At 39.5% G+C, this 144,179-nt stretch overlaps 6 protein-coding genes and 1 pseudogene across 10 annotated transcripts; 2 read left to right on the forward strand and 5 right to left on the reverse strand.

Annotated features, from left to right (window-relative positions):
- Positions 1-30,433: 30,433 nt before the first annotated feature.
- LOC110826775 (uncharacterized) lies at positions 30,434-40,842 on the reverse strand. The gene is made up of 9 exons (XM_087344499.1): positions 40,781-40,842; positions 39,936-40,099; positions 37,935-38,036; positions 37,661-37,744; positions 36,485-36,568; positions 35,250-35,345; positions 33,444-33,611; positions 32,107-32,337; positions 30,434-31,425 (listed from the first exon to the last, which is right to left on the reverse strand). The coding sequence occupies exons 1-8, from the start codon at positions 40,800-40,802 to the stop codon at positions 32,230-32,232; spliced, it is 828 nt and encodes a 275-aa protein (XP_087200625.1). The 5' UTR covers positions 40,803-40,842; the 3' UTR covers positions 30,434-31,425; positions 32,107-32,229.
- A 3,918-nt stretch (positions 40,843-44,760) lies between these two features.
- LOC110826774 (kelch-like protein 10) lies at positions 44,761-67,451 on the reverse strand. 3 transcript variants are annotated; one of them, XM_087344501.1, is made up of 10 exons: positions 67,372-67,451; positions 55,424-55,578; positions 53,895-54,155; positions 52,224-52,503; positions 50,331-50,567; positions 49,331-49,500; positions 48,844-49,013; positions 47,837-47,998; positions 47,022-47,229; positions 44,761-45,497 (listed from the first exon to the last, which is right to left on the reverse strand). In XM_087344501.1, exons 1-10 carry the CDS (start codon positions 67,372-67,374, stop codon positions 45,296-45,298), a joined length of 1,848 nt encoding a protein of 615 aa, XP_087200627.1. In that variant the 5' UTR covers positions 67,375-67,451; the 3' UTR covers positions 44,761-45,295. The 3 variants fall into 3 exon arrangements, with proteins under 3 accessions (XP_087200627.1, XP_087200628.1, XP_087200629.1); XM_087344502.1 differs by lacking the exon at positions 67,372-67,451 and adding an exon at positions 57,778-58,351; XM_087344503.1 differs by lacking the exon at positions 47,837-47,998.
- Positions 67,452-67,467: 16 nt separating this feature from the next.
- Positions 67,468-68,229, reverse strand: LOC147874650 (putative citrate synthase, mitochondrial pseudogene; annotated as a pseudogene).
- Positions 68,230-69,120: 891 nt separating this feature from the next.
- LOC110840685 (dynactin subunit 1) lies at positions 69,121-76,010 on the reverse strand. Its single transcript, XM_087344504.1, has 4 exons — positions 75,713-76,010; positions 75,193-75,352; positions 74,333-74,494; positions 69,121-72,007 (listed from the first exon to the last, which is right to left on the reverse strand). Exons 2-4 carry the CDS (start codon positions 75,349-75,351, stop codon positions 71,825-71,827), a joined length of 504 nt encoding a protein of 167 aa, XP_087200630.1. The 5' UTR covers position 75,352; positions 75,713-76,010; the 3' UTR covers positions 69,121-71,824.
- Positions 76,011-82,355: 6,345 nt separating this feature from the next.
- LOC147874651 (kelch-like protein 10) lies at positions 82,356-89,925 on the forward strand. The gene is made up of 5 exons (XM_087343831.1): positions 82,356-82,565; positions 84,694-84,884; positions 86,068-86,319; positions 87,671-87,950; positions 89,584-89,925. The coding sequence occupies exons 2-5, from the start codon at positions 84,697-84,699 to the stop codon at positions 89,923-89,925; spliced, it is 1,062 nt and encodes a 353-aa protein (XP_087199957.1). The 5' UTR covers positions 82,356-82,565; positions 84,694-84,696.
- A 1,187-nt stretch (positions 89,926-91,112) lies between these two features.
- Positions 91,113-95,978, forward strand: LOC147874652 (uncharacterized). Its single transcript, XM_087344505.1, has 4 exons — positions 91,113-91,266; positions 92,150-92,308; positions 93,267-93,474; positions 94,793-95,978. The coding sequence occupies exons 1-4, from the start codon at positions 91,149-91,151 to the stop codon at positions 95,058-95,060; spliced, it is 753 nt and encodes a 250-aa protein (XP_087200631.1). The 5' UTR covers positions 91,113-91,148; the 3' UTR covers positions 95,061-95,978.
- A 2,740-nt stretch (positions 95,979-98,718) lies between these two features.
- LOC147874653 (fatty acid synthase-like) lies at positions 98,719-121,208 on the reverse strand. Of its 3 annotated transcripts, XM_087344506.1 has the most exons (6): positions 119,585-120,631; positions 115,917-116,077; positions 113,424-113,644; positions 112,450-112,511; positions 104,675-104,922; positions 100,383-100,534 (listed from the first exon to the last, which is right to left on the reverse strand). In XM_087344506.1, exons 3-6 carry the CDS (start codon positions 113,507-113,509, stop codon positions 100,514-100,516), a joined length of 417 nt encoding a protein of 138 aa, XP_087200632.1. In that variant the 5' UTR covers positions 113,510-113,644; positions 115,917-116,077; positions 119,585-120,631; the 3' UTR covers positions 100,383-100,513. The 3 variants fall into 3 exon arrangements, 2 of the variants coding, with proteins under 2 accessions (XP_087200633.1, XP_087200632.1); XM_087344507.1 differs by lacking the exon at positions 113,424-113,644 and having other exon boundaries at positions 98,719-100,534; positions 119,585-121,208; XR_015533985.1 differs by lacking the exons at positions 100,383-100,534; positions 104,675-104,922 and adding an exon at positions 104,937-104,955 and having other exon boundaries at positions 119,585-119,793.
- Positions 121,209-144,179: the final 22,971 nt, after the last annotated feature.

The raw sequence follows: 144,179 nt of genomic DNA on the forward strand, positions 1-144,179 counted from the left end.
CTCTGACTTCCTCTGATAATTGTCCTCCTACTCTAACTCTCTGCGTTCGGCCTAAAAGGACTTCCCTTACCCATACGACTATCCTCGAGTCCACGCCCGATGCCGCGATTTTCATAAGCAGCCGATCGTGAGGAACTAAATCGAAGGCCTTCGAAAAATCGATTATAATCGCGTCTAACCTTCCTCCGTTATCCAGTGTGTCTGCAATGTCCTGACTTTCACATGAATATCCCGGCCTGAACCCATGTTGACCCTCGAATAACCAATTCTTTTCCTCCCAGTTTTTCCTCAGGTACGATGCTATAACGTGTTCCATTTGTTTGCAGACCAGCGATGTAAAACTGACCGATCTGTAATTAGTGACCAATGATCGATCACCTCCTTTGTAAATAGGAACCACCATGGCTTTTTTCAAGTCCCTTGGTATAGTGGCATTATTAATTGTTACGTCCAATAATCGCGCCAGGTATGGAATCATGGCTTCCCCACCCAAATTTAGAATTTCCCCAGAAATGCTGTCAGGCCCTACTGATTTGCTTTTTCCCATCCCTGCTAGCCTTTTTCTAATGATTTTAGTACTAAAGGCGAAGGGTTCGCCTGAGTTAGCGCATTGTATCTGTGGGATGCTACGCTCGCAGCTAAATACCGAAGAATAATATAAATTAAGGGAGTTGGCCTTTTCTATCGAGTCAGTAATGAGCCGTCCATTACCATCTTTGATCGCCGAAATATTTTCAGTGTTTCCTTTACGTCGTTTTACATACTTCTAGAAATCAGTCCAGCATTTACCTTCATTTCTTAATATTGTCCGTAAAAATGTTTCCTGCGCATTTTGTTTAGCTAATAGAAACTGCTTTGATAGACGTTTCAGTTCCTCTTGGTGCTGTTGTCCTAATTTTCTCCTGTTATATGCTTTTCTCACCTTTGACTTTAACCGTTTCACCTCCTTATTGTAGTATTCAGGGTCCTAATTTTTTTTCAGTATTTTATGTGGCACAAAACGTTTGATACTCTCGAATATTATATTCTTGAATTTATCCCATATCTCCTCGACACATCTCCCATTACTTGCCCAAATTGCGAATTTTTCCCTGAGGAAGGTTTGTAATCCCAAAATATTTGTTTTATGGTACTCCGGGACACTTCTTTCTACCTGAGGTTCACAGCACGTACGTAGAATAACACCACGACAGCCAACCATATCTGTACGTCGAAGAGGATTCTAGGTATTCAGAGCGGGCAAGAACAGTTTACGTCTTGGACTACAGCGATGAGTCATAAATGTTTTGTCCAAGGATGAAATGAGTATTACCAAGATGGAGGGACAGTGTGTAATGTTGGACCCCTCCTTGTCTTTATGGGCCTGGAGCACGTCAGTTGATGCAAGCAGAAACCTGTAAAGTGACGTAGACGAACTCCATACCGACCCAGGAAGATCGTACGACAACGAATCCTTCATTCAATACGAGAGTTGGTGGGGCATTTCTGCTCCATGTAGTTAGACCCTTAGTCTTGTTCAGAAATGGACTACTGCTCATAAGAAATCATTTGCCAAGACTATATTTATTACTTAATTAAAAATACTAAAATAAATAAAAAATAAATTCAGACAGGAAACTCATGTATTTATTGATCCCACAAAAATCTAATTAAACCTTGCATCAAAACTTATGACGTGAACTGACTGATCCAATCAACCTGGACATTGGGGGAAGTTCAGTACTGCAATTGTTGGTACTAGAATCATGGACAGGCTTGGAATCACACAACTTGGTAAAGCATGTCTTTATGAAGATAGGGCTGAGGGTGGAATGACTTTGAAAAAAGGACTACGACATTGCTACTGATAAGATATTTACGAAGTTCAACATGAAATTGAATGTCAGACAATATATCGGTCAGTAAATTGGTTTTCCTCCGTTCCTTCAGACAGATTCTGAGGCCACCCGCACCCACCGGAAAAGAGGGTAGAAGGATAGAGATCACATTCTCTGCATGTTTTTGTGTTTAAATAGGAGCAGCTGTTGGAAGTGTCAGGTACAGTGAAACAAATCTGTTGCATTCCTTACTATCAGAAGGGTAGTTTTAATTTCTACAGCCCATAAATGCAACGAATAACGCCTGCGCGATGAGGTTTGCCCTGACTGGCCTGTTGTGAAAAGAATGCTCTCTCTCTCTGTTCATGTAGCGGCAACGTCGCATTTAACCAAGCTGTGCCTGGGAGTCTAAATATAAACGCCAGACCTCATAGTCATCATGGCTGGCCCTTCAGCAAGCCGTGCGGTGATGGAGCTTGAGGAAATACAAGTTTTAAATGAAGTTATAGAAGATGAAAATATAAGTGAATATAGTTCGGACGATGGTAGTGTATTTGACATTGATTATACACAGTTTGCGACTCCTAGAACTCACGTGATTAGTGATAGTGATAGTGAGAGTGAGATTGATAATGATAGTGACGAAAGACGGGAAGAAATCGTACGCGTGGGATTGGGAGCGGTGTCCAGTAAGTTTGTGTGGGAAAATATAGACTCATTTCCTGCATCACGAGAAGCATTTTGCAATGTATATGGTCCCCAGTTCGACACTGCTGGTCTAGATGTCGTGAGTTCATTCGAAAACATTTTCGATGTAGCTCTTGTACAGTTGATTGTAGATGAAACCAACAGATATGCTCAGCAAGAAATTTCTAAACGTGCCCATCCTCTCACATTTCGCTCTAGGATTAGGAAGTGGAAAGATGTTACAGTGGACGAAATTTACGTGGTTTTGGCTATATTTATGGCGATGGGCATTGTACAAAAGCCTACCCTTAGATCTTATTATGCAAAGAACCGGTTGCTGTTCACTCCGTTTTTTTCTGAAACTTTACCTCTGGAAAGACTAGAGGCAATAAACAAATTTATGCATTTTGCAGATAACAGTAAGCAAAATGAATATCAAGGACCTCCCAAACTTTTCAAAATTTATCCAGTCATTCAGCACCTAAATAACAAGTTCCAAAATCTGTATCTTCCGAACCAGAACATTTCGATAGACAAGTACTTCAGACAATACATACCCCTCATGGCTGCCAAATTTGGCATCAGAACGTATGAACTCTGCGAGTCTAGCTCTGGCTATGTGTGGTCTTTTCTGGTTTATACTGGAAAAGACATGGAACTGTCGAATCAGTTTGTGACTGCAGAAACAAACAAAACTGCAGCAATTGTAGTCAAACTGCTAGAACCTCTTCTTGGTCGTGGACACACAGTGTGGATGGACAAATTTTATAATTCACCAGATCTGGCTCGGTTCATAAAGTCCAAAAGAACAGACTGTGTTGGAACTTTACGGGCTAGCTGGAAAAATGTCCCTCCTGCAGTGAAGAATAATAAATTGAAGAAGGGTGAGCACTGTGGTCAACACTCTGGCGATGTGGCAGTTCTCGCGTGGCAAGATAAGAGGCGAGTCACCATGATATCTACATACCACAAACATGATATCTGTGTGACTATAAATCAAGCAAAGCAAGAACAAACAAAGCCTCTGGTTGTTGGTGATTACAACAAAAACATGCTGGGAGTAGATATGAAGGATCAAATGCTACAACCGTACTTGCTGCAACGAAAGAAGGGAACAAAGTGGTACATGAAACTATTCAAGAGACTACTCAATGTAGCAATACATAATGCAATGGTCATGTATCGCTGCGTTCCACAAAACAAAACCTTAGACACCCTAAAATTCAGAGTTTTATTAGCACAAGGCCTCGTGGAAAAACACGGTTCTAGTGTTCCTCGACCTGTACACGGCCGTCCGTCAATTGAACCGCCACCTAAAAGACTCTCAGAACGACATTTCCCGGAGCGTATTCCTGCCACCGGAAAGAAGGCAAAACCTCAAAAAAGATGTGTGGTGTGCAGTAAACGCGGGAAAAGGAAAGAGACTATTTATTGGTGTAGTGAGTGTGAGGCAGGGTTGTGCATAGTTGGATGCTTCAAGGACTTCCACACGAAGCTCAACTTGTGATCCACTTGCTTCCATTGCTCACACACAGAGTGTTCATGTTATAAGGTAAGATTATAAAACCATCTTTTAAGAGGATTTCAGTGAAAAATTCATAATTATATCTCATATAGTTCAAAAGTTATGATAAATAAAGTATTTTAGAGCAAAAATTAATTGGGCATTCAAAAAATATTAACGCAGGACAAGCACAACAGCGGTATTTAAATCCCCGCGCTGAAGGTTGTCTTTAGAGCACTTTCTAAAACATCTGTGTAGAGCGTAAAATACGTGTCGAATGTTTCAGCCACCCAAGAACACGTCCATAATTTTAACACCTTCCTCGTATTAATTATAGATTACTTTCATTAGCATCCCTTTTTTTTTATAACGTTCCTTTATCCTTGGAATTGTCTCAAGACGTGATTTGATTTTAGAGGACATCTAAATAACAAGCAGTCCTCCTCTTTACCTGTAACGGGAAATGAATGCTAGAACAAATAATGTGATATGTGATACATATAAAATTAGTTAATGGCTCTGTAAATTGTCTCAAGTCTGGGATCATTTAATTCTACGCGGCAGATGGGAAGGCGTTCTGGTTTATAGACGATATTTCCAGGGCAGCAGCTGTTAATGCCCTTATATTTTTAAGGGTTCCTGTAAAATAGCCTGTACACATATCTCGGAAGATTGCGGTCTTAACACTGAATTGGTACCATATAAAGGCAGAAGAAGGAGAAAACGAACTGATGATAGGCGTGAGAATGAAAAAAAAAGTTTGGTTAGAATGTCTCTTCGATTCGTAGCCCGTGACATCGAGCGAGCTACGAGCTAGTTCGGCGATACCAACCTGACAGTACTCCGCTATATTTAGTTGTTGCAGTTTTTTATGGTGACCACAAACTTAAATGTTCACTCCTCGGTCGGATGGATCATCGAGACAACAGGACAATAAACAGTAGGAGTAACAGGAACACATGAAATAGAAGCGTTAAAATTATATTTCGAATTTTGAGATGGCTGAAAGTTTCGATTTAGATAATATAGTATGAAGCTAGACGGAATAAAATCATGTGAGCTTCTGGGACTCTTTCAAAGTCCGCTACACTGTTAACAGTGTGGAATTAACTTTATAAAAGAAAGAAAGAAAGTGTGTGTGTATCTATCGGGGTTGAATGTGAGATGCTTGTGAAAGAGGCTATGTACCGTGGCTTCACTACAGTAAGACTTCAGTAAATTTCTTGTTTCATCAACACAAGGTTAATGAATTTTCTTGCTGCACATTGCATTACAGCAGTTTCATATATTCTGGAAATTTTTATGTGAAATTGATTTGTGATATACAATTTTATCCTGAATGTACTCAGTATTAGTTTGAGGGCACCCCATATTCTATTTCAGAATATGCTATTGTAGATTCCCATCCAGTTTATACCTGCATTTGATGCATATCATCTCAAGGAATTTATGTTTAACTCATAATTTTACAGCAGAATATTGATAAAATCAAGATAGAAAATGACGTGGATGTTCTGAGTGAAGTAGATTCCGTTGACGTGAGAAATGATGAGGTTTACACACCATCAGCTTTTCCCATAATGAAGGATGAATGGAAGGTAAGCCTCCCTTTAACCAAATTATTTATGGTTCTTATCTGTTTGTGTGTATGTACAAATGTATCCATACATGCATGCTGTTTTAGGGTAACTTTTATAAAAATAACATTTCTGCAACGTAATAATTGTGTATGTGTATTGTGGTTTTACAGAACCGTTTGGATTCGGTGAAAGATGAACCCCATTCAGATAGTGAGACTTGGCAGGATGGGAATCAGGTCATCATTGGAAAAGCTGAGGATGTCTCAGATATAGATATTGAGGAAGACCCTATTCCAGTAACAAGCCCAGTAACACAATTTGACCAGGAGGTATGTCCATTAAAGTGTCAATTGTCCTCATGTGTGTCTGTCCACCCAAATGAAAAAAGTCCCTTCTGATGAATAAATTTTGGAATTGTTTCTAGGTTATGAATGGTATAAACAATCTTCAGACATTCGTAGATCCTGATAATTATTCTACAGATGGAATCAGAGCCCTGTTTGTTTTCGCAGTGCACTCAGGCTCTACCCTTCCTTCTGAAGTAAGGATATGGTACGCTAAATTACCAGATTGTACTCAGAGTAGATCTTTTTTAGGATGGATGTCTTATGTACGAGGTGCGATCGGAAAGTTTCAAGACTGTATCAATAGAGGGCGACCGGATGTAGTACGAGCTTCTGCCGCTAGGGGGTGCGGTCTACATTCATAGTGAATCAGTGTGCCAGCCGGCATAATCGAATTAGCATTTGTTTCTTAGTTACGGGCGTTTTGGTAGTGCATTACACCGACCCTCCTGCGATTTCGGAATGGCGTGTGCATCAAATTTTGCCAAAGACTCGCCAAAACGGCTACGGAAACCTATGAAATGCTAAAGCAAGCATTTGGGGAGTCCGCAATGGGTCGTGCACAAACTTTTGTGTGGCATTCACGTTTTAAAAATGGCCGAACCTCTGTCGATGATGACGAGCGTTCTGGACGACCATCTTCGGGCACAACGCCCGAAAATGTTACGAAGATCGACGTCGTACCATCAACGACTTGTGCGACATTGTTGGGATAGGCTATGGGACCTGTCAGCTGATTCTAAAGGCAGAACTCCACATGCGACGCATCCTGTCTGAGGACCAGAAGCAGAATCGACTTCTCGTTTGTCAGAGCTCAAAGATCTTGCAAGAACCGACCCCAACTTCCTTTCTAAGCTCCGTGTGACTTCTTCCTCTTCCCAAAGATGAAAATTCAGCTAAAGGGAAGGAGATTTGAGACGATAGAAGAGATTCAGGCAGAATCGCAGATGGTGCTTGACAGGCTGACAAAGAAAGATTTCTAGGGATGCTTTCAGGCTTGGCAGCGGCGCTGGGATCGTTGTGTTCACTCCCAGGGGAACTACTTCGAGGGTGATGGATGAATTTAATACCTGAGATAAGTGTACGGGTTTTAATAGGCGCAGACTGGAAACTTTCCGATCGCACCTCGTATTCCCATTTGCCTTTTTCTTATCATAAGTGATATCACTGAGAGAATAAAATTTAATTGAAAGTATTGTAACTGCAGCATGATGGTCAGTAGGGGAGAGAGGGGCTTTGTGGTGTAAGAAGAGACTTCTCAAAAAGTGAGGTGGAGTGAAATCTCCACTTGCAGTTTACGTTATTTCTGGGATTTTAGATTTATTGGTGGCACTGTAATTTCTGACAGTGACAAGCACATGGAATATTGTGCGCTGTTTGATAGTTTTACTAAATGTTTTGAACATGAAATTAAAGGACAAGCTCCCAAAAGGGAGAAATAAAGATGGGTGCAGGAAGTTACAAGTGATGTCACACAGAACGAAAGAAGAACATGGGAAAAACGGAGGAGAGGTGTGGAAGAAAGAGACATGTTAATCTACAGAGTGTCATTGTCTTATGAAGATAAAGACTGCAGTGTGTTAAAATTCACTGAATGTGGAAATGTTAAATAATATTTGGAAATTACTATTTATATTTCTCTAAAATATGGAATCCAAACGTGGCTACTTCTATTGGTAGAAATATGTTTTTTTAAAAATTAAAATTTTTAAGAAGTGGTCATCTCTTTTAGTTCAACTATAAAGTTTGGAAAGTGGTTTATTGGAACAGCCATTATTACTGTAGACTGTACATCACTTCGTCTGAGCAGTAAATTATATTTGTTTTCTGTTACTTATTAAGGCATGAAGATACGCTGGAAATAGAGAAAGGTTCATGTTGTCAGTCAAAACATTTCTAAAAATCTTGGTTATTTATTTGGGTTAATTTTTTGAATTTAAATTCGCATTAGCAAATCATGACTTCATATATCCCCACTCCTTGGTACTTTGACTCTGATTGGTTAACTCTGCTTGCCTGTTGCAGAAAGCCCAATCATTTTGCTATAGCTTTTCTAATAACAAGTCTGGCTGGATACAAAGAACTTGAGTATGTTTGTTATGAAATAGGATGAGAATCCGGGGATAGTTGGCATACGTGACTTTTCTTCTATTCCGTGCATTAGAGATTTTTTTTAACCTCTTAAGTACCATGCTGTTATTTGGGAGTCCATTTGAAATGTATCCGAGTTCAGGCCTGACGAGAAACCCAACTTTCTGTTACAAGTATCAAGGAACTAATTGAACTAACATCCGACATCTTCCTATCCCACTGCATCTAGAGTAATATATTTGCCAAGTTTTTGTGTTTACCTTTTAATACAGTGACCTACCATTCAGAGTTAGAAGACGTTATGCGATGGAAGACCAGGGGCTCCAAAATATTTGATCTCTTGCTATAAGTAACCATCAAGCGATTGAACCAACAAATTTACGTGTAGCTATCCCACTGTGTAAAGAAATGTTTACTATGGAATTCAGATCCAACCTGGTACAGAGTAAGAACCAAGATGATTGAGTGACTTGGCATTTATTGTTTGAGTATGATGTTAAATTGGGGGCAGGGGCTCCAGATTACGTCACATACCTCAGTGAATTAACTGTTGTAAACTGCGATGTGGACTTCAAATTCTTGCACACCTTCCACTAAATTTGGGTCAGGTAATCGGATTTGGTAGAAAAAACTCTCGTGTTGCTTTCAATCTCATTCTTCTTCTTCTTCTTCTTTATGTTAACTTTATCATAATTCTTTCCTCATTTCTTCAGCAGAGTCCTCGGAATGAACGTGAACTTAAGCATGGTGGGGGACATCCCAATTCCTGTGATGTATGCAGTAAAACATCGTTGGCCAAGTGGTCAAAAGAGACATCAACGCACACATAGTGGAGAGTATCCTTGTACCTGTGATGTATGCAGTAAGTCGTTCCGACAGAATCATCATTTGAAGATACATAATCGCACACATAGTGGCGAACGTCCATATTCCTGTGACGTGTGTAATAAATCATTCAGTCAGTGGAGTCATCTGAAGTGTCCATGTTTCTGTGTGTACGTGCTCTAAACAGAGTGATCTCGAGAACCATTAATGTATGAATTGGTGTTTGTCCTGTTGTGCGTGTAACACGTCGGTTCATTGTCAGGGTACTCCGTGGAGACGTAATTGTATACACAGCATCCATATCACGTGATTTGTGCTTCGAGTTTCTGAACAAATGTCATCTGACGTGCGTGTAAGAACATGTTCTGGAATTGGTGTAACGTGTTGCAAAAGAGGAATTGGTAGAAATGAACAGATCGAAGAATTTCAGTAAAACTCGTCAACATTCACAGCCTAAGATCTGTGATAAATTTGTTAAGAAGGATTTCCAATGAAGACTGTGTAAGTAAGACTTAAGTAATATTAATTACTTTTATTTCCTTTCTCCCTCAGCCGACTTTGGTTTAAACGATGTACGAGGTTTGTGTTTGAACCCGGTACACAAAACTAAGAGCACAGAGTATATAACGTTGTCAGTCAATGTGTTTGTTTGACAATGCTGAATTTTGTGCTTTCAGAGGTTGTTATGAAGGTGTTAACTTTTACTATACTCTTAACTTGTGGTTTTGCCAGTGGTGGCCCCTCCATAAGAGCTGCAGGTGCAGCACCCCTTATAATTTTTCAAAAATTGAAAAAAAATTATTGTCTGTGTTAATATAATTTGCAAAACTTTATTTCCTCTGTATCATTATTTTAATATTTCCGGCTGCAAGGATTTCAGCGCTGCTGGCCTGTCTAAAGTTGCGAGCGCAGTGTGAGGTGGAGTGAGGGGCAGTTCACTGTTACAGCGCGAATCAGAGCTGCGATCTCCGCAGCCGGCTTATGGTAAAATTGTCTTTTACTGAAAAAAATTATGTAGGAAATCATGGCCTCCGTCTTCAGGACTTACAAATAATTAAAACATCATCGAGTTTTCTCCTGATGTAAATTTACTTTTCATTTATTTATATCGTTTTGTGTTGTAAAACTATTCTGATATTTCCGCTTTGCGCAGCACTACCATTACTCAGACTCAGGAGCCGCCACTGGCTTTTACTTTGTTGTTAATAGGACAGCGCTTCTTTTATTGAGTTATGTTCCTCTGTTTTCTGTTTAGCTCCTCTGTGCATAAAATGTTGTTAATCTTGATAAAATTATTTATGGTGTCATTTTTATTGTTAAACACAATAGTATTAATAGTTTATGAGTAAAATGTAAGTGCGTAATTTTACCCAGGGCCTTGGCCAAAAATAACATTGTGAATTTTATATTGTTTATGTATTTTTAAAGAATGCCCATAGGAAGATTAATTGTTTATGTAACGGACATTTCTTCATACTCCAGACAGTACAAAAAGCACGTAGTTGTACATTCAGAGGTCGCAGTTAAAGTGTTAAACTGATTTTTAATTATAGTATGTCATTTTGGGTCCATATCCTCTGTGGAGGAACCCAAGTTATCTGAAAGCTGAACGCAAACATCATTTCTTGTTGAAGATGACTGTCTTCTGGGTGTGGTCTGGTAGAAGTTTGTCGACGATTGCTGATTCTGCCCTGAAGATGGAGGCAGCAAGCAAATGTGAAACTCTTGCCGCCATTTTCCAGACTACATGACGTGGTCGTCTAATACTTGCTACTCTGAGAACCTGAAATATGCTGTTGCTGGCAGCGTAAATAGTTGAGTACGCAGCAGAAAATAGGTAATTAATGAAGTTGAAAAACATTGCGTGTGATTATACATACAATGCGATATTTGCTGTGTTAGTATCTTTGTAGGAGTGATGTAACATCTACACTAACGCAGTTGCACTTTCATTAAGCGAATGGTAAGTCCAGTTCAGAATCACAAAGAACCTGTTCTAAAAGTATTTCATGCTGGAATGTAGGACCTGTTCGTCTGTTAGTTTTGTATTTGGTTTATGCTGTTACAACAAAGTTTGTTAGGAAACGTGAAAGGAAGATCTAGATGTAGATGGATCTTAATGAAGCAAGGTGGGAGTTTTGAGTCTGGATTCATCTGGCTCAGGATGTGGTCCATTGGTGAACATGGTTATGGTTTTTCTTTGTTATTTTTCTGATACTAGAGCAACAACAATTTTGAGGCATTGCGACAGTGGGAAAGACCGTGGTGGGTCCTGGACTCTAAACCAGCGAAAATTGAATTCCAAGCAGGAAACCTATGGATCAAATCACGATTTCTGGATTGAGGTGCACATTTACTTCAGACCTCTCAGGATACACTTAAGGTCGTTCTTTTGTTTATTCCACGGTCCTTTGTGACGACGCTGATGCTAGTGGCTGGGTTGATGAGTGTCGAACGACGTGTTGGTGAATGAGTAATGAATTGGAAATGGTGTGGAAGGAAGTGGTCGTGGCTTAATTAAAAGTGGCTTACAGTCACAGAATTTGCCACGGGAAACCTCAGTGTGGCCTGTTTCTGGAACCTCCACCGGTATGGAGCAGAAATACTAAGTCTGAGAAAAGTCTCGGTTAATTCTCATTTCGGATAGCAGGTTCTCCGCGTGTGATTGGAAACTGCAAGTCATGACTCACAAACTGTCTTTCTCTTTAGTCAGCTAACGCGGAGACTAATTCTGTGGAGCATAAATCTTCTTGAGAAGCTGGTGGTAGTTCATATGATCAACATATTCCACGATCTTTATGGAACCAGAAAGTTCAGTACCTTTTTCAAAAGACCCCGTCACTTATCTGCGTGCTGAAGGGTTGAAACGAAATCAGAACCCCTTTCGTCCGTCTGAGGAAGAAAATCTCTCGTGGTCTTGCTTGGGCGTGCTGAAGGCGTGGATGTTCTTCTTATTCAACCCTTTGAAGCTCGGTGGTAACTGTTTATACCACTAACATTAACATTCAGTAACAACAAATTTTGCCCACAGAGTCCACATACGGGTTTCGAGTGGTCCTACAGTAAACGATTAACTTCTAAGCAGCATTAACCAGTTGATCATTGTAATGGAGAAGTGTTTTATTTCAGGTAGGAGCTGTATTTGTGAGCATTATTTAGAGGAGCCTCGGGATTCAAAGTGTGAATAGTCGATAAACTGGGTACGTACACAGACCTTGGACATGTGCGAATTTCAAGGTCTGACCTTTGATATTTCAGTTCCCTTGGCAGTGTAAATTACGGAGCGCTGTCTATCCTGGACTCAGTGCGGTAGAAGTTTACTCATTTCAGAGGTCCTTGCTGAATCCATCATTAGGGCAATGCTGCCTCCATTATCACCCTGATGATTGAGGCAGTAAGGACCTCTGAAATATCGGTAAAATTCTACCAGACTACAAGGCACAACAACCCAGAAAACAGCCATCCTCAGACTCCCTGCAGTGAAAAGCTTAAATCTTGCAAAAGTTAAAATTGTCCCTGGCACTTAATGAAGTGCCACGAAATGCAGATTTATTGTGAAGATAATTAAAAGATACAAAGGTTGGGTCATCTCTTAGAAATGATCCATTCAATCTGTTATTTGATTCAAAAGTTACTGGAGGAGACAACACATGAACTTTGATATAAAATCATAAATTTATCTTTCGTTGTAAAATTTGTAAAGTAACCAAACTTCCTTCAGCAACTATGGAAAACGAAGAAATTCTGGAATGATCACTCATACAGACTACAGATTTATGTCTACTTACTGTTTTTATTTCCAAGTGAGCCAAGTTAGAGCTGGCTCTGGTGTTTGAGGAGGAACTGATGCGTACCAACCTTTCTCGCCAGAACAGAAAGAAGTCAGTGAGACTCTCTCTCAGCTGGTCAGTAGCTGCAGGTCGGTCGACAACCCCTCTGCGGCTGGGTACGCCCTGTGAGGTGGTATTGTATTTTATTGTAGTAGTTGCCCATCCTGTTGTTTTGTTGTTAGTTGACGGGGCAACTGCCGTGTGGTTGATATTTTTGGTCCCTCGGGGCGGTCCCAGCCGAAGGAAACGTAGGGGTATTACCAATAGTGAGGCTGTTGTGTGAGCCTTGATTGTATCTAAATAATTTTAATCAAGATTTTGTTGGTAATTGTTTTGTGTTATCAATTTTCCAAGTAATATATATATGGCATTCATATTAAGTACTGTATTGATGTGGCGTTTGTTTTAAGTAATTAAATTTATTGCCTATTGGATGTATGTGCGTTTGAGTACCTTATTGTCTGGGGCGTGGGCCAAGCGAACCTACGACACAGAACTCGACACATCCTTCCCAATTCGACTGCGGTGGGGAGGGTGGATCAATAGAATATTTTTTATTAGTGGTTTGTGTTTCAACCAGGGTAGATCTCTGTCTCGCGTCTGTATCAGCTGCGGCGATGCACGGATCTGAACATGGCTAGAGCCACAAAGTAACCGAAGCTGACACCCTCATAGCACACACTTCTGACTTCTGATTTGTTTCTTAATGAACTTTTAAGCTATAATTTGGAAAGTTAAATAAGTAATTTACTGGCCTCCACTGAAATGGCTTAAATTTTGATGAATTTAAATCGGGAGCGCTGCATGAGAAGCATGAAGTGGCTACTTGGAACTTGGGAACCATTTCAGAATTTGCTTAAAGACAGAGGAAAACTAAGAAAACCTGTGTCGACATGTGGTTTAAATAATATTTAAGAATTCAGTTCGTACCGCGAAGAAAACACAACTCTTCACCATTACGAAGATCAACTGTTTAACGCTGTTTAAGGAAATAATCGATGCTTACACTCAGAATCGCGAGAAACACGTAAAGCAAATAGGTTCAAAGGGTTAATAAAATGAAGTGTGTTACAGATTATAAACATGACAGCCGATAAAATGGATCATGCCCAAAAGACTGTCTTTATCGAAGTTTCCCTGCGTTTGGAATGTCATTCCTGGCATTGCATCGACCTGTCGATATCGGATGGAGGCGGCAGTCGATACAACTGCTTACTGCAAACAAACGTGCTCTTCGGAAATAGAAATGGCGTGGCTGTTATGAACGACGTCAGATTCCTCCTGATGGCTCGTCGGACGGCGTCTCGATGCGTCACGAACAATCAGCTGTTTTTACAGCGCGCACAGAATATCTTTAAATGTATGTCAGCAATTTTCTGTGTTTTTCTCAAGACACTGGCAGAAAACGTGAAAGGCTGTTACTAAATTTGCCGAACTGTCCAGTACAGGCAGACACAAAACTCGCCTCGTTCCATTCTGATTTAATATATAATTTTGAAATGAATAAAAAAATCACGTACTATTAAAACCAACTCCTCATGTGTTCATTTTCATGTAAGAGCGCCGAAAATACATAACAGATTTTGAAGAGATTCGGTATTACAATCCCACATTACATTCTGCTTTAAGTACACGTTACTTGGATGCGTGATCATTTTGATTAAACTGTGTGTGTGTATGGCGGGTTTATTGGTCACAAAATTTATTAGTGCTAAAGTCTAATCAACTTTTAATTATATTTCGATAGACTTTTGTTGTAATGTATTTGTTATTCGTATTATTAACCGTTCATGTTAATATATTTTATTGTTTTGATACAGCCTATAAGAAAAGTCGCCGAATATCGTCCGTTCTCCTAGTTCCATGCGCTGTCGTTTCCATGTTGTATGGTGGTTCACTCTGTTGACTGTAAGTGGTACCTGGTCACGATGCAAATCAGTGTGGCTGTCTGCTGTTGCAATAGAACGTGTAGTGAATACTATTAATTTCTCAAGGCAGAGCTTTTGGAAGGTTATGTCAATTGGATTGTATCACTACACAGCGGCTGTATTAATTTTGTTAAAACCATAAATTCTGTGAAACAAGTACTATGAGATAGAAGAGTCAGTAGCAAAAATAAATTGTATGGTCAAAGAATACGAACCAGCGCAAATAACCGAAGGAATGTCTAAGAACAAATAATTTATGAACTTAGAAGTTGTGTAGAATAATGTATTTCAGTTTAAGAAGACTTTATAAAATCAAGAGGTTATAAGACATTTTGCATTGTAAATTATATACAGCGCACATTGAACAGTTTGTAATGTATAAGCAAAGTCAACACCGTCCATTTGAATCGTACTGTTCGCTAAAGAGATGCCTCTTGTCCAATGTATTTCATTAATTAAGGTGATGTCCTGCACATGTTACTGGTTTCTTTTGATCCTTTAATATCGCGGCTTAAACAGGCCTCGAGAGAAAGGAAGCCTCCTGAAGTATAAGTAAAATCATTCTTTTCCGGCTAGAATCGCAATCTATCCCACTGTGCGGCGGTGAGGAGGAAGAAGGAGAATGTTTTCTGGACGTTGCGCCGTAGAAACGAGTGGCATTTCAGACGTAATTACTGCCTTCTTTCCTTGATGATGGAGGCAGTAAGCACCTCTGAAACGTCTGATAATTTCTACGACACAACATCCCAGAAGACGTACGTGGTTTTTGTACTAATTTTTAAGTGCTGTTGTACCAATGTGACAGTGAATCGATCTGGAGGGAGAAATAGAATCCCTTTCCAAAACGTCTTGGTTTTAATACAAAAAGACGACCGACAAAGTCCAGAAGAAAGTTGGTAATGCCCGGAACACTGAAAGCTGCTGTGTGTCGCTCTGTCTGAAATAAACTGTAACAAAGACGTTCGGGAGAATTGTTTCATTGTTAGGGAGAATCGTTCGAGAATTTGTGCATACGTTAATTTGCTTGTGTTTTAAATAAAGTTGCGGCGAGTTCTCGAAATGAGAAATGAATTTTAACCACGAGCCATTGATTCTGTTTTCCAAGAGACGTGTCTCACGTCTTGTTACGAGCTGTGCCCTCTTTCAGTTTTTAGACTATCAAATCTTTCCGTTTGTCTTGCATTGCGAAACCCTTAATCTGTAACAGAAAATTGTTTGCTGGTTGGTGATCACTTCTTAAAGGCCTCGTAGAAACATGGGCTTTTCTTTTAAGTTGTTTATTGTCAGGAAAATGTTTTTGCAGAACAAATAATTTTATATTACGAACTGATCAATCAGTGCAATGTACAGCCTGCGATGTGTGTTGAAATATTTGCGTTGGCTTTAAAATTTCTGTAATAGATGTTATAAGCTCAGACATCTCTTGAAGGAGTCAAGGGTATTTAAGAAATGAGGGTGACCATTCTATAGTTCAAATGTTCGCTGCTTGCTTTCCGATTTTTAGGGTAAATTCTTTTAAGCCTTCCCCCGCTTTTGAGCCTCTCGCAATTAATCCGGTCCCATTCGTACACATTCTAGGATTTTTTTCATTATTCAGGTAACAAAAATTCATCCACCACATTGACGAAAGGATACTTTTATTTGGCTACGTGAGTCATAAAAACTTAAACTTTGTGAGCTTGACTTGTAATTTTCTGCTCGCCGTTTCTCCAAATCGACGTTTTAGGGCCCTCTTCACGACAAAACTGCACACGAGTGAGGAGACTGATGTTCTCCTCCACGAAGTCAAATCAGACATGATGACCCAGATACTGGATTATGTTTATTTGCGGGAGGTGGACATTCGCTCCGACAACGCGCGTCAACTGTTCGTGACGGCTGAGTACTTGTGTATTACGGACGTTACTAAACGCTGCTGCGACTTTCTCAAGGACGCGATGGACGTCGTCAACTCTATCGGCATCCTGCAGTTCGCAAGGTAATTGATGTTCATTTGTCATTTGCTGTGACGCCAGACTTCGTCGCTGGAGCGAATCAGCTTTACTCAAGACAGCAGCCGAGTGCCGTGTCGGAGATTAAAGCCTCTGACTGAGGACTGTGCGAAATATAATGCGTTTGTATTTTGTTATTAACGTCCCTGAAATTTAAATGTTCTGATTAACTGCATATGTTTTGATCGTCATTATGAACAGCAGATGAATAATTTTACCATGTATAACGTAAATCGCGACACAATGCAGGGTCACAATTATCACTCTCTTCCTTTCCTTTTTTCTTTCTTTCTCTGCGGCATTCCTTGCTTCTTACATAATCCTCCCAACACCAAAATCAATATTCAACCCCACATTTTTCTGCATACAGCAAAACCTCTGTTAACCGAGCCTCGATTATCCGATTCCCACATTAAGCGACCGAATTTCAACCAGATCGGTTGTGATTGGATTCCACCGGCCAGAGTGGTTAAATCGATGTTCACGCGGTACAGTTCATTTATCTAACCTCACCCCAGATTTTGCTGATTATTATGAACACTTCAAGACATTTAGATAATTCGTTATTATCGGGCAAAGACAAAGACCATCCCGCTGGGTCCCGTAGACGCTGAACTCTTACTCCTTCTTGTTCAGGACAACATAGCAAGCAAAGCAGAATCACACCAGAAACTTCAGTTCATGCGATGGACAGAATGACTGATAAATTCACTCTTTTAGTACAGGGACTCCCTCGAACAGCGCTCACGAGTGACTTTTGCCGTCGGCTTGTGCGTCGGAAGAAAGAAAAAAGGAAAGGAAGAGAGAGATAATTGTGACCCTGCATTGTGTCGCGATTTACGTTATACATGGTGAAATTATTCATCTGCTGGTCATAATGACGATCAAAACATATGCAGTTAATCAGAACATTTAAATTTCAGGGTCGTTAATAACAAAATACAAACGCATTATATTTCGCACAGTCCTCAGTCAGAGGCTTTAATCTCCGACACGGCACTCGGCTGCTGTCTTGAGTAAAGTTGATTCGCTCCAGCGACGAAGTCTGGCGTCACAGCAAATGACAAATGAACATCAATTACCTTGCGAACTGCAGGATGCCGATACACTTGTCGGCGTCCATCGCTTCCATCGTGTTCATAAATAAGTCGCGATAGAGTTTAGGAACTTCCGATATACGCAAGTAATCAGCCGTCACAAGCAGGTGACACGCATTTTCGGAGCGGATGACCACCTCTCGAAAATACATCCGAGCTAATTCCGTGTACGAGAATGTCAGTCTGCAGTGTTGTTGTAAAGAGAGTCCTGAAACGTCAAATACAACAATGTCATTAAACAGACACAACAATTATAAATGAATACAACAATGTCATTAAACAGACACAACAATGCCAGATACAATAATGTCTAACGCAACAATGGCTATAAACAAATACAACAATGCCAAAAGCAACAATGTCTATAAACATACAACAATGCCGAATACGTAACAATGTCAATAAACAGACAACTGTTTATTGACATTGTTGTTCTGCTCTCACGAAAACACGTTACACTACCCCCTCCTTAAAGCTGCTCGTCCCGAGCAGCACCCGAATTCTACGCCAACCTGTCCAGGTGGACTACCATCATCCGGGCGCTAGCTGGCGGCATGTTTATGTGCGTTATAGATTATCCTGTAGTGCAGACTCCAATGTTGACAATCCCACTTCTGACACCAATGTAACGTGGGTCGGGTTTGCGACCTTGGATTGTCAACCCTGATTTATTCACGTCAAATTAAATCAGTTACAGTGGTCTGCACATACAGTCATCTCTCTACAACAACAACACACTCGAGTCTCTGTGCGCACACACACACACACATTCTCTTACGCTCTGTCCATCGAGTCTATGTGGTCCCCGAGCTCCGCTCTTCGCACTCTTCTCCTACACGTCGGCCCGTAGCACCCCACTGGACACACGCTGGCCCCTCGGCCGCCCCGGTCCACGTACCCGGTGCTCGCTCACGTAGCCGACCCGTCCTTACTCGGCGTCGCACCAGACCTCTCGTTGTCTCCACTCACTCGACTCCACCAATGTCCGCAACAGCATACCGCTTGCAACTCACTTCTACATCCTGATTCACACTCTCCTCAACACTCTTAAACAATACAGCCTCCAACAGTCTCCTCACAATACAACCTCACTCTAACACTCTCTCATTGCCAACCAACCAACCAAAGAAGCTAACTGAGGGCAGAGGCCTGCGCAAGCGCAAGCATCGTCCCTACCTAGGTGAAACCATTCCTGCGCACAAGACGCATTGCTGGAAATGGTAAACGGTCGTAATATAAGAACGGAAATTTTGCTAACGCTAACGGGGTTTCGTCGTGGCGGGAGCCTCGACCATTCAAACTGGGATTTGTTGCTGCTGATGGGAGGTTATCCTGTCAGGCAAGTTGTCGAAGGAATTTGGTTGGTTGGGTCTCTGGGGTATGAACCCAGAGGGGGAGGGGCCGTTTCGGCTGAAGGCCTCTGCGGCATGGGGGGAAGATCACTTCAGCTGATGGCCTCCATGATCGGGGGGAAGGGTGGCGGGCCGTGCCCCTATTAAGTTATACCCTGGCATTCGCCTTACAACTGAGGAAAGCACGGAAAACCTCAGTCAGGGTAGCCGAGTAGTCTAACCACTCGTTGTGCTGACTTGGCCGTCTTTTGGGGATGGCTTCGGCTGGCCTGCTGAACATCAGTCGCCCTCGGTTGCCCTTGGGTGAACTCTGGCAGCCCTCATTCGGCACGAGTGTCTTCCGAGTTGCCGAACTAAGGGGTTCCCCACACCAGCTAACCTCGAGTCAAACCTCTCAGTTAGTGCTCTGATGTGGTCGGCAAAGAAAGGGACCCCCAGATCCTCATGTATTTGCCTGTTACTAACGTACCAGGGCGCGTTAGTAACAATTCGAAGACACTTGGATTGCAGAACTTGCAGCTTCTGGACGTGGCTGTGGGCAGCTGACCTCCAGATCGGGCATGCGTAATCCATTATGGGACGGATGAGCTGCTTATAGAGTAGTACACCGTTCCTGATTGACAGGCCACTTCTCCTATTGATAAGCGGGCCTAGCACACCTAATCGTTGCGCTGCCTTCTTTCCCACTTGGTTGACGTGCGCCGACCAAGTAAGCCCGGCGTCAAGGGTGACCCCCAGATACTGCGCTGTTTTGACCCATTGGATCGGCTGTCCGAGGAACTGCACTGCTCGGGGCTGTTGGATGTGTCTTCTCGCGGAGATGAAGAGAACCGCGGTGCTCTTCGAGACGTTGATAGCAATCCTCCAGGCCCTGAGCCAGAGCTCAAGTCTACTGAGGTAGGTCTCCAGATACCTGACGAGAAGCGTTGGGCTACGGGACGTGGCTACTAGAGCCGTGTCGTCCGCGTATTGTGCTAACTCGACGTGGCGGGACGGTGTGGGTATGTCGTTGACATACAGACTGAAGAGCACAGGGGAGAGAATTCCGCCCTGCACAACTCCAGCCCGCATGGTACGACGTGTGGACGTGGCCGACTGGAAGGATGTCTGGAATGTCCGGTCAGCGAGGTAGGAAGAGATGGTTTTTACCAAGTACGACGGGAAGTTGAGGACGGTCAGTTTGTATAGGAGGCCTTGGACCCAGACTGTGTCGAAGGCTTTGGCCACGTCCAGGAAAACCGCGCCGGTTAGCCGCTTCTCATCAAGGTTTCTGTTGACCCTTTCGACGAGGCGAGCCAGCTGTAACGATGTGCTGTGTCTGGGTCGAAACCCAAACTGCTCGTCGCGCAGCAGCCCGCGTTCACTGACCTCGTGTAGGACCCTCGTTAGTAGGATTTTCTCGCAGAGTTTGCCGACCGTGTCGAGAAGACTGATGGGTCTATAGGAAGAAGGTAGCGTGGGGTCCTTCCCCGGCTTCAGTATGGACACCACTCGAGCGTGTTTCCATGCCGAGGGGAAGTGTTGCCTGCGAAGGACCGCGTTGAACACTTTCGTGAGAAAGGTTACCGCGCGTCGTGGAAGATGTTTCAGGACCCTGTTCGGTATACCGTTGGGGCCCGGAGCCTTGCCAAGCTTGAGTCCCTTGATGGCCTGGGCGACCTCCGATGGACTGGTTAATTTTGGTTCATTTACAGGGGTATACTCGTATGCTCGCATCGCCTCGTTAACCATGTCAATTGTAGTCAGGTCCGACGGGTAGTCTACCGGCTGGAACTGGACCTCAAGGCTGTCGGCTAGGGCTTCTGCCTTCTCGAGGTTCGAGAGAGCCAGTCCTCCCATCACTAAGAAGGGGGGCGACGGAGTGGGGACTCGCATCACACGCTTGGTCATTTTCCAAAGCGACTGGTCCTCGCAGTCCAAGGATTCGAGCGTGTCGCTCCACTGTTCGTTCCGCCACTCGTTGAGACGATAGGTCACCGATCTCTGGAGTCGATTGACATGGGTCTTAAGAGCGGGGTCTCTTGTGACCTGCCATCGCCTCCTTAGCCGGTTCTTCAGGCGTATTTCATCTCGAATACTAGCGGGTAGAAGCGGTCGCCTGTCAATGCGGGGTCGAAGCTTGGGAGCGGACGCTGCTGTGGCTTCCAGGATAGCACTGGTCAGCTCCTCGACGCACTTGTCAATTTCTTCCTCGTCGTTTACCACGGGGTTCCCCGGTAGTCTGCTTTCGAGGCAAGCCTGGAATGCAGACCAGTCCATTCTCGCGAAGTCCGGGCGATCAGGCAGGTTTTGAAAGGACGATCGGCACGTGGTGTCGACGAGGACGGGCAGGTGATCTGAGCTGAGTGCGGGGCAGACAGTCAGGTGCACCGGTAGGACGAAGTCCTTGATGAGGACAATATCAAGAACGTCAGGTGTGGCGTTGTGTGTGTAGGGAGCCGTGGTTGGAGAATCCGGCCCGTAGATGAAGCAGGAATTTCTGTTGGCGTAATCACGCAGGAGCGAGCCCCTAGCAGAGATAAGGCTAGAATTCCAGTCCGTGTGTTTCGCGTTGAGGTCACCAGCCAAGAGGACCGGGAAACCCCCGCTCAAGCACTCGGTTAGGTCCGACTCTATCCATGGCCGGGTGGGTGCGAGGTATGCCGCCACTAGCTTGACTTTCCTGGTTGCCAGTACCAGGTGAATGGCGGTTGCTTCTAGTTGTTGTAGACCCGATACCGGCACAGGGTAATGATCAATGCCCCTGCGGACAAGGATCGCTGTGCCACCCCCTAGCGTCGGGCGGTCCGTACGGTGGCAAACGTAGTTCGCGAACCTCAAGGCCCGACCCGACGTGAGGTGCGTCTCGTTCAGGAGGCAAACATCGACTCCGTAGTCACCGAGGAACTGCTCCAGCTCCAGCTTCCTGTCGCGGACACCGTCGGCGTTCCAGTAAGCCAGCCGCAAGGCCTTGCTACCGTGTCCTCTAGGCCGTGCAGTCATTGTCGGCCATGAAGAGGAGAACGGTTTTGAGGAGGGCTCGCGGACGAGACCCCCCGGGGGGGAGTGAATGGATCGCGGCGAGGAGACGTCGTGTCAACTCAATGCAGACCCGTGGTGAGAGGGTTTCCAGGATATCTGAGATGTCCTGGAGCGGTGATTAACCCTTGGGTGGGGTGGGGTCAGTCTTCTTGAGAGCAGGTGCTGTGGGATTTGCCACCGGCGCCACAGGACGAGCGGGCTTGGCACGGCCGCCCTTGGGGATAGTCTGCCGCTCAGTCTGTACAATGGCTCCAGTTGGCGTTGGGGCGGGGTTCTTCATAGCCGCAGCCTTGACGACGCGGCCACCACGGACCACGTGGTTCCACCCAGGGCCCAAGTTCTCCTGCTCGAGGGAAGGCTTAGCTAGCGCCGATTTGGGCGCTGGCAGGCGCGTGGAGACGTCGTCCTTTCGGCCGCGATCCCCTTTCGCACGCTGTGCAGCGGCCGTCTTGGCTTCCTTCCACTTACTGCAACCTCTATAGTTCGCAGTGTGGTTGCCTCCGCAGCTGCAGCACTTAAGTTGTTGCTTGGGGGTGGCACACGACCCGGATGGGTGAGCGTCCCCGCAGGCCACGCACCTGGGTGCATAACCGCAATTCCGCTGCGTGTGTCCGAAGCGTTGGCACCGTTTACACTGCATGGGCCCCTTCGGTGCAACATATGTTTCTACCTTGACCCGCAGACCGCAGATCTCAGTAAGGGAACGCACTTTCGCCACGTCGGGGCCTCGTGCTACCGACACTATAAAGTGTGGCGTAAGGGGACGGTCACCGTCCTGGTCCATGGCCCGGCGCCTCGATCGCAGTTGCATGACCCCCTGCACAGCAATGTGCATGGCGGCCAGCTCCTCGCGTACCTCGGCCTCGGGCATGCGCACGCCCAGGTTTTTAATCAGCAGGCGCACGCACCGATCCTCAGGGAGGGAGAATGTGTGAAAACTCACACCCTCGCCCTCATCGAGGGACCGTAGGACCCTGACGGTGGCCCGGAACCCGTCGGCGGTCTCAGGCACAAGAGCCAGAAGGTCTCCCTTCATCTGCGCCACGATCCCGCAGGCCAACTCCGCGCGAATCCTATGCAGGAAGCTGCGTACGTCCTTCACCCCAGAGACGTACACCGGGGTTTTGTTACGGCGCTCCCCCGGAGCCGTTTTTTCCACTTGAGCGTTGGAAGAAGAAGCGGCGTCAGATGACACACCAGTGAGCGGCCCGGACAGGTCCCCAGTCACCTCCATCGAGGAAGAGGGTCCCGGCTGGGAGCCGGGTCCCTTGGCTGAGGGCTGCACTGTCCTGCTCATGGAAGCGGTGGATGATGTTGCTGCTACCGACGGGCCATCGGGCCGATGAACTTTTGCCGGTGCCGGCAGAGAAGGTGACTGGGCTCCGGACAGTGGCCCGGGCGTCGGGCGCCTGGATGCGGGTTCCAACAAACCGCTCGAATTGGACAAGTCCAACTCTTTGGCTTTCCTCTTGCCAGTGTTGGCTCGAGTAGGCCCTCCGACCACGGTCGTAGCTGCTGTATTTAATGCTGCTGCCACTGCTGCCCGCTGTCTTTGCTTTTCCGCCGCGATGGCGTCCAGGATCTGCTTCTGGACCTGTTGGAACACTTCAGGGAGGTGGGCCTTCAGAAAGGCCAGCTCACCTCCTTCCATGTCTCTCAAACTTTGTTCAATTGTAAGAGACCACGACGTCCACGTCACAGATTTCTCAAACTTTGTTCAATTGTAAGAGACCACGACGTCCACGTCACAGATTTCTTAATAATTCTTATATAAGATAAGCACTTTCTATTTTCTAAAACGATTGTCAATCGGCTTTTATACAAATCACTCTGCTCACCACTCTCTCATTGTCATTGTCATTCGGCTTTTATACAAATACAACAATGTCATTAAACAGACACAACAATTATAAATGAATACAACAATGTCATTAAACAGACACAACAATGCCAGATACAATAATGTCTAACGCAACAATGGCTATAAACAAATACAACAATGCCAAAAGCAACAATGTCTATAAACATACAACAATGCCGAATACGTAACAATGTCAATAAACAGACAAATAAACTGTTTATTGACATTGTTGTGCTGCTCTCACGACAACACGTTACAATATCTATATTTTTTCTCTACATATGGCACGCTAACTCAATTATGGCGCTTTTACTGATCATTTTTCATCTTTCCGATGTTCACATAGAATTTTAGTTGCGAGAGTCACGACCAAATTCACGTAAAAATATAGAATAGAGTATTCACTTTAAGATGAGGCCTGTTTCGATTGCTAGTTTTTGCTAATGTGAGTGTCGTGAATTTTTTCCAGAACTAGGAGAAATATTTCCGTTGTGCAAAAGGAATACAGATTGTAATGAACGTTATGCTTCTATTCTCAAAAGATTAGATATTGTAGAATGTTCTTCCGAAAATAGAAACCGTTTAAGGGTGATTTTGATGAAACTGCGTAGCATTTTTAATAAAAAGTGGGTACAGTGACACCGCAATAAGAATTTCTTTTTAGATAAGAATTCTAACTGGTTAGATGTGAATTTGAAATTGCCAGAAACATCAGTAGAGCAGATAAAACAAAGTAACAGGGATGACCCATCGACAAGTGCAGTCAGGGGTAGGCGAAGAAAACTTTTTCAAGAATGTAGTGATTGAGGAAAACGGAAAAAAATCAGCCTTTAGTGGAAAATCCTGAAGTATCAGCGAATATTTCTGGAATTAATGAAGATCTTATTCACCGATTTTCTATAATTTTTGTGCACCTTGTCCTGTGGATACACAGTGAATGTTGAGGCATTTGATAAATATGCCATGGAAACAGCAAATTTATATGTTAATTTATATCCATGGTACTACATGCCTGCAAGTGTCCACGAGATACTGATTCATGGCGGAACAATTATAGAATCTGCCTATCGGATTGTTATCTGAAGATGCCCAGGAGGCCAGGCACAAAGATGTCGGAAGATACAGACTCGATCATGCCAGGAAATGTTCGCGCGAACGAAATTTCGAAAATGTCCTGCACATGTTACTGGTTTTTCTGATCCTTTAATACCGAAGATTAAACAGGCCTCAAGAGCGAGGAAGCCACATTTACCTTCTGAAGTACTCAAATCATTGAAGAAACCGGATATTGATACCGATAAGCAACAACATGAGGACGAGGAATGATACAGCTCTTCGGATGCTTCGGATGTCTGTTCCGATTAAGAATACTGACATGAATAATGCTCTGAGTTAAATATTTATGTATTAATGTTGTGTTTTCGAAAGTAGAGTAGCTTTTATAATTATATTTGTATTGTAGTGATATTTGTTTCTACTAACTTGACTTGAATGCATTATTTTCCGGTATTTAGAGGCGTATTTCGCCCTTTTTACACATAAAACCACTTAATATTTATTACAAACTAATGTATCACACTTTTTGCTGTCAGAATTTTCTTTTTCAATATTCAGATTAAAAAAAATCAAATTTCGATTTTTTCCGGCTAGAATCGTAATCTATCCCACTGTGCGCCGTGAGATTTCATGACAATGAACAAATAACAAAAGACAAATAGCCATATAACAATGCGGGTTTCTGAATGAAAGGGGATAAAACGTTTCACATACGAACTGACGTCTATTGTGTCCTTATTTTACATGATAATCAGCCACGTCGGTAAATAATTATACCTGAAATATTTGCTGTGCATCAAGAGAATTAATCTGTGGACTGTAAAAACGCCGCCGTCGTCCAACCTCAACACCGCGTCACAGAAGAATAACACTCATCGAATACCTTCGAAGCCAGTGGTTAGTAATTTTAAACAATTTTTTAATTTTTATGTAGTGGTGGCTGTTTTGAACATAGCATCATTGAGTTGTTTTGTTGTTGGTCTGAATTCAATGTTATATCCCACGTTTGCTTTATTGTTGGTGGACTAAGCGATGTTGATGTTGGCATTGTATTCAGAATTTCAAATACAATGTAATTGCCTGTATTCGGCTCTTAGTTTAAAGTTTGATATCTACTCATTTACCCCGCGTATATCTCTATTGGGCTAGGTTAGATTGTTAGGGTAGACACGTGTGTCTGCATAAAATTTAGGCTTCCTGGGTGGTCAGTTCTTGGTTCATTTGAATTAGGTACGCACCTTCACATCGGTCTATGACGAATTACTGCACATACAATAGGATTTGTTTCATGCAGTGTGCACAAAGTATACAAATTCCACGAAGTAAATCTAATAGGAAGCACACACACGTTTAAATTCGTCCCTGTAGGGACGAATTTGTATGTCATTTTCGGCGTTCTAGTCTATTAACTTTTGGCTTCTGCATTTATTTAATTCTGTGGTTTATAATTTAGTTTAATTTTGACATTACGCTCATGTCATCATTAGAACATTGAGGTTATAAGATTCTGAAGAAGTTAATCATACTGCGTGCACTCTGATGGCAAACATTATCTTGGGGCAGCTGAAACTTTTTCGATCAATTCCAAGACACGACCTGTGGCTATACTAGTATCCCTGCTTTCAGCGGTAATGGTGCCGTGTTGATGTTAAGTCGCAACAAAATTGTAACATTTTTAAATTAGGTATGTAATACTGAGTGTGGATAATGATTTTATACTTTATTATGTGTACTTGATTTGCAAGAAGTGCGTAATCATATTTGTATCCTTTTTTATTGTCCAAAGCCTTGTGGGAAAACTTTGAATATTCTTTTGTCCTCAATTACTTCATGAAGCAATTTGACAAACCTGTCTCTATATCTTTCTTCTTTCCTTTGTGGGGGATACAGTTTGTCGGGAAACTTGGTATATACAGATCAGTTATGAATGGAATATTTAAACTTTGGAATCAAAGTATTTTCGGCTAGTAGAAGTAGTGCCCATGACCAGCTTTCATTTTTAAAAAGCCCATTCTGATTAGGGCTTGCTACACAAAGAAATCGGTACTGTATGAATAGTTGTATACATATACTTCAGTAAAAATAGTGTAAGTATGTGAGAATATTGTGGAAGTGAAACTTATAAAAATGCAAATGTATTTTTAGTGCATCGTAGTAAGGTAATGTCTTAAATTTTTATGGACATAACCCAGTCATAAGAATAATGATGTGGTTGCCAGAATGAGGAATTTTACATTTGAATGCATATTACCTGACACTGCAGACTTTAACTGAACCAAGCCAATGTGGGATGAAAAAGAGTTTTTATAAATATTTTAAGTCTGTAGTGCTTTGTGTTTTCAGGTGATTATAGTAACAGTCACCTAGGATGCAGCGATGAGAAGGGAAGTGGATTCGGATGGATGATCCTCCACCACCAGAATATGAGTCACCAATGACACCACTAGATGGAAGTGGGACAGAATTGCAGGAGCCATAAACCTCTTACACCCCCTACAGCAATCAGCCTGCCACCCCGCTGCATACAGGGCATGTCAGGAATTATTTTCCTTGTTTTTTATTTCCAGTTTCCGCTTAATTTTATTACTTCATAAAGCTTACGAGGTGCGATCGGAAAGTTTCAAGAGTGCGCCTATAAAAAACACGTACACTTATCTCAGGTATTAAATTCATCCATCACCCTCGAAGTAGTTTCCCTGGGGGTGAACACAACGATCCCAGAGTCGCTGCCAAGCCTGGAAGCATCCCTGGAAATCTTTATTTGTCAGACTGTCAAGCACCATCTGCGATTCTGCCTGAATCTCTTCTATCGTCTCAAATCTCCTTCCCTTTAGCTGAATTTTCATCTTTGGGAAGAGGAAGAAGTCACACAGCGAATAAGGAGGGTGCGGGATGAAGGCCATGGTGTTTGAGGCCAAAAACTGCCGAACTTTGAGGGCGGTGTGCGCTGGCGCATTGTTATGATGCGTCGCATGTGGAGTTCTTCCATTAGAATCAGCTGACAGGTCCCATAGCCTATCCCAACAATGTCGCACAAGTCGTTGATGGTACGACGTCGATCTTCGTGAATGGCCTGCCGAATCTTCGTAACATTTTCGGGCGTTGTGCTCGAAGATGTTCGTCCAGAACGCTCGTCATCATCGACAGAGGGTCGGCCATTTTTAAAACGTGAATGCCACACAAAAGTTTGTGCACGACCCATTATTGACTCCCCAAATGCTTGCTTTAGCATTTCATAGGTTTCCGTAGCCGTTTTGGCGAGTTGCTTAGGGGTACTTCCGTGAATGTCATTAGTGACAACTACCCTCTTATTAACGTCAGGAACTACAGGCAAATGAAGGCCAAAAAGTTCCTACCAACTTCACCTATTAAAAACCAACTACCAAACATATCCATAACCTAAAAAGCTTCAAATAATTTATGAAAGCGACGCCGCGAGAGGACAGCTAGGATCGGAAACTACAGCACAATTAAATTAGCACGAAGCACTATGAAACAAATAACCCACATTTCGCCACTAGATCGCCTACGTCCTGGCACACATTCCCATCTTTATCACAGCTTCCATTGTGAACATTTTCCTTTCACTTTCATGTTCAAAGCCTTCTTTGGGATTTGTCTATTATTCATTCTTAATAAACCATTGCCCACACCATCTAATTCTGTTCTTTTGTAAGTTTCTCTTGCATGGCATTTGACTTAGATTATCTTTCATTTTTCATTTTCTATCCTATCTGTTTTAGTTTTTCAGTCTATGCTTCTTAAAAATCGCATCTCTGCTGCTATTAATATAGTAGTTGAAGAGTTTACTATTTAACAAAAGAATTATGATCCTTAAATGCCAATTAATTTCGATTGAAACTCTTTAATTTTCATATTTGCACTTTGTGGATATTTTAAATTTATAAAGTATTTCCATAAAATATTTCTTATCTAAATGTCAGACTGTATCTTGTCGTCCAAACACCATACCAACACAATGCGAATACCAGTAGCACCTTCTGCAGCCAGAGTCAGTTTCTATTTTACTATAATAATCCATGGCGAAACAGCCCTCTGAGAGCCAAAGCCGACTAGCTTGATTACTGGCCTCACGTTCACATGCCTAAGCAGAGGTGAACGATCATCCAACCAGATACAGGGTGACTGTGGAAATGTTTTGCTTCTGATCCTGCCAAGAAGAAAGAGATAAGAGACTCTGCTGCTCCGAGCATGTTTAAGGGAATTAGATGATGGAATTTGTTGTTATTGTGAACTGTCTAGTGACTTACATAAATGTTCAAGAAGCATACTTACTACATACGTCCTATCTTTCAGTTCCTATGATATGCAAATTGACATGCTTTCTTTTGCACCCGTTCTAACTCGCTGTAAGGATCCCAGCACGCAGCCCCATATTCCAGAATCGGACGCACTAGTGACGTGTAGGCTAGACTTTCAGTGTTACTATTCCCCTTTTTGAGAACGCGCGTTGTAAAATGAAGTGCCTTCCAGGCTTTCTTCACCGTACAATTTACTTGATCAGCCCAGCTTAAGGGAAGAGCAATACTCGGAGTGTTCGAGAATTGGGCGATGAAGGGAATGTTTGAATTGAACGCCAAAGAAATGACAGCAGGCTGGAGAAAATTACATATTTCACTTTTCCATGATTTGCAGTTATTCAACAAATATTTATTCCAGACGTAATGTAAATCTTCCACGGTATTAAGCCACGTAGTCAGGATTTAAGATGGAGGTGATAGGTTTCTGCAAAACCTTGGTAACCACAAACAGGACTACAAACTGTCATAACGCAGATTACTACAATTCCAATTAATTTACACCAGTTAACTAGTTTAGAAACTACACACCACAGTGTAAAGTTTAAAATTCTAAAACTTTGTGAAACAGTACACAGACTTTTTTAATGTACAGCCATAGTCAGTTCTGAAACTCTTATTCAGAATGCTTGGCATTGCAAGTACGAACAACTCAAATAAAAAAGGCAAACCTTCCAATGGCAACTACATGAAATAGAGGTCTTCTACAACGATGTAAACAGTCTCTGAAAGAAAGTTTCTTTTTAGCAATGATGTTACTTATCATTTAATAATAATATTAAGCTTTACAGCTGAGTAGATAGAAAATCCTTTGTAATTTCTGGCATTCTTACTTTACCAACATTTCATATGTCCTTCCTGTCTTCATCAACAAGGCGACGATGAAGGCCTCTGGGTCCTCTCAAACCTTAGTAAGCTTCTTCCAGACTGCACGGCGCTACAACTCAGAGGACAGCAACCAAAGCCACCAAGATTTTCGTCTCTATCTATGAGGAAGTCACAAAATATCTCCATAATAGAGTCGTCCGGACACTTGACGTACAAAGAAATATTTTGAGCCTAGTTCACTGGAAGACAGAGCGCTTGAAATAGAATATTATAATAACGTAATTGTAGAATGCTGTGCTGTGTAATTTGATACAAATTTATCTAAATTATGTTTTTAGTAATATACAGAGCACCAACATGTGACATTTATTAACAAGTTAAACAGCATTATGGACTATCTTTACAAACCGTAAACGGAATTTGTCATCTGTGGGGATATAAATATTGACTATCTCTCTGAAAGCTGCCGTAAGCAATGTCTAAATTCTCTTTTAGCAACGTTTAATCTTACACCTACAGTTAAATTTCCCACAAGAATTCAAAATAACTCAAACTCTGCCATTGATAATATTTTTGTAGATAGTTACAGGTTAGGACATATTTCCATTAAACTGGTAATAAATAAGCTATCTGATTTTGATGCTCAGCTATTACTGGGTACTGGGAACGACCCGTTCTTCAAGTGCCTGAGCACTGCGGGTCCCAACTTTTCGTTGGCTTGGTCTATAGACATTCGGTAGGACTCCTTGGGCGAGGGATCGGCCGTCACAAGGCCTCTACTATGTGCACAGGACAGCACAGCACAGAAAAACATCCATGGCTTGAGTGGGATTCGAACCCAAACCAAACGGCACAAGACCACGCCTCAGACCGCGCGGCCACTCTTTCTTCATATCAACGCAATAATTTCTGTCTAATAAACTTTAAATGGAAAAGTTTTGTTGTGCGCGATTTAGTTTCATATTTCAAATACTCGATCCAAATTTCTTCAATCTTTCTGCGTAGTTTTGTAAGAATAAATTAAAATAAAGTTTATACAAGATGACGACCACAGCCGGTTTTGGGCGTCTTGTGCACTGGGTTTGTGGGTTCTCATCCAACTCGCGTTTTTCAATCCTGTCTCATGCAAGTTGACATCTTTCCTTTGTCAAAGGAGTCCTGCCGAGTGGCTTCAAGGATTCGCATTTTCCGTTTTCTGTAAGCTGCGCAGACGCAGTAATCTCGTCAAGTCGCTCCTCTGAGTGCACGTGTACCCTTCCGAAGTCGCGTCACGAGTTCCTGATGCTTGAGGCGCCTGCAGCGAGCAAATTTCAAATTAAAACTGAATAGAAATTATTTTCCATCACACAATTTGCTTCGAGTGGCAGAGCAACGGAGTAGAACTTCCAGCGAATGCGTCTTTAAATTGTTCAAGTTGTTGGACATCTCCAACCTGAAAACTAAAGTTTACAAAACAATAATCTTGCCTGTTGTTTTGTATGGGTGCGAAACATGGTCTCTCGCTCAGAGGGAGGAACACAGATTGCAGGTGTTTGAGAACAGGGTGTTGAGGAGGATATTTGGGCCTAGGAGAGAAGACGATTTGGTATGGGAAAAAAATGCATAAAGACGAACTTAATCTGCTCACATGCATTCAGTCTATCAACGTGTTTCATGCAATCCGGTGAGGAGTTACTTTGTCATGGGAACGGTTCAGCAGATAAGATATCGCTGATGTCATTGGTACACAATAATCTGGAAGTACGGGTTAGACTACTTCTCTGTGCAATTGCGACATATAACGGGTCGTTTCTCCACGGCCCCCAATAATATATGATTGAGTGTGGAGTAGTCATGAACTGCTATTCATTTGGAAAAGAAGGGAACAACGTGGAGGGAAACCCACAGCAATACCAGTTAAGAAATATAATTTTGGTTGTGCCTTGTGCTTAACTTGGAAACTGTTTCTTGTCTGTTGTTATTTACTGTCTCTCACCTCATTTTCTTCAGCAATTTCGGCCTCTGCTTCATCTGTGTCCTGATCTCACACATAATATCCAGTTTCATTTTCATCATTTCCTCCATGTATGGAGACATACACTTCAGACATGGAAGCAGATTAGTCATTCACGTTCCTCCGGCCAGTGTTTTGCAACATATCTAGGAGAGCCTTTATGATGTCCTGTTGTCCCTGTATTACGTTCTCCTGAATAGACACCGTCTTGTCCTGGAATAGTAAAAAATGTTAAGTATAATCCGAACTATTGGGGAAGGAAGTGTTTTTCATAATATATGGAACATGAGTTATTTTCTTCTTCAAGGTACCATGATATTAGGAAACATATGCATAGCACATAAAGTCTGCATGCTCCAAGGAATGTCAGATTTAGATATGGCATCTCTGATAGCAGCCTTCAGTGTAAGCGGGAGGGATCTTTTTCATAGGGGAGGTGTTGCTCAGGTGATCATGTAATAACAGACAATTCCCCCTCATGGTTGTGGGAATACATTGATATTCCCCACACAGTTAATACCACTCGCAAAAATGGATGTGATTAGTCCTATTTACTGCTAGTTATTGTTCGCTTTTAGCAAATATGGAAATGTGCAGACACTTTCCAATCATGTTCTCAAATGTCAGACTTCAAAGCTGTTTAAGTGCACTACTGAAAAAAAATTTATTCATTGTAACTTTTTCATGTACATATATCCATTGGAGCAGGCTATATAGTTTTCTTGACTTTGAACACACTTTGTAATCTCTTTTCATAAGTCTTAAGACTAGCTTGTCTGGATGAATGAATAACCTGTCAACACATTGGGAGAATTAGGGAGGCCAAAGCACACTCCGGGCTGTAGCGCCTGGGGAGAAGAAGATATTGCGAGAATTATAGCGGTGAATAATGAATCTGTTTGCTGCTTAAATAACATGCACGTGGACACGCATGCCTTGGAAGGCATTCAAACCTACGACAATAGCGTTCAGTCCAACCTAAGACTAACACACCAAATCTAGGTCGTTCAGTTTGACTTGTGAAACAAACTATTCAGAATTGACCAACTGATCAAAGGATTTTGCTGCGTCCTTCATCAGTCACCTTACAGGTAGAGACAGCAAGGAATCAGTAACTATTACCAGGCTACAGGACCCTATTTCCATGTGAAAGGGACATGTTACTCTCCCTCACATGTAGTGACAGAATTCATAAATCATACTTGGAAATCCCCTGTTCCACTAATTATAAAGAAAACAATGCCACATGTGATCATCATATGGTGTGTTCATGTATGTGATAGTGGAAACTTTCTAGCCAGTACAGGCTTCCGACTTACCAAGATTTCGTTCATTGCACGTTCCTCTTTAATCCCGGCCTTCAGCGATTTGATGAGACGTTTCACTTTGTCTCTCTTGAGCTCATCTTTCACCTCGAGCTCGTCATCCACCTCGGGGTCATCGTCCACCTCGGGGTCATCGTCTACCTCGAGCTTATTGTTTTGATCCTAGGACCAGAATGATAACATTTACACTTATGTGTCACATAATTATGATATAGGAGGAGAGATCTAAATCCAGTTCAGTGTTCACAGCATTGATTTTTTTTACAATGGGTATAAATCTCGGAGCAAATCCAATTTGCACTCCTAAAATTTAAGTGAGGGAGCTAAATCTTTGTATTTCAATGCACCTACTGTTCGCACTTTCAGAGAAGATTTCAAAACTAAAGCACAAGCACTTCTAAACCAGGTTCATAATATGGAAAAATACTGAATGAAATAAACGTGCAGAATTTGTGAAAAGTGCAAAAAAAATTGGTTAATGCCTTCCTTCGGAATATTTTCTTCCCTTCTCTACCATCCTTTTCACAGTATCCGCATTCCTCGAGGGTTACAGACTTTGGTCCCGGACACTACATCCTTCTCTGGATGAAGGAGTAAGTCGTCGCAGAACCAACATATTTCCAGAATTATCTCAGTGAAGTAAGTAAATTGACACGAGACAAAGAAACATGCACAAAAATATATAAATGACTCGAACACTAACAGCATTCTTCACTGTATATTCAAAATCACTCTGACAAAATCAGGTCCATGAGCTGCACTTTATGATTGAGGTTTCTGTGGAAATTTTGACAAACACAACTTTGAGGCAGACAACAGCCACGGCTGTTTCACTTAATCGCCATGCGACCTTGAAAACAAGTTGTCAGTGGAACCACGGTTCCGGAGAATTTGACGTAAATACGTCTATACAGAAAGGAAGTTTATATATTGGCTTTATTCTAAATATTTCCTTTAAACATAATTTACAATTGTGTAAATTTTGATTAAGACATTGCTTATTTAACTTGAATTAGTTACGCTTAAGATGGGTCTGTGGTAGCTGAATGTAATGTAAAGTAATGTATTTTAATGTATTGTAATGTAAGGTATGGTAAGGTAATGTATTGTAATGTAAGGTAAGGTAATGTAATGTTTTATAGGTAACAACAATGCCGAGTAAACAGATGACGTTTTCTAGGTAACAAAAATGCCGAGTTCCTTAGGCAACCATTATTGTCGATTTGTTGATAAACAGATAAAGTTTTCTAGGTAACCATTGTTGTTTATTTGTTGATAATCCATTGTTACACTTTTTCGTTTCACTTTTTGCCGAATGACACTGACCCTAAAATATAGACGTATTTACGTCAAAAATAGTATACAAAATTGACAATTTCTTTATACTTGGCCGATGTGTTGCATAAAAAATGAAAAATCTCTTGGCAGTGGGAAATAGTTTAAGCTTGAATAATGCAATAACAACGAAAAAGGAGAATTTGATTACCTCACAGCTTCTGCTTGATAAACTGTCTCAATAATAAATACAACAATAAATGTGCATTCACCTGACAATTTTCACTACTAAATAAGCAGCGTAATTAATAAAACGTTTATTCCTTTTGTGTTAAAATTACACGATACTTACACACATTAACAGAATTCATAAATTACCAATTGAGAATTCCCCGTTCCTTCGCGTATGACAATCTTGTCGAAAACAACGTCATAGGGTGTGATCTTACCTTAATATGTTACAGGTTATAAACCATTTTTCATAATAGCAAGAGTGTCCTAGAAAGTAAGGGTCCCAAAACTTACCAAGTGCTCATTTGCTAAAATTTCCTCTTGTAGTCCCGCCTCCAACTCTTGATTTAAATGTTGCATAACCTCAATCTTTTTCTGTTGGACCTCGATCTATAACCAGGAGAAAACAAAATTTACGCTTATGTCTCTCAGAACTCTGTTACTGCTAGAATGACGTCCATTTTATTTAGAATTCACAATATGCTGTGGAATGCAATTTAAACGATGCATTATGCATCTCATTGTGTTGTCAAGTGGATTTAGTTTTCATGAAATTTGGTATTTAGACCATACAATCCCAAAGCTCATAACAGTAAAGATATTCAACATGGTAATGTGCCAGTCCAAGTTCATAGTGCGATTCCCGAAAGGGCTGAACCTCGAGATGAAAGGTAAACCAAGCTGTGATCAGTAGATTTGGCTTATATAAACGAAGAATGTGTAATTAGACGCCTTATTTCAATTAAATTTGACTGAGTTATTAATTTTGGCATTGTTAAATGTATTAAATTGAAAGAATGCAGCCACACGCAGTCGCTTGGGTGTCTCCCTCCTCGACATTCCGTCTGGAGGGAGCGAGACGTAAACAAAGTGCACTTGAGCCATCCGAGACGTGGAATGAACCCTTTCCAGATGTGAGGTAACGACTGCATTACGACCATCGCTTCGCTGTGACGGACCAATTGAATTTCAATACAGCTTATGGGCGCATTCCCACCGCTGAAAGAATCAGATTGCCGCATTTAATTCACATTCTATGGCAAATTACGTAATACAGGAGTATTTCAAGAGCGACTGTGGTTGCGGGGCTCTCTTAGCTCTCAAGTGTATGATCTCCAGGTCGTGCAGACCATGCACCACTTACTGCAGATTCTTTGTACAATAGTTGATTCAAAAAACTGCCTAGTATAAAATGCGACTCGTCTTCAGAGTGTCTCAAGAGACAATAAATTGATCTTCTCCAGGCTCACCAGTGGCATCTTTTGTTACTCGAGATCCCTCATCCCACGTAAAACATCAACTCCACCACCGCCTTCTCCGTATCTTCTCTGGGAATCGGAGTCCCATGCTCACCGACCTAAACCCACGCCCACTATAAAATTTTCGTAAAATCCCTTTCGCACTTATTAAAAAGATCGAAGCTGCAACTGTACGAGCCCCTGGCACGTCACTGGCTTTGACCAGTGACCTAAACAAACATCGAGATGCAGAGTGTGGAAGGACGGTTGCAGTAAGGAGTACAAATTTACCATCACTTCCGGAGGCAGATCCAATTCTTCCGGTCTCTCTTCTAGATCATCTGGACACACAGTCTCAGCATTCATGACAGGAGTCTAGTAAAAGAAAAAAATAAATTTAGTAGATAGACCTTTGTTTAATTTTCGTATTTACAGTGCTTTCAAAGTTATAAGGTAATTTACATCCATCTGACTCTGTTGCCTGTGAATTAACATCAACAAAATCTGGTATTTTGTCACTGCAACCCCAAAATATGATGATAGTTTAAACGGTTAGCCAGTAAGTGTTGGTCACTTACGACCGTCTCATCCGGTACGTCTTCCTTCTTGGATCTCCCGAAAGCTCTTCGAAGATAGGAATTTATGGCCTCAACGACTGAATTGTATACAAATTTGGGGCCTTCAATGACAATTTGGAACAAAGAGAAAATAATATTTACGCTCACGTCACAGTACTCTGGTATTTGTAGAAAGACCTTCTTTAATTCTTTTCTTACAGTACCTACAAAGATAAAAGGCTGTTTACACATTCCTCTATAAACTAATTCTGTTGTCAGTGGATCAAATTTAACAGAATTTCAACTTTAATTCTTACAATACTGAAGAGGACAGGTAGGATATCCTACCCTGTCAGGCAGAGGCTTGGAACGCACTTCCCACAGGCTGATTGCGGCTTGTGGATCAAATATAAAAATGAATAGTTTTCCTTAAAACACACACACACACATTAACCTAACCTAACCTAACCTAAGCTAACCTAACCTAAGCTAACGTAACCTAATCTGACCTAACCTAACCTAAGCTAACCTAACATAAGTTAACCTAACCTAAGCTAACCTAACCTAAGCTAACCTAACCTAAGCTAACCTAACCTAAGCTAAGCTAACCTAACCTAAACAAACCTAAGCTAACCTAACTAACTTAATATAACCTAAGCTAACTTAACATACTTTTAAAGCGATGTGTCCCGATAACCCACAAGTACCCAGAATAACATTTACAAAGTGAATAAACATTTGTTTCCTCTAATATAAGAGTTGGCGAATGGGGGAAGAGGCGTAAATATCACACTCTATTCGGCATATTCAAATTCACTGAATATGCTATCATTGCATTTACATCCTTCTGTAACAAAGCTTCAATTTTGCCATCAATGAACTTCAATTTGAATAAAGGCTCGATACGTACCGTGTTATTCTGAGATGCCGAATCTCCTTCTAGTCCTTCGTCTGGCTCGTCTTGATACACTGCTTTCCTGTTCTTGGTGGGACTCTAGCACAACAATAAAACAACATTTACAATCGAGCGTTACTGTATCCCTGATATCAATGCAAGGATCTTCATTGCATTTCTTATTTAGTGTTAACAAATATATAGCAGGCATTTTACACAAATTTTATTCTTTTGTGAGTGGATGAATTGTAATGAAATTTAGTATTTTGACAGTAAAGGCTCCACTTACCACTTCATTATTTGCTGGATTTTCATTTTTGTGTCTCCCTACTACTTCTTTAATGTCAGCTACCATTCCAATAAAGTAAACCTTCAGGTCTGGTATGAGAATCTGGCACCAAGAGAAAATAACATTTACAATTGTGTGTCACTGTTATGGGCGGAAATATAGGTAAAATATTTGGTATTGATACCAGAACAAAATTTGGCAGTGGAACCATGGTTCCGGAGAATTTGACGTAAATACGTCTATACGGAAAGGAAGTTTATATATTGGCTTTATTCTAAATATTTCCTTTATACATACTTTACAATTGAGTAACGTTTGATTAAGACATTGCTTATTTAACTTGAATTATTTACGCTTAAGATGGGTCTGTGGTAGCTGAATTTAATGAAATGAAATGAAAGGTAAGGTAATGTATAATAATGTAAGGTAAGGTAATGTAATGTAAGGTAAGGTATAATAAGGAAAAGGTAATGTAATGTAATGTTTCATAGGTAACAACAATGCCGAGTATAAGATGACGTTTCCTTGGTGACAAAAGTGATAGTGGAACCACGGTTCCGGAGAATTTGACGTAAATACGTCTATACGGAAAGGAAGATTATATATTGGCTTCATTCTAAATATTTCCTTTATACGTGCTTTACAATTGAGATAAGTTTGATTAAGACATTTCTTATTTAACTTGAATTAGTTACGCTTAAGATGGGTCTGTGGTAGCTGAATGTAATGTAAGGTAAGGTAAAGTAATGTAATGATATGTTTTATAGGTAACAACAATGCCGAGTAAACACATGACGTTTTCTAGGTAACAAAAATGCCGAGTAAATAGATGTTCCTTAGGTAACCATTATTGTCGATTTGTTGATAAACAGATTAAGTTTCCTAGGTAACCATTGTTGTTTATTTGTTGATAAACCATTGTTACACTTTTTCGTTCCATTTTTTCGTTCCACTTTTTGCTGAATGACACTGACCGTAAAATATAGACGTTTTTACATCAAAAAAACACTACCATTTGTACATTACTCTATTCATCTCATTCTCTCATGAGAGAATTAACCTTGACAATATTTGTTATCTATTTATTAATGCCACAAAGACTTTACATGGAATAATTAATTTTCTTCATCTTTCAAGGAGGACAAAGACTATAATATACGCATTTTCATTAGTTCAAGAAAATTATATATGTGCATAGGCCTATTCATTATGTAAAAAATGATATACATACATTGGCCAACATACGTCATCTCAGATCACTGAGATTAATTTACAGTAGACAGATTCCACCTTCCCCACAGAAGCCGTTCAGAATATATGTCCAAAATAAGGGATTACATCAGAAACATCTATTAATATGCACTCAGACAATGTTTTATGTGCATAAAACTACATAGTGCCAAACGACAGTGAATAATGAATTGGAAAGAAAGAACCATCAGCTAATTAACGATAATATCACATTATTTGACTGAAGACACTTAATAAAACCACGAAATACCTCACAATTTGTGGTACTCACACTGCCGAGAATTACGATAACTGCTTTCTGGGTTCTTGGGGCATGTGCCCTACTATACTTCTACCGACGTACTATTTTATCTACTATCTTTTAACCAACATCCTGATTAAGGAGCAGCAAGCAGCTCTAAAACGTCGGGTTACACGCCGAAAGTGCAAGAATATTCCTGAGTTATTTAGCCGAACCTTAGATTATCTATCTTATGATAGTCAAATCACGTCAATAACACTTCAGGTGTCAGAGAATTTAACTGCACATCGCGTTTCGTATTTATTCTTATTTAAGCACTAACCTACATCCACTTGTGTGAACTAAGCTGCCGCTTTCAATGTTTCTCGGAACAAAATTGCATAATACTCTCTCCTTCCAATCGCGCCAACTAAAACCCTGGACCAATGAAAGTACTGCTGACTGGTCTACTACTCTGTGCTCTCCTACCAACCCACAAATTCGATCAGAAATATTTACCTCGTACTTACCGTGTAAACGTATAATCCTAACAATATCAGAGCCAAGAACCAAACCACATTGGAAGGACACAAATAGCTCGGTAAGACCGCAGTGCATGATTGCTCTGGAGACTTTATCTGGAAGGCGATCTTTTCAATGATAGCGACCTTCGGGCAAAGTAGAAACAAGACAGCTGCAACAGCAAATATTACACCATTAATTCCAATACTTAAGCTCGCCTGTTACTGTGGTCCCCCTTCGAAAATGGACACTAATCTCCTCAAAAATTTCCATTCTTTATTTTAACTTGCAAATTCGTCACGACTTCCGCCGCTTTATCACGCAAAAATCAAACAATATTCTCCTCTGCATCTGAACTTGGTCCTTGGGCATCCCTAGTCTTTCTTATTTTCTTGACCACAGAGGCAGAGTTTCAAACCCAATGAATAACAAGAGGTAAAATTGTGGTTTTGGATTTATAAAACTTTACGAGTGTCTGGATTTTGTTACTGGAAACAAAATTGCAGTCTGACGCAAACGGAATTTGCCACCTCCAAACGTTGTTTGTGTTATTTACACGAATCATTTGTTCTCTAAAGTTGCAACTTATAGTTATTTGAAGCCATTATAGTAATTTAGTAATTTATATTGGCAACGTAGAACTAAATAACTTTTACTTTGTCCTTACAAGATAAATTCCGAAAATGAAAATTTGAAAAGCATTTCGGACTTCTGTTTATAGGGTCGGAATTGATGGGAATGTGACACTTATCAAGCAATGTTCCATACACAATCACATTCTCATAAACCTTTACAGAATATGGTTGCACTCAAACATATTATAATAATTTTAAATATTCACAATTCTACTTACCAATATCTGTATTTCCGAACATGTTTACAACAAAATTATGTCCTCACTAATACAACACGTTTCTAGGGCAATGCAAATAATAACTGTTTATTGGAAACAATGGATTGTTGTAAAACGTTTCTATTGTAATGCTATAATACTTGTTTCCCGACAATGGACTCCAAATAATGACAGCTAGATCAACCACAGCCTACTATATGCATAACTGACTAGATGGCTTACCGAATCAGAAAGTTCATCACCGAATTAACCAAAGCCGTCCTGGCCAACAAAATCCAGTCTACTTCAGCTCACATCTCCCAAATCTCATATCCTTTTTCAATTGCCATGCTCATGCCAAAGAGTTCGTCCTGGCCCGAGGCTTAGTTAATGTGTTCGTAGCAATGTTTTTTTACGGCGAAAGGTAGTTTACCTTACCCCAACCCCCAAGCTGGAGGAACAACCCCTCAACGGCTGCCCACGACTGCTTATTCAATATATTTGCAGCATACCTGGAGGCCGTCCCTCTATCCGCAATTTGAAGACACGGCATGCGGTGGTATGAGGGGACCCCAACCGTACATGGTCAACTATATGCATGTAGAATTAGTCCTCGGGAGTACTGAATTTCCTACATAGGTAGGAAATTTCATGACCAGCTGAATGACTGGGTATTTCTCAAGGGTAGGCTTGCCAACTTCCCAAACGCATACAGCATGTTTTAAGCACAAGCCAAACTCTTACTACAGTAATGTGTGGTACGAGAAATATAACTGTTCCTTTATTGTCTTTGCAGTATTAAAATTATTAATCTTATACTTACTGAAACAAAGAAGAAGTAAAATATTCGTCTGCACTAAAATCATTCCTTACATATGATGAAAGAATGAAACAAAGCACCATAAGGTATTTAATAAATTGAATTATGTTATTTAAGCACTTCCTTATAGCTTTCAATTGCCATTTTTCAGAGTGTATGATCAACAAATGTTTCCATATTTTACATATCCCGAACATAATTTTACAAAGGAACAATCTGTAAATCCAAATTACTTTAAAAATTCATATATTGCAAGATGAGAAAATCTGTGGGAACATAAAATGTACGCAAGAAGAATTTGAGGTTATGATGGAGTGTATATTCTGCATATTTCATTGCCAGGAATGGAGGACATACTACACTCGAGTATCTGTGGACTTCAGATCCTAAAAGAACTTACATATATATTTATTACAATCCATGGTTCCATAAGATAGTCAGATGACAACTGGGTGTGAAAATTGTCATAATAATGCAATATTTATTATAAAGTACAAATCACACTATTATAAAAATTTCACATAATAATAACAAAAGGTTACCCTACAGTAATAATAAGTTACAAATGAATCTAACCATTACATACAGAAGAGAAATTATCAATTATTTGTAAACAATATGTAAATATTACATGATATTCATCGCCCTGATGACGGAGGCAGTATGACCCCTGAAACGTTGGTTAACATCGACCAGACTACACAGCGCAACAACCCAGAAGACAGAAATCTTCATACTCATCGCCCTGATGATGGAGGCAGTATGACCTCTGAAACGTTGGTTAACATCGACCAGACTACACAGCGCAACAACCCAGAAGACAGAAATCTTCATACTCACCGCCCTGATGACGGAGGCAGTATGACCTCTGAAACGTTGGTTAACATCGACCAGACTACACAGCGCAACAACCCAGAAGACAGAAATCTTCATACTCACCGCCCTGATGACGGAGGCAGTATGACCTCTGAAACGTTGGTTAACATCGACCAGACTACACAGCGCAACAACCCAGAAAACGGAAATCTTCATACTCACCGCTGTGAGAACCTCAAGTCTTACTTGTAGAAAGTTTCGTTAAATCTGAGGTTTAAAATAATAACAAATACACACAATAAGTTACTAAATAAAATTTTAAAGACATTTTCGTCATCCTAAAAGCATTGCCTAGTGTCTCATACAAGTCGTTAATTTCACGAAATAAGTGAAATATATTTATTCAGAGCAAAAGAAGCTTACTAATTGTAACTCGTTCCACGAATATTATTTTTATCTATCATTTCATATTCCAGTTTTGAATAACTAAAATGTTGTAGCCTGGACCAAAGTTATTTAACAACCCCCCATAAAAATACTTTTCCCAGTCTATACAAGCAAATTCCGGCGATATTAAGTGAATAATCACCTATTAGTCAGAACATTAACTAGTTCGCCTCCAATGAGAAGGCTTCGTTGGAAACATTAATGGGTGTGAATTAGACTGAACAGAGCTTATTGACCAACTCTTATAAAAACAAAATGGGTCTTCATGTTTCACGGCATGCAGGATGCTCTCGGCCACCCCCGCAACTAGCAGTTTCTCAGATGTGACTTTATCCCACAGCATTATTTACTTAAATTTAAAAGGAATGTGTATTATCTTTCTTTAGCAAGTTACTGTTATTTCTAAATATAAAGTTAACGCTATAATATATGCAAAAGTAATGCTTAAAATCCTTATGTCACAATGTAATTAAATGGGCAAAGTGTTCAATCAAACCCAATGCCTAATTATACCAAATATCGTGATCAGTTGATTAGCATTCATTCTTTTCATTCCGGAGGTAATGGGCAAGAAATTTGGCTCAGAGAGCAGCAATTATGATGGATTTGTCCTCGTTTCCAACAGTTTCTTAAGACAATCAGGGGATTGTACCTAAAGTTAGGCCACGACCACTTCCCTCCATATCTTTTACAACTGATTAATTTAATCTTCCTGCCATTCGACAACATTTTTATTTGATTCAAGCCCTAGGGCCGTTGAGGACCTTGGCATTCGGTGCATTTTCCCTGCATTCCTGATGGTCCTTAGACCCTTTCTACTACTTTTTCCCCCACGATTCTCGAATCCTCTTCAGACTCATCTCTACATCTCTTGCGTGGTCTACTGCTCTTCCTTCTTCCTTTATGTCCACGCCATCTCTCTAAAATTTTATAAATTTTGCAATATAATACATAATCTGTATCCTTATTAGTTTTGTTTTCTAGCTTTTTCCATCTTTTATGGGACCACAGATTTCTCTAATCATCCTTTTTTCAACTATTCTAAGGGCCTTAATTTCCTCTGAATTCATTGTCCAAACAAAATAGGGTTCCGATTATCTAAAATCTATATTAAGTCACTCCAAGTATATGTTACGCCACGTCGCATTGTTTTACTCTTTTTCAAGTAATATGAATATTGCGTGTGTTTTACATTCAGCCAAAGTGAAGCGGTTAAATAAATGCTTAAAATTACTTCTAATATCCGTTGTAAACGATGAGAATCTCAGTGTCTAATCACAGGGGAAATCAGGGGGTGGGAGAATCACGGCATTTAAGGTAATGCCGCCAACCAAATTATCTTTCAAACGATTTGAAATGAGCGCGCTCTGCCCTCACTGACATCTCTGGTGTGATCATAGACACAGTCTGGAGCTATTATTGCGGTTGGGGTTGTCGTAGTTTCTTTGAGGTAAAGAAAAATCTCATCTCTCATTTCTATGTTTTAAAGTTAAAAGATTGCACGGAAAGTGTAGCTTTGTGTTCTTGATCCTTTATTTGAAAGTCTGTTCTTCTGAATCTGCAGTCTTATAACACAGTGGGCTCGGGCAGGAATAAATAACGTGTTACGTTAACCACGTCTGGGTTAATGACACTTTCTGGTGCGGTATTGTCGAGGTACCTGGCAGTTGGAAGGCGTAAAGTCTTCTTTCAGGCCAGGTTTATGACCTGTTAAGCTGATTCTGTATTTGATTCTATCTCCTACAGATACTTCGAGTTCCCAGTTTCATTACAGCTGTCGCATTTTTCTATTACTCCGTGTGTATCGTAACTAAATTCAAGTTCCTAGTTTTGTGTATTTTGTAGTAATATTTTGTTCTTATTCAATAAAATACTTAACAGTACCTTACAAAATAGAGTGAGTAAATAAATAGATCTGTTAACTGAAAGCGTTGCCTGTTTATTCATGGCATTTGAAAAGGTTGATACTTCTCCAGACACATGGCAAAATTATTCGATATATCGGGACAACTCAGCCAAATGTACTTGTGCAATTTCTTAAAATATCACAAGCAGATCAGAAATCGATACAAAATTCTCAGTGTTTTGCCTTCGTAATGATGTTTTCCTAAACGATGTTCATGAAGCAAAACATTTAATCTTCCCCTGATGTCGTAAAGACGGTTTCGTAACTAGAAACATGTCGCCACAAGTGGATTTATTTAATACAAGACGTAAGGTGAAACTGCTGTGTGTTGATGGATGGTAATATTGTAGATAAGGTTAAACGTCTCTAAAATAATTAATTTCAATAAGAATTCTTGAGCAGAAAATAAAGAGGAGAAATAATTTTTCCTTCTTTGCTGTAAGCAATATTTCTCTCTACGTTTTTGTAGCTCCTACATCAATTCAAATTTGTACATTATTTTCACAATTAAAGTAATTAAAATTAAATTGTTCGTCGTGGTTGTAATTTAACACTCTTTTACGATTCGCCTTCTTCTTGTTAGCATTTCTCCTCCTTCTTCTTGCACGTTGCTCCTCCTTCTTTTTTTGGTTTGCTCCTCCATCATTTTCTCTCTGTGTTTGTAGGCGTAATCGCTTGCATTCGGTAGGTTCTTGATGACACAAGTCGAGAGAAAGTTTCTACAAACATTCATCTCTGCCAGTTGGTACCTGCAATTTGAAATATTAAAAGTGAAAACAAACCCTCTTTCATCACCCATCAGTATTACCTACACTCAAGACAATTTTAATCAGTTTTCACTGACACAGTTACAAACATTATGTAGCTCTACATGCGATGATGTAGCTCATGAAGGAATACGTCTTCTACTATAAATAATGTATTTACTATAAATTAATAGAAATTTAAGTTGAATGTCGGTGCATTAGTGTAAAGAAATTCTCCATTTTCTTAAAAATATATACACTTTTACATTTGGGGTTCTAAAATACCAGAGATTTGCGTGTAGAATAAGTATAAAAGAATTATTTTTGTGAGTCCTAAAATGTGTTGACCTAAAATAACCGTGTATGATGGGTTTGATCTGTCTTTGTGTACAATGGAAAACTGCTTTAACGAAAGGACACAGATTCCACCGAAATGTCGTTGCTTTTAATTTGTTTCTAGGCAATCTTAACAAAAATTACCCCAATCGGAATGCAATGCACGATTCCCACACCATATTTCAGAACAGTTCCCACGTGATCTTTCTCTTACTCATGCACATAGAACCTCGGCCAATGCGCTATTATAACGTAATACATTTTATTACATCAAAGTGGAGGGAGAGGTTACCACTAATTTAGGACGCTGTCAAATGGCTTGTGATCTGCGCAAGCTACGTGTGGTACACTTCATAAAACCATTATCTTAGGTCAGAATAATAAATTTCATCATAAATTTTATTTGGAGAGATAAGCGTGTCTTGTTTGAGATATGCGCCCATGAAAATATTTCCCGCTTTTAGCAATTTATTTTCAAAACAAATTTTGTTCTACCAAACATAGTTCTGGAGAGGTTCTGCTGGACATAAAACAGACCTTAACCAAGATTAAATTAATTTCTGTGGGATTTCCTACTCTTACACAAACAGGTATGAAGAAATTTGTATTCTGGGATGTTTTTGGAGCTGCTTACTCACTCCGTCAACAGATTTCAGGAGACTGCGTGGTCAAACACGCCAAGAGACAGCCATTTTGAAATAAACTTCCATCAGAAACGGTAACATGAAACGGTAGACGTCGTTCAACCTGAAACTGGACTAACACTTTGATGAAAGCCGAAGATTATGGCGATGCAGATGTACTGAACGCGAGAAACGTCCTGCTCTAAGAGAGTGCCACTGATCAAAGAAATTTAGTCAAAGAGCCTCTTACTAATGCAGTTACACACTACGTCTGATTATCTATTAATTTGACCTCTGTTTTAACGATTCAGCTTGATCGCAACGTCGCCCTGCCTGCTTTCATTCTACCCCACTCCTCTCACCCATTTTTCGCGCGTTGTATTCATTGCCCCGAGTAAGCAGTAAGAAACTCTGAAACGTCTGTTAGTTACTACGTCACTATTCGGCGCTGCATCCACAAGATCGCGGTTATGTCGACCGGAAATGATTCACTTCCTAGAGCTTTTCGAAAGTAACAGTTTGTGCCCTGAACAATCATAGAAAGAAACAAAGAAACAAAGAAACAAACCATCGATTTTCCTTGTCATGGAAACATGCGACGTGTGAGACGAAATCTGTCCCGTTATAATATCCACTGATGACGAAGATCATATCGTCGATCGCTTCTGTGTTTAAGCCACGTGCATAGAAGTTCATGTAAGGGATCTTGATCCACGTGTCTTCTGCAGGGTCGTACTTTTCGGTTCTGATCACGCCTGACGTCTCGTTGAATCCTCCTGCACACATACACACATTCAGTAACAGGTCACAGGATATAAAAGAGCTGTCAAAGTGAACTTATTCTAACCCCATTCAGCGGGACCCTTCTTGATATTTATTACTCTGTCAACTGGCCACGAAATGTTTAGACTTTACGGAGCGACAAGATTCATTACCTTATGCGAAAATAGCTTTCAACCACAAAACAAGATGCACTGTTCAAAACGGCGTTACACGAATAAGTGATGAAAAGCAAAGACTGCGAAGGAACTGCTTTAAACCGTCTGCTTTTTGGGGATAACAGCACGGCAAACTGGAATTTACTTGCTAAAAGAACAAAGTATTTACCTATAAAACTGGGACTGAAAAATGGGGCATACGTTATTTGAGATACCATAAAAGATAATGCGTTGTTAGTTTTGATAGTTAAATATTCTTTGAGAAGAATGTAATCGAAACCAAGAATCTGGGTTAAAATTATTGACAAACAAACTCTGTTATGACAGGACAAAAATGCTGTTCATAAAATCTCAGTCAGTCAAATAAAACCAGGAAATCATATCACAATAGCAAATTCTGCAAGAAGGATAGATGAGCATCACTCAGAATGTCCGGAGTTCTCACCTAGGGCGTACAGACAGCCGTGGTACTCGACGCAGGAAAAAGAGGCACGACGAGAAAGCATTGGTGCAACGAACGTCCATCGGTTGGTGTCGGGGTCATAAACTTCCACCGAGTTTAGAGGACTGAAAAGATTAACACATCCACCAGCGACGTATATTTTGTCTGTAAAAACAAATTAGCTAAATGACACGAACTGTACACATATTTGTTTTAGGGAGAGCCATTAAACTGCTCCTTGCAGAGCACAGACATGGGACAATCCCTACTTAAATTTGTAAATCTATTAAGTCCCCCTTCGAGTCACAGAAACTGCACAGACACGGCCGTCTCTGTTCATTTGTTTCTTTGTTTTGAATGCAGACAAACAGCGTGTCAAAGAAAACGAGTTTAACTGATAAAATTTAACATAAACAGCATAAAATGCTTAAATTAATGCATAATGGAATGGTGGTAAGTTACATCTTCTGTGAAACGGATTTTATTAAATGTGGTGCCAGAGATGTATGGTACGAGCTGCTAAAAGGTGCTCTACATTTATAATACAATGTGCTATTTACATGAGATTATTAACTGTCTCAAAAACATATTATATCTGTATTATAAGAGAAACAGTTTAATAGTTTGATGGTTGTTTACACTCACTCCTAGTGCACGCTAAAAAGGCATAAGACGACGCACAGGGACAGCTTACGAGAGCAGAAGAATCCATCACGCACTCAGAACTTCAAGCCGTTGCAGTCTGTGAAACACGGATAAAAGAATATGGGACGATGGAGGGAGGGAAACTAACTTCAAGAGCGAAGGGGAATGCCTTGATGATGAAGGCATAAAGTTCGTCCTAAACGTCGGCAGAAGCCAAACGACAGCCATCTTCGTACTCACCGCCGTGAGAACCTCAAATCCTGAGATTCCTTCAACCGTTCTTGCGTTCTTACACGCGGACAGACAGACAGACGCCTCACCTTCTGCACTAACTCATACACTACTCTTTAACAGGATTTACGTACCATTCAGTGCAGCCGCACTTGCACAGATTCGCCCTGTGTTCATGGGAGCGATCATAGACCACTGGTTCGACTTTCGGTCGTATCTTTCCGCCGTTCTGTGAATCACACGACAAGCCACACCGCCCATGGCGTACACTGAACCTCGCAGAACAGCCACACTTAATTTGTATCTGAAACGAAAAATGTACATGCTCTGCTATGCTCATTTATTACTGATTCAGATGCATTTCCACTCGCAGAACGCAATTGTTCGCTCGTCATTGTTGAATCGTAACTCAAATGAATTAACAAGCAAATCGTATTCTTATAACGAACATTATTTCAAATGCCCTCTTACCTCTTCACACTTTGCTCGATGCTCCTGTATGTGAGTGGTACAATTTTACATCCCCTGCTCGCATTTATATTTTGACTAACGGAGCGACTATCAGCTTTTGAAGAAGGACTCTGCTCCAAGGAGTTCCTTAGTTACCGATCTGCATCTTACCTGCATTCATGCATAGGCGCCACCTCGCGGCATGTCTTCGTAACAGCGTTGAAGCAGCAGCATGAGCTTAACATTCCCCGGTCGCCCCAACCACCGATGACGTAAATGTCGAATCCGACTACTGCCGTGCGATGGTGGGCTCGCCGGCCGATCGAATCGACCCCCTCCACCTGCAGGAACGACAGGTTATGTCTTTATGTTTCTTTGGGTCATTTGGTCAATAGATGTGAAAGTCCTTACATTAGAGTCCAAGCGACCAACCACCGGAGCAAAGGTACAACCCAAAACAGTGGACCGAAATTGCTACACATGTTGGGAGGCACTCGACAAATACCGTGAGAAATCAACTTGGAGCAATCGTGGATTTATGAGAGGCGGAGGAATCAGGAAGTCCCGAAGAGAAGCTCTCGTCAAGTACGACAGACAAACGTAGAATTAATTTCTGATCAACTTCAGACATTTTAGGTTCGAATGATGGCAAAGACAGATGTTGATGTTTTGGGTTTTATCGACGCGAAACTGGAGGCAGTACGTCCCCTATTCCCAGTGTGTCAGCCTTCTAATTCACGAGGAGGTACCACGCAGATAGTCAATGTCGACATTGATCAGTGCTTCATTTATTACGTTGAAATCCACTGACGAACAACGATGTTTAAGATCAGCAGACAGGTTGCCATGACAGTTGATGTAGGCCTCTTATTGTAAATGGTATTTAAGGCAAATTTCACATCCTTCGTCGATTCCTATTAGAACATGAATTGTACATGAGACTTAAAACCTGTGTAATTCATGTATTTATTCTTTTTAATTCATGTCTTTGGAGCTTTTATTCAAAAAGTGTTCACTGCAATGGAAATAAACGAACACGAAATAAAGAGGCTAAGAGGTCCTTGTGATTAAATTTAAATAAACAATTACTTAGTGAAAATAAGGAAAAGTAGTATTTCTCGGAGGCGTCATTTAACAAGGAGCGGTAATAGTAGAAAGGAGTGCAACTCACCACAGTCCACCGGTCTGCTCGTGCGTCGTACGCTTCGATCACATCTGTCATTGTTCCGTCGCGATACCCACCAATAGCAAACAAAACGTCCTGTGGGATTTGCGGGTAGGCAATCCTTGGTGTAATGAATTCCTTGTACTTCTTCGTCAAACTTTTCACGTCGTCCAGGAATGTGAGCGTCTCCGAGATCACGGCTTTGCACGTCTTATTTCCCGTTACGTACGGGTGCTTTGACACCTGTTGAACAATTAAATGTGGACCTTACAGGCTTTTAGCAAGAGAGAAGTCATATTCCATTCCAGAGAAGACAAGAAATTCACACATAATTTGGTTGGGAACTTACCGAAATAGACTATGGTATATAAAGGTTAATACGTATTATGTAACGACGCTCTTAACAAATGCGCAGGTTGTGGAGAGTAGCGAAAACAGAGTTAAATCGACCGTAGAGAATTGTATTGAAATATGTTTCAACAGAAATTTAAATACTTCAGTAAGGTTCGCATTTTGAGTTACATTCAAAAATGTAACTTATTTCTCGTCTTTCCCGTACGAGATGCAGTCTGCGACCAACAGATTCTTTTTGTATCAATAACTTTAATTAATCGTCAAAATTACGTAACATCTAAAGACATTTATGTTAATTAGTTGCTTGGGGTTTCAAGGGAGGCAACCTGCTACATTTTAATGGTTGGGTGGAAGGCCCGTCAACACAGCAGCGTGTGATTATGGGCTCGATATCTATTATGAGGCATTGCATGTTTCGACCTTATTTGGTCATCATCAGGTGGTTCTCTTTAAGTGTTCGAAACTAGTAGATAGGAATGCTAAATTGTGAAAACATTTGAAGCAGATAACATTTTCAGAATTTGTGCGATTGTTTCACAAATGTTCGTGAGAGGTGAGAGGCTGAAATCACAGGGCATTTGACCTAGAGTAGAAACATTTTTTCTCTGGGGTTGAAACGCATGCTGGAATGGAATAAAGGTTATCATAAGTTGTATGGCTGCTTCGTGAGGTTACGTTTAAAATATTAGAATGCTACAGCTGTCTATGACTTTGAAGCCCCTGAGGTAATTTATTCTCGGAGGTAGAAGAAATTTTCTTGCTGCATATTTCCGATATATTTTGTCCCTATGTGGTCAATCATCTGAAGATTTTCATGCTGAAGTGATCTCGGGTTGAATATATATTTCATCGGAGATGCGTGAAACTATTATAGAATCTAAAACACGCTTCTTATAGCAGTAGCATCTTTGGTTAAGTAGAAGACGTGATTTATCTGTTGGAGGATTTTCTTATTCAAGGTGAGTGGACGTTTGAAAGTAGTTAACGGTGAAATGCTGTAGTTGAACTGAAACCCGTAATCGATCTAAATAACCGCTTAGATTATAATCGAAGATTGTAGCTCAAACGGACTGTCAAACATACAGACGATGAATAAAAGACTGTTATTAACTCCAACCACATATCTGCATAAAACGACGAATATAATATTTATTTTGCACATTCACACACATATACGAGCGTGTTGACAGGAAGTTATTGTAACCATGGTAACGAAGGCAATCTTTGGTTATCTTACGCAGAAAAGTTTGCACGGAATAAGGCATTCAAATCATTGTGTATTTTTTACGATGTTATTGCAAGATTTTAACCAGAAGTGGAGTATGTCAACAGATTCGTTAAAGTTCATCAGTATTATATCTAATGAACATCCGTTTAGACGTTTTCGATCTGGAACTGCGAACAGACAGACAGAGAAACTGGCTTACACCAGGCGATTAGTAAGGCTCACGATTTGACTTAATTACTTACTAACATGTGTGAATATGGAATTGAAAATGCGAACTTCACTTCCATAAACATCCATGATTTCAGGGTCATACTGACCTCCTCCTTGAGAAACGTTTCGTCAAGTAGTCCCAGTCTGACGCCCTTCAAAAGGCCCGCGATTTGACCTTTTCTGCTGTCCGGGTCTCGGTTGACCCACCGGAGAATGCACTCCCACACAACTCTCTCGTCCTTCACGTTCAGTTCCTCGGACTCGATTATCGCTTGCAGCTCCTCTACAGGCAGTTCCAGCAGTTCTTCGCTCTGCCGAGACAGTTCCACGAAGTGGCGCAGAACGAAGCTACGAGCGTGAGTCTTGAGGTCGGCGAAGGAGTGTAACCTACGACAGCGAGGGTACGTGGCTACTCAGAAACCATCTCCTTCGAGATCTCACACAATGAACACTAAAGCAAGAGCTGGTTTCTCAACTATTTGCACAACACAGTATTTCGCCTGCAATTTTTACCTTAACCGTTTGAAGCCCTTATGAACGAGACTGAGGGCAGACACGTGGAGAGGCAACGCTGAGAAACGCTCCGTTTAACCGTGGCAAAATAGAAAGTTGTCGACTCTGAAGGTTCCCAGGCAAAGCACGATCGTCCTCGTGATAAAATTATAGATTGAAACAAGGGCACGGTTTACGCAAGTGAAGAAGGCAGTGAGATGAGTAGTGTAGAATTTTGAATTATGTCATTAACCTTGGTGAAACAACAGTGTTAACTGTGTGTTTTAATCCAGTGAAACCTTGTGTAACCGGACTAAATGGGGGGAATATCGAGTCGAATGAGCCGATAAGTCGGACGAGCGAGGGAAAGGGGAACGTGGTCATTGAATTGAACGAATAAGTAGAGATTCGATACAGATTTTCCTCGTCGCCGAATGATGAGGGTGTGTCGCATGCACAAGCCGACGGCAAACGCTACTCGTGAGCGCTGTTCTATTGAGTCCCTGTACTAAAGAAGTGAATTTATCAGTTATTTTGTCCATCACATGAACTGGAAATTCTGGTGTGATTCTGCCGATGTCAGTTGATTAGTTTGCCATGTCGTCATAGACAAGAAGGAGTGAGGGTTCAGCTTCTACGGAAACCAGCGGGCTGTTTCTTTGTATTTGCCCTATAGTAACCAATTATCTAAATGTCTTGAAGTGTTCCTAATTCTCAGCAAAATCTGGGTGTGAGGTTAGATCAATATCTGTACCGCATGGACATCGCTTTAAACACTCTCGCCGGTTGAAATCGATCCCAACCGGTCTGGTTGAAAGTCGGTCGCTTAATGCGGGAATCATATAATCGAGGCTCGGTTAACAGAGGTTTTGCTGTATGCAGAAACATGTGGGGCTGAATCTTGATTTTGATGTTGGGAGGATTATGTAAGAAGCAAGAAATTCCGCAGAGAAAGAAAGAAAGAAAAAATGAAAGGAAGAGAGAGGAAGACAGATTTAAATATTAACCTGCAATTGGTCGCGATTAACGTTCCACATGGTGAAATGAGTCATCTGCTGATCATAATGACGATCAAAACATATACAGTTAAATAAAACTTTTAAATTACAGGGACGTTAATAATAACCCGCCAACATCCTTGACCTACAACACATTATAATTTGCCCATCCTCAGACAGAGGCTTTAATCTCCAACCCGGCAGTCTTGGCTGCTGTCTTTAGATAAGGTCATTCGCTTCAGCGACGAAGCCTGGCGAAACAGTAAATTTCAAATGAACACCAATTACCTTGCGACACGCAAGATGCCGAAACAGTTGTCGGCGTCTATCGTGTCCTTCGCGTCCATGAGGTAGTCGCAGCAGAGTTTAATAATGTCCGGAATACACAAGTAGTCAGCCGCCACAAGCAGCTTACATGCGTTGTCGGAGCGGATGTCCACCTCGCGAAAATAAACATAATCCAGTATCTGGGTCATCACGACAGAGCTAATTCCGTGGAGGAGAATATTAGTCGCCTCACCGGTGTGCAGTGTTGTCGTGAAGAGGGCCCTGAAACGTCACGAAGCAGTTGTCGATTTGAAGAAACGGTGACCAGAAAATTACAAGTCATGCGCATAAACTTTAAGTTTTTATGACTCACGTAGCCAAATAAAAGTATCCGTTAGTCAATGTGGTGGATGAATTTTTGCTACCTGAATAATTAAAAGACTCCCAGAATGTGTACTAATGGGACCAGATTAACTGCGAGTGGGTGAAGACCGGGCGAAGGCCTAACATAATATAACTTGCAAATCGGAAAACAAGCAGCGAGCATTTGTACTATAAAATGGTCACCCCGTTTCTTACATACCCTTGACTCCTTCAAGAGATATCTGAGGTTATGACAACTCCTACAGAATTTTTAAAGCCACTGCAAATATTTCAACACACATCGCAGGCTGCACATTGCACCGATTGACCAGTTCGTAATATGAAATCTATTTGCTCTGTCAAAACATTTTCCAGACAATAAACAACTTAAAAGAAAAGCCGATGTTTCTACGAGGCCTTTAAGAAGTGATCACCAACCAACAAACAATTTTCTATTACAAATTAAGGATTTTGCAGTGCAAGACAAACGGAAAGATTTGATTGTCAGAAAACTGAAAGAGGGGCACATCTTGTAACAAGACGTCTGGAACGTCTTTTGGAAAACAGAAGCAATGACTCACGGTTATAATTCATTTCTCGTTTCAAGAACGGACCGCATTTTTATTTAAAACACAAGGAAATTTTCGTATGCACAAATTCTCGAACGATTATCTCCTAATAATAAAACATTTCTCACGTAAGTCTTTGTAAGAGTTTATTTCAGACAGAGCAACACACACCAGTTTTCAATGTTCCGGGGATTACCAACTTTCTTCTGGACTTTGTCAGTCGTCTTTGTGTATTAAAACCATGTCGTTTTGGAAACGGATTGTTTCTATTTCTCCCTCGAGATCGATTGACTGTCACCTTGGTTCAACCGCACTTAAAAATTGGTACAAAAAACCACGTACGTCTTCTGGGATGTTGCGTCGTGTTGTCTCTTGGGACGTTTCAGAGGTGCTTAGTGCCTCCATCATCAAGAAAATAAGGCAGTAAGTACGTCTGAAATGCCACTCAGTTTCTACGGCGCCGTGAGATTTCATGACAACGAACAAATAACAAAAGACATTCAGCCATATAAAAATACAGGTTTCTGCATCAAAGGGATAAAACATTTCGCATACGAATTGACGTCTCTTGTGTCCTTAATTCACGTGTTAATCAACTACGTAAGTTAATAAACAAACCTGAAATATTCGCTGCTCATCGACAGAATCACTCTGTGTACTGGAAAGACGCCGCCGTCCTCCGACCTCAACACCGCGTCACACAAGAAGTTCCTCTCTCTTAGTTTATTCAGACGGACAAATGCTTCTGTGCGACTTTGGTTTAACTCCATCTCCTGAAACACATTCCATCGTTGTTACAGGTTTTTCTTCATACTGACGCGTGTGCACATCAACTGAGAATGACTGAGAGGGAACACGATACTGAGAAGAATATCTGGTCTTGCGAGAGAGTTACTAATAAAGGAATTCTGAAAATTGAATAATATGGAGCTTTATAGATCTCTTCACTAATTAATAAATTGTAGGCTGTCAGATCAAGGATGATGAGATGGGCGGTTCATGTAGTACACATGGCAGAGACAAGTAGTACAACTTTTTAATCGGAAGACCTGAAAGGAAAAGGTCACTTGAGCGTCCTATGCGTTGCTGGGATAATATTAAAATGGATCTTAGAGGTGAAGTATGAACGTGTGAATTGACTTCATCTGTTTGTGGATGTGGCTTAGAGGCGGGGTCTTGTAAACACGGACATGAAACTTTATGTTTCATAAAAGGCGAGTCACTTGATTACCTGGGCTACTGTTAGATTCTAAAGCAGGGCTTCTGCTCCATGTTCTCAGTTTGTTTCATTGTTATAGAAATGCCTATTGAGATTAAATACAAAATGACAAAGCTCTAGATGTGACTAATCAAACTAATTAAGAATCTATATAGACGGCTTACGGAACACGAAATTTCAACACCGAACTAATGAAGCCCTCCATGAGACCCTGTCCTCTGCCAACAAAATCCAGTCCTCTTCAACTCCTATGTCCAATAGATTACGCCTGAGATTATCCTCCCATCTACGTATAGGTCTCCCCAACGTCCTCTTCTCCTCAGGCTTTCCAAAAATATCTTTCGCCCCATCCATGCACTCCACATGTCCCGCCCATCTCACTCTTCTTGACTTAATCACCCAGAAGATGTGACTTATTTAGGCAATATTATGTCATGCAGCGTATTTGTCAGAACTCGCATAAATTTAAATCTTCTTATATATAACCTACGTAGACATTACATATAAAATATTAATGTAATATATAAAGTCTTAGATGCCTCTACTATGAGAATCGATTTTAAAGTAATTACGACAAAATTTGCAATAGAATGTATGTGACCTTTGATGCAGGACCAGGCAGTGAAATAAATTTTGGAAAAAGAATGCTACGCTTTTTCATAAGTATAAACATTTTGAGTTCTTCTCTCTCTGTAGAACTAAAAGTGCTAAAGGGCTTACGTGATTAAGAAATTTCCTGCCTAAGTTACACATGTATATGAACTATGAGCACATAATGTAATTTAAATTTATCAAACGAACGGGAGAATTACAGTTGGGAACAGTTACAAAGGCTCTAATTTGTTCTGCGGCGTGCGTAGATCAGGCCTACATCACGCTACTCACACACTGTAATGAGGAAGATATTCTACGAAAAGTCGATTGAAGCTCGGCTCGTCAAAGAATAGCCCACTTCCTTTACTCAACCACAAGTGTCATTATCGTGTTGAAACATCCTGCCACCGGGTTCTATCCTGAGCCAGCTGCATCTAGTTCACTCGATTGAGACCCATCTCCTTAAGATTCATTTTAATATTATCCTCCCATCTACGACTAGGCCCCCCAACCAATAACTTGTAAACAACACTCCACTGCCCACTTCTTCCTAACAACATCGGGTGAGGAGCTCGTCATTCACTTTTCTCTATTATCTGTCCCACTCCCATTTTGGGTTCAAATATCTTCCTCAACACTCTGTTCTCAGAGGCCCTCAGTCTATGTTCCCCCCTCAAAGTGAAAGACCACGTTTTGCACCCATAAATACTTTGCACTAAATAACAGCAAAGATTTCCCGGATTTAATCTGCTGATGTGGGGAGATAATGAGAGGGAGATTCGTCGATAATTAGGCTTGTAAACCCGAAATAAAAATTCTTGATAGTTGCCTGAAACGCGTTCATAATGTCGATGTATCAAGAGATGTAAAGTGTTAGAACTGTTATTCAGAATACGTATATAACCCACTTCTTAGCATGCATATATTTTAATTAAGTTTCTAGGCTACTTATCACGTTTTATCCCTTAAAAATGATAATTGCCTACTGGAATATTATTTCACTATCAATGATGCCGTGAACAAACAGGAGACAATCTAATATTACTCGAAATCGTGTTAAAAGACGACAAGCCTAAATCTCTTACACGACCTGAGAAAAATGCTGTTGAAGAAACTTAAATGTGATGAACAATAATAATGATAAATAGGATTCCCTTACCTCAAACTTTGATCAAGAGGAAGAGACTACGATGTCCACCGCCAATGATCAGTTTAATAAAAAATAAAATGGAGAGAGTGGAATGCAGTTTCACAGACTTCTTAATAATTCTTATATAAGAAAAGAACTTGTGATGTTCTAAAAGGTTTTAACAGCACGAAATTGTCTGCTCTACGACGCACTTTTTCTACAACCGACTCACAGCTGAGCTCTTTCCCCAATGACGAAAGCTGATTGTTGACGGCAATATATACTAATGCAACAATGCCGACGAAAATTGTGACGTAACAATTAGTTTCTTAGGTAACATAACAATGCACGCATGAGTTCATATAAAAGCTGACCATTATTGTTCAAGGCAATAATGAAACACAACAATGCCGAGTAAACAGATGACGTAACGATTAGTTTCTTAAGTAATATAACAATAGACACAAGAGTTCACATAAAAGCTGCTCATTGTTGCTGACTGCAATAATGTAACACAACAATTCCTAGTAAACAGATGACGTAACAATTAGTTTCTTAAGTAATATAACAATAGACACAAGAGTTCACATAAAAGCTGCTCATTGTTGCTGACTGCAATAATGTAATACAACAATGCCGAATAAACAGATGTAACAATTAGTTTCTTTGGTAGCAACAATGCACGCAGTAGTTCATATAAAACTGGTCATTGTTGTTGCCGGCATTAATGTAACACAACAATTCCTAGTAAACAGATGACGTAACAATTAGTTTCTTAAGTAATATAACAATAGACACAAGAGTTCAAATAAAAGCTGCTCATTTTTGCTGACTGCAATAATGTAACACAACAATGCCGAGTAAACAGATGACGTAACAATTAGTTTCTTAGGTAACATAACAATTCACACAAGAGTTCATATAAATGCTGACCATTGTTGTCGATCCATATTTATACATTGTTGATATGGATCTTATACATTTCCCTAACGCTGTTTTGCCGAATGACCCTTCCACATAGACGTATTTACGTCAAGAAAGTTGACAGTGGAACCACGGTTCAGGAGAACTTGACGTAAATACGTCTCTGTATTTTAATTACTACAGCAACGCGCTCCGTTCGGAGCGATTTTTCTAAAATTGGTCAAATGTTTAAAATGCAAGCAACCCACCTAAAGGGGGCTTTGTTGCGTTTCAAAATCCTGTGTAAGAAACTAAACTAACTCTCCGAATGGAGGGTTAAAACACTTGTCCAGCCGCGTTTTAAAATATTGTGTAAGAAAAGAAACTAACACCCAGAATGGAGGGTTAAAATACTTGGTCAAGTGTTTAAAAAGCAACAAAACCTCCTTCGAGGGGGTTGGTTGCGTTTTAAAATTTTGAGTAAGACGCTAAACTAACATCCTTCGGGGGGTTTAGTTTAGTTTAACCCTCGAGTAAGAAACTAAAATAACCCCCCCCCCACCCGAATGGGAGGTTAAAACACTTCACCAACCCCCTTCGGTGCGACTGGTCAAATATAATGAAATCCAGACAATTTTAAGTAAGGAAGAGATGCCACAACAGGGGAAGGAATCCATAATTATTCCTATTCATAAGAAGGGGGACAAGACTGAGTGTGGTAATTACCGAGGAATTTCGCTGCTATCAACCTCATACAAAATTCTATCCAACGTTCTTTTGGCAAGATTAACCCCATATGCAGATGAAATTATTGGGGATCATCAGTGTGGGTTCAGACGAAACAGATCAACGATTGATCAGATCTTTTGCATTCATCAGATACTAGAGAAAAAATGGGAGTTCGGTGGGACCGTACATCAGTTATTTATAGATTTCAAAAAAGCCTATGACTCTGTGAAGAGAGAAGTGTTATATAATATTCTTATTGAATTTGGTATACCAAAGAAGCTAGTGGGTCTAATAAAAATGTGCTTAAATGAAACCTGTAGCAAAATTCGAGTAGGTAAATATGTATCTGAGACATTCCTCATCAAGAACGGTCTAAAACAAGGAGATGCTTTGTCTCCTTTGCTCTTTAACTTTGCGCTAGAATACGCCATCAGGAAGGTCCAAGGTAGGCAGGAGGGTTTGCAATTGAACGGGACACATCAGCTATTGACATTTGCTGATGATGTTAATTTATTGGGGGACGATATGAGTACAATAAAGAGGAACGCAGAAGTTTTACTAGAGGCTAGTAGACACGTGGGGCTAGAAGTAAATTCAGAAAATAGGAAGTACATATCAGTATCTCGTCATCAGCAGACAGGTGGGCAGAATTATCTTAGGGTGGCTAGTAAATACTTTGAAAGTGTGACAAAGTCCAAATATCTGGGAACAACAATAACATCAAAATTATATTCCTGGGAAAATTACAAGGTGATTTATAATGTATATATATGACTGATATAAAGAGACAGAAAGAAAGATGCAATTGAGGAGAAATGAATGTAAACATTCTATTGTAGATTTTATAAGTTCGAAGCAGTTGATATTATTTCGTTATGTATAAGAGAGGTCTGATGACAAGCTCCTAAGATGCTACATTTTCAGGGGCATAGGTTGGTAGGTCTAGGCTGCATCTAAGTTACAGCATCAGCCCTAAGGTGCTCTGGTTACGTGCTTAAGTTGGCCTCGTCTGTGTCCTTGGATGGTTACGAGTTCAGTGGCGGATGTTTCTTTTGACTGGGCTTCGTTCGTAGCTGCAACTTCTCTGTTTGGCGAGTCTGTGCTGCTCCAGATATTTTTAATTGTTCTTTTTGCATCAATACATTTATCAGGAAGTACTTCCCTAAATTCAAGAAAATGAATTTATTATTAGAATTAGGAATAGCATCGTTAAGGAAAAGTGAATGTGAGAATTTATAAGATCCGAGAACATAAAATGGACGAACGCGTGTTGTCAGTCTTCGTGAGGTTACGAGATTGTTCCTGAAGAAGGGCGTACCAAAAAGACTTGGATGCCAGGAGAGTGGAAAACCAATGTGGTAATTGTATGGAAATAATTTCATTGTTAAAGCGTGGAGCACAAGCCACGCTCCTTCCAACGACCTGTTCGGGGCCATCGGTTGCTTGGAGACAGCATCGTCCGAAGGAGGCCGCTTTCCCGCGGGCATACATTGGTAGGGCTGGGCGCGGGTGCGTCCTCAGCTAGGTAATTTAAGAAAATAATTGAAATCGTTCAATAAGCGCACAAAACTAAACAATAACTAACTGGATGGCTTACGGAACCCGAAGGTTCATCACCGAACTAACCAAAGCCCTCCACCGGACTCTGTCCTGGGCCAACAAAATCCAGTCTCCTTCAACTCCTGTCTCCCATAGATCCCGTCTGAGATTATCCTCCCATCTACGTCTCCCCAGCGGTCTCTTCCCCTCAAGCTTCCAAAATAGTGGACCCAACCAACCAGATGGCTTACGGAACCCGAAGGTTCATCACCGAACTAACCAAAGCCCTCCACCGGACCCTGTCCTGGGCCCACAAAATTCAGTTTCCTTCAACTCCTATCTCCCATAGATCCCGCCTGACATTATTCTCCCATCTACGTCTAGGTCTCCTCAGGGGTCTCTTTCCCTCAGGCTTCCCAACCAATGCACCTCTTGTCCCATCCATGCGCGCTACATGCCCCGCCCATCTCATCTTCTCGACTTACTCACTGTACCAGTCCAGGTTCCTAGTTAGACTCCCGAGATGAAAGGCAGACCTGCATTAGGCGTATTAATCTGGCTCATATAAACGAGGGAGGCGTGATTTGATATTTGGTACGCCTTACTTCATCCACATTTATCGAGTTTAATAATTTTGGCTTTGTTAATTTATTGGATCGGAAGACAGTGGCGACACTCAGCGGCTTGAACGTGTTTCTTCCAGACTTTACTTTTAGCGACGACGTGACGTAGAAGTTATTTACGAGGCGATAACTTAATTCCTTCCAGGTGTGAGATGACGGTTGCCGAATTTACCGGCGTCAGGGGGGGACGCATCGGATAGCCGTATTCTATTTAAAATTTGAAAACAAGTACAGAATGCCAATGTTTTTCTTGCACACAGATTTTGTGTACGTAAACAACCGATTCATTGCGCTGACGTGAAATAAATGTTAGTGGTTTTGCATCTGCGCGTCTCAAGACGTAAATTCGTCTCCATTTGCGTAGGCCAAAAGATTTCGAACCACCGCCTCCCCCCGTGTGCGCCTTGAAGGCCGAGAGAATCTTCTCGCCGACTAGAAAATGATTCTCGATAATCTCTTGCGTGCGAGCTCCATCTCGATCTGATGGCCGAGTGACTCAGGGTCTTTCATTTTAAGGCCGGAGAAATGAAATCTTGAACAAATTTCTGTTTGCCCTTCGCGGTCCCTTTTAATAAGATGTATGAATTCAAGTACTGTTAGGAACTGGTCTCATTTCCTTTTTAACTTGCATAAACGGAAGGCGCTTTGCTAAATATGTTCTGAGAGGATCGCAGTTCCTTGTTTGGATACTGACCGTGTGAAATATTTTTCACGGACTGTCCCACTGTCGCCAGTGCGTTGCGTAATAACTGCGTCCTGTCTTTCGATTGACAAGACTTTGGCGACGTCTAAACATCATTTTATATTCTCAGAGCTGTGCTTTCTTTCGCGATAATTGTTTTCGAAAGTTCAAGACCAGGAAAGTGAAACAGAAGTCACTGCACATGAAGAATGCTTGATAAGACGACGAATGAATACGCTCATGTCAGTGGTGGATTGTTCTATGCGGCAAAAATAATTTTAAAAAATAGAATTTCCTAATAGGAAGATGGGACATTTGTTTTATAACTACATCAGATATAAAATATTTTTATTCCAAGTAAATACGACAGCGACACACACGATGGTGTTCCTTCGCTCTGTGTTGTAAGGCTTCAGTTTTCTCTCCTGCCTCCTTTCGCTGTTATCAGGCACACGAAGTCTTACCAGGAAAACTAGACTAGAAATGGGGCAAGGAAGAAGGCTCGAATGATGTGCCGACAGCCTCAGTTCGACTCCAGATCACGTAAAACACGTGAGGAACTCGGTCCGACAAAGGGTTAATCTATTTCAAATAATTAATAAATTTAAAATAAAGGCGGATAATTAGAACATCAAATAGAACATTTTTTTGGTTGGGGTCGATTCCTAAGAAGTTGTCGCGGCCAATCAATGCCATGTAGAAGGACTTTCCAGCCTATTTTTTATTGCGCGAGCAACCTCGACAAAATTTGGTCTGTGTGCGAGTTCGATGCGTAAGACGTGGACTGTATTCAAAAATAAGCTGATGATAATGTGAAGAATTTGTAAAAAAAAATGCAATCCAGAACCCAGGATGGGGTGTGTTTATTTCTAGCGCATTTTTACAAAATAAATTAGTCAAGTGACTTACGTCTCCACAAAAGAAAAGCTCGTGACCTGCACTCAGAAGCAATTTTCTTTTCCTCCCAAACTACGCCGAACCGAAGAGGTGGGCGTGGCTTGTTCAACGTCGCCCAGACAAAAGCCTCACGTGATAACTCGGTCAGAGAGTGAAAGAAAGAGAAGTTTCTTATTTTTTTAAATTTTAGGTGTTTCCGAGTTTCGTATTTCTGGAGCTAGAATAAAAGTAGCTGTATTTGTGGAGATCCTTTATTACTTTTATTGCTGTTAATTTTGTTGTTTAATATTTGGTAGTGGAGTAGTCTGGACAAACGCAAGGCTTTCCCCCTCCCCTGACCAAAACTTTGAGGCATTTGCCGCGCTGAGAGGCCGTGAGTCGATGTTCCACCCACGCACGTGCGTGGCTGCTAATTCGAAGAAACTCGTAACAAAAAAACCGATACGAAATACATTTCAGCCTTTCACAAAGTGTCCCGAACCAAATTATTGTTTGCTCTAACCCAGAATCGCGCTGTCACAAGACACTAGAAAAATAAAAAAGGTTTTTCAGACAAGCTTTAGGTGGAATATATTTAGTCAGCACTTCACAAAATGGCCCCTTGGGATTCTCAGACACTGTCGTTTCAGTGCATTTCAGGTTAAAAACTTAACTTATGGAATTTGAACTCTGAAATTATATTAATTCAACCGTGGATAATATATGAGGGGATGACAAGGTCCATCTAGATAATCGTCCCAAATAGCAGAGAGGAAGTGCCCCAAGGGATGCTGTATTAATTACTATGATATCCGGAATATAATTTATTCTAACCGTTCCGCCTTCTCGAACCGGTTTGCTGAGGGGTCGCTGAACGGGGTGTAGTTATGCAGACTTGAAATATATTTTATTATAGAGAATACAAATCATGTGTTCAAACTTCTGTCGCTCCGTCCCCTTTATTAAACCAGTGGTCTCCAAAGTAGGGTGCGCGAGATAATTTCAATTTAATATTTTTTCTGTATTCTTGTATTGAATTTTATTTGTGATTTTATGATGTGATGCTAGATTAAAATGGCCGTTCCGCCACCTCTCTGATTTAGCCTGTCACACCGGAAAGTCGTGTAGTTTGGACACTTAAATTTTGTGGCAGATTCCAAATGAGTTTCATTAATGAGTGCTATGGACATGTTATTTGTTTCTAAGATATTTATTAATTCTGAATTTTTCGACTCGACGCCTCTGGCATTCCAGAACAAGATGTCTGTGTGTCTGAGGAACCTACCCATGAATTGGGAGACCGAGGAGTTGTTGAATATTATTGGGAGGGCGCTGTCTTATGGGTGCCGCATGAATTGCAGGAGCATTCCTGAGATGGAATTCAGAAGATACTGGAATGAGAATTTCGGATTGAAAGTCCGAACAATTTCAACAAATTCTCTTGTCTGCTGCTGGGTATGAGAGTTTCCGAGTCTCAGACCAGGTGGAGGGTGTGGGTATTGATGTGTGCGTTCGTGCAATGTGTGTGTGTCTCTCTGAGACGCGTATTCTTCTTCTCCCTCCCTGAGGTGTTCTGTGCTATGCGTTTTGAGGGTGGTGTTAATCCCCATGGTTGCGTTGGTCTTGGAGCCTAAGGACCGAGATTTTCGGCCGAAAGAAGATTCGGCATGAGCGACGTCCTCAGTTACTACAGAGAGAGCGGGAGAGACTGGTCTGTCCGGAACCGGCGAAGAAATGCCGGTTACAAAATTCGGAGGCTTGCTCGCTGTAACCTGTGGGGTAGTTTGTGTTGACGTGTTGCAGTTAGCACTGTGTGCAAGCCGGGGGTCTGGCTTGGCGTGTTGCTGTATGAAATTATATTTAGAATAAAGGTCAAGTGGTTGACTGAAGCTGTATGGGTGTGGTGGAGGAGGCTGCCTTACTTTCGAGCTGACAAAGTACAGTGGCTTAGTCCAGGCATTTGCCGCACCCATGGGGGGGGGGGGGAAGTCACGGAATGTTTTAGGGGGCGGTCGCTGTGGTTGGGCTGTGACCCCCGTTCCAGCACTTCGTTTTAAACTTTCTTGCAGAGGTCTGTTCTTCGTCTCCCTCTCCATGCGGTCACGGAAGAAGGGACACCCTCTGTACTTTGAGCCGTGCTCCCCGATCTTGTACAGGGCGCAGGTCGGCACAAAATTTGGGATAAATCTCTTTTCACATTGCCACGAGCAATGACCATCCGCGCAGTGGGCACAGGCCGGAGGGGCCTGACAATTTGCCTCCACGTGATAAAACTGTTGGCACGGTTCGCACCTTATAAGGTTTCACAGAAATTTGTATGAAGCAGAGATGGAACAGCTGAGAGATCTTTTGGCTGTGGGGAACGTTGTCCATTTCGACTATATGAATTGGCAGAGGGGTTTTGTCTCTCCAAGCGGTCATTGGGATCACGGTTTGAACTGCCAGACCCAGTGGGAGTAGTTCATTTTGAATGGTTTTAGGAGGGGTGGTTGGCGGAATGCCTTTTATAACCACTTTGAACGGCTTGGAGTCGTTTGATCTGATTACATTAAACGGGACCTAACTATCTTTCAGGAAGATTTGCAGGTTTAGGTAGTCCTTATATGTGGAGGTTTGCCATGCTATTCCTGATTTTATACTGTGAGTAGTGAAGCCCAGCGGCTGGAATTTTGCGTGAAAGTCCTTATTTAGTCTAGTCATGTCACCTACATAGTGGTGGTGAATGACTACCTGTGGGAGTTTTGCTCGTGGGGCGTATAGGTTTTGGTTGTTGTTGTGTCCTCTCTTTCCAGAATCACGGGTCTCAGGGGTGGGAGAGCAAGGTAAAGCAGTGTGAATTGCGTCTTCAATTATTGTGGGCTTAGGAGTTGCAAGTTTTTGTTTCTTTTTGGAGGTAATGACAGTGAAGTCATCTCCCTCCAAAATTTCGTCATGATTCAACAGGTCAGCGGATGCTGTTGTAGATTCAATCGGTTTCTGCGCACTAATCCAGTCAGTTTTAGTACCACCCTGGGTGCAGTGAACCTCTGTTTGTGCCAGAAGGGCATGCCACTGGCGAAGTTGCCGAGGCTCTCGCTCCTTCTTTGTGTTCTGAGGGGTCAGTGGGTGAAAGGATTTGACCCTGTTGCCAAATAGACGTTATTTCTGAGTCTGAAATTCCTGACAACGAACTTTCTAAGTCAGTACTTAATGGGGACCGAAGTGTATGTTTTGCCTGCTTTTTCAGTTTCGTGGGTTAGTTTGTCTTTGTCCGTTTTAGATGTCACTTTTGTTTTAGTTCTTCGGCCTGAGGTTAAGTTGAACAACCTTTGGTCTCACCATCCTGATTCACCTGTCAGGAGTTGTAAGCCCCTAATGTTTTTCCCTGCATTTAACTGTGGTTCGTATTCCCAGGTGTGGGAGGGCACCAGCCCGCCAAACTTGCTTCTGCGGTGGCGCTTAGCTTATGTTGACACCGTTAGATTTTGACTGAGGGTGACCGCCGGGTGGGCACGGTGTATGCTGGTGATCTTTTCTAAACCACAGCTTTGACTTTACACAGATCCCGCACGGTTTCTCGATGATTTCTTGATCGCACAAGTCAGCGGGCCCGGCCGAGTTTTACAGTCCTAACTACCTGAAGCCCGTCACACGACTCCCTTACTGTGCTGAGCTGGTAATCAGTTCTTTCCGCCCCATTGTCACCACACAGAATGTAAACTCGCTTTCACTTAACAATCGACGTCAAGTATTTATTACCAATGGTACAGTTCTACTTAAGCCGGCCACATTTATTAGAAAGTCAAAGTACAGCCAAAACAGTAATGACCATCAACAGCACTGGTATTACTCGTACGACGGTAGATAATCCCTAGTGTTAAGTCACCACAATTAAAGAAGTTAATAAGCATGAGTGACTCACCCGAAATTTGCACTACACAAGTGACACAACATGTAATAAGGCACAGTAGACTGTTAATACTTCAAACAATGGAACTCCAGTACACACAACCAGTTCTTAGGATATCAGTCCTTTTACTCTGGAAGCCGATACACGTAACACGTCTGTACGCTCTCGAAGCCAAAGCTCAACTGCGTAGGGGCGAAGCTCGTCTAAATATTATATAAGAATTCAATCCGTACCGCAAAGAAATCATTACACGTCACCATTACAAAGATCAACCGATTAATGCTCTAAGAAAATGATCGCTGTTTACCCTGAAAATCATGCGAAACCCACAAATACATAACAAAGTGTTACTGATTGTTAAAGCATGTGGTACATACACTTACCATTAGGCTCTTAAGACTTCTGTTCCATCAAGAATTTCGGCCACTAAACATGCCTTGTGTCTCTTGGTTTTCTGCGAACTTTCACTGCGCAAGTCTCTAAGCCTTGATGTTTTTCATCAGTTCCTCAGTTGACAGTGACTTGGGCCGTTCAATAGGGAGGCCACAAGCCCTGTCCATACCAGAGATTCCAGCACTCCCAAGGCACGAGATACACCAAACAAGACCGTAATACTGAAGAAGTACACCGGAGTGAGCGTCCACATTGGGCTACAGATTCTTGACTTTGCCTGTCTCCATGACAATGGGAGGAACCACTTTGTACACCTGCGACACCAGCCTGAAAAGTGGGTCGTTGGGCAAATGTTTCTGTGCGAACTCCATCTGGCAGGCAAAGCGTGGATCAATCTTACGAAGAACAGTGTGACCGTAGCCTGGAACCACCTGTCCACTCTTTAATGTTCTCCAGATGAACTCTTTCACTGACGCGTTTTCTCCCAACTCTTTCTGCAGTTTCTTGAGGAATATTAACATCTGATTCGCTGAACCGTGAAGAGGGTCTGCGAGGCCATCCATACCAGCTGTAAATGAGAGGTACGAGTCCGACAACGCCGAGCCAACGAGGTGAACAGTGTGGGCACTCACATTGCCTCCCTCGTGATCGCTGTGGATTGTGAGGTACAATCTCATGAGTTCTGTAAACTCTGGTTTATCATAGCCCAGCATCTGAGAGAAGTTTTGCCTCCAATCCTTGCTGGCATCGATGGCCTCAGCGCCCTTACCATGACGGTACGTGTTGCAGTAGATGGTCGCTGCTACGACGGGGAGTTTTGCGATTAGATCCATCGCGTCTTCGTAAACATACTCCCACTATTTCGATTTGTGTACTCCAGAGGAGTATGCCCGGGCAAAATTGCTCACCGAACTTCCTGCTGTAATGGCACTGCTCAACTACGACATGGGATGCAGGGTAGAAGGGAAGTTGTACAACACTACTACTAAACTTCACTATTACAAAGTTCAAACAATTATCTAATATTATTTGAAATTGTGTTAGAAAGCAAACAAGTTTAAATTTCTTTAAAGTGTTCATAAGCTTCAATGAAACTGTGTAAATATGTTGAGGAATATAACAATAAAATAAGAAATAGTGCTTACCTATCTCTTCGTTCAAGGGAAGATAACCTGTTATCCACCGGCTGTAAATATTGAATTAATAATAGAATGCACAGATTGTAGGACAGCATTAAAATTCTCTTAATACTGTATGTTGTTGTTGTTCTTCAGTAGCGTAATAGTATGTTGTCTGAGACGTACTTCTTCTACAAGCGAATCACAGCTCTGTTCTTTCCACAGTAAGGAAAGCAACCAAACCAACCAAAAAACTAACATGCGCAAGACATCGTCCCTTTCTAGATAACACATTCCTGTGTACGGAACGTTTCCATACAAATTCTGTGTAAACATCTTGTCTTTATCTATAAGCACTTACAGTCCACAGAAAGCAGTATTCCTAGTAGCAACAAAATAAGAGCTAGTACAAATGCTTATGTATAAAATAAGGTTTTTTCCCTCATTTAGAATGTATGACAAAATGTTTACATCATCAGCAATACAAAGCACTGAATCTTTTCAGACTGCATAGTCTCACTATCAATTGTGTAAGCAGACAATCTATTCTTTAGTGCGTACTTGCTGTATGACAAAGTAGCATTCTGTTGCTGGAAGTGGTTCGAATGTAAAACAGGAAGATGTCAGAAGGGTCACATCAGAGTAAGTGACAAAAGTTTTGTTTAATTTTGTAAAACATGAGTGAACATGGGAAGAAAAGAGATCTACAGCAACATAAGTAAAATACCAAAAAGAAATACAAAAAATAACCCAAAAGTGTAATAACATTTTTAACCATCCCAAAACACAATACTATAATCATAGCGCCACCGCACCAATCATCACAGGACAAATTAAACTACATAAGAACCCATATTCTATCAGACCATTAATAAATTGGACATCAGCCCCTGCATATAAAATAGCAATAAAAATACAAAACATTTTAAAAGAATATTGTAATTTACCAAATACCTTTAATATAACAAATTCTATAAAATTAATAAATGAAATCCAACAACTAAATTTTCATAATAATAAAAATATACAAATTTGTTCTTTTGACATCAATAATATGTATACAAATATTCCAACAGTCATGCTACGAGATGTTGTAAGAGATATTCTAAATAGACAGAATATAAATACAGATCTAATAAATGAAATTACAAATATAACTAACATTATTATTAACCAAAATTATTTCCAATTCAACAATGAATATTGGAAACAAGAAACAGGATTACCTATGGGAGCTCCCACCTCGAGCATATTATCTGAAATATTCTTACAATATCTCGAACATGATTACATAGTAAATATATTAAATAAATATCAAATTAAATACTATAGTAGATATGTTGACGATATACTCATGATTTTTGATGGAAAAAATACAGATATAAAAAATGTTTTAAATGAATTTAACAACATAAATCAAAATATACAATTCACTTTAGAAAAAGAACAAAATAACAAATTAAATTATTTAGATCTAACTATAATACGAAACGAAAATAACTTCGAATTCAAAATATACAGAAAGCCCACAAATACAAGCACCATAATTCATGCCTCTTCATGCCATCCGAATGAACATAAACAGATGGCTATTAACTACTTAATAAACAGGAAAAATACATATCCCATAACCACAGAAAACAAACAAATTGAATGTAACACAATAAAACAAATTCTAATAGAAAACGGATATAATAATTATGAATTAAAACCCAAAAATAAAATAAACAATATAAACAACATAAATGAAGACGGAAACGAAAATAAACAAAACAAATGGGCCACATTCACATATATAGGAAAAGAAACCAAATATATAACAAAAACATTTAAAACAAATAACATAAAAATAGCATTTAGAACAAAAAACACTATAAAAAACATCTTGAAACAAAAACCACAAATAGACACAACAAATCAATACGAAAAACCAGGCATATATAGGTTAAAATGCAATGATTGCCCGTTAACCTATATAGGCCAAACTGGACGCACCTTTAATCAAAGATATAAAGAGCATATTACAGCAATAAAACATAATAAAGACCATTCAGCATATGCAAAGCATATATTAAACACAGGACATTCATACAACAAAATAGAACATACAATGGACATTATAAAAATAATACAAAACAAACGACATAGAGACACCATAGAGAAATATCATATACAAAGAACACATAAACAAAACCTTGCATTAAACGACAGCAACATTTACACGAACAATCCGATATTTAACATTCTACAGTCCATTGACCCAACCCCCTAAACAACTTTCACCTATATATAGCCACACACGATACTCACAACTCAGTTGCTGTCTGCCATTCAATAACAACGGACACGCACATCACACACAACCCGGTATGTTATAATACTTTATATTTTATGATTGCATTTCTTTTGCTTGTAATACGATATATTTGGGTAATTCCTTAAAATAAATATAAAATTAGAGTAAAATTATTCCATTTCCTATGTCGGTAGCCAGAATCACGATATGAAAATTAAAATTGATTTTACAGATATAGGCACCCAGGCGCAGTCTCCAAAATTAAATGGAAGAAGCCTGGAGATGTAATAAAATCAAAAACGGGTAAAAACAAAATCAATATAAGCAGAGCAACAGATACACCAGATTTTAATTTTAATTTTGATAGACCTGACGATGATAGAATTGTATATCGAAACATGTCGTCAATTTTAAAAATGTAACAATTTTATGTGAAATTTTATGTGATTTTAACAATAAGCTTGTGAAACGACGGAAAATAAAACTATTGTATTGAGGAACACAAGCAGGATGCAATTAAGATATAAGTATCTAAATCATCAAAACAGATTATAATTCGAGGATGACGAACCTCAACAAACAAACCAACATCCTTGAAGAAGTAGGCCAGAATAAACAATAAATAGGAACAAACTGCATTTAGATTTAAAACTACAAAATCAATATTTTCTGTGTATCTGTGTTTTTACGAGGGAAGTAATCTTGCGTCTTTCTTGTTATGACACCTGTACCCAGTAATGGGCAAAAACAAATACAATATACACATAATGACGAAGTCTTGACTTGAAAGTAAACTGTTCAACAGCATGGCCTCTGACAACTGCAATACGACCAATCTTTTCAATGGGCAGAACTTGTCCCTCACTTGTGATAACAAGATTTCTGCCTTCCACAACAACCGTGAAATCAGCAAGAACACAAGTACTGCATCATGGTCTCCTACAAAACAACACTCCACATAAATCTACTTGAACAGAGGTACTCCTGTTATGAAAGAACGAAGCATTGCCTGTACGAGAGGCTCACAATTTAGGAAACGAGAGACAATGAGGATGTAACTAAGTGCAACACGCACATACCTCCCCTGCTCGTGAATGTTTCAGGCATATTTGCCGCTAGATACTGCACGTGTTGATTTGACTGCTGAACATCAAGGCATCGAAGCTCCAAATCAATTGCCTTTGTACGGGCTTCACTTTCAGTAAACATTTTCTAAAGGAACAAAACTATTATTACTGGTACATCACACCTCAGCTAATACTGTTATGGTAATAAAATTATAATTATCATAAATTAATATACACTGAATTTTGGTGGAGAATCCTCCTGGAAGACCCAGGAAAAGGTAAGAGGATGGAACTGTCTGACTTTTACTTTATTTAATGACAGTGGTTTAACTGCAAAGATTATTTAGTGTACTGAATAAAATTGGAATACAATAGCAAATGATATCCTTTTTTCAGGTACTGTATTGGCATTCACCCAGAGACACTGAGGAAAATTCAGTCAAATTTAACCAACCTTCTTCCTCAGGATAATATTAAAATAATCTCACTGAAATGAATGAATTGAAGTGGATCAGGATCATGTCCAATGACAGGTTTTGGCATTACAGGTGTTCAACCTTGAACCGATGCTGGTACGGTCCACCTAATACTCGCTGACTCGTTGCTCGTGTATTCTACGCCCCGAGATATTCGTGGGGAAACGAAGGAACATTGAAGGCAGTTGAACATTCACAATCAATCAAATAAATCAAATCCCATTCAATTGAAGTTAAACAAACAAAATGAATATAATATTTAAAAAAAATTGAACAAAGCAAAAATGACAAAAATTGTAATATGAAACAAAAGAGAATACAAACCAATTTTCCAATAAGAACAAAATTCTAAGTTACACACATTCATACATATCCCAGGTGCGTTCATACGGATGACAGCCACACCCTAACACAGATTGGGAAACATTTCCCAGTTTATACAGAAATTACAAAAGGCCCCCCTTAAAGTTGAATGTTCGCTAGTATTTGTTCAATACTAGCAAACGTCCCCTCAGCCGCCAGGCCGGCTGTACACTGATATCAACACAATTAAGTCATCATCATCACCTCCACCTTGTAGCCACGCTACATTACACCACCATACGACGATTATTTGGCGAAGTGCAACTAAAGGCGTTCACACCTTTTCAACCTTGCCACTTCCCAATACACTCACGGTACCCCATGGCACGCCTTCTCCAGCTGTCACACCAGCCTCAACACAACATCATACACAAAATAATACCCAGACATCCGCACACACACACTCTCGTACACAGCCAACACCCAGTGAATTTACAATACACGATGCGTACATACAACGCTCTTTCCAAAGCTTCTAAACTTTTTCTGCGCGACCTTATTAACCTTATGGTCCGCGAACAGAAACATGAAAGACCAAGATCCAACCTTTGATCAATCATAGGTTCGAACCACACAAGGATTCAAACACTCATCTTCTCTCGGCGTGACACACGCCCCAGGAGAGCAAGAGAGCTGCTAGCCTCACTACCAGGCATAAGCTTTGGATCACGTGTTCCGCTACGCAGTAGCTCGTGATCGAACTGGTGTTTCCCCTTCTTATCACGCAGCTAGCCTCGCACCAGGCGTCCCATTCCACCTGTGCAACAGTCTAACTCGCGCGATACATCCACCAAAACACACTATTACTCTTTTCCATTTACACTCAGACAACAGAGTAATATACATGATTACACAAATCCAATTCCATTCAACCTATATGACGATACATACTCTTCACATTGGGCCACACCCGACCCCTAACACAACATACTTACAAGTTCATTTATACACAACAAATAATGAACACAATCAGAAGATAAACTATTTACAAGGTGCAGATCCAGTCAACCATCAAAATAACCGTACTAAGCTATGTTTGGACCAAAATTGACGGCCCCCACAATTTTTGGTTCCATACATAACTCTACGCACGTCCGTTCATTATGACCGTCGAACCGGAAGAGAAAGACCCACCGTTAGGTCAGTCCAGATCACGCGTCTTCCCTAGCCAGAGACAGGGAGAAGGGGAAGTGACTGCTAATTGGCTAATAATGACGTATAGACACTTGGAGATCTCATTAGCTGGAGCATCACTCACAGTATTTCACCTTCTCGTGACCGACCAAGCACAGTACCAATGCTGGCCGTCAGAGGTCATCTAAGGCCTGAACCTTAGAACGGTTCAACCTTCAAATTCTGTTACCAGATAGTTAATCCTCCAGCAAATAACATGTGTTGACATATAACTCAGCATGGTATATATTGCATTACTAACATGTTTAAATCTACCATGGCACCTAAACTCTCTCTCACATATAAGACACTGCTGCACTCTGTCTTGAACCATTCCAATTAGATCATACTTTTTCATTCTCCCTAAGAATATTAGGTGAAGCCCACAAACTGTGACATACTAAACGCCTACAAGAAACAGTTCACATTTTCTTTCTAAAACATAGGAAAACACATGCCTTAAAATCTAGGATCTCTGGAAGAGCAGAAACAGGTTTTGTGGATTCCCTCTCCAACCGTTGCTGCAGCTCCTGACTCTGCTGGACCAGTTCATGGAACTTGGCAATGGTAATTTCTCGGTCTGCCAGTGTTTCTAAAGCTGCTTCCTTTTCTCGCTGTGTCTGGAATATATAATTGTGTAATTCTCTTAAACACAGGCAGTAGCATCAATATTTTCAGAATAACCACAGTAAAACTAATATTTTATTTTCTGTAACTTTTATCATTTATTACTTGGTCTTAAAATGTCAATCTACAAATCTTTTCAAGTGCGAAAGAAAACTGAATATGATTTCTGCATAAATGTGCATACATACACATAATTTTAGAACAGTACATGTGCGGAGAAATACTGAACTATATTTCAGTGTAAAACCATGTAGAAAAGACTAAGAAACACTGCAGTAACTCGCCCATAAATTTCTTCTCATTTGTCATGGACAAAATTAGCAAGATCCACTTTCAGTTCTCGGCTACCTTCTTGGAGCTGTTGATTCATGTCTTGCAAGGCCTCTAAATCTGCTACGGCTTCTTCCAAATCCTTCACACGTTCTTCAAGGGTAAGTTTGGAGTCTGCCAATTGTTGAACCATTTCCTCTGCCCCCCAGAGCTGCATCAACCTAAGTTAGACCTTTTCTCTAAATATCTCTCCTACGCTTATGAAATATAATCCCTTAATTTATGGAAATAACACAAATTACAGTGCTTGAAAATGAAGTATCCATAATTTAGGATATTACACAATGAGGAAATATGTGACTTAAACAGCAAACAAGACACACTAGTAGCACCTTAGTAAGAGTGCACCTGAACTGCATACCTGCTCCTGCAAATCAGAAATTTGGTTATCCATTTCTTCTACTCTTGAGTTCAGTTTCTCTTTAGTGCGAGCAAGCTCGGCAATCTCAGACTTCCTTAGATCCAGATCCTTCTGCAGTTTTTGAAACTCGTGCTTCTCGTGAGCAGGCAGGTCCCGCATTCTGTAACAACATACATGCAAAGGAATAATTAGTAACTGCCGGGATACCAATTTGTCTCTGAAACTGAATATTATGAGCATAAAAACATCAAGTGGTGCAGGTCAGAACTGATGTATTATCCAGAAAGTGTCACAATTGTTTCAATGTTATAAAACATTAATTAGAGCTAGAATGAAACGAGATCATCGGAGAGTAAAAGCGTGTTACACAATAACAGTGTGACATTGTAAGATTATTTTCACGAAGAACTGTCTTGTGTTGTGATGCTAAGATTAGTGTGGGTTTGATAATATAGTTAATTAACAATAAATACTTTTGTTTGCTCAGACAGCTCAGTCAATAACACAATGCATGACCTACACTTAAATTCCTTTCACAAACTATTAATTATTTATTTCATAATAAATAATAAATCTGCACTGGAATGAGAATGCATCCTACAATCACGCCGACAGAAAAACACAAGATGACCACAGCAGCTGCGCCATTTTCTCATACGCAGGGACGGCAACGTCTGAAAAACAGCGAACACATCCCGCCACCGCAGGAGCACGAGGGATATTCAATGATCGTTATATGCGCACCCTGACGAACTTTCCTGTCATCTACCGACATCAGCACTGAAGTAGATGTCCGTCCGCGAACACTCCACTGCACTGCCGAACCAAATGCTACCTGAAATACCACTCCACAGATTGTAAACTCATAAGCAGAAACAGTGTTGCTGAATTGTACTTCCGTGACTGCCATTAGTGACATCTTCCCTCTTATTAATGTCAGGAACTACAGACATAGGAAGGCCAAAAAGATCCTACCAACTTCACCTATAAGAAACCAACTAACAAACATATTCATAACCTAAAAATCTTCGAATAATTTATGAAAGCGACGCCGCGAGAGGACAGCTAGGATCGGAAACTACAGCACAATTAAATTAGCACGAAGCACTATGAAACAAATAACCCACATTTCGCCACTAGATCGCCTACGTCCTGGCACACATTCCCATCTTTATCACAGCTTCCATTGTGAACATTTTCCTTTCACTTTCATGTTCAAAGCCGTCTTTGGGATTTGTCTATTATTCATTCTTAATAAATCATTGCCCATACCATCTAATTCCGTTCTTTTGTTAGTTTCTCTTCCATGGCATTTGACTTAGATTATCTTTCATTTTTCATTTTCTATCCTATCTGTTTTAGTTTTTCAGTCTATGCTTCTTAAAAATCGCATCTCTGCTGCCATTAATATAGTAGTTCAAGAGTTTACTATTTAACAAAACAATTATGATCCTTAAATGCCAATTAATTTCGATTGAAACTCTTTAATTTTCATATTTGCACTTTGTGGATATTTTAAATTTATAAAGTATTTCCATAAAATATTTTTTATCTAAGTGTCAGACTGTATCTTGTCGTCCAAACACCATACTAACACAATGTGAATACCAATAGCACCTTCTGCAGCCAGAGTCAGTTTCTATTTTACTATAATAATCCATGGCGAAACAGCCCTCTGAGAGCCAAAGCCGACTAGCTTGATTACTGGCCTCACGTTCACATGCCTAAGCAGAGGTGAACGATCATCCTACCAGATACAGGGTGACTGTGGAAATGTTTTGCTCTTGATCCTGCCAAGAAGAAAGAGATAAGAGACTCTGCTGCTCCGAGCATGTTTAAGGGAATTAGATGATGGAATTTGTTGTTATTGTGAACTGTCTAGTAACTTACATAAATGTTCAAGAAGCATACTTATGTGGAATGTTATACAGCACTGCCTGTGGTTTTGGTGATGTGTACATTTGTTTTAATGACTCTGTATTTGGCTTCAATTTTATAAATTTATTACGTAGTAAGTAATACAATATGCTGTTTTAACGTATCTAAATGTGGTTGTGTGTAGAAGGTGAGGTTTCACTAACATCCATATAACAGAGAATATCTTAACTGTGAGTAACAGACATAGTTTTGTGTTTCAAATGACACTACGAATAAAAATATCTAAATACCAATACTATTGTTGCTACAAGTAAATCCATCTCCAAATAATGAGTCAGGCAATAAGGTTATACCATACTTTGATGTAAATTATATAGAAATACTTCTTGTAAATATCACACATTTCTTACATTTCAGTACTGCATAAATTTATAATGTATTTTACAGGCCTACAATGTGCTTCAATGTACTGCTGAAATACTTTCTTTAACGTTGATGTTAATTTGCATTAATGCGGACGATATGGTCGGATATGAATACCTTTATTTGGTTTTAAGTAATATAAGACGGAGTACATTTCACATGTTTTCAGCTAATGTTAAATGTCTCTTTAAATTATAATTATTGTGATGTTAAAATTTAAAACAACATTTACATCATTTTTAATGTCCATGTACGAGGTGCGATCGGAAAGTTTCAAGACTGTGTCAATAGAGGGCGAACCGGATGTAGTACGAGCTTCTGCCGCTAAGGGCTGCGGCCTACATTCATAGTGAATCAGTGTGCCAGCCGGCATCATCGAATTAGCATTTGTTTCTTAGTTACGGGCGTTTTGGTAGTGCATTACACCGACCCTCCTGCGATTTCGGAATGGCGTGTGCATCATATTTTACCAAAGACTCGCCAAAACGGCTACGGAAGCCTATGAAATGCTAAAGCAAGCATTTGGGGAATCCGCAATGGGTCGTGCACAAACTTTTGTGTGGCATTCACGTTTTAAAAATGGCCGAACCACTGTCGATGATGACGAGCGTTCTGGACGACCATCTTCGAGCACAACGCCCGAAAATGTTACGAAGGTTCGGCAGGCCATTCACGAAGATCGACGTCGTACCATCAACGACTTGTGCGACATTGTTGGGATAGGCTATGGGACCTGTCAGCTGATTCTAAAGGAAGAACTCCACATGCGACGCATCATGACAACGCGCCAGCGCACACCGCCCTCAAAGTTCGGCAGTTTTTGGCCTCAAACACCATGGCCTTCATCCCGCACCCTCCTTATTTGCCGTGTGACTTCTTCCTCTTCCCAAAGATGAAAATTCAGCTAAAGGGAAGGAGATTTGAGACGATAGAAGAGATTCAGGCAGAATCGCAGATGGTGCTTGACAGGCTGACAAAGAAAGATTTCCATGGATGCTTCCAGGCATGGCAGCGGCGCTGGGATCGTTTTGTTCACTCCCAGGGGAACTACTTCGAGGGTGATGGATAAATTTAATACCTGAGATAAGTGTACGGGTTTTTATAGGCGCAGTCTTGAAACTTTCTGATCGCACCTCGTATACGCGCTATCTTTCTACGCTGTGTCAGGGTTTCCCAGTTCGAATCACTCCTATGATATGCAAATTGACATGCTTTCTTTTGCACCCGTTCTAACTCCCTGTAAGGATCCCAGCACGCAGCCCCATATTCCAGAATCGGACGCACTACTGATGTGTAGGCTAGACTTTTAGTGTTACTATTACCCTTTTTGAGAACGTGCATTATAAAATGAAGTGCCTTCAGGCTTTCTTCACCGTACAATTTACTTGATCAGCCCAGCTTAAGGGAAGAGCAATACTCGGAGTGTTCGAGAATTGGGCGATGAAGGGAATGTTTGAATTGAACGCCAAAGAAATGACAGCAGGCTGGAGAAAATTACATATTTCACTTTTCCATGATTTGCAGTTATTCAACAAATATTTATTCCAGACATAATTTAAATCTTCCACGGTATTAAGCCATGTAGTCAGGATTTAAGATGGAGGTGATAGGTTTCTGCAAAACCTTGGTAACCACAAACAGGACTACAAACTGTCATAACGCAGATTACTACAATTCCAATTAATTTACACCAGTTAACTAGTTTAAAAACTACACACCACAGTGTAAAGTTTAAAATTCTAAAACTTTGTGAAACAGTACACAGACTTTTTTAATGTACAGCCATAGTCAGTTCTGAAACTCTTATTCAGAATGCTTGGCATTGCAAGTACGAACAACTCAAATAAAAAAGGCAAACCTTCCAATGGCAACTACATGAAATAGAGGTCTTCTACAACGATGTAAACAGTCTCTGAAAGAAAGTTTCTTTTTAGCAATGATGTTACTTATCACTTAATAATAATATCAAGCTTTACAGCTGAGTAGATACAAAATCCTTTGTAATTTCTGGCAGTCTTTTTTACCAACATTTCAACAAGGCGACGATGAAGACCTCTGGGTCCTCTCAAACCTTAGTAAGCTTCTTCCAGACTGCACGGCGCTACAACTCAGAGGACAGCAACCAAAGCCACCAAGATTTTCGTCTCTATCTATGAGGAAGTCACAAAATATCTCAATGATAGAGTCGTCCCGACACTTGACGTACAAAGAAATATTTTGAGCCTAGTTCACTGGAAGACAGAGCGCTTGAAATAGAATATTATAATAACGTAATTGTAGAATGCTGTGCTGTGTAATTTGATACAAATTTGTCTAAATTATGTTTTTAGTAATATACAGAGCACCAACAGGTGACATTTATTAACAAGCTAAACAGCATTATGGACTACCTTTACAAACCGAAAATGGAATTTGTTGTGTCTTATTGTTTTGTATCTTATTGTAAGTCACTGCCACCGGGTATAAACCCATTTGCAGTCAATAATATATAGTAATAATAATAATCTGTGGGGATATAAATATTGACTATCTCTCTGAAAGCTGCCGTAAGCAATGTCTAAATTCTCGTTTAGCAACGTTTAATCTTACACCTACAGTTAGTTTTCCCACAAGAATTCAAAATAACTCCAACTCTGCCATTGATAATATTTTTGTAGATAGTTACAGGTTAGAACACATTTCCATTAAACTTGTAATAAATAAGCTATCTGACCTTGATGCTCAGCTATTACTGGGTACTGGGAACGACCCGTTCTTCAAGTGCCCGCCGTGTCTCCACGTCTGTGCGCTGGACTCCAGAGATCCAGTTCCATTTTAAGTTACTGCATTATTCATCAGCAGCATAAAAATTTACACTGGTCACAATTATTCAGTTTAATTTAAAATTTTTGAAACACTTTCTTTTGTATTAAAAATGTGTGAGTCTTGTGGAAATGTCGGTGAATCAAGCAGGAACCTAACAAGTCAGAACGAAATCACGTGTTCAGTTGATGAGCGATATAAGTCTCCATTGTGTCATGGATTAGACCCAGAAAGAGATAACAATTATGATTTCCAACTCAGTCTCCTTGAAAAGAGAGATCAGCCAACTTCAGAGGCATTACACTTCCATTCTCTACGCCAGAACCGCGAAACATGGGTCCCTCAGGCCCCCGGAAACATTTTCCCTGGTCCAGCGGTGACGGGGTCAACAGCCCAGGGGCCTTGAAAAATTATTTTTAAAATTAATTAAGTAAAATAAAACCTGACGTTATTTTTAAGCAAGCGAAAATGAAATTGCATTTCTTTCTTATGTAAATTCTCATTATTTTTAAATTAATTTCCTTCTGATAGAGAACTCATTTAACATTAATTATTCACTTTTTACATTTATGACGGAATGCAACCAAATTATAAGCTATTTATTTTTGTTGTTCTTTTTTTCAGCTACCAACAATGTGCGGAGTCCTGCGCATGCGCAAGACATCGTCCCTTCCTAGGTAACACCATTCCTGCGTACGAAACGCATTGCTGGTAATGGCAAACAGAGCCTTAAAATTGAAACGGGAGTTTTGCTTACGCTGACGGGGTTCCATCGTGGCGGGAGCATCGCCAATTCAAATTGGGGTCTGTTGCTGCTGATGGGAGTGTCGTATCCCGAGCTGGGATAGGTTGGCAGGGCGAGCGGATCCCTTGGGAGGCAGTTCGGGGTGATACGTACTGCAAGCTGGAGGTTAACGTGAGAATTTATTGCAAATAAATCGGTACAAGTTGTTGCGAGATCAAGGTATCGAGAGATGTTGATCTGCCTAAGCACGGGCAGAGCCGACTTCTAACAAGAGTCGAGTTCCCTCTTGCGCGGAGACGATCCAGACTCAAGTTCAGAGAGTGAATAAGGGTGGTCGGTCGTCTTGGTTTTATACACGTTTAATGACGTTAACTTTCTAAAATGGTTACAAAATAATAGCTTTCTTCATCTCGGTACTCTGCCACTGCATATAGGACGTTGGCTTGTTTACAGTAAATTCCATCGCTAGTTGACGACTAGGGATGATTTAGAAATCAGTTGAAACATCCTGCTTTCACTTACTGAAAATAACTTGTGTGTAGCTTATTTTGAAATAGCTTAGGGAGAGTACCGATTACACAAATAGTTACAATTTGCAGCTTTGTATCTAAGGATATTGGATATACTAATTAATGCATTTTCTATAATTGGCCCGTATATAACAGGAGGTCATCCCGTCCAAAGAATTTGGTTGGTTGGTTCTCTGAGGTTTGAACCCAGAGGGGGTGGGACGCTTCGTCAAACACTCAGTCTGCAAATATGGACCGACAATGGTCAGCTTTTATGTGAACACCTGCGTGAATAACAAAGCAAGAAAAATTGTCAGTGGAGCCATGGTTCCGGAGAATTAGACGTAAATACGTCATAACTGCTTTACAATTGAGTAAAGTTTGATTAAGACATTGCTTATTTAACTTGAATTAGTTACGCTTAAGATGGGTCTGTGGTAGATGAATGTAATGTAATGTAATGTTTTATAGGTAACAACAATGCCGAGTAAACAGATGACGTTTCCTAGGTAACCATTGTTATCAGATGTTACACATTTTCCTGTCACTTTTTCGTTACACTTTTTTGCTGAATGACCCTTCCGTATAGACGTATTTACGTCAAAATCAGTGGAATTTCTAACCCACGCCTGCAACAATCTTGGCTGAGCATGCTATAAAGCTCTTTTCTCGTTTCCTATGCATGCAGTATAATTGAATGAATGAACCGTATTGCACTCCATTCCTTTACCCAAGAAACTAATTGTTAAGTCATCTGTTTACTCGGCATTGTTGTGTTTCATTATCGCCGTCAACAATCCATTCGTTATTGCGGAAAGAGTTGAGCTGTGAATCGCTTGTAGAAGAAGTGCGTCGTAGAGTAGATAATTTTGTGCTGTTAAAATCCTCTTAGAATATCACAATTACTTATCTTATATAAGAATTATTAAGAAGTCTGTGAAACTCCATTTTAGTTTTGATTAAATCGATCATTGACGGTGGACGTCGTGGTCTCGTACAACTGAACAAAGTTTGAGGTAAGGGATTCCTATTTATTATTATTGCTCTTCACATTTAATGTTTTTATGTGCATTATTTATCTCGTGTAAGGGAATTAGGCTTGTCTTCTTTTTAACATAATTTAAAGTAATGTTGCATTGACTTCTGTTTGTTCACGGCATCATTGATAATAAAAGAATATTCCAGTAGGCAATTAACTTCTTAAAGGGATAAAACGTGTTTAGTAGCCCAGAATCTTAATAAAAATATGTCGATACTAAGAAGTGGGGTTTATATTCTGAACAATAATTCTAACACATTACAATTCCTGATACATCGACATTATTAAAGCGTTTTAGGGAACTCGGAAGAATTTTTATTTCGGTTTTACAAGCCTAATTATCGACGAATCTCCCTCTCATTATCTCCCTGCAACAGCAGATTAAATCCGGGTAATGTTTGCTATTATTGAGTGCAAAGAATTTATGGGTGCAAAACGTGGTCTTTCACTTTGAGGGAGGAACACAGACTGAGGGCCTCTGAGAACTTGGTGTTGAGGAAGATGTCTGGACCCAAAACGAGAGTGGGACAGATAATTGAGAAAAGTGAATGACGAGCTCCTCACCCAATGTTGTTAGGGTGAGTTGAGTGTTTACAAGGCCTGAAGGGAGGAGACCTCTGAGAAGACCTCGGCGTCAGTGGCAGGATAACATTAAGATGGAGCTTTGGGAGATGGGACTCGATGTAGCGAATTGGCTTTCCGAACACGATAATGAATCTTCTGGTTCAGCAAAGGAAGTGGGCTGTTCTTTGACGAGATGAGTACCAATCGACTTTTCACAGAATATCTTGCTCATTGCAGTGTTTGAGTGGCGTGATCTACGCATGCGTTAGAACAACTTGGAGCCTTTTTTACTGTTCCCAACTGTAATTCTCGCGTTAATTGATAAATTTAAAATACATCTTGTGCTTGTAGTGTATATAAATTTGTAATTTAGGCAGAAAGGTCCTTAATTATGTAAACTGTTATTCACTTTTAGTTCTACAGAGAGAGAAGAACTCGAAAATTTTATGCTTATGAAAAGGCGTAAACTTCTTTTTCCAAAATTTATTTAACTGCCTGGTTCTGCATCAAAGGTCACGCAATTTCTATGGCATATTTTTGTCGTAATTTTTTAAAATCGGTTCACCAGAATAGAAGCATCTAAGACTTTATGGATTACATTGATGTTTTTATACGTAATGTCTACGTAGTTTACATATAAGGAGATTTAAATTATGCGAGTAATGACAAACACGCGGCATGACTTAATATTGCCTGAATCAGTCACATCTTCGGAGTGATTTAGCCAAGAAGAGTGAGATTGGCGGGGCATGTTTTAATGCATGGATGGGGCAAGAGGTGTGCACCGGGTATTGGTCGGGAAGCCTGAGGGTAAGAGAACGCTGGCGAGACCTAGACGTAGATGGGAGGATAATCTCAGGCGGGATCAATGGGAGATAGGAGTCGAAGGAGACTGGATTTTGTTGGCCCAGGGCAGTGTCCGGTGGAGGTCTTTGGTTAATTCGGTGATGAACCTTCGGGTTCGGTAAGCCGTCTATGAAGTTACTTAGATCAGTCACATTTAGAGCTTTGTCGTTTTGTATTGAATCTCAACAGGCATTTCTATAACAAAGAAACAAACTGAGTCCATGGAGCGGAAGCCCTGCTTGAGAATCTAACAGTAGCCCAGGTAATCAAATGTCTCGCATTTTATGAAACAAGAAGTTTCATGTTCGTGTTTACAAGACTTCGCCTCTAAGCCACATCCACTAGCCACACTTTCATACCACATGTCTCTAAGATCGATTTTAATATTATCCCAGCAACGTATAGGACTTTAAAGTGACCTTTTCCTTTCAGGTCTACCGATTAAAAAGTTGCACGTCTTGTCTCTGCCATGTGTTCTACAAGCCCAGCCCATCTAATCACCCTCGATCTGACAGCCTACAATTTATTAATTAGTGAAGAGACCTATAAAGCTCCATATTATGCAATTTTCGCCATTCTGCTCTCCGGACCAGATATTCTTCTCAGTATCTTGTTCCCTCTCAGTCACTCCCAGTTGATGTGCACACGCATCAGTGTGAAGAAAAACTTGTAACAGCGATCGACTGTCTTTTCAGGAGATGGAGGTTAAGCGAGAAAGCGGCTGTCCTGAGCAAGATGGCGGCAGGTGCACGTGCACCAAAGCATTGGTCCGTCTGAACGAGCTGAGAGAGAGGAACTTCTTGTGTGACGCGGTGTTGAGGTCGGAGGACGGCGGCGTCTTTCGAGTCCACAGAGTGATTCTGTCGATGCACAGCGAATATTTCAGGTTTGTTCATTTACTGACGTGGTTTATTAACACGTGAATTAAGGACACAAGAGACGTCAATTCGTATGTGAAAAGTTTTATCCCTTTGATGCAGAAACCTGTATTTTTATATGGCTGAATGTCTTTTGTTATTTGAACATTGTCATGAAATCTCACGGCGCCGTAGAAACTGAGTGGCACATCAGACGTACTTACTGCCTTCTTTCCTTGATGATGGAGGCAGTAAGCGCCTCTGAAACGTCCGATAATTTCTACGAGACAACACGAAGCAACATCGCAGAAGACGTACATGGTCTTTTGTACTAACTTTTAAGTGCGGTTGTACCAAGGTGACAGTCAATCGATCTGGAGGGAGAAATAGAAACAATCCATTTCCAAATCGTCTTGGATTTAATTCATAAAGACGACCGACAAAGTCCAGAAGAAAGTTGGTAATGCCCGGAACATTGAAAGTTGCTGTGTGTTGCTCTGACTGAAATATAACAAACTGTAACAAAGATCTTCGCGAGAAATGTTTCATTGGTAGGAGAATCTCGATCGAGAATTTGTGCAAACGTTATTTTGCTTATGTTTTAAATAAAGACGTTTCTCACGTCTTGTTACGAGCTGTGCCCCTTTTCCAGTTTTCCAACACCGAAATCTTTCCGTTTGTCTTGCACTGAAAATCCCTTAATTTGTAATAGGAAATTGTTTGTTTCTTAAAGGCCTCGTAGAAACATCGGCTTTTCTTTTCAGTTGTTTATTGTCGGGAAAATGTTTTTACAGAACAAATAGATTTCATATTACGAACTGATCAATCAGTGGAATGTACAGCCCGCGATGTATGTTGAAATATTATTTGGCTTTAAAATTTCTGTAGTTGTTATAACCTAAGACATCTCTTGAAGGAGTCAAGGTTATGTAAGAAACGAGGGTGGCCATTCTATAGTTCAAATGTTCGCTGCTCGCTTTTCGATTTGTAAATTATATTCTGTTAGGCCTACGCAGGCCCTTCACCCAATCGCAGTTAATCTGGTCCCATTAGTACACATTCTGGGAATTTTTTAATTATTCAGGTAACAAAACTTCATCCACCACATTGACATAGGAAACTTTTATTTGGCTACGTGAGTCATAAAAACTTAAACTTTGTGAGCATGACTTGTAATTTTCTGCTCGCCGTTTCTCCAAATCGACGTTTCAGGACTCTCTTCACGACAACACTGCACCCCAGTGAGGAGACTGATGTTTTCCTCCACGGAGTCAGCTCAGACATGATGACCCAGATACTGGATTATGTTTATTTGCGGGAGGTGGACATCCGCTCCGACAACGCGCGTCAGCTGCTCGAGACGGCTGAGTACTTGTGGGTACCAGGCGTTACTGGCCTCTGCTGCGACTTCCTCATGGACGCGATGGACGTCGTAAACTGTATCGGCATCATGCAGTTCGCAAGGTAATTGATGTTCATTTGTCATTTGCTGTGACGCCAGCCTTCGTCGCTGAGGCGAATCAACTTTACTCAAGAGAGCAGCCGAGCGCCGGGTCGGAGATTAAAGCCTCTGACTGAGGACTGGGCAAATTATAATGTTTGGCGGGTAATTATTAACGTCCCTGTAATTTAAGTTTTCTGATTTAACTGCTTATGTTTTGATCGTCATTATGACCAGCAGATGAATAATTTCACCATATGGAACGTTAATCGCGATCTATTGCAGGGTCATAATTAAATCTGTCTTCCACTCGAAATCCTTTTCTCCTTTCTTTCTTTCTCTGCGGAATTCCATGCTTCTTGCATAATCCTCCCAACACCAAAATCAACATTCAGCCCCATATCTTTCTGCATACAGTAAAACCTCTGTCAACCGAGCCTCGATTATCCGATTCCCGCATTAAGCGACCGAATTTCAACCAGATCGGTTGTGATTGGATTCCACCGGCGAATGTGCATAAAGCGATGTCCACGCGGTACAGTTCATTGATCTAACCTCACCCCAGATTTGCTGATTATTATGAACACTTCAGAACATTTAGAGAATTGGTTATTATCGAGCAAAACCAAAGACGCTGGGTCTCGTGGACGTTGAACACTTACTCCTTCTTGTTCAGGACAACACAGCACGCAAATCAACTGACATCGGCAGAATCACACCAGAACCTCCAATTCATGCGATGGACAGAATGACTGATAAATTCACTCTTTTAGTACAGGGACTCCCTCTAACAGCGCTCACGAGTGACTTTTGCCGTCGGCTTGTACGTGGGACACGTCCGCATCATTGGTTGGCGACTAAAATCTGTATTGAGTCTCTACTTATTTGTTCAATTCCATGACCACGTTCCCCTTTCCCTCGCTCATTTGACCCGCGGTTCCCCTCATATAGTCCGGTTACACGAGTTTTCACAACACACGCAGTTACCAAAACGTCGTTTCGCCAAGGTTAAAGCCAGAATTCAAAATTCTAAACTTCTCAAGTGAAGAAGGCAGTGGCCTTCTTCACTTGCGTACACCGTGCCCTTATTTCAACTTATAACCTTATCTCGAGGACGAGCGGGCATTGCCTGGGAACCTTCAGAGCCGAAAACTTTCTGTTTTGTCACGGTTAAACGGAGCGTATCTCAGCGTTGTCTCTCCACGTGTCTGCGCTCAGCTTCGCTCATTCGGGCTCCAAAAGGCTAAGGTAAAACTTCAGGCGGAATACTGTGGTCTGCAAGTGAATGAGAATCCAGTTCTTCCTGCGGTGGTTCAATGTGTCAGAGTTCGAAGGAGATCGATTCTGAGTCGGTTCTTACCCTCGCTGTCGCAGGTCTCACTTCTGCGCCGACCTCAAGACTCACGCTCGTCACTTCCTTCAACGCAACTTCGTGAAAGTGTCTCAGCAGAGCAAGGAACTTTTGGAACTGCCTGTAGAGGAGCTGCAGGCGATAATCGAGGCCGAGAAACTGAACGTGAAGGACGAGAGAGTTGTGTGGGAGTGCATTCTCCGGTGGATCAACCACGACCCGGACAACAGGAAAGGTCACATCGCGGACCTTTTGAAGGGCGTCAGACTGGGACTCCTTGACGCAAAATTTTTCAAGAAGAAGGTCAGTATGCCCCTGAAATCGTGGATGTTTACGGGAAGTGAAGCCCGCATTTTCAATTCCATATTCACACGTTTTCGTAACTAATTAATGCAAATTTTGAGCCTTTTTCTTCGTCACGTGTAAACCCGTCTGTCTGTCTGTCCGCAGTTCCAGCTCGTTCATTAGATTTAATACTGATACGTTTTAACAGAATCTGTTGACACATTCCAATTCTGTTTACAATCTTACGACAAAATCATGAAATTTACACAATGATTTGAATGCCTTTTTCCGATCAAAATTTGCTGCGTAAGAAATTCCCAAATTGCTTTAGATTCCATTGCCACAATAACTACCTGTGGAATGCCGCTGGTAACACGCTCGCATACGCGTATGTATGTGCAAAATAAATATTCGATTCGTCCTTTTATGCAGAAATGTGGTTGGAGATAATGATCGTCCTTTATTCATCGTCTTTAAGTTTGACAGTCCGTCGGCGTTACAATCTTTTATTGTAGTCTCAGCGTTTATTGAGATCCATTACGCGTTTCAGTTCAACTACGGCATTCCACCGTCAACTACATTCAAACGTCCCCTTAGCTCGAACAGGAAAATCCTCCAACTGCTAAATCACTTTTTTGGTTCAGCGTTCAACTAAACTGAAGATCCTACGCCATAAGAAGCGGGTCTTAGCTGCTATAAAAATTTCACGCATCTCCGACGGTATATATATATAGTCAACCCGAGATCACATCAGCGTGATAATCTTCAGCTGATTGACCACATAGGGACAACAGATATCCGAAAAGTTCAGCAAGGTAGATTCGTTCTACATCCAGGAGTAAATTACCCCAGGGGCTTCAAACTCATAGACAGATTTAACATTCAAGTATGGTAACCGTCATCTTACGAAGCAGCCATATTCCTTCTTCCATTCCGCCATACGCTTTAACCCGAGAGAAAAAAATGTTTCTACCCTAAGTCAAATGCCCTGTAATTTCAGCCACTCACATTTTACGAATACGTGCGATACAATCGCACGGATTCATGAAAATGTTGTCTTTAAAATTTATCATTCGTATCTACTAATTTCCAACACGTAAAGAGAACCACCTGATGATGACCAATTAAGGTCGAAACACGCAATGCCTCATAATAGACATCGAGCACAATCACACGGTGTTGTGTTGACGGGCATTCCACCCAACCATCAACATGCAGAAGGTTGCCTCCCTTGAAACTCGAAGCAACTAATTGTCATAATTTTCTTTTGATGCTACGTAATTTTGACAATTAATTAAAGTTATCGAATCAAAAAGAATGTGCATCTCGCACGGGAGAGACGAGAAATAAATTACATTTTTTAATGTAACTCAAAATGCAACACTTACTGAAGTATTTCAGTTTCGGTTGAAACACATTTCAATATTTTTCTCTAAGATCGATTTAACTTTGTTTTCGCTTCTCTCCTCAAACTGTGCATTTTTTAAGAGCGTCGTTGCATAAACCAAAAAACACATTTTCCTGTATATATACCACAGTGTATTTCGGTGATTTCCCAACCAAATTATGTGTGAATTTCTTGTCTCCTCTGCAATGGAACATGGCACCCCTTCCTAAAAGTTCATAAGTTCCACATTGAACTGTTCAACAGGTAATAAAACACCGGTACGTGAGGAAGAATAAGGCGTGCAGACCCGTGATCTCGGAGACGCTCAAATTCCTGGACGACGCGAAAAGGTTGTCGAAGGACGACAAAGACTTCATGACACCAAGGATTGCCCGCCCGCGAATCCCACAGGACATTCTATTTGCTGTTGGTGGGTATCGTGACGGAGAGCCTTCAGATGTGATTGAAGCCTATGACGCACGAGCAGACCGGTGGACTGTGGTGAGTTGCACGTATTTCTACTGTTACCGCGCCTTGTTAAATGACGCCTATGAGAAAAACTACTTTTCCTCTTTGTTGCTAAATTTAATTACAAGGACCTCTTAGCCTCTTTATTTCGTGTTCGTTTATTTCCATTGCAGTGAACACTTTTTTAAGAGAAGCTCCAAAGACATGAATTAAATAGAATAAATAAATAAATAAATTACTCAAATGCTGAGTCTCATTGACAATGTAAGTTCTAATAGGAATCGACGAAGGATGTGAAATTTTCCTTAAATATCGTTTACAATAAGCGTCCTACTTCAACTGTCATGGCAACCTGTCTGCTGATCTTAGACATCATTGATCATCAGTGGAATTCAATGTAGTAAATGAAGCACTGATCAGTGTCGATATCGGCCATCTGCGTGGTCACGCCTCGTGAATTAGAAGGCTTTGGGGTGGGGTGGGGGACGTACTGCCTCCATCTCTGCGTCGATAAAACCCAAAACACCAACATCTGTCTTTGTCATCATACGAATCTGAAATGTCAGCTGTTGATCAGAAATTAATTCTACGTTTGTCTGTCGAACTTGACGAGAGCTTCTCTTCGGGTCTTCCTGTTTCCACCTTCGCTCCAAGTTAATTTCTCAAGGTCTTTGTCGAGTGCCACCCTCCACGAGGTAGCAATTTCGATCCACTGTTGGGGGTTGCAACTCTGCTCCGGTGGTTGGTCGCCTGAAATCTAATGTAAGGACTTCACTTCAATAGACCGAATGACCCAAAGAGACATAAAGCCATGACCTGTCGTTCCTGCAGGTGGAAGGGGTCGACTCGATCGGTCGTCGAATGGACCACGGCACGGCAGTGGTCGGTTTCGACATTTACGTCATCGGTGGTTACCGCGGCATAGAATACTTATGCTCATGCTGCTGCTTCAACGCTGTTACGAAGACATGCCGCGAGGTGGCGCCTATGCATGAACGCAGGTAAGATGCAGCTTGGTAACTAAGGAACTCCTTGGAGCAGAGTCCTTCTTCAAAAGCTGATAGTCGCTCTCTTAGTCAAGATACAAATCTGTGCAGGGGATGTAAAATTGTACCACTCACACACAGGAGCATCGTGCAAAGTGCGAATACGTCGGAGGACTTTTGCGACAATTTTGTTTTTAAGAATGCGATTTGCTTGTTAATTCATTTGAATTATGATTCAACAATGACGAGCGAACAATTGCGTTCTACGAGAGGAAATGAATCTCCATCAGAAATAAATGAGCATAGCAGAGCGTGTTCATTTATCGTTTCAGATGGGGTTTTAGTGTGGCTGTTCTGCGAGGTTCAGTGTACGCCATGGGCGGTTGTGTTTATAACAGAACGGCGGAAAGATATGACCCCAAGACGAACGAGTGGTCTTTGATCGCTCCCATGAACACAAATCGATACAATGCAAGTGCGGCTGTACTGAATGGTACGTAAATCCTGTGAAACAGAAATTTGTGAGTTAGTGCTGAACGCGAGGCGTCTGTCTGTCTGTCCGCGTGTAAGAACGCAAGAACGCTTGAAGGAATCGCAGAATTTGAGGTTCTCACGGCGGCGAGTACGAAGATGGCTGTCGTTTTGCTTCCGCCGACGTTTCAGACGAACATTATGCCTTCATCTTCAAGGCATTCCCCTTCGCTCTTGAACTTAATTTCCTTCATTCCATCGTTCCATATTCTTTCAATATCCCTTTCTTTTATCCGTGCTACGGACTTCGTTATTTCACAGACTGCAACGGCTTGAAGTTCTGAGTGCGTGATGGTTTCTCCTGCTCTCGTCAGCTGTCCCTTGCGTCGCCTTCTGCCTTTTTAGTGTGCACTAGGAGTGAATGCAAATAACCATCAAACTATCAAACTGGCTCTCAAATAATACGGATTTAATATGTTTTTGAGACAGTTAATAATCTCACGTAAACAGCACATTGTATTATAAATGTATTGCACCGCTTGGCAGCTCGTTCCGTACATATCTGATACCAAATTTAATAAAATTCCTTTCACAGGAGATGTATTAATAAATTACTATCATTTCCATTATGCATTAATTTAAGCACTTTATGCTGTTTATATTAAATTTTATCAGTTAAATTCGTTTCCTTTGACACGCCGATGGTGTGCATTCGAAACAAAGAAACAGATGAACAGAGACAGCCGTGTCTGTGCAGTTTCTGTGACTCGAAGGGAGACTTAATAGATTTACAAATTTAAGTACGAATTGTCCCATGTCTGTGCTCTGCACGGACCAGTTTTAACGCCTCTCCCTACACCAAATGTGTGTACAGTTCGTGTCATTTGGCTAATTTCTTTTTACAGACAAAATATACGTCGCTGGTGGATATGACGGAAACAATCGTCTAAACTCGGTGGAAGTTTATGACCCGGACACCGACCGATGGACGTTCGTTGCACCAATGCATTCTGAACGTTGGTTTCTTTCTTGCGTCGCGTTCCATGGCTTCCTGTACGCCCTGGGTGAGAACTCCGGACATTCTGAGTGATGTTCCTCTAACCTTCTTACAGAAATCGCTATTGTGAAATGTTTTCTTGGTTTCTTTGAGTGACTGAGATTTTATGAACAGAATTTTTCTCCCGTCATTACAGAGTTAGTTTGTCACTAATGTTAACCCCGATTCGTGGTTTCGATTACATTCTCCACAAAGAACACTTAACTAACTAACTAACAATCTCTTGTGGTATCTCAAGTTACGTATGCCCCATTTTTCACACAGTCGCAGTTTTAAAGGTCAATATTTTGTTCTTGTAGCAAGGAAATTCCAGTTTGCCGCGCTGTTATCTCCAAAACTCCGATGGTATAAAGCAGTCCCTTCGCTATCTTTGCTTTTCGTCACTTGTTTTCTAACGCCGTTTGGAACAGTGCATCTTGTGTTGATATTTATGTCTACTTTCGCACGCATTTTCATGAAGAAGAAAACAGATGTCATCCTCAATTTCCTGATGCTTCAAGTACGAAAATGAAATTGTAGCTGTTCCTGGTACTAAAGCTGACAATGCAAGAGGGAATGAATTTTCTTTGTTGTATTTCATTCATTCGTTCCTTATACGGAATTACCAATTTTAAGAGCGTAAATCCGTTTGTAAGAAACATTGAAGTTTCGGGAAATACAAACATCTAGAAATTTGTAATTGGTGATGTTGAAGGTAAGATACGACTTGTAATACATTGGCGTAAAAGGAATGATATTATTAAATGTTTTTAAGGAAGTAGATTGTGTGAGATGAGGCCAACTACAGACTTTTGTGAATAAGGTGATGAATCTTGTGGCTCTATAAAGGCCAAACATTTCGTGGCCATTTGACAGAGTAATGAATATCAAGAAGGGTCTCGCTGAATGGTGTTAGTATAAGTTCCCTTTGGCAGCTTTTCTTTATATGCTGTGACCTGTTACTGAATCTGTGTGCGTGTGTGCAGGAGGACGGAACGAGATATCATCCGTGCTCAGTACCGAAAAGTACGACCCTGCAGAAGAGACGTGGACCGAGATCCCTGCCATGAACTTCAATGATTATGAATTAAACGCAGAAGTGATGGACGATATGATCTTCGTCATCTGTAATTATTATAACGGGAGCGACTTCTTCAAACGTGTTGCATATTTCAATGACAAGGAAAATCGATGGTTTGTTTCTTTGTTTGTCTGTTTCTTTGTATGATTTTTCAGGGCTGTATAATCACAAAATCTTACTTTCGAAAAGCACTAGGAAGTGAATCATTTCCAGTCAAGATATCCACGATCTTGCAGATGCTGCGCCGTGTAGTGACGTAGAAACTGACCGACGTTTCGGAGGTTCGTACTGATTACTCAGAGCCTCGAATAAGAGTGCGAAAAATGGATGGAAGGAAGGGGGTAGAATGAAAAGCGGCAGGGCGACGTTGCGGTCAAGCTGATTGGTTAAAGCAGACGGCGAATGACTAGGAAATGCTAATCAGACGTAAGCCGTAACTGCATTAATAAGAAGCTCTTTGACTAAGTTTCTTTGATCAGTGGCACTCTCTTGGGCAGGAAGTTTCTGGCGTTCAGCACATCAGCATCGCCATAAACTTCGGCTTTCATCAAAGTGTTAGGCCAGTTTCAGGTTTAACGACGCCTACCGTCTCATGTTCTCATTTCTGATGGAAATTTATTTTAAAATGACTGTCTCTTGGCGTGTTTGACCACGCAGTCTCCTGCCATCTGTTGACGGAGTGAGTAAGGAGCTCCAAAAACATCCCAGAAGACAAATTTCTTCATACTTGTTTGTGCAAAAGCCAGAATTCCCACAGACTATTTTGCTAAGAGAAGGAAATATTGTCATGGGCGCGTGTCTCAAACAAGACGTGCTTATCTCTCCAAAGAAAGCGTGTGATTAAATTTATTATTCAGACCGAAGGTAATGGTTTAATGAAGTTTACCAAACGCAGTTAGCTCAGAACACAAGTCATTTGACAGCGTTTTAAAATAGTGGTAACCTCTTCCTCCATTTTGATGTAATAAAATGTGTTACGTTATAATAGCACGCTGGCCCATGTTCTATGTGCATCTGAGTAAAAGAGAAATCACGTGGGAACTGTTCTGAAATATGGTGTGGGAATGAATTCCGATTGGAGGAACTTTTGTTAAGGTTGTCAGGAAACAAAATACAAGCAACGACATTTCGGTGGAAGCTTTGCCCTTAGCTTCAAGCAGTTTCCCATTCAACCCAAAGACAGAGCCAGCCCATCAGACAAGGATATTTTTAGGTCAACACATTTTACGACTCGCAAAGATAATTCTTTTTACTACACCGAAATCTCTGATATTTTAGAACCCCAAAAGTAATAGTATATATATATATATATATACACATATTTTCTGTAACTGTGTCCGCGAAATGTGATAAAAATTGTCTTGAGTGTAGATTATACTAATGGACGATGAAAGAGGGTTTGTTTTCACTTTTAATTATTTCAAATTGCAGGAGCCAGGCGGCAGACATGAATGTTAGTAGAAGAAAGATGTCGACTTGTGTCATCGAGAACCTACCGAATGCAAGCGACTACGCCTACAAACACAGAGACAAATCGATGGAGGCGAAATCCAAAGAAATGTTGGATTCGGAATGTAACCGTCCATCTGCTGATGTAGCCACGGGTTCGAACCCAATAGCTAGGCCGGCGCTGGTGCGGTTAAAACGTTTGTTACTTCGGTGCGCGGAGAGGGTTAAAGGTTTTCTCAGGATACCTTGACATAAGGTCAGTCGGTGGGCGAGGATCTTCGACTCTCAGGGAAAATACGAAGAGGCCTTAATTGGAGCGACGCTCGCGGGAGGGCAGCGAAGTCGCTGAGCTGGTGCAATTCTTCACGACACAGTTGTTGTTGTTGTTGTTGTTGAAATCACTCAATTTATTGGCGAAATGAGACGCTGATGCAAAGACACAATTATGTTGATATTCAGAGAGTGCAATGAATCGGCTGTTTATGTACTGAAACTTTGCGAACAGAACACGTCTGCACGACTTGAAGATCAAAACTTGAGAGCCCCGTCACAACACAATCACGATATAAATACCCCCGCAACTCGTAACCGTTCTTAAATTTTGAATTGAATGCGGCGATCCGATTCGTCCCCCAAAATCACAGGATAACGTCGCAAACGCTCCGAAATGCACATTCGAATTTCATTGGTCCCAGTCGCAGTGAGGCGTCTGTTCTAGGGCAACCGTCATTCTATATCTGGAAAGGCTTAAGTTTTCGCCTCGTAAACAAATTTACGAGGCGAAAGCTTTGTGAGTGTTACGGAAGGTCTCGAGGAAAGACGTTGAAGCGAGTGATTGTCGCTATTCTCTTCAAATTTAATACATTAATCAATGCCAAAATTCATAAAATCATTCACATTTGGATGACGTAAGGCGTTCCAAATATAATCTCATCCTTCGTTTGTATAAACCGCATTAATACGCCAAAGCCTGATTTATCCTTTTCATCTCAAGTTTCAGCCCGTTCGGGACTCGAACTACGAACCTGGACTGGCACAGAAAAATAAGTATTTTCCAGTTGATTACAACCACGATGAACACATTAGTTTTAATTACTTTCCTTACGGAAATAAAGTAGAAAACTAGGAATTGATGTAGTAGCTACAAAAAATAAAGAGAAATATTGATTGCAGCAAAGAAGGAAAAATTATTTCTTCTCATTATTCTCTGCTCAAGAAATCTTATTGAAATGAATTATTTTACAGACGTTTAATTTTATCTAAAATATTACCATTCATCAACACAGAGCAGTTTCGCCTTGCGTCTTGTATTAAATGAATCCACTTGTGGCGACATGTTTCGAATTATGAAACCGTCATTATGATGGCAACAGACTGTGAATTTTTTATCGATTTCTGAACTACGTCTGATATTTAAAAAAATTGCAAAATTACATTTGGCTGATTTGCTCCAATATACCGGATAATTGTGCCATGTGCCTGAGGAAGAACCAACTGTAATCGTCTAGCCATGAGGTCGAGCTCGAACTATGACCACCCATCAAGGATGAAGCAATGTTCCGTTTTCAATACATTCACTCCCGCACATGTCGCGAAGGGTCAGCGGAACATTTGTCATTGTCCTTTCGAAAAATCCACATCCAAGGAGTTCGAAACTTCTTGTAACTGGCCATTGTAGTATTTCACCCCTGGGAGGTCGGACCCCTATTAATTGGGTTTATGCAAAAGTAGGCATAAGTGACCTAGCGTCACCACGCGATGTAAACCTATCAGAGTTGACCTCGGGAATCGAACCGACCAATCAGAGACTTGAATTTAAAATATTGCACCAATCACAAAACTAAGGGAAGTCGAACCAATGATGTTACAAAATTTGAGATTTCTGAATGAGTGGGAGAAATTAATATATTTGAGACGCAGACTTCTTTTGAGAGTAGTCGGCAGTTATCAGCTATCAGTTGTTGCAAGTTGAAACGGTATCACGGACTCATCGGTGTATTACATTAACTTTGACCAATATCGTGCGGAGAATTTAAATAAGCAATCAACTGAAAATAAATAACTAAAGCCTCAGCTGAGGCGATCTTTAATTAAACCCCGTAAACCCAGCAAAAGATTCTCATGAATCCGTTCATCGAACCCAATCCCACCTTGGCAACAAAGCAAAGAAGAAGGGAACGGTTACACAACCTCTTCAAATGCCATGCTTTCAGTTAACAGATGTATTTCTTTATTCGCGGTATTTTGTAAGGTACTTTTAAGTACTTTAATGAATAAGTACGAATATTACCACAAAACACACAAAACCAAGAACTTGAATTTCGTTAAGCACATACGGAGTAATAGAAAAATGTGACAGCTCTAATCAAATGGGGAACTCAATTCATGTTTCCGAGATAAAATCAAATACAGAATCAGCTTAACAGATCATAAGCGAGGCCTCAAAGAAGACTTCACGCACCAATCCTGCTTCTTAAATGCTTTGGTTATGAAATGCCAAAGTCACAAGAGAGATGTGAAACTTCTATAGGACAGACAGTCCTAATTGTAATGTAAGAATGTTGCCACCTTATGTCGAGACCTTTTTATTTTCGCAGGTTGAAGTCTTTGTTAAGAAATGCCAAAACATCTCACAAGAGAGATGTGAAACTTTCCTATGCCAGACATTGCTAATTGTAATGTAAATATGTTGTCACCTGATATCGAGGCTTTTTATTTTCACAGGTTTAAGTCTTTGGTTACAGAATGCCAAAGCATTTCACAAGAGAGATGTGAAACTTCTCTAGGACACACAGTCCTAATTGTAATGTAAGAATGTTGCCACCTGATGTCGAGACCTTTTTATTTTCACAGGTTGAAGTCTTTGGGTAAGAAATGCCAAAGCATCTCACAAGAGAGATGTGAAACTTTCCTATGCCACACATTGCTAATTGTAATGTAAATATGTTGTCACCTGATATCGAGGCTTTTTATTTTCACAGGTTTAAGTCTTCGGTTACAGAATGCCAAAGCATTTCACAAGAGAGATGTGAAACTTCTATAGGACAGACAGTCCTAATTGTAATGTAAGAATGTTGCCACCTGATGTCGAGACCTTTTTATTTTCAAAAGGTTGAAGTCTTTGGGTAAGAAATGCCAAAGCATTTCACAAGAGAGATGTGAAACTTTCCTATGCCAGACATTGCTAATTGTAATGTAAATATGTTGTCACCTGATATCGAGGCTTTTTATTTTCACAGATTGACGTGCTTTGGTTACGAAATGGCAAAGCATTTCAGAAGAGAGATGTGAAACCTCTCTAGGCCAGACTTTGCTGATTGTAATGGAAGAATGTTGCCACCAGATCTCGAGGCCTTTTTATTTTCACAGGTTTAAGTTCTTTGGGTACGAAATGGCAAATATTTCACAAGAGAGATATGAAACTTCTCAAGGCTACGGTACCTGGAGGACTTTTTATTTTCATTTCTTTGAATCATTTGCTTTGCAGACCGATGTAGAACATCAAAAGCATTCACTCCAGACAATACATTCGCTCCAATATGTGAAAATAATATGGATATGAACATCACAAAAAGCTACACAACAGAAATTATAGTTGAGTTTTAAGTTTATTGATATAATTTTACACCTGAAGATGGTTCGATGAAACCGAAACATGTTGTAAAAATGTTCCAAATGTAAATCGATTATTCGACGTGGAACATAAAATGATAATTTAATTATCTTATTTGTAAATTTTAAATTTTAAATAAATTTTAAATATATTGTGATTAGACGGACAAAACCGAATAATTAATTTAATATTTGATTCACAATATGACGCAATTATACTATTTTAAAAATAAATAAAGCATAAGATCAAGATTTTGAACATCACAGATTTATGTTCAACAGAATATAATGCTGCGCAAAAGATGCAGAAACTCCCCGAAGGATAAATATTTTGCAGATGTGATGTGTCATGACCTTTCTTCTACATGTGATACTGCATTGGCCACTGACACTAATGCCATGTTAGCAGTGAAAAAGTGGTATTATACTTCTTTGCAATATTCATGTGTGACTCACTGCTGGATGCAGAAAAGCTTAAACAATAGCACAAAGTGTGACAGAAAAATCGTAAGAACAGTCTTTGGTGTTCAAGTTCCCCCGCTGAAACAGTGTGACTACACAGAATCTTACTAAACAAGAGCTGACATTAGGACAACAAAATGTCAGTATCAAGTATTAACAGAAGAAAAGAATGGCATTACCATTCACCTTGTAAAGCTCAAATGGGTTTTGCACAATAAAACAGGTGTATCAAAAGGGACCATGAAAACTGCTACAAGATCACTGAAACTATTTATGATTTGAGGTTTTCATGGCAGTGGGTCTGAAAATGACTGTCTTCTGAGTTCTGTAGTCTGGTAGAAGTTTGCCAACATTTCAGAGGTCCTTGCTGCTTCCATCATCGTCGTCCGGATGACGTAAGACATCCATCTTCATCGCTGAAACCATCCGTGTCTAATACAGAATGAAGTATTACACTGCACCATACTCGAGTACTGCAAGGGAGCGAGCAACTCCTTCCTCATTTGACTCAAAGTATTTTGTGACGAGACACAGCTATCACTTACAGTGGAAATATAATGCAATGGCACTTAAAAAATATCCATACAGCAGAAATACTTATGATCATAAACCACCAAAAACCAATTGTTACAATACAATGGAATGTACTAACCAGTTGCTTAAAATTATTTTCCAGATTTAGTTCCAAAAGAAGCATATTTCAGGGAATTCCATTTAAAACGAAGCCCCAGCTTCTATACATGAAACCCTTTTACAAACAAAATTATGAAACAAATGGCGATATTAAAGCTGCATTCTGCTACTACAAATGATGAACTATTTTAAATTTGTACGGCCATAATTTGAGGCATATTGTCACTCGATTAATAATTGTCACAGACAAACACTTTCGCTGTCCCAAAACTTTGTTAGCTTTCTGTGTATTGTCTTATTTTGCACTTCCTTCGGAGGATATGCATTGCTAAATGCCTAACAAACAGCTGAAAATTATTCTGGTGCAAAGAAATGCTTGAGAATAAACATCTTCTGCTCATGAATACACCTTGTTTGCACATGCACAGCCCAACAGCTGTGAGCAAGGGCAATGGAATGTCATGGGGAAGGTTGAGAGAGTTCATTACACTGGGAGGAACATGCTTCTGATTCCATTTTTGTACCATGGTACATGATACTGGGTTGCATTTTCAATGGTATAACCTACATATAATAAATTTTACAAGAAAACTTTCTGCGTTATCTTAAGTAATCTCACCAGCTACCTCACAACTTAGAGTATGTTGTGTTGCTTACCACCATTTCAAAGGTACATACTGCCTCCATCTTCACATTCATAGAAAACAATGGCAATGTGACTGCATAGTGTCATAATCCAGAAGACCACAATCTGTACATATAAATCTGTCTCCCAACGTTATCACATTTTCTCAACTACCCCACGCATTTCCTTCCAAGAGAGGGAAAATTATATAAGGTTTATTTGTAAGAAATTTGGCAACAGAATTCATTAACGTACCCAGAAGCCAAGCCAAGCACAACTTCAGTGTACACGGGTACTTTTCGCATTTGACGGAAGAATCAGAAATATAAATCAAGTTGTCATCCCTGGAGAAATGGACATGCATGCTGCATCTATACATAAGCCATTTGAAGCTGCAATGAAAGACAAAACAAGTGATGGTTGAATTTTTTAAAGCATACATTCACACCAACAACGAAAATCAAGTGGCTCGACACTTAACAGTTTTGCACGTTGATAAAAAGTGAATGGGCATTCATGCTGCCTGTGTTAACTTGAAAAAGAGTTTTAAGAAGTTGATGGCACAGAGGACGACCACTCATGTGACAGCAATCCTGACCATGTCAAATCAGCTGATGATGGCAGCAGTGGAGAACAGTAATTATAAGTATACTTCTTAAGGACTGTTTGAGTAGCAAAACATTAACATACACCACTTTCTTATTTCAGGATAAATGCAGGTACGTGAAATGGATAGGAGTATTGTCCTCAGTGGTCTGGCTAGTAGTGTGCCACTAGTCCACTAAAATTGAAGGAATATGAGATGTTTTCTCTTTTCCATTCCGCACAAGCTTTACTGTTTGCTTGGACGTGGCTTTATGAATTATGCAACTTAACTGCTACATCATTTGATCATGTTTTCATGCACTAGAGGATCAGAGTTTCCAGGCTTCGCATTCATTTGTGCCTCACAATCAAGGAAATTTAGAGAATTTGCCCTTTAAACATGGGTAGACTGTGTGGTCCTCACCAAAAAATATCTCAGTTGAGCTGTGTACTGTGCAAGTACTTTTCCTTTCTTGTAATGACAGTAAATTAGTCCCTTTGTTTTAAGAATATTATTTTTGGCATCCTAAAACCCTTTGTTACTAAACAGTCAGTTTTTGGAAACTAGATAGAAATGCTATTCCATGTTTTTTAGAAAAACTATTGTTAAGAAGAACATTCTTGGAGAAACTAAAAACATTAAAATATGGGAGACACTGCCAACCTATACACAACCCTAAGAGTGAATATAAGGAAAACAAAATGTACACCGGGAACCTTTGTTTTGCAATATTATTTTTACCAATGGTTAACAGCTTGCAACAATCTGAGAAAAACTGATTTGCTGGCAATGCTTGATGTTTCAAAAAAGTTGAAATGTTTTGAATTTCAGGGGCCTTTAACAACCATATGACTTACGTGCTTCACGAAAAGAAAAGAAAAACATGAATCTTTGGCAAAAACATTTACAGTACACGCTGGTCATTCTTTATTTAAGCCACCAAAGAAATTATGAGCTTCTGGAGATCCAACTTACATTTAGTAGTTCAGAATATAATAAAAGAGTTTGTAAAAACTGAGAAAAATTTTGAAATGGGTGACACGACTTGCCAGATCAAGAACTGCCATTGAGAGGTCAAGAATAATCTGAGTTGCCCCTTGACAGAAGTAATTGTACAGAATCTTTCGAACTGCTAGAACATTATGATCCTCTGCTGAATAAGCATTAAAAGCTTCAAAACTTCCAATTAATAATTTACAATAACAGTTGCGCCCTCAGGAACAAACATCTGGCGAGACAACACATCCAGGTGATGTTGCAAGTGCCTTGGGTCCTGCGGAAGCTGTGAAGTCTGCCTCGCAACACTTGTAATAATGCCCAGATGTTTCTTACAGTATCAAAACAGGTAGCGAAATATTTTCAACAGTCACTCTTACTTATGTTCTTGTGGTACACCCTATGTCCTGGTAAATGAGTCATGGCAGAATAAGGATTTCATTAGCATTGGAACACAAAACTCAGTCTCTCAGAAGGAAACAACCTTTCTACTTATTGGCTATTAATCAATGGTTAGGAATTTCAATTCTTTACAGAGTATTATGCAAACAGACCAAGAGTGATGGTACTCAGCTATTTACTGACCACCTCTCCAATTGGTAAATTCTGAAGAAAAATATTTATATTACATCCTCCAATAAAATTCTTATATACAGAATTTTTCTACACAAACTTAACTTTCTTCTGCTTCTTTATAGTGACCCATTTTAGGTCTACACAACCTACACATAGTAACTGTCCTTTAACCTTCTTCCATCACTGAATATTTGTCTCACAGATGCTGTGTGTTCCACAGTTATTAGTCTCCAACATACTTATTAAAGATTAAAACCAGCATCACAAGCAGTTCATTTGAAAGAAATTTGCATATCTGGAGTTTCTTTTGCTTCCATGCAAGCAAAAGAAACTCTTTCATGATTATGTCGTGTGATTTATTAACTTCTGTTTAAAAGTCGGCTATCCCCAACGCTACCAGCTGGATGACCAGAGTTAAATTTGCAGCACCAGTAGAGATTTTTATCTTTGTCACCAAATAAATTATGTCTCTGATGCCCACTCAGCCTCCCAACTAATGGGTAAACAGTAAATTAAAGTTTGTCCCACTATACGCCATGTAGGCGTTTGGGGGGAGAGGCGGTATAGCTCCTCTCTTCCTTGACTTCAGCACTAGATGGGGGGTGAGTGGTCAGCATCACGCCCCGGCCGGCTTTCCCCCGGGAAAGGACCACGGTACCCATTGTAGAGGAGGCTGGGTGGGCCCCAGAGCCGGTCTGGACGCAGAGGCTAGAGGAAAAATCCTCTGCCCCCGTCGGGGATCGAACCCCGGTCGTCCAGCCCGTAGCTAGTCACTATACTGACTGAGCTATCCCGGCTCATCCCAACCAATGGGTAATCAGGCTCTTTTCCTTAGAGACTGAGACCTGAACCTGGCCATTCGTCTCCACACAGTGTGTGGAGCTACGCTTAGTCAAAGATCAATCTTCCCTGAAATGGTCAGAGTGTCATGCATTTATTTGTTAGCCATTCATTTCTGAATGAAAATAGAAGTAAAATGAAAAAGCCCCACACTCAAGTAAAAGCAGTGACCAGATACACAAGGTTGTCCAAAACAATAAAACATATTTAGTGAAATCCAAAAATATAGCTACCTTTTGTGGGATCTTGTAAACACAGTAATGAATCATAAGGTTAAAAAAGTGGGGAAATTTTTGACTAGCTGAGTGTAACATTAGCTTCTCAAAAATTACTCTTCTCCATGAAGACAGCTACATTTCAGTCTTGGTATTTCTAAGGTAACAACAAGAGTGATACAATATGAAGCTGATGACATATCATTCACAGATTTGTTCTCCTGCCTATTTGGTTAATTTTATATGATTTCTTCTCGAGTACGTACAGAATCAGAATCATAGACACATAATCTTTGCTTACTGTGCTTTTAAGGTAATATGTAAATAGAATCTGACTGCTGACAAGATTCTGTTTGAAGATTTCTGTCTTCTGGGTTATTGCGCTGATGACGGAGGCAGTATGACCTCTGAAACGTTGGTTAACATCGACCAGACTACACAGCGCAACAACCCAGAAGACAGAAATCTTCATACCCTGATGATGGAGGCAGTATGACCTCTGAAACGTTGGTTAACATCAACCAGACTACACAGCGCAACAACCCAGAAGACAGAAATCTTCATACTCTGATGACGGAGGCAGTATGACCTCTGAAACGTTGGTAAACATCTACCAGACTACACAGCGCAACAACCCAGAAGACTAAAATCTTCATACCCTGATGATGGAGGCAGTATGACCTCTGAAACGTTGGTTAACATCAACCAGACTACACAGCGCAACAACCCAGAAGACGAAAATCTTCATACTCTGATGACGGAGGCAGTATGACCTCTGAAACGTTGGTAAACATCTACCAGACTACACAGCGCAATAACCCAGAAGACAGAACTCTTCATACTCATCGCCCTGATGACGGAGGCAGTATGACCTCTGAAACGTTGGTAAACATCTACCAGACTACACAGCGCAATAACCCAGAAGACAGAAATCTTCATACTCACCGCTGTGAGAACCTCAAGTCTTACAAGATTCTGTTTATATTAATAATAGATCAACTTAGTCTGATGCATTAGATTATTCAAAATATGCTAATTTCTTTGGAAGCTTTCAAGTCACATATATATTAGTGCTCGCACATATGAGAAACAGAGTTAACACATGCTTATAAATTTATTCCTAATACTCTTAATTGTACCAAATTCTTTCTCAGATCTTTCCTTTCATTTAGAAGCAGCACTCTGAATGCAGAAATAATTACATAATCATCTTACACTTCAGCATAACTGTTCTTGGTTTTAACTGACAGCCATGCGTTAGTTATTCTCTGGTTTAACCAATATGATATTTCAAAAATGTGAAAAATTTCAGCACTCACCACAGCCAGGTTAAATATGGCATCAACTTGTCCCAGCTTCTTTGCATCTGACAGTAGAGCTCTTACACCACTCTTCATGGTAATGTCAGCCAGAGAGATGACTACTCTTACACCACAGCTGCACCATATCCTGACACGCAAACTCTGGTAACCAGTCTTGATACCTTTACGAGATGTCAGCACCAGTTTACGAGCGCCTTGTAACACAAGCCAGTCAGCCAGCTCCAGACCAAAGCCTCCCAAGCCACCTGTAAGTGGCAACACTGTCCCACGTCACATACCTACATGTTTATTTTTTAATTAAAATTATTATATAACTAATAAATAGTATAACATTTATAACGCATCCAAATATTATTAGAAAGGTGATGGGTTTTTAAGTTTACGTAGTTCAATTAGTCACAGAACTCATCTTGGACCTAAAGAAAAACAATACCCAAATACATCTATTTGGATACCAATAGGGTTTTGAATAATATGGGGGATAACCCAGAAACCCAAAACCATAAATGTAGAAAAACCAAATTACTTGGATAGTTCAACAGGATAAGGTTTCCCCTAACCTATCAAAGAACGTGTAGGATTCTCACTACAAGATCCATAAAAACCATTCATGAACTGTCTGTAATAGATAACATTTTAACAGGCTAAAATGTCTAGATATGAAACAATTAAAAACCAATGCAAAAATCAATGACAGCAACCTGATGAATCAAGTATATGTGAACAGGTAGTACAATTCTTCAACACAGGACCAGTTACATAAACCCACACTCTCTAGTAGCCTGGAAATACAAGAACCTACTCAAGATTGGAAAGAGTTTTGTAAGAAACTGAATTTGAAATCTGAGGTTGTGATTACAATATACCCTCATTATGACGGTCACAGCAACTCATTGCAGATCAGACCCACGTTTATTTGAACTTCTTGGCTCAAATTATCTCCAAGAGCACATAGTTAAGCTATGGACAACCTGTTCAGGGGCATTCTGTATATAATAATCTGTACCATATTAAACAGTTCCAAGCATTCACGCTTTTCTTCACTCTATTTAAATGGATGTAGACCTTGAAGAAAATATAGTAAGCGTAGCACAAATTACAGTTTAATTTCATAATTTTTCTGTAATGGAATGTTTTGGAAGGAGAAAAAGGTATGGAATATTTAAAAGAGAATAAGAAAGACAGCATGGGATAACAATAATAAAAAAGTAATTTCAACGAGCCTTTTCAAACTAATATTCTCTTAGTATCATGTCCATGTCTCTGTCTGCCTAAATAGATTTTCAACCAAGTGATAAATTTTCATGTAACTTGGTATGAACATCAAGCAAGTTGTCCGTATTGGTGTAGCCTGATCTTCAGGTGACGAAGTGGCTATAGCAGCTAACACAGCTTTGTGCTTGTTGTTGCTCAAGGTGGCTGTAGTATTCACCCTGAGCCTCATCTGTTGTCTGCAGAGGGATACATGAGAAAATAGATTCTATAGCCATGACCCAGAATTATACTGCTATGTAATGCCTCATCACTCAGTAACCAATGAGTGTCAAGCTAACCTTTCCTCATCATAGATTTAATAAGCTCTAAGCTAAATTTCAACTTTTAAATAATAAATTGTTGAGGATTCTTTATGTGAAGATAAAAAAGTATTGAATAGAGATCCTTCTCATGTGTCAGTTCCTGAATGTGGACCAATTTTGCTCTTGATAAATAGATAGATTTTAATGAAAATTTATGTTGTGAATTCTCATTATAAAATAAGGATAAATGAATGCCTTTGATAAGGTATCCCATTTCACTTGAAGACTTAAATAAACTTTTAAGTTTGTTTTTTATAATTAGTTAACACTAAAAACCGTTTTAGATACAAAGTACAGGCTTTGATACAATAATTTTCTTTTCTAATCCAAACAGTATGTGAGAAATTCAATAAAATACCTTTATAGTTGCAAGGCTACATGTTAAACCTAGCTGTCATTTTAAAATTTCAGCTTTCAAGGATGAGCCCCATCTCTAAGTATATAGATTTACAAATATTTTGGCAAACATTTGCACTTTCCTTCTTCAGGGTAAATGTGTATTGCATGTTTTAGGAAGCTGTGTACAGAGCGGGCACTTGGTGAGTGGTCTCTGAATGACCTGACTGGCAGAGCAGACTAGTAGGCTGCTATCAAATTGGTAACAAGTATGTGACCGAAGAAAATAGGTGATGAAAAAAGTTGTTCTGTGTCACATGGTATGGAGATAAGGTGATGAAAGAAATTCTGTTGATCAGTTCTGTTGACCATGTAGCTGAGAGACATGAGAGAAAAAGTTCTAGAAACTTCATTATTAGGAAAAAAAAAGAGACGAAAGAAATTTTTGTGACCATTTGATTGGGAAAGGAGTGATGACATGTATTGCCAAGTGGTTTGGAGAAGAAGTTACAGAAAAATGTTTTAGTGATCACGTGGTTATGAGAATAGGTTAAGAAAAAAGTTTTTGTTGAGTATATGGGTAGATCAGGTGGGAGGACTCAGTTGTTGTTTAGTGAGAGAGGTGGTTATGTAGATGTTTTGGGGGGAAATGGTAAAGCCAGACTGTGCTTAATCTGCACACACCTCCATAGTTAAGTTGGTTATATCAATTTCTTCTCTGATCATGCAGGGAACATAGGTCCTGATTTCTGTTCTCTCTTTCACATCCCACTTGCCACCTAATGCCTGCTCTGTATAAGGCTACTGAAAACCCTGAATACACACTACCCTAAAGATTACAACTGCATTATTTTCCAAAACATTTGAAAACTTACAATATTTGACACAGCTCATTCCTGGAAGCCATAGTTATACACTGAACTGCAGCTGACAAAACCTAAGGACAAGAACTGGATGTTAGTATAGGCCACAAAACAGAGAAACAGAAGGAAAGAATAATACTATTTCCAAATACTTAATGTAGTATTAAATATGGAATGGACAGCAGCAGGATATAAACTGCAGTGATGAGAATCATGGCGCTTTCCACCATGTGAACCTAGAATTTAGTTCTAAAGTGAACTATGCCTGTTACTAAATTGTTTGTAGTTATATACAGTATATGCTGTAATCATTTTTGATGTGTTATTAGCCAAGAATGGTAACTTATTCATGGAACAAATTACATTTTAGGCCACGTACATTGCTTTGTTCATCTAATAATGGCCGTCAGACTTTATTTGGGTGTGATGTCTTTTATTGAGTGATGGAGCATTAATAGCTATTTTAAAAGTACATTTATATAACATTTTTACAACTAAAAGTGAAATCTAAAAAAATCATAAATCCCCTATGTATGTATATATAATTCTCACTAGCTATAATCTATAAATACCAATACAGCATGCAATCATGTCCACAGTTGACCTATAGGCCTTGTCACTACTGATGAAGCCAGAGACAGTCTCTGAAACACTGTATATGAACTCAATGCTCACACAGCTGATTGTCTGAGGAGACTTCATTGTAACACTTATATATTATATATTTCATAGTACATGCCTTGATTAGAGCAGATTGAGAGAAAAGTGAGCAAGCTAGCAAGAAAACAAAGAACCTAACCTTACTTTTCTCATAATCCTTAAACCTTACATTATACCTATTTGTTATTCATTGGCATCTTCATGAAGAGAACTCTTCAACTGGCTTGAGCTGGCCATACATGCATTGGACTTCTGCATGGATGTACTAAACTATAATGAATGCAGGTTGCCTTGTTGCCTTCCTGAAGGTATAAGAATTAATAGCAACCATGTTTTTACAGTGCTGATGGTTGAAAGCACTGTAGATATAATGCAGCTACAATCTCATGTATCATATTTGTATTTTATGGAGACAGAACAATACTAAAGCAACCTTTCTCAGCAGAGGGACTGTTTTAAATTGAAACAAAAATGTTGCCAAATCTGTCATTTCATTCTATGATAAGTAAAAATATTAAATGAGAAGAAGTCCATAAATAGTAAGATAACAGAAGCTTCTGCTGATTCTTATGGAACTTAACACCACTGTTCTCACAAAGGATATAACTATTTGTTTAATGTTTGGAATATCCTTAATTTGCTGAACTTTAAATAAATTTTTACTTGCTCATATTTCTGAGCAATACCTTTCAGGAGCTACTGTGGTAGTAGTGATGATGTTGGAGGTGGTGGTGGTGATATCAGTACCTGATTGTGCTGTGGTACTTCGTGCTATTATGGTGGTGGTGGTGGTAGGAGGAATGATTGTTGAAGTTGTAATTGGTTATTGTGGAGAAAAATTCAACACTTTCCTGTTATTGCTGTATATGAGAAAATCGTTCCCAGATGATAATCCAATTTGATCACATTAATGTTAATAAACAATGTAATATTCATCTTTAAGGGCTCTTGTAGGAATGAGAATCACTGAGGGAAGATAAAAGAGAGTACACTTGATTTAGATATACAGAATTTCAATCAAAAGCTTCCGGTTTTCCAAATGTTCCCATTTATTTTTACAGCAGAAATTAATTTTTACTTTCATAACGTGTCCCAAATCAGACTTTCCAGCTTTCTTACCTGATCTCACGGAAGACCAGTAGCAACCTTTGATTTTATGTCTTTAATAAAAGAAAAACATAGATGATTCTTTCATGACCCACTCAGTAGACTCACTGCACAGAAATGCATGATGTAACAAATTCTTTGGTTATGACGGTTGTCTTCTGGGTTGTGACATCATTTTAGAAAAACACTTGTATTCACCACCATGAAAACCTTAAATTTCAAATTCTTTTATTACTTACGTGGTTTTCTGAATACAGTTCAGAATAATGCAGTATCTTAAAATATCTCTTTAGATAAATGGAATAAAGTAAATTACACATATTTGCAGGAGAATGATGCAGCACACATTACAGAAAATTCTGTGAGACTAGGTGGCATATATCTGATAAACGGATGACCAACTGACTCCTTATAATTGAATGCACATAATTTAATCTGTGGATGTCCTTTGTAGTTCTTATGAAACAAAACATGATGTATCCTTCTGGAGTTCTATTGCTGGAATGCATCTTGTACTTTATGGAATGTTAGTTTTAAGCATGAAGTAAGACCAATTTAAGTGAGATATATTAACTAGCTACCAATATGATATTTGCAGATGTATTTCCTACTAATTTTTTTAAACTAATATATTGCATAATATTATATTTTATTAGATTGAAAATATGACATATACTAAAGAGGATTCGAAATTCTCATGGTAGTGAATATAAAGATGGCTGCCTTCTGGGTTGTAGCACCGTGCAGTCTGGTAGAAGTTTACAGACGTTTCAGAGGTCCTTGCTGCCTCCAGGGTGACTGGTTCCATGACTCATCGCCCTGATGATGGAGGCAGAAAATACCTCTGAAATGCTGATAAACTACTACCAGACTACATGGCACTACAACTTAGAAGTCAGCCATTTTCATGCTATATACTATGTAAAAACATAAATAAGTAAACAAACAAAAACAAATACTACTTAAAAAGGAAGCTTTAAAATAATGTCATCCAATTCTTACAGTATACAGAACCCTTAAAGTTACACAAATTTAACATTTTCACGGCCATGGAGGACTCTGCTGTCTACTGGAGACTCCTTGGTTTGCTGCAATGAAGGATCTCATTTTGTTGTCTGATATCATTTTTTTAATCCAATGTGACATACTCCTTCAATAGATGAACTAACTAACTAACTAAACAACTAGATGTCTTACTGAACCCGAATGTTCATCAACGAATTAACCAAAGCCCTCCACCAGTCCCTTTCCTGGGCCAACAAAATCCATTCTCCCTCAACTCCTATCTCCCATAGATCCCGCCTTAGATTATCCTCCCATCTACGTCTAGGTCTCCCCAGCGGTCTCTTCCCCTCAGGCATCTCAACCAATACCTGGTGCACACCTCTTATCCCATCCATGCATGCTATATGACCTACCCTTCTCATTCTTCTTGACTTAATCACCCTGACAATACTGGGAGACGTGTACAAATTTTTAAGTTCATTATGTAGTTTTCTCCAGACCCCATCCTAGGTCCAAATATTCTCCTCAACACTCTATTCTCAAACACCTGCAATTCAATAGATGAGCACTATTGCTTTATAAATCCAACCAGACATGTGATGATGGAGGAGAGGGATGCAAAATAAATCATAGCATCTACCATGATTATGAGCTTGTAAAGTAATGACTGAGTAAGAGGACACAATACCGTAACTTCCAAATTTCTCATTACAGTATCCCAGTGTCATATTTTCTCATAAGCAACCAAACATTACAGATATTAAAAAATTTAGCATACAAATGACTTGTTACATGATGGAAGATGTATAATTAATCTTTTTAATTCATTACAGTAGTTCCAACTGTTTCAAAATGATTTGTGTTTTGACACACATCCAATCAGTAAAAAGTTCCTTTAACAATTTAATTAGGGTATCACCTTCTATTTTCTCTACAGTATCTATGAATTTTTGTTCTAATTTTCATACTGTAGCTGGAAATGAGGATTGAATGACATACATGATCTGTCATGAAAAAGCACAAACAAATGTTCACTGATTTAAAAATTTCACAATTATTGTGGTTATGCAACCAGATTCCCATGTCCCATCCCACTTCCTAATTGTTGTTCATACAGTGACACATATAATTCAGGTAATGGTGCAAAGCTCAACCATGTTGTTAGAATTCTATTCAGAACTGTAGAAATTGCCGTTATTGGAACGTTTCCAAGTAAACAGTTTCTATCACACTTCTTTGACCTCTTTCTCTGATAATGCACAAAAATCCTTAGATATACTTGAGACGGTTTTTTAGAGAGGTACATGGATTTGCAATTCTTTATATCTATGATCACATTCTGCAAATTCACACAGCCACAGAGGTGAATGTAGCCTCATTCCTGAATGATCTACAATTGAATTCTCTATCCGTTAATTATTCACCATCTCCTGCAGCATGTGGCAACATAATTGATAATGTTGTGTTTTGTCATCCATTGCAAACACCTGGAATAACTGTTGTCTTAGAGGATCCATCTTTAATCACCCATTATAAATAATATAGACTATTCTTTGCAACACTTTCAGCTTTGAACTGGCATGTCTGGCTGTCTCATTGATTTCCTTTTAATGAAAATAAATGTTTGCCTCACATATTCCACAACAGTTTTTCCTGAACTTGGATGACCTCTGCCTTTGACTTAACATAAGCAACTTCTCTCAGTAAACTTTCATACTTTTGTTCATCTGTGGTCCATACCACTGATAAATGTACTAAGGAATTGCTTTCCACAAGCTGTGTGAAACTTTCTTTGCACAACTGACAGAATGGTATTACACATTTTGCTTTTACTACCACTGATGTAACTTTGTTACTATATTTATGTGAGCACATCATAAATAAACTCTATGAGTTTCATGTCATGTCAAAACTGTACTATTAATATTAGATAATTTTTTATGTAGGGTGCTTCTGAAATTCTTTATATTATTATCACTTTGTGGATATTTGTGTAGATGGAATTTTTAAATTGATATTATGTATTCTAATAAACTAGACTTAATCTCAACCTAATTTTGGTCTCTACATATTATTTAGTGTTAAAAGTTTTAACAGCAGTGGTAATTTTATCTGAATATTTGTAATCATAAATATTCATGATGTTACAATATGAAAACAAAAATGAACATTATATATTGATTCTCCTTGGACATGCAGATAATACAGAGCTTAAAACACTCACCGGGATGGTGACTTGTTAGGTTGATGGGCTCCAGACTGCTGGTTGTATTGTCCTTCATCAGTCTTTAGTATGCAGAAAAATAAAAATAAACCATAAGCTATAGTAAAAGTATTATAATTTCAGTCTAAAAGAAACATAATATTAAAACGCTCAATAACCATTATATATGGCATCATTTAATGCTACAATGCTATCTTCAGGCAATTTTCAACTGTTCACTATTATTGCTACACATCAATATTTGGTTAAAGAGCACCTGGTAGGTTGAAAAGTCATTACATTTTTAATTGTTAGGTTCTATGTGACATTAATGTCTAGAATTCTAACTTTAAATGAAGCAACATTTATGCATTTATCATGCTTCAAAATATAAAGAATGAGTAAAGTATCAGAAGATGAGAAATGAGTTTGAAACATGTTGTCCAGCAGTAAAATAGAATGGGTGTATGAACTTGTATAAGGTGTACAACTTCTTCTTTTCTGAAGGCAGACAACATAATATTTTATTCTTATATAAAATCATTTATGCAGTTCTCATGGTGGTGAAGATTTAAGCCCTGAAGATGGAGACAGTATGTTTCTATTAAAAGTTGGTATCTACCTTCAGGTCCACATGTCACAAATCAGAAGACCAACAATGACATATCAAAACGTTTTATAAAAGGTTCTGTATAGCATAGTTTTAACCCACATCACTTTCTTGGATATTATTATTTTTAACAAACTGTATAAATGTCGGATTTACACTGTGTGAAGAAAATTTTGATGTGTGGAAAATCTGCACAAACAATAATCTGGTTCGTTTATCTGTAGTGTGGATGAAGATGTGTTTGTGAAGTTACACATATGTGGGAAATATAATAAGCTTCCAAAATATTTGTATCTGCCTACAAATCAACATGGTGTTATAACCCAAATGATTAACACTGACATCCAGCATGAGAACCTGAAATCAGACATTATTTTCCACTCACCGCTGTATTGTAGTTTTCATTATATTCTTGTGGATTGGTATTCTGCACATACACATCCTGCTGACTGTTATAGTTGGGCTGTGCATAGGCTACATTCCTCTGAGTATCTTGTAGTGGTGCTTGAGGTGGTTGTTTGTAGGGGCTCTAACCTCGATATGGTGACTGCTGGTTGTTTGTGTTAGTTTGCTTGCCTCCCTGGTTGCTGGGAAATTGGCTGTAGTCTGTTGCAAATGACATATAACCAATTTTCTGCAAATTATTTTAATCCATGTGGCAAGAAATAGGATTATTGTAATTTCATATAGGCTAGTTGAACTATAAGGCCTGGAGACCACCTAGGGTCTAATACATGTAGATGCCACACATGTGTGAATTTCTTATATATTTTTTAAAATTTATTTATCTGTCTATGCATTAGGCAATTAGCTGTTTTTGTCTGCTCCTTTCATAAAAATATATGCGTATGTTTCTGTGCCCCTTAATAACTTTTAAATCAAGTGACTAATTTATGGGGAGTTGGTATGGATATTATTCCATTCAAAGCAAACCCTTTTATATAACTTTAATTTCCTACCAGCAGCAAGTCCAACATGGTAGCCATAAAATACTCTGATGTGAGGAAGAAACTAATGCTGCTTCAACGGATTTCTGAAATTGTATGCAGAAGCATGCCTATTTGCTGAAGTAATATTTCGTAGAATGTGAACCAACACAGTAGCTATAAGATGTCTATATTAGCTCGCTTTCTGATAGTAGTAAATAGTTAACAATTGCTGCTAGGTATGCGAAATTTGTTGTGGAGACAGATAATAAAGTGACCTATAGATTTTGTATAAAATATGTTTATTTTACAGAGTTTTAAAGTTATATGTGATTAATTTTGTGGATATCGTATAATGACTTCAGCATTTGAAGAAAAGAATAATAATATGTTCTTCCCAGAACTTATTTGCATAACTGTATTGTTGTTTACCATTGTACTTTCTCAGCAAAATAAAGTAATTTTACTGCTGGCTTCTTCATTCAACAGTTAGGATTCTTTTCTCTTACTATAGTTGCATATATATTTTAAGATTATAATAATAATAATAATAATAATAATGCCATAAAATAAAATTATATAATATATGTGGCACTTGCTAAAAACAATATGGATCCCGGAAATGGCTCAGCCAATGTGCTCATTAATTCAGAATTGTTATTACAAAATAACAAGGGCCACACACACACACACACACACACTCTATACGGATATCTGAAATGTCAAGTTCATTGTGGCCATTAATCCATGTTTTAAGACTTTACTATAAGGTTTTGGGAACTATTATTCATTCCACTTCAATATTTTCTTTTATGTAGGCTTACTGTCAAGAAACTGGAATCCAAAATCTTTAATTAATGCAACCAGATTTAGGTCATAATTATGTGTGAAAAACGGTAAAATGTCAACTGGGTGGGAGTGGAATTCCAAATTTTTGACTGCCATTGTAGATTTGTGAAGAAGATACAGTTTTAACAATTTGTTGACATTCACCATATTATACTATGGCAATATGATTTTCTAGTTTATATTTGAATTAATATTGTGATTTTAGTGTTCATTCTGAAAACATAACTTTATTAAATAATTTGGCCTTGCATTTTATGACCAAGAAACATACATTACTGTAAAAAAACACTCACTCTGATACTGGCTACAGTTTATGTTGTAATACTGAAATCATCTTTTCTGGAAGATTTTTAACCTTTCAAAACCTCAGTAGAAGACAGAAATATTTATGCCTTTGGTGGTATTAACGTGTGTCACCTAGTGCAGTGTTCCTCAACTGGTATGCCATGGCACACTGATGTGCTGCCACAAGGTTACAGGTGTGCCACAAATTTTTAAAAGAAATTGTATATTAACTTCTTATAGTTAGAAAAAGGCAATGTCTTAACTTCTGTAATTATAATTCATAATACACACACACACACACATCAATGGTTTTATTCAGCATGTGCTAATGTTTTGTTTCATAAGCCTAAATCATTATAAAGCGAGGGTTTATATGAATAGTTTTATATCTTTCCATCATGAGGTAAAATTTTGTAGTGTACCACAGTGGAAAAAGCGTTTATGGAACACAGACCTAGTGCACAGACAACATGCTGTAACAAAGACGGCCGTCTTCTGGGTCGTTGTGCTGTATAGTCTGGCAGACGTTTACAGATGTTTCAGAGATCCTTGCTGCGTCCATCATTAGACTACATGGCACAACAACCCTGATGACAGCCATCTTCAGATTCACCACCATGAGAACTTCAAATTCTACAACATGCTGTATTCCTTTCCATTTTAACAACTTATAGTTTCTGAACAATAAAAATAATGTGCTCATTAAAATCTGCTGCTTTCTTTTGAAACAGGGATGAAAATTGTTCATGTCATAACATGATGTCATTACAAGGTTTGAAATTCCAAATATCACATTTCATAAGTATCTGTCCACTTACCAACATCTCTGTAGATCTCCACATCTTCATCATAAACATTGTAGTATGGCTCATACTGAATAGGGTTGTATTGCTGAGAGTTGTTGTACACATTTGGACTCACAGATGCTTGCACTGCTGGCTGATGAATGTATGTTACTGGAGTAACACTGGGTTCCACTCTGCAGGAAAATAATTCTGTATTATTTAAGCTTCTTCTGTACAAACAATTTTCAGTTTTTTTTTTTCAGTTTCTGCACACATGAAATATGCCTAAACTTGCTTTGTGATTTATTTATTTCACTTCTGTTCTAAACTCAAGAATTTTTCTTTCATGTCTACAAAATAAGAAAGCGGTAGAGACTTTTTATTTCTTAAGCACATAATGCCCAGTGACACATTTTGTATCTACCAGTGTACATGTATTAAATATTGGTATTTTAATGGCAGTTGCGAATGCAGAGTATAACACAAATATTTATATTTTTTACATGTATTTCCATAAGGTCTAATTTAGTTTCTTATGGTTATTATCCTCAAATCCATTGTAATATGAAATGTTCACTGCAGTAATAAGTTAGAAACAAATGCATTCTACTAGTTCAGTTTTATTAACTGTTTTTTTAACACATAACCTTGTATAAAGACATAACATATACAATTCTTTTCCACTCAGATTAGTACACGTCTGATATTTTTTTCAGACTGTCTAACACACTGCCATGCTCTGAATAGCTCTGGCTTTCGTCCCACAAACTGGGCCATTGGTAATGCATTACAAGAGGACAAAATAAACTCTGAGATAAACTTACTAGTTCAGACAAGTTGTTGAAAATGTTCCCCTTGTGATCATAAACATGCATTGCAGCATGAGAACATGTTTTGATGGACATGTTGCAGCTCTGATCAGAAAATCCAGGATATTTCTTCCCAAATATTTTGTAAAGTTCACACAATGTTTGAGGATTACTTTTATACATTTTATCTTTCAAACTACCCCACATATAAAAATTACATGGCATGAGGTCTGAAGAATGAGCTGCCACAAGCCTTTGCTTACAACTCTAGCACCAAGCACATCATTTATTGCAGCTATGGAGTTACTGGCTGTGTACACTATTGTTGAATCCTCTCTTCCTCTGTTAATTCTGGGAAAACCTGTTCAATGTCAATTAATATAATATGCCTTTCTTGGTTAAGTGTATTAATAAGAAAACAGTGCCAATTATTCAGCTTTCACTAATTCCACATAAACACCAACTTTCAGAAAATGAAGTGGCACTTCACAAAGAATTCTAGGGTTTTGCAAGGATCAGTATTGGTTATTATGCATGTTCACACATCAATTTAAATGAAATCAGATTTCATCAAAAAAAGAATAATTGTGAGTCAAGTGTACCTTCATTCACTGATCGGATAAACCAGTTACAAAAATATATCCTTGTAGATTAGTCTCTTGGCAGTGAATGCACATGTTATTTTTTACAGAAAAAGTTTCAGTAATTTTGTAATTTGTTGCTGATACGACTGAATGTTGGCTCGCTGAGCTAGTTCTTCCAGTGATTTTATTAGTTAATGCTCCAATCTTACACCAGCATCATCAATATAAGATCTGAGGTTTTCACAGCGGTGAGTATGAAGATTTCTGTCTTCTGGGTTGTTGCGCTGTGTAGACTGGTCGATGTTAACCAACGTTTCAGAGGTCATACTCTCTGATGACGGAAGCAGTATGACCTCTGAAACGTTGGTTAACATCGACCAGTCTACACAGCGCAACAACCCAGAAGACAGAAATCTTCAGTATCATCAAGTTTTTCTTCAGTCAATATATGATGCATTCTTTTCATTTTCTTAACAAGTACTGAACCCAGAGTTTTAAATTTATTAATAAAACAATGAATGGCAGATCTTGCAGGAATATCAACACCAGGGATTTTTTTAATTATCTGTTACTGTGTACCATCTTGAGTACTAACCTGCACTCAGCCTAGACATTTGAGTCACTGATAAAAGAGTAGCCACTGGCCCACATCTTAAAAGGTATGTTGTCATCAGAAGCATTGCATTATGTGGTCCAAATACAAAATGAGAACCATGTATTAAGCAAGATGTGATTAGTAGCAAAGTTGTATTCTGTACTGTCCACTGAGGACTATACAACCACATTCTTAATTGAATTTTAGTCTGGACTAAAATACAAATTTATTACTGGAGTAGGACTATTCTACATGCATAAATGAATACATATGTTAATAGCATGTAAGGTTTGAAGTTGTCACAGCAGTGAAGATATTGATTTTAGCATCATGTGTAGACTTGTATGTAATTACCAACATTTCATAGAAACATAGTGCCTCCATCTACAAGAATACATAATGCCACAAACTAGAAGACCAAAATCAATAAGTCAAAAATAGTTCTGTTATCTCTGAAATGCAATGAATTCATAAACAGCTGTGTTAAGCACTTTTTTGTCTAAATACATAATTCCACTAAACAAAATCCAATTCTGGCTTTAATGGACAATAAAGATTTCACTATAGCTGATGACTTAAAAGCACTTACAAAATACCCACTAGTTCAAAGGAGTGTTTTAATGAAAGTTATAAACACTAATAAAATCTTGTATCATATATACCTTTATAATGCTATTTTTAGGAACTTCTGAACTACGCTAATAAAATTTAACTATCAACCTTCTTCTTGCCCCATCCATGCACACTACATGCCCCGCCCATCTCATTCTTCTCAACTTAATAACAATAACCTTCATAGGGTTAATAATTATAAATAACTTTCAGCGGGGAAAAACAACCAAATTCTGTACGGGGCAGTGAACAAGACTGCAGTGTCATACCTGCTATACCGTGGCTGAAAACAAATGGTAATTTAGCCCTGTGCTATTGTGACACATTTCCAGTCAGAATGTACTTAACATGATGCACAGCTTATAAATGTTAAAGACATTAATTGCACTTTATTTGTTTTCTGAGGTATGTTTCCAAAGTTGGCTCTGCTCTCATATTCAGCTAATAGGTTACCAGAATGCAGGAAGATTTTTACTAATTTTCCATTTTAAGGTTGGTAGTTGTGATGATTAGGGATGGAACGCAGACCTTCTGAATACCAGGTTAGTATGTCAACCACTAGATAATTAATGTTTAATTTTAAAAATAAAAAACAAACATAAAGGATTCTATCAGTGGAACGACAGCTAGTCAGTCTCCTGAAGGTGGGGTAAAGCCAAGTTCCAGAACATTATGTATAACAAATAAATATCAGACAAGTGACAACGTCCAACATAATAATAGCACAACTCAATCTACTGTTGTCACATAACTTTAAAGAACTATGAGACTAATAAAATCTGTTATAATATTAATAATAAGAAATAGAAATAACATCGATGATCAAGCAATCACAGCAAAATTAGAAAATGACTTACAGACAGCAACTTAAGAAGAAGGGATTACTATCTTGAAGTTTCAGCAAAAGAAACAATTTTAATGAATGTGCAAGGAAGAAAACATATAGGAATAAGCAGTCACAGAGAATCAATGAACAGAATAAGCCAATTAATGTAACTGCTTTTGATACTTGATATCAATTTTTTCTAAAAATTGCTACAGAGAGGAAATTACACAATATTCTCTGAAGTTCTTCCATCATCTCCATCATGACAACTGTACCTGAAAGCTCGTTCCACTTCAGTGTCTGAAAGAACAGTCCTGGATAGTGGTCGTACTGCCCCTGTCGCTATGCCTTCAGATACACAGTCATGCACCTTATTCTTAAACTCAATGGATCCAGAGACCACTTTGGATAACACGACTCAATGGAAGCTTGTCCTCTTTAGGAACACCTCCATGCCTACATGTTGGATTCACTCACAGATAATTTATGTCACAAAGACCAGCAAACTATAGTTCCTTTTACTAGCATCTTTGCCGTAATAAGCAATTCCTAATAGCCTACAATATTGTTCCATAGCTTTCTGCAATGACTGGAATTTCAAACCTTTTATGGTTTGCGACCTTTAAAATGTTGTGGGCAGGGAGAGTAGGTTAAGATAAGTATGAAATTACTTATGGTATTACTTTTCACAGTAATTACCAAAATGTATGCACAATATGAGCAGTGTGCATGTGTAACTACAAAATAAATAGTGCCTTGAATTCTGCTTCTCCTTTGCTCTGCACAAACCAAGCAGTAACAAGCTGAGCATCTTACTCCTTTCAAATTTTTATGAGTCAAGAAACTTTATCAAATGATTTCTTGTGCCATGATGCAGAAACGAACTGCCATTTTCTCCTGCCCAACTATAACATTTCTTTGGATGATTCACATGTCAACTGGCAATACCACTCTTTGCTGTGACACTTTTGTTTCGTATCCAGTACGCACCATTCAGCATGGTGTGCATTGGTGGTTAGCAGGATTCACGACCCATCAGTACATGGGTTCGATCGGAACCGCGACATTTAACACCCCTGCTGTGACCCCCTTTTGCGAGATGATGATGATGAAAGTGGAGTAATTGTTGGGATGCCACGGAGAAACCGGGGAAACCCCGGAGGAAAACTCCGTGATGCCTAGACCACGGCCTTGCCCAACACAAGTTATAAATTCGGGCACCGCCGGGAATCGAACCCGGGACCCCAGGATTACAAGGCCAGCGTTCTAACCGCTAGACCACCTCATCTTATTATTATTTAGTGTTCTGTCTGACGACAGGTCCATATGAACAGGATCCTTCCATCCTTTTCTCTTCTCGGACTGGGACCTGTTCATATACGTTCTTGGCAGATGATCCAGAAGTGGTTTGCCATTGCCTTCTTCTGTGTGTGAATGGAGTAGTTGGTGGGAATGCCACGGAGGAAAACTCCGTGTTGCCTAGACCACGGCCTTGCCCAACACAAGTTATAAATTTGGGCACCGCCGCGAATCGAACCCGAGACCCCCCAGGATTACAAGGCCAGCGTTCTAACCGCTAGACCACCGTGTTACCTTATTATAAATGTCGTTTGATTCATAATTAATAAACAATATAACAAATCTAATACAAAATAAAAGTGTTTTAGTTTAAAGGCATTATCTGGCTAATTGTTTAATCTTTATAATATGCAACGTACAGATGAGAAGTCACTGAAACTCATCGTGCAAATACAATTATACTTTCAGCTGTAAAACTTACTGTAGAATGCGCAATTAAAATTATAACGAAATATACAGAAATATAACAGCAAATAGAAAGGGAAATTGAGGTAAGTCTGCATTGTAGATGCAGGATCACAACTTCGTAGTTAAAGTTGATAAAAATAAATTTAGCCTAAAGTAACGTGGTGTCCAAATATCAGACGTATTTGATCGAATACGCAGTGGCACAGTGCAATAATTGTTTAAATAATATTTCACGTCACCATTTCACTAGCAACAAGCATGAACGGTTTACTTATTTTCCAACACAATAATAAGCCAAAAAGCTGCTATAATGCAGTAACGACCAATGAATGAGGAATAATAATGATTGACGGAGTGAAGCGAAATTGAATGAAGTGATGGCGACCGTGTTTAAGTCAAAGAAGCTTCACTGAAGCTATTGATAACAGAGATGATTCCAGTGAGATTTTAGGTTCTTACTGTCTCGTGTATGAAGATGACAGCCAGATACTTGCGCCGCGTCGTCTCGTTGAAGTTTACTGACTTTTCAGAGGTGCTTACTTCCTCCATCATTAGGGCACAACATCCCAGAAGGCTATCATCGGAAAAAAAACCCAAAATAAAGTCATTACAATTGTCCGTCCGTTTCGTGTTACGAAGCCATCTTCAGACCTACACGACGGAAATCACAAATGTCAACAGTTCACCATGTCGCTCGACACAGGAATCACTTGATCGGCAAATCGATACCAAGTCACTCACTGAACGTCCTTTCCAACAACGATTCATGGAAGAAGAATGGAGTGGCCGACGTCTCTGCCTATGAAAACCAAGCAATCCTTACGTACGAGTATAATACAAGTGTAGGGCCTGAAACCGCAGTGGCAATAACCCTGTGAACCCTGAAGATAATGCAAATACAATTTAAGAATTAAATTCTTACCTCAAAGACAACACAACACGTCTCCATTACAAATACCTACTTTTATACTCTTTAAATATGAGATAGACGTTCATTTTGAGAATCATATGAAACACATAAACACACTCTGTAGGCGAAATTAAGAGTTACTGAAAGTTAAAACGTGTGGTACATATAATTACCAGTGAAATATAAACTGTTAATGAGAGGCAGTGTTATAGATACTGTAACCGTCCCTTTCCTTCTACCACACGTCACACTGCTTGTTTAGTATACTCGTAGTCGTAGCCTGGTTTGCTCATATGGTTACAGCTTCTTGACGTGGGATGTGTAAAGATACAGAAAGGGATTGTTGATGATGGTGTGAGGTTGTCAGTGAGCACGAGTTTCCGACTCCCTGGGAATATACGGGAATTAGAAGGTGGAGCAGGTTTCTGCACAAATGGACGACAAAGTCTTTCTGTGTTGCACTGATCGACGACACTTTATTCCTTTTTTTTTTATACGCGCAGGAACATATATATATCCTAAGCACTATTCACGGAGGCAGCTGGATGGCTCGGCTGTTCCTTTGTTCTTTCGTACGTTTGTTAAGAAAAACACCCCCGCTCAACCGAAGGACCAAAACTTTTTGAGAGCGCCCCGCAACCACGGTCGCGCTTAAATACCCCTGCATTACGTAATCTGTCATTGAATTTGGCTTAAAAGCTGCGACCTGATTCGTTCCTTCACAGCGGCGGGAATGCGCCTTAAGCTGAGCTCAAAGTCAATTGGTCCATCGCAATGATGCGATGGTCGTAATGCAGTCATCACCCCGCATCTGGAAGGGATGCACACCATGTGTGGGATGGCTTAAGTATTTTCTTTGTTGGTTTAGATTTGCCCATTTTTTGTTTCTACTCCAGGCTCCCTTGGGACAGAAGGAAGGCCGAGGAGGGTGACCCGCAAGTGGCCATCTGGGCCACATTCCTTCAACTCAATGTGTTCCACAAAGCCAAAATTAAGCATTCAGTCTAATTTAGGTGAAGTAAGGCGTTCCAGAAATCATGTAATTACACCTTCTTCGTTTTTCTTATAAGCCAGATCAACATGCCGAAGCCTGGTTTACCTTTCATCTCAAGGCTCAGTCCGTTCGGGAATTGAACCACAGACCTGGACTGGCACAATACATAAGAGAGGCTACAAACCACAAATATAATGACAGAAGCAGTATAATCAGAAGTTCCGAGGCTACTCAATGGGTGGTGAAATATTTAGTACAGGATTAAGCAGTGCGCGTAAGGAGAGAAATTAAACCGATAACGACTATGAAGCAAATAACGTCAGAAACACTCGTTTATCTAAGTCTGGACGCATAAGTTCTCTGAGATACTTGAAATTTAGAATATGCGCTGAAAAAGTTTCGACAGATATCCATGGCAGTTATTCAGAAATACAGAAACTAAATTAGATACAAATTAACTCAACAAAGATTTGTTTCCAATATCGTTGGAGACGAATCAACACCAAGCACAGAAACTCGTTTATTACCTTTACAATTATTCACATGTTTTATAATATAAGTCACAGACAGACGTTTACGAGAATGTTACACTTGTATGAATGTGCAGAAAAAAGTGTGGAACAAGTTGTTTCACTTTTGCATCAATGTTCAAAATTTCACTGCCGTTATATAGAGGCTGATTTACTCTATAAACGTCTACTGATGGCGCCTGGTCACAGACCTACATTTACTAATAGTCCCGTTGCTGAAATATTGGCCACGTCTGGACTGAATGTTACTCGGTAACTGTGATGCTTACACTGATAAAAACTTTAAAGAATTTTTATTCAAACGCAAGTCTTGAGCAAAAGCTATCGACTGTTTGTGAACTTCCTTTCTCGTTGTGTACGTAGATCACTCCTTACGCCAAGATAATCTTAGCTTTTGACCTGCATTCAATACAGCAGTCTCTTGTACGTCATCGCGTTACGTTTTATATCATCGATGACAATTAGACTAATGCAAGGAAAATAATTAAATTATTGATCACTTATCATCAAGCAAACCAATTAGACTAAAAAACATTTAGAAAATTAAAAGTATTTACGGAAATACGTACAAAGGATTCTTAACAGCTAATCTAAATACAATTTTGAAACAACAGTACATAAACGTAACTAATATAATAGTTCTTAAAATTCATGACAGCCTAATCTTACGCAGTAACATACGTATTTGAGGCAGTTTCAAAGACTAGTTAGTAATTTACAATCATCCTCGCCAACGAAATTATTAGTGCATTTCACAAAGAAATGTTTGATCCACTAGGATTAGATCAGGAAACATCTAATATATATAATCTGTTGCTTCAATAATTCGGTATACTGACTCAAGCCTTTTTGAAATAGACTTATCTGTATTAAATAAACCACAAATTTTTCTACTAATTATTTATTAATATTGTACCTTCTTGGTTTAATTTGTATGAAAATCATACAAAACATCATGGTACACACATCGTTCAATAAATTCTGAAATATATCCTCAGTTATTAGCTTCATAACCTTATCTTCTGGTATGTCGTACTAATGCAATAAATAAATTACTTGACTACCAAACTATGTATTATAAATAAAGTAAAAATAAAACACATTACAGCTACTATGAATAATTGTATGCCATCACTTGATGGATGGACATTGTCATTCCATGCATTATATGTAATATTTTCCGTTTGGTCTGTTGAGTAGTATAAATTACTATCGATTATAAAAGAAGTTCTACGTATTAAATAGACAGAGAACGGATGAAAACAGTTTTAAGTGGGTGTTCATTTATTAATGGAATACTGACAGTTGACATGGTAATAACGTTGTGTTCCCTGAATACAGCGAACATTTTCTTAAGAATCATGGCAGTCGAAATTGTAATAGGGCTCAATGTTTACATAATGACTTGGGTTACATTGGGTTGTGTTGGGTTAGGTTAGGTTAGTGAAGTGACGGATATGCGCAGACGAACTTTTGCGGATGTGCAGACTTCCTTGCGCAATTGTAAGCTGCTAAGAGGTAGACTGACATGATTTTGGTTAGATTGACGAGGTTTGACACATTCATTAATGTTTAGAGACGAGCATTAGTAGAAGATATTTTGGGCATGCGTAGTTAATTTTGCGCATTTTTAGATTCTAGAGAGTAAATTTGGTTTAAATTGATTTAATTCGATTGGATGGGTACGTTTGCACGTTTTTAGAGACGCGCATGCGCATAATAGCATATGCGCAGAACTCAAAGCCGAATTTTTAACTCCTGTGGGGCAGATTTGGTTGAATTTCGTTATATTGGGTTATTTTTTGGTGTTTAGTTGAGTTCTGTGATGAGCATGTACAGAATAGTTATTCGGAATGCGCAGAAGGCAATGTACATTGTTTGGACCATATTTAAATACTTAGATAAGTAGTCCACCTCCCAGTTTGCTGACTAAATAAAAGAATGACTAATTGGTTTCCTTGTAGGGTTGACAGAACGGCTGAAAAGTTTATCTGACTGACATTTGGAGATTGAATTGCTGAATAGATGACTAAACAGAGAAATTTACGTCTGGTTTAATGCACTTAAGTACTGTAACAAAACTTCTTTATTATTACATAAATCATATCTGTAAATGAGCACCTACGACTAATTTTCTTTGTAAATTTCCGGTGATGGGCCGAAACAAATGAAACTTCATACATAAATTTCAGAGCATCCGAGCTGAGGCAATTTGTCAGTCGAATCCCAAGAACTGCTGCAGGAAGAACACAAGTAGATCCGCGAGACAGATTAAAAACCTTCTCGAATCTGTAAAACGCTTTCGTTTGTTTAAACAATTTTAAAGGCTATGCTACCTCTGTACTGAAGTATCAGTCCCTTCTTCAATTGCTATGAAGAAATTAACACAAATTATTATTAGTAACTGAACATTCAGAACGAAACCTTTTATGTTATTTCAGATCGCCCTTCAACTCTGCAGCCAGCAGATGTGGATATTATAATTCTTTGAGGTATCTTATTTATATACACAATCAGACATGAGTGCTATTTAATTCTTCGTTCTTAGTTTTGTTTTGAAAGTTTGGAAGTGTTCAAGTATTTTCGCATTTTGTACACGGTCATAAAAGCTAAGTCATTCTAGGCTGTATAGTCTAATTGACACCATCGTTAAATAAATATCAAATAAAAATGATAAGAGTATTAATTTCTTCATAAACGCTACACCAATTAAACGTTACATAGTGTCAAATGAGTGATTATGGAATGACTGTGCGGTGAACCTGACTTTGGCCTGATGCAACGTGCCATCGGGAATTTCCTGTACGAAGGGGCCCAGAACAAGTTGCTAGACGTACCAATATAATTTGTTTCCGGCTAGGATTCACACTGCGATCATCTCGAATACGAAGCAATAATACTGCAGGAGATTCATGCATGGTGTATTGCAGTGTTTCAATACGATCGGGTATGAGGCAGATAATTATTATTATTATTTATTATTTAGTGTTCTGTCTGACGACAGGTCCATATGAACAGGATCCTTCCATCCTTTTCTCTTCTCGGACTGGGACCTGTTCATATACGTTCTTGGCAGATGGTCCAGAAATGGTTTGCCATTGCCTTCTTCTGTGTGTGAATGGAGTAACTGTTGGGATGCCACGGAGGAAAACTCCGTGTTGCCTAGACCACGGCCTTGCCCAACACAAGTTATAAATTCGGGCACCGCCGGGAATCGAACCCGAGACCCCAGGATTACAAGGCCAGCGTTCTAACCGTTAGACCACCTCATATTATTATTATTTAGTGTTCTGTCTGACGACAGGTCCATATGAACAGGATCCTTCCATCCTTTTCTCGGACTGGGACCTGTTCATATACGTTCTTGGCAGATGGTCCAGAAATGGTTTGCCATTGCCTTCTTCTGTGTGTGAATGGAGTAACTGTTGGGATGCCACGGAGGAAAACTCCGTGTTGCCTAGACCACGGCCTTGCCCAACACAAGTTATAAATTCGGGCACCGCCGGGAATCGAACCCGAGACCCCAGGATTAAAAGGCCAGCGTTCTAACCGCTACACCACCTCATATTATTATTATTTAGTGTTCTGTCTGACGACAGGTCCATATGAACAGGATCCTTCCATCCTTTTCTCGGACTGGGACCTGTTCATATACGTTCTTGGCAGATGGTCCAGAAATGGTTTGCCATTGCCTTCTTCTGTGTGTGAATGGAGTAACTGTTGGGATGCCACGGAGGAAAACTCCGTGTTGCCTAGACTACGGCCTTGCCCAACACAAGTTATAAATTCGGGCACCGCCGGGAATCGAACCCGAGACCCCAGGATTACAAGGCCAGCGTTCTAACCGCTAGACCACCTCATATTATTATTATTTAGTGTTCTGTCTGACGACAGGTCCATATGAACAGGATCCTTCCATCCTTTTCTCGGACTGGGACCTGTTCATATACGTTCTTGGCAGATGGTCCAGAAATGGTTTGCCATTGCCTTCTTCTGTGTGTGAATGGAGTAACTGTTGGGATGCCACGGATGAAAACTCCGTGTTGCCTAGACCACGGCCTTGCCCAACACAAGTTATAAATTCGGGCACCGCCGGGAATCGAACCCGAGACCCCAGGATTACAAGGCCAGCGTTCTAACCGCTAGACCACCGTGGCGGTGAGGCAGATAATATGAGTAGATAATGACGGATCGTCAATAATGGAAGAAGACGTGTTACAGAAACGGTTCCCTGATTGCCAATTGAGCAAACAGTATTGCAATAATCAGACGACGACACAATCTCTCAATTATCTGGGTGTATCACTAGCTTATATCGCTCTACTGTTACCTGGTTAATTATTGTATAGTATGCTTTACGGGTTTAAATAGGACCAAAGTTGCAACCGTTAAATGCGTCACCAGAAACGCAGATCGAATCAGAGGGCTTCATATATCAAAAATTTCAAAAGTAGATGTCGCATACAAAATCTGCAACACTGATTTAGGCCTCTGAGAATCCTGATGCTTTAATAAACACGAATTTCTATTCATATCTCTCAGATCAACGCCAATTCCATAAACAAATATGCCAGAAATTCTAGCCGACTTATTAAGGAATCGGATATGTGGAAGAATTATTGTAATATTATATGTACAAACAAGTGACGACTTAAAGAATTACTGGCGAATTTACAACTCGATCGACTGTGTTACGACCGTTTCAGTGAGTTCAAGAGAACCTTCTATTAAATTATTCTGCCGTGCACAGACTTCTGTTAGCGGGTCGGTTAATTACGATTTAATATTTGTCCATAATTTTAAATTAAAATTTCGGCATATATGAATATAAAATATGCATATAAACAAAACTGTTTACACTATGAATGACACTAATGTTTGTATGCATATTTTATATTCCAATATACCACACGGTATGCAAGGTTTTAATATTTCGGCATATATGACTCATAACCGTGTGTATCACTTAAAAAAATAACAGTTGTAAATAAAACTTGACACTTGTCCAGGTAGCCACATGCAGGAAAACGTATCAACGTTGACTTTTGGGGATTTCATGGCGGTGAAAACGTGTGTAAGTTTTTCCACTTCGTGATGATACAAAGTATTATTGGTGACTAACAGTGTTTCAGAAGAACATATCGTCTCCATCCTTCGTTTCGTCCATATTCAAGTGCGATGAAGGCGTAATGTTCCTCACGCCTACAAGACTACACAATGTCACCTGAATCCCACAATCGATATATTTACTGCGGAGTTCACATATCAGAATATCATCGGTTAATTATGTCATAGAATCTTTGGCAGATTTCGTTGTAACTGGAAAAGGGAATTACGAAATCTCGGCATAGACAGGCCGAGATTCAAACTGTAACATCCCTACTACAAGTACTCGTATTATGTCATCACCCGCAATCTGTAAGTAGCTTTCACAAATTCAAGGAAACTACACTAACATTTGTAACGAAACACATTTACTTAACGTTGTGTATACGGACTTTATTTACATTGGTGGGAATTTCATTAGACTTTCCTCTCTTCCGTTACATTCAGAGTTGAATAACCAAACTAGAGTCTCACGAAAAGATGCGTGAAAACTATTTTGTTCGCCCTGAATGCGTTTTCAGAGCAACAACGCCAGCACATAAAATTTTACGTCATATATGAAATGTTTGTATATGAATTAAATATTTATTTTATATATAGCGGTAAGTCGTTTAATGTCGACTCAAAAGCAGAGCGTTAATTAACACATCTGGAAAACGGATCAAAACACAAACACAAACCACACTTTAAACGAAATTACCTAAATTATAATTCCATTACATTTGCACCTAATATAATGATCTCGGCGACCTAAATCTGTCATATGCATTTAGATATTCATACGTCATTTGAATTCCCCCATTGCTCTGTTAGGAAATGCAGTTAGTGGAAGCAAGCTGCATGGCAGGAAGAACAATGTGATATTGACACGGGGAATACCAGGCGTAATCTTCGTACAATCTCCCAGACAAATAAAATAATTTATTTATTGTTTTACTTATTTTTCGACGCTTTATCAGCTGCAGCTAAGACAACTACAAGTAAGTGGTAAGGTGCAGCTGATCACGATTCAAGCTGTTACATACTATTTCAGTACAATATTCTAACATCAGACTAGTAAAAATATAATGAATTCTGATCATAATATATTTCCACCATATAAGATCAAACAAAAAAACATCCAAGCATCCCGGAGTGAAACGCTCTAGACTTTTATCTGACAGGTGTTAGGTTCTAATCTCAGTAAATTTGGAGGTGTTTACAGTTTTCCTTAGTGTCTCAAGCCTAATTATGACATAATACCCTAACACGGGCTAAGAGACAGCATCCATCCACGTTCATACGTGTTCATAGGTCAAGACCATTTTTCTGTGTAATACGGCGATATATAGTCTAACCTAAGCAAACGAAACAAATGCGTTAAATAAAGTATCAGCTGATAAATGTTAAGACATGCAGAGTCACGATCATATTTAGCACGTACTCGAGTGGGCAAGAAGCTGGCAGTAGGCTGTCAAAGATAACTGCTATTCAAGTCCAGTAGCCTATTGCATAAGATTTAATTAAGGCTTGTCTAAAAAATATGTTACATGTAAGGAAGTAATTCACTATAAAAAAGAGCTGAAGATTTCTGTCTTCTGGGTTGTAGCGCTGTGTAGTCTGGTCGATGTTAACCAACGTTTCAGAGGTCATACTGCCTCCGTCATCAGGGCGATGAGTATGAAGATTTCTGTCTTCTGGGTTGTAGCGCTGTGTAGTCTGGTAGATGTTAACCAACGTTTCAGAGGTCATACTGCCTCCGTCATCAGGGCGATGAGTATGAAGATTTCTGTCTTCTGGGTTGTAGCGCTGTGTAGTCTGGTAGATGTTAACCAACGTTTCAGAGGTCATACTGCCTCCGTCATCAGGGCGATGAGTATGAAGATTTCTGTCTTCTGGGTTGTAGCGCTGTGTAGTCTGGTAGATGTTAACCAACGTTTCAGAGGTCATACTGCCTCCGTCATCAGGGCGATGAGTATGAAGATTTCTGTCTTCTGGGTTGTAGCGCTGTGTAGTCTGGTAGATGTTAACCAACGTTTCAGAGGTCATACTGCCTCCGTCATCAGGGCGATGAGTATGAAGATTTCTGTCTTCTGGGTTGTAGCGCTGTGTAGTCTGGTAGATGTTAACCAACGTTTCAGAGGTCATACTGCCTCCGTCATCAGGGCGATGAGTATGAAGATTTCTGTCTTCTGGGTTGTAGCGCTGTGTAGTCTGGTAGATGTTAACCAACGTTTCAGAGGTCATACTGCCTCCGTCATCAGGGCGATGAGTATGAAGATTTCTGTCTTCTGGGTTGTAGCGCTGTGTAGTCTGGTAGATGTTAACCAACGTTTCAGAGGTCATACTGCCTCCGTCATCAGGGCGATGAGTATGAAGATTTCTGTCTTCTGGGTTGTAGCGCTGTGTAGTCTGGTAGATGTTAACCAACGTTTCAGAGGTCATACTGCCTCCGTCATCAGGGCGATGAGTATGAAGATTTCTGTCTTCTGGGTTGTAGCGCTGTGTAGTCTGGTAGATGTTAACCAACGTTTCAGAGGTCATACTGCCTCCGTCATCAGGGCGATGAGTATGAAGATTTCTGTCTTCTGGGTTGTAGCGCTGTGTAGTCTGGTAGATGTTAACCAACGTTTCAGAGGTCATACTGCCTCCGTCATCAGGGCGATGAGTATGAAGATTTCTGTCTTCTGGGTTGTAGCGCTGTGTAGTCTGGTAGATGTTAACCAACGTTTCAGAGGTCATACTGCCTCCGTCATCAGGGCGATGAGTATGAAGATTTCTGTCTTCTGGGTTGTAGCGCTGTGTAGTCTGGTAGATGTTAACCAACGTTTCAGAGGTCATACTGCCTCCGTCATCAGGGCGATGAGTATGAAGATTTCTGTCTTCTGGGTTGTAGCGCTGTGTAGTCTGGTAGATGTTAACCAACGTTTCAGAGGTCATACTGCCTCCGTCATCAGGGCGATGAGTATGAAGATTTCTGTCTTCTGGGTTGTAGCGCTGTGTAGTCTGGTAGATGTTAACCAACGTTTCAGAGGTCATACTGCCTCCGTCATCAGGGCGATGAGTATGAAGATTTCTGTCTTCTGGGTTGTAGCGCTGTGTAGTCTGGTAGATGTTAACCAACGTTTCAGAGGTCATACTGCCTCCGTCATCAGGGCGATGAGTATGAAGATTTCTGTCTTCTGGGTTGTAGCGCTGTGTAGTCTGGTAGATGTTAACCAACGTTTCAGAGGTCATACTGCCTCCGTCATCAGGGCGATGAGTATGAAGATTTCTGTCTTCTGGGTTGTAGCGCTGTGTAGTCTGGTAGATGTTAACCAACGTTTCAGAGGTCATACTGCCTCCGTCATCAGGGCGATGAGTATGAAGATTTCTGTCTTCTGGGTTGTAGCGCTGTGTAGTCTGGTAGATGTTAACCAACGTTTCAGAGGTCATACTGCCTTCGTCATCAGGGCGAGTAATGTCATACTTTGGTAAACATCTGCCATACTACACAGCGCAACAACCCAGAAGACAGAAATCTCCATACTCACCGCTGTGAAAACCTCAAATCTTACAACAGAAGAGCTACTTAATTCGGTGTATATTTATGTCTTAATATCCTGTGAACATATTAATGAACCTTCGGGTTTAATAACAATTCTTGACCAGTTTATCGCTCTATTAACTTCTCAAGGACTCCTCTCCATGAGTTAGGTTAGTTTGTTTCTTGAACACTTTTAGTCAAGTTACTCCTGAAGCAGGCAACCTGTTGTGATAACTCTGCTTTTCATATCCTAGTAATCTTTGTTAAGATTGGGATGAAAATATAAGCTTAGTGTGAGCCGCGCTTAGCAATGGGAAAGCAGCTACGGCGTCGACTATAGGAGATTATATCTTGGTCTTACAGTCACTGTAGATATAGTGCTCAAGAGAAATATTGCCAGCGCCCATGTCGGACGTTGGAATGTAAGCGTCCTAGTCTGTAGTCAACTGATTTCAGATTATTGTAGAAAATCGGAAAGGGATATATGAAGAACCATTAAACATATTTTCTGTAATGGATTACACAAATGCTATAGAACTTAGGTCCACGCAGTGTAGCCAGCGATACGGGCGAAGGAAAATCTTAAATATCTGTGAGGTCACTAAAGCCCTTGTTGCTCCAATGGCTGTGTAACTACATCCACAAACTTGATTTAACACGAGTATAAATGTCGACGCAGGGAAAATCATCAAACAATCTCCTAACAAGGCTTACGTTTAATTAAAACGTATTAATGTCAGCATTTCTGATCAGAATGCAACTCTGTTACAGCCAAATGAGCTATCATTTTTGCGTAGACTAGCCTGAGAAATGGATAGTGGATGCTATAATTTACATTGGTCAATTTTTTTCGTTATACAAATTACGCACGTGTAACTTTGCTACAACGAATTTGATAAAAGTGTGGTTATTACGGGATTTATTCGTGTGGGTGAGATAAATCAAGCAACTCACTTTGTTGGCGTTTAATGCAAAGGATATGGTATACAGGCACGTCAAACAACTGGCCCGGATTAAACAAATGACTGCCCCTCTAGCGTAGTCCGCTAAACACAGCGGGGTTCTCTTTCTGACAACATTTCCGGTTATTGCTTCAGTTTACAATTTAGTAAGCCTAATCAGTATTTTTATGTTTCTTGTTTCGGTCAGTTACACGGTTTTTCCCCCAATGTATTCTGCATGTATTTATACAAAGAATAAACAGAGGAGTTTTATTATTATCATTAATAATTTCTATGTATAGACACGCCATGTTGCTGGAGTCTATACTGATATTTCCTAGAGAAATTCATGGACAATTTATTACTGCTGCTAATAACGAAAACTGAAAAAGTTTATACTGAGTGTTACTTAAAATAAATAAATAAGAAAAGAAAATTTTCGTGTATTACAGAACGGTAAGTTATGGATTTTAATGACAAAACAAACAAATGAAATCATCGATGTGAAGGTTCAAACTCTAATAGTTTAAACATAAAGTTTATTTTTTTCTGGACACATACTTCGCCGGAAAAGTATTCATCTGAGGGTCATACAGATTTCGAATATCTTTATAACAGAGGGCTTATATATGCTTTCCTCTTTTATTACAATTCTCTCGCTTGGTGTTACATTAGACCGAAAATCTAACTTTTTTAAAACAGATTATTTTGGTACATTGTGTACAGAACTAAGTAACGTATCAGTTTCTGGAATCGAGTGTATCAAATTTCGCAGCCTGATTATGGACTGTCATAGTGGTTCTGTTTGCAGATGATAAATCAAATACTGGCCTGCTCCGAGGTCTGCTGCTAAATATGTGATATTTAAGCGTGTTTATTGCAACCAGCAGACAGAAAGGATAAAACTTCACACGTGTAAGTTGCTAACATACTTGTTAGAAACCTGTTTTAATATGTTACAGTCATCAATGTTAAAGCTACATTTATATTGATACAATCTTTTACCTATGTAGGGTTAGCTGGATGAAGGGGAAATTACTGACACCTTGTGCAGAAGAGCTCCAATTAATGGATATAATGTATGATATGGATGCTTTGTACTTTAGAAACTCCATTTAAAAGACAAGAGAACATGCTGATGGATAATCAGAATGGGATCTTTCTATTGCAGAAACTCCAGTTCCAAGGCGAGAGAAAAACGAATATCTTACGTGAAGCAAACATCAAACAGTTTGGTACAAATATTTACCTTTGATATACTCGCCCATTTCTGAGGGAATAAATACAGACTACGTGCTTACTTCTTTAAAGGAAAATAGTCCCTGGCTTTAGAGCACGAAAGCTTCGCTTCCGCGGTAATGACCTCAGCAGAAATCGATGAGAGTTGTCGGTTTAAGTGGAGTGACTGGTTCTGTTGGTGTGCTTCAGATTTCATCAGTCTGTTAAGGATGCTTTGATGCTTCTCTTTAACATTTACATTGTCTCTCTACAGAATTCAATTAAATTTTATACGATGAATCATGAATACAACTCGAACCGTAACGTCGCTACTGAGTACGAAAAATGTATCATAATATGGAATATCATTTACCGATAATTTCATCTGTAAATAAGAAACAGTTTTCTTTGGGGGTATTTTTGCCGTCGATTGATGGATATAATCATCGCATTATGAAAGTTACAGTCTTCTCAAAAGTTATATCTTAACTGGGATACTGGGAACGACCCGTTCTTCAAGTGCCTTGAGCATCTGCGGGGTCCCTTCTTTACGTTGGCTTGATCAATAGACATTCGGTAGGACTCCTTGGACGAGGAATCGGCCCGTCGCAAGGCCTCTACCTGTACACAGGACAGCACAACACAGACAGACATCCATGGCTTGAATGGGATTCGAACCCACGGTCCCAGCGACCGCGCGGCCACTGCGGACCCCATATCTTAACACACGTCCTATTAGGGTACGAGAGGTGAATCGGGAATAACAATTTGATCCTATTGGACAGACGATTAGAACTCTGCTCAGAATGGTGGATGCTTGCAGCAAGTTTTGTTGTAATTATTACAGCTGCTGTGAATTATTACACAGACTTATAATTTATGTCGCTCTGGAGCAAATATTTAATAGATGTTTAACGAAAACTGTAGCATAGCATTTGGCCAGTATCTTCATGTGATAAGACTGAATAAAATGAACAGAGTGTACAATTTTATAACACAGCCCATCAATAATAACGTACTACAGTAAAAAGTCGAATCACAAGTAGGTCCGCCATCTCGTACGACTCTCCCAGCCACAGCAGTGGCACTCAAGTCACCATTATCTAACAAGGTAATACTTAATGCACCAACTCCTAACAACAGCGACACCAAAAATGTTTGTCTCTGACAGCCGATTATCGAAAGGCTAACAGTTGGAACTACGGCTCTACACATTTGACTCAGTGCATCAGCTACAATAATTGGATATGGCTAAAAAATTCAATATTGCCGTTGGCTTCTTCTATACTACCTACGCCTTTAAATATCATGAACAACATTTACTTGTGTTATGCAAAATATGTCAGATTGTATTGAAAAATATTTGGAACAAAACTTTATTTTTAAGAGATCTATATTAACTGTATGTGATATGGGAACAAGTTTTATAATGTAAAAGTCAATTGAGAAAAATATTATTTTCAGCCTGGGGTTCATACGAAGTATCCGATTTTAAACAAAATTATATCCTCCTTCATAATTCGATATTCAATCTATACACACATCAACCGACTAACCTTTAACATATTTCTGTGCATTTTATTTAAGATACAAGCCGAAGTTCTAAAGACAAATTAGATAATTTCTTTAAGGTCCTTTGATATGTTCTACATGTACTTACATAAGGCTTAAAATTTCATGTGCGCAGTATAAAACATTATTATCGCAAAAACAATCAAGCTCAAAATGTGGAAGTTCTTCGTAACCTTGGCCATAACAACTAGTTTTCGAATACCACTCTTCAAACACGTGAGTAGTTTGGCCTACTGTATTCATAGTCACGACTGTAATCTTGAGATTTGCAAGGAATCCAGGAAGTCCGTAGCGTTAAAGGCAGACGCTATATTTCCTCCTTCACCCCACTTCATCACCCCGCAAGTCTCAAGATTACAGTCGTGGACTGTATACAGATGTGTTTACTTAAAACGCGACCCTGCTAACTACACACGAACAAATTCACTCAAAAAATGAAGAAACAATGGCAATAATAAATCCTTGCAGCCGTGTCCTGTTGTCGTAGCTAATGTAGCGTTTTACATTCGCACGGCCTTAATTCAGCTGTCTAGTGCTGACTCAAACTGAGTGGAGTAATGCCAGCTATAGCAAACCTTTATCAGAATGGAGTAATACTTATATAAATATTAACTTCAGAAAAAGAAGACAAATAATTATTTAAGGCGTCAAAGTGACAACTCTACCTTAAACAAACAAAATTAATATAAGCTTTACATTAAATTTTACAAAAATCCATTTAGCCGTCCTTGACTGATTTATACGCATAACAGATGAATAAATGGATCAGTTACAGTAGGCATACTTTTAACACACGTAAAAGCAAGAAATTAATATATCTGCTTCTTCTCTGTCCCCCTGAAAGTTATTTTGTATTAGCGTTCATGCAGAGTTGTATGAAGGCGACTGTCTTCAAAATATAATTCCTTATATTAAAGACAGTTCATTCCCATAATAGAAAATTAAACTGTGTAAAGTCAAAGCATTACAAATGACGTCAACAAAGATATTTTCGTAAATGCAGCCATAGAAACTCTCCAGGGTCATATCCCAGGAGGTAGCACTCTTTCTCCCCAGTTTAAAACTAAATTGTGATTAAAATATTGTCACAGAATATAAATTACAGTTCATACTGTGCAGATGATGCTGCCTGCGAGAAGCTGACGGCTGTATACAGAACTCATTTAATCACTGTCTAACACTGTCACCTCAAACATGTCACAGGTGAAACGTGTTTAACACTCCTGTTATGTACTGTAAATATTCATACACCTAAAACCCAATTTTACATTCATAATTAAAATTACGCTATACAATTTTTACATATAGTGAAGTACTTTTAATAAACAGTGGACGAGCATTATAAAGTAAATACTCCTATGTTTAAATTATGTTTCTAAATTCCGTCAGCTATTACTTATTATTATGCTTTTCCCACAGACGCCTTTCGGTCACTCATGCGCCTACGGAAATAGGTTAGTATTATGAGATACCTGAAGAACATTAGAAAAATAGTTTACATTTTACGACAGTGCACGAAATGAAGAAAAAATACACGAATAATTTTCTGCGTTTGATGCTATATCCACTTTAACATTTAATGCGTTATAATTCACACAAAGTACATTTGGGACCGAATTCGTTCGATAACCATGCGAAATTATTATGTCAAATTTAGAATATTTTCACAAACCCTCTTTTAAAATTTGAGTTTTCACTACAGTAACTACGTTCCAGTCTGCTGGAAGGTTTATGGACGTTCTCTTTCCTGGAATTAAACATTGACTCTGCACAGGGCACGCATTCAGTAAACTGCCTTGTTAAATAAAAGGGCAGATAACTTCAGGCAATGAAAAATGTCCATGAAGGCAGAGCCTGAAACGGAACTGCTTTACTGTCAACAGATCCTGTACCATGTGATTTATGTGGATGCATAAAGCACTTTAGCAAACCTATACACATGAATCATGAAGCAGAAACAAACACCGACAAGACATCACTTTGTCACATCTTTTTGTTTGTAGCACCGCGTAGTCTGTTAGAAGTTTAAAGAATTTCAGAGGTCCTTGATGTCTCCAGCACCAGGACGATTTTGGAGGCAGCCTTCGAATTGACCGCCGTGAAAACCTCATACCCTACTTATCACTTTACCTTATTTAAATTTCCAATAAAATTATAAACGCTAATAAAAATGATAAGTCAGCAGAATAAATGACACGTTCCTCTAAGTTAAGCCAAGTCAAATGTAATTTGTTTTGATATGAAATGACATTTCGTAACCAACACAACGTAATTCTACTTGATCAGTTTATTTTATTTAAAATTCCAATAAAATTGTCAACATTAATAAGAATGATCAGGCAGTAGAATAAATAAATGGTTTCTTTAAGATAAGCCAAGTCAAATGTAATTTATTTTTACACAGAACTGCATGTAGTAACCAACAAGATGTAATTTTATAGCATTTAAGTAGCTTAAAATTACATCAAAATAATTACGAATTTTAAACTTGTGTGTTAATATATTAATGCTTAATTGGAATACACAAGTTAAATACAGGCATTTCTTAAGTGTTGAAACGATTTTTTATATTAATATGTATTATATTAAATTAATAATAAAAATTATTGAAAGAGTTATAAAATTTATTTTTAGTTTTAATTCTAGACTACACAGATTTAACTACACAACGTAATTTTAATGGTGAATGATGCGGTAAAGTTTTGCCTTCTGTAAAATAAACTTAGCAAAGTTGAAGAATTGCTGGCAAGCAATAGTACAAGTGTGTAACTGTTAACTGCTTACAATAATAACAAAAGAAACAACGGTTTTCCTCGGTTTTTAAACAAAAACGACCTAATGAAATTAACATTCTCGAATGTTATCTATACGTGGCTATCCCGCCAAAATTAATGACTCCATTGAACCAAATTTACGAAACACTTAGTGACGTATAAAGTCTTCGATTCTCGCACGTTTTAAGTCGATGCAACAAATAATACAAATTTAAGAGTCTTGTAAATTTCTGAGATCCGACAGGTGTAGTACCATTTCATACTGAGCGTTAAAATATTTTGTGGTGGTAGACCTTCAGAAACACGTAGGGCTTAGTATCTGTGACTGCACTGACACAGAACTTAAATGGCCTGGATATGCCTTAAATTATGCCTGTGTATTTAAATTACATGAACAAAACTGACAGCAAGTACCCAGTTATCAGACTGTGGTCGTTGAGCAAGCCTGCAGTTTTATGGACGTTCCGCTTGCACGACCCAGCACCAAATCTATTTAAGTGTAGGTTTTCTTAGAATAAAAATTAACACAAGTCACGTAAGTTTTAGTTATAATCGATCACAACAGGTGTAATTTGGTATGATGACAGATCAGAATCATACGTTGCCCTATACTAAGCACATATAGGTGGAAATGGCTGTCTTGGGAGACAGTGCCGTGCAGTCTGGTATTGTTTATCAACGTTTCAGAGGACCTTGCTGCCTCCATAATCAGGTTACGTGGTCTCAGTATGTGGCATGCAAGTGGGAACTAGAAAACACGCACAAAATTCGAACCACAGTCATGTAAGTTACGGAATGATAGCTGTCAGCACTTTTGATATACATGGGTCTCTCTTGCATCATAGCCTGCCACTGTACACCTTACACGGGCTGTTTCTAAGGCCTAAGAACGCAGACCAAGCCGGACATCCCCGGATCTTACTACTGTTGGTCTTACAACACGGCAGTGGGTGGACCAACATTTCTGCAGGAAATCTTTGCTATTTATTCAAGCTCATGGAAGTTCGAAATCCGAATGAATTGACGGCGGCAGAAGTAATACAGAGTTCCTATCGGCAGAACAGAACCGTCTGCAAACATCAGTGGGCAAGAGGAAGACAGGAAATAACCATGAGAGATGTGAATCTGAGGATCAGTGAAGGCATAAGAAGCATCAGATTTAGAACGCCATGGAAGTTTGCGTACTGTGGTAGAGATAACACGATAAAACTTAGAAAGAGAAGGAAAGAGGACAATTCTTTTCGCGTAAGCCGCTAAAATAAAGAAAAAGTAGGAAATGTCATAGAACCCATAAAGAATCCATAAAGGGTTGAGGTCTTTGACCATATAGCCCTTTGTGTATTTTATGCTGGTCAGTACTAAGCGTCTCAGTGAAGCTCAATGGAGAACTGTACCAATTGAGATGTACTATTATGTCGAACATGAATTTACCTCGGCTGTTATTCCAACCTCATTTCAATACAGACATTTACCGATCTTGCAGTAAACCGACATCCCTTTATTTTTATTTCTCAGACTAGATGTTCGCATTAAAGTACGATAAATAAAATACTTAATGCATTTATTTGTGTTCTAAGATTATTGTACAGATCGCTATCAAAATTAATATATTTCACGGAGTAACATAAGGTCAGTAACATTGTTACATTAATGTTGCATTATTTTTTGCCTGCGACACACATGATAGGTAACCGATGGACACTGCAATGGAGATGGAGAAAATAATGTAACAGGCTACTCAGAAGACCCAACAGTTAACTCCTGTTTCCTGGTACGACTATAGCACACAGACTCACCGAGACTCGAATTCAGGACAGGTTTTCTGGATTGTGGTCTTTGTTTCTGTAATATCCTTTTCGGATGAAACAACTTCAGTCTTAGCGACGTTCTTCTACCATCATTACTTTCTGAGCTGAAAGATATTCTCTGACCGGAACTCAAACTCAGGATGACTTTTCCGGAGTTTTAACCTATCTAAAATCTTTCTCTGGTCTCAAGGAATAAACTTCCCATGTTTCGTGAAAATGGGTAAATCCTCTCTCGAGCTATAAACGAACGTACATACACTTATATACACACATTCACAATTTCAATTTTGTATTTACCATAAACGTTTCTGAAACTTGTGAGTAAACGGAACTCTTGAAACTTTCTTGTGTAAGTTTCAAAGGTTTCATTTAAATATTTAATAAATAAATATGTGGTACTATAAGTCGACTATCATATTGAGTTAATATCGATAGACACTGGTAAGCCGAAACGTAGTGAACACAAGCAGTATTCTGTTCTATAGATATCCTTACAATTTGAGCATAATTACTTACGAGCAAATGAAAAGGAATGTTTCAAGTGCTGGATTATTATTTCAAAATTTAAGTTGTTATTTCAGAGACTTATTATAATAAAAAGGAAAGGGGTATAGATTTAAAATCTATAATTAGTATTCTAACAAAATTTACGAGAATACGTTCAGTGGCAATTTAACGACATTTATTGAAACTGAATTTATTTTAAATTACGAAATTCATGAACCAACGCACGTCGACAGCTAGATTTCTTCAGGTATGCATATGATCAGGAGTTACTGAGGAATCTCTCATGACATAAAAATACATCCGTTTGAATTCATATATTTTTTGCTGATTTGACAGGTGAACAAACTCTTTCTGTATAGAAGTATGTATCTTAGATTGCACAATACCTTCCTCTTGTGAGGACTGGCTACCCATTAAGGTGTTCCAAGGTCAACACCATTACTATGGAAATAATACAAAGAATAATTTACGTAGTAAAAAACGTACCCGGCACGTCATTTGGCACTCAGTCACAATGACCTTTCCACGGCGTTATTTTGCGCCTTTCCTCAAATTGTCGCTTTCATAAACTAGGTATTGTGCAAACTGGTTTATGCATGAAATATAAGAAGATTCCTCTTCAACTTTAAAAGAGCAGCTGCCCGTATCTACGTTTGCTTTCAAAAAGCTTTCCAGGATTGTTCTGTGTTCACATTCTATATATATGCTTTACATTTCAGTTAGCTCGCTCATCTGTTCTGAACCTGGAAAATATTTTACAGTATTAAATTCTACGTAGATAAAGAAAAGTGAAGGAAGTCTTACATTGATAAACGTAGAAAAACGTATTCAATATGAACAGAAGGGGAAAAAAGCAGACGAAGATTTGTAAGGGTGGGGTTGGACGTAGAAAGTTGAGTGACCAAGAACAATTGGCCTCTGAACAGCGACGTAAAGAACTACAACATCTGACATATTTAAGAAATAAAGAAAAGCGAAAGAAGAATTACATCGATAAACGAGACCATATTAACGACATTTGTAGAAAAACAGACGAAGATTTGCAAGGGTGTTGCTGGACGTAGAAAGTTGACTGACCAAGAACAGATGGCCACTGAACAGCGACGTAAAGAACTAAAACATCAGAACTATTCAACAAAAAACAGAATAGAAAAAAAGAAGACTTGCAAGGGTGGGTTTGGACGTAGAAAGTTGACTAACCAAGAACTGTTGGCCTCTGATCAGCGACGTAAAGAAGTAAAATATCAGATTACAAGAAGCGCTCCGAAAGGATTAGCCATCGTTGTCAAAAAATGACGTCATCAACAATATCACCTTATATTTGTTTACACACGGGGGTTAGTTTAGTGTCTTACTCAAGATTTTAAACGCAACCAAACCCCTTCGGTGTTTTGGTCAAGTGTTTAAACCCCCCATTCGGGGGGGTTAGTTTAGTTTCTTACTCAGGGGTTAAAACACTTGGATGAGACACTAAACTAACTCCCCTTTGGGACTAACCAAGGTTGGTTGCGTTTTACAAACTTGACCACCCCCCCTAGGAGCTCCGAAAGGAGCGTCCTCCCCTCCCCCATCATGCCACATGTCCCAGCCACCTCATCCTCCTTGAAAATCTACGTCGCATTTTCACGTGCACCAAGCGATAATTGTGTATTTGTCTATCTAAAAAAGGGACGAAAAAAGTAATCTCATTAAAAACGTTGTCTACAGAGAAATATTGAACGAACAGAGTATGAGTTGCAGGAGAACAAAAGACATTAAACAAAAAGAAGGAAAGAGAAAAATTGAAATTAATCTTGACGAAATTAAAAGTGAAGCAGTTGAACATGCAGTTAAACGTGTAAAAGTTGAAGGGAATATAAGAACAATAAGTGTTACAGAGGATGAATAGCTTATACGGAGAGTGAAGCAGAATGAAACGACGATTACACGTGAAATTGTACCAACTATCGAACATTTCAAACTAAACCCCCCATTCGGGGGGGGGGTTAGTTTAGTTTCTTACTCAGGGGTTAAAACACTTGGATGAGACACTAAACTAACTCCCCTTTGGGACTAACCAAGGTTGGTTGCGTTTTACAAACTTGACCACCCCCTCTAGGAGCTCCGAAAGGAGCGCCCTGCTCTAGTAAGTTAAAATGCTATATTCTCTATTTTGTCTTACTGTTTTGTTGTGTCTCATTGTTTTGTTGTGTCTTATTGTTTTTGTTGTGTCTTATGTCTTTTTGTCTTACTGTTTTGTTGTGTCTCATTGTTCTGTTGTTTCTTATTGTTTTTGTTGTCTTATGTTTTTTTGTGTCTTATTGTTTTGTTCTGTTGTTTCTTATTGTTTTTGTTGTCTTATGTTTTTTTGTGTCTTATTGTTTTGTGTCTTATTGTAGGACCACTGCCACCGGGTAAAAACCCATTTGCAGTCAAATAAATAATAATAATAATAATATAATAATTTATTTACTTGTAACTTTTAACTCGTAAAAGAACATCACAAAATAACCTGATAATTAAATCATATTTAGGTGACATTATTATATGCAGCAGATATCATAAACATACTGTGATTTAATTAACAGTTGTTATAAAGTAATACATTTTCGTTATCATTAGTATTTACGTAACGTTCAGCTCTCGCTATTTAATCCATATATCACTTTAAATATATTAAAGACAACACAGATATTGACTTCCAATATCAATTAATAATTAATAATGAGTCAGACTTTATGGAAGCATTTGCCATTTAGCTAAGTCATTAGATGTCATTTGTTCAGTGTACGAAGTTAATTACATGTACGAGATAGCATAACGATTGGTTGCCATTAATAAAATATAAATAAATATTAAATTTGCAATCAAATTAACCTCAGCTGTTGTTAAATGCTATTCTATTCTCGTACAAAAACAAAAAGATGTTATGAATAAAAGAACGTTTTCATCTTGTACTCCATTTCCATTACTGAGAAGTATTAGAGGTACAGACTGCTTTGAGCACGGCCCGAGGGATCTTGAGATATGAAGACCTAAACGCCACATGAGAATCGCTTCAGCGTACGATTTAGTTCTTAGAACGGTAACTTTATAGCAGGAAGGGCTGAAACTATCCTACCGACGACGACAAATGACGTCGGTTCACTCGGAGTTTTAATTACAAATAAAGATGCTTGTAATAATTACTAAAGAATCTTAAACTACTTCTCTGAACAGACTGAGGGTTTTTCGAAAAAGAATGCTGATTATAATAATT

This window comes from Zootermopsis nevadensis, unplaced genomic scaffold (genome assembly GCF_977971745.1).
Source record: "Zootermopsis nevadensis isolate Lab colony 2312 unplaced genomic scaffold, Znev_1.0 Znev_ptg000007l, whole genome shotgun sequence".
NCBI lineage: Eukaryota > Metazoa > Arthropoda > Insecta > Blattodea > Termopsidae > Zootermopsis > Zootermopsis nevadensis.

Bases quoted from the DNA above. Each gene is read 5' to 3' on its own strand.
- LOC110826775 (XM_087344499.1), bottom strand. From the start codon at position 40,802: ATGTTCGGAAATACAGATATTG. The intron at 40,100-40,780 runs GTAAGTAGAATT...TTGCTGTTGCAG, and splicing joins GTTCGGAAATACAGATATTG to CTGTCTTGTTTCTACTTTGC. The intron at 37,745-37,934 runs GTAAGTGGAGCC...TTGTTGTGCTAG, and splicing joins ATCCAGCAAATAATGAAGTG to AGTCCCACCAAGAACAGGAA.
- LOC110826774 (XM_087344501.1), bottom strand. The intron at 54,156-55,423 runs GTTTGTTTATTA...GTGACGTTTCAG, and splicing joins ATGAGCAGCGAATATTTCAG to GGCCCTCTTCACGACAACAC. The intron at 49,501-50,330 runs GTGAGTTGCACT...TCGTTCCTGCAG, and splicing joins GAGCAGACCGGTGGACTGTG to GTGGAGGGGGTCGATTCGAT.
- LOC110840685 (XM_087344504.1), bottom strand. From the start codon at position 75,351: ATGCGGGACCTGCCTGCTCACGAGAAGCACGAGTTTCAAAAACTGCAG. The intron at 74,495-75,192 runs GTATGCAGTTCA...TATATATTCCAG, and splicing joins TTTCTGATTTGCAGGAGCAG to ACACAGCGAGAAAAGGAAGC. The intron at 72,008-74,332 runs GCATGTGTTTTC...TTGTTCCTTTAG, and splicing joins CAGAGATCCTAGATTTTAAG to AAAATGTTTACTGAAAGTGA.
- LOC147874651 (XM_087343831.1), top strand. From the start codon at position 84,697: ATGGAGGTTAAGCGAGAAAGCGGCTGTCCTGAGCAAGATGGCGGCAGG. The intron at 84,885-86,067 runs GTTTGTTCATTT...TCGACGTTTCAG, and splicing joins ATGCACAGCGAATATTTCAG to GACTCTCTTCACGACAACAC. The intron at 87,951-89,583 runs GTCAGTATGCCC...ACTGTTCAACAG, and splicing joins CAAAATTTTTCAAGAAGAAG to GTAATAAAACACCGGTACGT.
- LOC147874652 (XM_087344505.1), top strand. From the start codon at position 91,149: ATGGGCGGTTGTGTTTATAACAGAACGGCGGAAAGATATGACCCCAAG. The intron at 91,267-92,149 runs GTACGTAAATCC...TTCTTTTTACAG, and splicing joins AAGTGCGGCTGTACTGAATG to ACAAAATATACGTCGCTGGT. The intron at 92,309-93,266 runs GTGAGAACTCCG...GCGTGTGTGCAG, and splicing joins TGGCTTCCTGTACGCCCTGG to GAGGACGGAACGAGATATCA.
- LOC147874653 (XM_087344506.1), bottom strand. From the start codon at position 113,509: ATGCACAGCCCAACTATAACAGTCAGCAGGATGTGTATGTGCAGAATA. The intron at 104,923-112,449 runs GTGAGTGTTTTA...TGCCACTTACAG, and splicing joins CCTAACAAGTCACCATCCCG to GTGGCTTGGGAGGCTTTGGT. The intron at 100,535-104,674 runs GTGAGTGCTGAA...CTTTCATTGCAG, and splicing joins CCATATTTAACCTGGCTGTG to CTTCAAATGGCTTATGTATA.